The 144,179-nt window shown below is 30.6% G+C and overlaps 7 protein-coding genes, 1 long non-coding RNA gene and 1 other non-coding gene across 17 annotated transcripts in view; 4 read left to right on the top strand and 5 right to left on the bottom strand.

The window, feature by feature from the left end:
- The window catches only part of LOC105639540 (beta-bisabolene synthase-like), a 4,953-nt gene extending 1,068 nt beyond the window's left edge, over positions 1–3,885 (bottom strand). Inside the window, exons 1-4 of the mRNA XM_089715616.1 lie at positions 3,665–3,885; positions 2,983–3,247; positions 1,040–1,412; positions 1–186 (exon numbers count right to left, since the gene is read on the bottom strand). The exon at positions 1–186 is cut by the window's left edge and continues 33 nt beyond it. Coding sequence (XP_089571742.1) covers positions 1–186; positions 1,040–1,412; positions 2,983–3,247; positions 3,665–3,841 — 1,001 coding nt within the window. The 5' untranslated portion in view covers positions 3,842–3,885. The remainder of the gene's footprint in view (positions 187–1,039; positions 1,413–2,982; positions 3,248–3,664) is intronic.
- Positions 3,886–24,222: 20,337 nt separating this feature from the next.
- On the top strand, positions 24,223–31,570 carry WDR55 (transducin family protein / WD-40 repeat family protein). Of its 2 annotated transcripts, XM_037640724.2 has the most exons (17): positions 24,223–24,411; positions 25,675–25,737; positions 27,290–27,475; positions 27,565–27,597; positions 27,695–27,759; positions 27,847–27,934; positions 28,017–28,089; positions 28,191–28,297; positions 28,782–28,824; positions 28,914–28,970; positions 29,407–29,483; positions 29,665–29,713; positions 29,806–29,852; positions 29,937–30,010; positions 30,344–30,399; positions 30,554–30,671; positions 31,336–31,570. In XM_037640724.2, the coding sequence occupies exons 3-17, from the start codon at positions 27,381–27,383 to the stop codon at positions 31,395–31,397; spliced, it is 1,044 nt and encodes a 347-aa protein (XP_037496652.1). In that variant the 5' UTR covers positions 24,223–24,411; positions 25,675–25,737; positions 27,290–27,380; the 3' UTR covers positions 31,398–31,570. The 2 variants fall into 2 exon arrangements, with proteins under 2 accessions (XP_037496652.1, XP_020540210.1); XM_020684551.3 differs by lacking the exon at positions 25,675–25,737.
- Positions 31,571–46,858: 15,288 nt separating this feature from the next.
- On the top strand, positions 46,859–48,531 carry LOC105647211 (plasma membrane-associated cation-binding protein 1). Of its 2 annotated transcripts, none has more exons than XM_012233219.4 (5): positions 46,859–47,011; positions 47,293–47,450; positions 47,545–47,634; positions 47,764–47,848; positions 47,934–48,531. In XM_012233219.4, exons 2-5 carry the CDS (start codon positions 47,340–47,342, stop codon positions 48,242–48,244), a joined length of 597 nt encoding a protein of 198 aa, XP_012088609.1. In that variant the 5' UTR covers positions 46,859–47,011; positions 47,293–47,339; the 3' UTR covers positions 48,245–48,531. The 2 variants fall into 2 exon arrangements, with proteins under 2 accessions (XP_012088609.1, XP_012088610.1); XM_012233220.4 differs by lacking the exon at positions 46,859–47,011 and adding an exon at positions 47,016–47,084.
- Positions 48,532–64,484: 15,953 nt separating this feature from the next.
- Positions 64,485–65,682, bottom strand: LOC105647210 (uncharacterized). The gene is made up of 4 exons (XR_016322834.1): positions 65,521–65,682; positions 65,242–65,429; positions 65,011–65,173; positions 64,485–64,917 (listed from the first exon to the last, which is right to left on the bottom strand). It is a non-coding gene; the product is annotated as an uncharacterized LOC105647210 (transcript).
- Positions 65,683–68,637: 2,955 nt separating this feature from the next.
- LOC105647209 (transcription factor GTE1) lies at positions 68,638–76,068 on the top strand. The gene is made up of 9 exons (XM_012233218.4): positions 68,638–68,787; positions 69,212–69,328; positions 70,114–70,317; positions 71,934–72,011; positions 73,172–73,396; positions 73,547–73,645; positions 73,849–73,907; positions 75,249–75,399; positions 75,527–76,068. Exons 2-9 carry the CDS (start codon positions 69,212–69,214, stop codon positions 75,770–75,772), a joined length of 1,179 nt encoding a protein of 392 aa, XP_012088608.1. The 5' UTR covers positions 68,638–68,787; the 3' UTR covers positions 75,773–76,068.
- A 579-nt stretch (positions 76,069–76,647) lies between these two features.
- On the bottom strand, positions 76,648–81,363 carry LOC105647208 (S-adenosyl-L-methionine-dependent methyltransferases superfamily protein). Of its 6 annotated transcripts, none has more exons than XM_089726879.1 (4): positions 81,156–81,363; positions 80,327–80,440; positions 79,198–79,293; positions 76,648–78,250 (listed from the first exon to the last, which is right to left on the bottom strand). In XM_089726879.1, the coding sequence occupies exon 4, from the start codon at positions 78,223–78,225 to the stop codon at positions 77,455–77,457; it is 771 nt and encodes a 256-aa protein (XP_089583005.1). In that variant the 5' UTR covers positions 78,226–78,250; positions 79,198–79,293; positions 80,327–80,440; positions 81,156–81,363; the 3' UTR covers positions 76,648–77,454. The 6 variants fall into 6 exon arrangements, with proteins under 6 accessions (XP_089583005.1, XP_089583004.1, XP_089583003.1 ...); XM_089726878.1 differs by having other exon boundaries at positions 76,648–78,235; positions 81,156–81,362; XM_089726877.1 differs by having other exon boundaries at positions 76,648–79,293.
- A 3,670-nt stretch (positions 81,364–85,033) lies between these two features.
- BAM3 (Leucine-rich receptor-like protein kinase family protein) lies at positions 85,034–89,812 on the bottom strand. Its single transcript, XM_089715567.1, has 2 exons — positions 86,971–89,812; positions 85,034–85,605 (listed from the first exon to the last, which is right to left on the bottom strand). Exons 1-2 carry the CDS (start codon positions 89,600–89,602, stop codon positions 85,268–85,270), a joined length of 2,970 nt encoding a protein of 989 aa, XP_089571693.1. The 5' UTR covers positions 89,603–89,812; the 3' UTR covers positions 85,034–85,267.
- Positions 89,813–129,267: 39,455 nt separating this feature from the next.
- LOC105647206 (Serine/Threonine-kinase, putative (DUF1639)) lies at positions 129,268–134,105 on the top strand. 2 transcript variants are annotated; one of them, XM_012233212.4, is made up of 5 exons: positions 129,268–129,618; positions 130,324–130,860; positions 131,922–132,342; positions 132,545–132,622; positions 133,626–134,105. In XM_012233212.4, exons 1-5 carry the CDS (start codon positions 129,611–129,613, stop codon positions 133,677–133,679), a joined length of 1,098 nt encoding a protein of 365 aa, XP_012088602.1. In that variant the 5' UTR covers positions 129,268–129,610; the 3' UTR covers positions 133,680–134,105. The 2 variants fall into 2 exon arrangements, with proteins under 2 accessions (XP_012088602.1, XP_012088601.1); XM_012233211.4 differs by having other exon boundaries at positions 129,270–129,618; positions 133,623–134,105.
- Positions 134,106–139,163: 5,058 nt separating this feature from the next.
- On the bottom strand, positions 139,164–139,735 carry LOC149493108 (uncharacterized). Its single transcript, XR_016322822.1, has 3 exons — positions 139,694–139,735; positions 139,474–139,600; positions 139,164–139,383 (listed from the first exon to the last, which is right to left on the bottom strand). It is a non-coding gene; the product is annotated as an uncharacterized LOC149493108 (long non-coding RNA).
- Between the last annotated feature and the right edge of the window lie 4,444 nt (positions 139,736–144,179).

The following is a 144,179-nucleotide window of genomic DNA, read 5'->3' as shown; positions in this document are numbered from 1 at the left end:
TCTAGTGAACCATAAACATCATAGACATCATCTATGTGTGTAATTAAACATGCAATTTTTGTTCCCATTTCTCTGAATGATTCAAATTTTGGCTCAAAAGCCATCCCACAACACCAAAAGTAGTGCTCCACCAGCCTGTCTCGAGCAAAGTTTATTTTATTTAATCCCAAATCCACCGCCCACCAGCTGAAATTTTATAGTATTAATTAAATTAATCACACAAAAATTTGTGAAACAATTAATAAATGTCATCATAGTATTGGAAAACAAATGAATTTTGTGAAACAATGAATAAATTAAATTAAACCATCCTAGAATGAAAATAGGCAACTCAATGTACAAAACGTCCTACATGTGTGGATTTAGTTAGAATTGATGTATGCAACGTTTTCCCCTTTTTTTTTTAATAAAAAACTATCTCTATGACTGGATCACGTGATCCCCATATCACAATTGAAGTAGTTTTATTGTAACATTAAAGCTACTCTTTTAAATAGGGTGCTCTTGGATAGTACCAAGATTTAAGATTTAAAATTTTAAGCATTGAATAATTCAAGTGATAAAAATTTTAAATTTGAAATACATTGACTAACTGTTTGTGCAAATTTTAATTTAGCATTATTAAGTTATTATTTTCAGCTGAAATGATATTTTTCGTAAGTGTTATCGAACAATTTAAGACTATTCGGTATTGAAAATTTTAATTAAGTAATGATTTTATCGACCACTACCTTAATTAAATATCATCAAATCAGCCAACTTGCCACGTCTAACGTGGAGAAGGTTGTTTTTTATTTTTTTATTTTTTATTTTTTTTCATTTATGACAATCCATCAAAATGTTCTTTAATTCCAAAACATTATTCTTTAATTCAATTTTACTCCGATTTTTTTTTCCTAATCAACAAAAACCAACCCTATATGCTAAATATTTTTCAATTTACCTTTTTTGATAATATTTTTTATCACCTTTCTTGAAAAAAAAAAAAAAAGCGAAGTGCTACTATTAAATTACACAAGATTGAAAATAAAAAATATACCTTGCCAATTTGCCAACTTCTTTTTGATGAATAGATTGCACCATGTTGAAATCCAATTTAGCAAGTTGAAGCAAAGTAGGATTCATGTGTTGCTCTTGTTCATATGCATCGATAAACCATCTAGCCTCCATCCTATTCAGCCGCCAATGGATTGGCATATCCAAAGCATGCTCCATTTTCCTGCCAAAACTTCCAGATGTAGATGTTTTCAGAGCCATCAAACTTTTGGTACTAAAGATCTTGGCCTCATCTATGTTACTTTCACCTTCAAACCCAAAGAAAGAAGCCTCGTACATACTCAACATTCCTTTCACATCCTCACAAAGTGATGCCTTGAATTCACCTTTCTCATCTTTGAACCTCTCAAATACATCTATCCAAATAAAATTAAATATAAATGAGAATGTCAGGGTGCATTTACTTATTGAAAACAGTTTTCTGTTTTCTATTTTCTGTTTTCTGAGAAAACAGTTTTTTTATAAAATGAAAACTAGAAAACACAAAATGGAAAATATGTTTACTTGATAACAATAAAAATTCATATTTTAATTTAATTTTACAAACATTATTCATAACTTTCATAATATAAAATAAATTTAGAAATTTTTTATGTAAAAGTTTTTGAATTTTTATTATTGATTATTGATTATTTATAATAATAATATCATTTTCTATCATTTTGTAATTTTTTTAAAATAAAGGATATAATGTATTTGTAATAATAAAATTATTTATTTATTAAAGAATAATATATATTTTTATTTATTTAAATGAAAATATTTTATAGAAAAAAATTATTTACAGATATTATAATTTTAATTATGAAAATATCATTTTTAAAAGTAGAAAACAATTGGAAAATATATCTTTTGTTATGAAAGAAAACTCTGAAAAACAACTTAAAATTGTTTTCTAGTTAGAAAACTAACTAATTTGAACACAAAACTCTGTTTTTTAGTTTTTTTGGAAAATTATTCTAGAAAATTATTCCAGCTTTCTACAACTCAACAAACCCTTAATATCCATTTCGTTCATTTTTGCATTAAATATTTTATATAATGAAAAAAGATTAAAACATAAAACAAATTAACATTATTCAAACAAGCAGAAGGTTTCTAATGGTTATTATTAGCATCTCTAGACTTAGGGCAATACTAGCTATTTTAATAGCTGTTTATACAATTATTTAGAATAAAAGTGTTGATAAAAATGCTATTTAGTTAGCTGTTGAATATAAAATGACAAAAATGCACATTTAAATATCAAGAGAGAATTTTAACTTATGACTAGAGAAGTGAACTCATTATAAAAAAAGAGAGAATTTATATAACGTGTTATTATTTTTCTGTCAAAAAAATGTCAATTTATAGTGAGTAGTCCAATTATATAAATTGTAATCATTATCATTTCTAAAATGATAGTACAATTTCCTCACATATTCCTCTATTAATTCATTATTAAATTATTTTGTGTAAAATAAATGTAATTTTTTAATTTAATTGCAGACTTGCAGTACCATAGTAACCATTGGAAAGAAAGACTTTAAACTAATGTTAATATAAATTAATTAAGGATAATATAAGTTAATTAAGGACAGAATTGTCAAAAAAATTTGAATCAAAAAATGGAAACGCTGAAGGTTAGATAGATTAACGTTTTAATAAAAGCGCCATCTTATCCACTAACAAGTATTTTTATATACTACCTAACGACAATTTACAAAAACATTATTTTGACGTAGTTAGAAACTCTAAATTCTCCCTTAAACGCTGTTACTGAATAGAGCCTTATTGGTGGTTCGATATCGGTTGATCTATTCGATTTTTACCAATTTATAGGAAAGAAAAAGGTTTATCAGTTCAGTATCTTGTTATCTGTAGACTATAACCAAAATTAGAAAATGTGGTAAGTATATAAATGACAAATAATTGAATCGGTGGTACCTTCGGGTGCATGATACCCATGCTGTCTAAATAACCTAAAACGAAGTGCAGTAGCATAAAGATCATCATCGAATGGCCAACCATTATTAGTATTTGAATAGACAGCATTAAGTGCATCCTTAATCTCCAACTCAAATTGGTACTTCAAGCCTAGCCTTTGAACTTCATCAATGAGCTCAAGCTTGGCTAATGGCTCCATCTCTCCATTAATAAGACTCTTCACTTCATTTTTCAGTTTCTCAACCTGCTTGGTAGGTTTCTCTTCCTGCAAAAATGCAAATATTGTGAATTTCAACCTATGACATGATGAACACCAAAGTGTTAATCACAAAAACATTCAAGTTGTAATCTGTTAATAAATTATTATAAAATATATCAATCCATGCAATTTACTTATGGTTATAATATGTAGATGTCAGATCTACACTTTGGCTGGTTAGCCAAGTATCTGAGAATTCAGATATTCATCTGTTATTTGCTCAATCTGGAATATTCACTTTGGTTATAATCTGTAGATGTCACATATTCATCTGTTATTTGTTCTGAGTCCTCTAACCTTAGAATTTTTATAAATAATATTTTGCAATGAACAGTCACACATAGCTGATAGTTAGTAGATATATGATTTATGTAGAAGTTAATATTTAAATATATTAAACCAAAGGAAGACGAAGTAACATACAGAGTGGTTACTGGGAAGTGACTGAAGAAGATCATAATCCCAAACAGTAGACTCATAATTTGCTGAGCGCCTACTTGTTACTAGCCCGTCATTTGCATATGGGACCCTTTTATGCGAATTAATAGAAAACTGGGTTGATGTAGCAAGAGGAAATGACAGACCAGCTTGTAGAGCCATTGTTGTAACTGCACAAACTCTAGAGAGATATACAAGGAGAGAATAAGAAGAGTCTCTCTTCAATATGCTTAACTCATAAATCAAGAGCTGTTTATATAGAAGGAAAAATAAGCAATTCCTTGCTCAATAAGTAGTTGACAGCTCAGTAGATAAAAAGAGTAAAATATGCCAATAACTTGTTTTTATTGGAAATTTCTTGTTGCATAGTTAGTTCCATACACTAATCTAATAAAAAAATAAGTTTTAAAGGTAAATTACTTTTTAGTCTCTAAATTATTTTCAAATTCATTAATTCGTCTATTTATTTTAGAGAACTAATTATATAATTTCTAAATTTAATGTTCGTCCAACTAAATGATCGCTCAGTCCAAAAAGAAAGTTCTTTTTTTTTTATTAATCAAATAAATAAAGTAAAATCAAAAGATAAAAAATAAAATTTCATAATGAAAGTAACCTTCTATTAAAGTAAAATAAAATATCAAAACTCATTACATCAAAACTCATAAATATACCTTCAATAGCAAATCCAGAAAACAACCAAGCCAGTCGAGAAAAAAAGAAAAAAGAAAAAATCGTGGCTAAAAACTTAGGGAAGTTGCAATTATTTGACATAGTTTTTTTTTTTTTTTTTTGTGGTATTTTCCATTAGATCCAATGATTTTGAGGCCTTAGAATTTTAATGCTGTAACAGATAAATGTTTATGAATTAAAACAGACAATAAACAGTGATCAACAGTTTCTGATTTCAAACAGTAATTGAAATCGTGCATTTTGAGATTCGATTTCAGTTCTTCATTTTTTAAAACCGGAACCAATGGTCTTAATTTAAAATTGGCGGTTCTGATTTGAAATCGTAAAAAATATGATCTTAAAGACACTTCCAACTATTTTTTTATTATATTTTTTAAAATAAATTTTTAATTTTTTAAAATTGATTTATTTTTTTCAATAGTAATAATAATAATTCAAGCTAAAAATCTAAAAAAGAATTTTTAAAAATTGAAATAAATTAACTAATTTTAATTTCAAATCGAAATTAAACCAGAATTCACAGTTCCAAAATTGTTTCAGAAACTACCTAAAAGCGGTTTGATTTCAGCTCCACTTTTTTTATAATTGGAACCGGCAATTTTGAAATCGTGATCATGCCTATTGTTGATGATAAAATAAAAATAAAGTGAGGGCTTAGATGAGGGATGATTCAAAGAGATAGGATGAAGGAAAGAAAAAGAGTTTGAGAAAAGGAAGAGAGAGAAATATTAAGATTTGTCATTTCACATATCTACGTAGAAAAACCTTATGAAAAATACCATTTTACATGATAATATTTTAATGGAAAAATTAAGGAAAAAGTCAGGTTCAATGGCCTGATCTATCATTATCCAATTGGCCAAAATTTACTTAATCGTCTCTTTGAAAAATATATTGCTTGGATATATACATAAAGCCTTCCATCCACTGGCCAATCTCTAACGCCATATTTGGTACACCATAATGGAATTTAAGTGTAATGTAATAAAAGATATTTATTTTATATTACTAGCCAATCTATATGTTTGGTTGGTTTTCTTATTTATATAGATGGGAATGAAAGTTCTCAAATTCGAGCTATAAGACTTTTTACTTGTTTGATGAGTGAATGAGAGAGTTAGTTGTATTGTGTAGTTTAAGATATTCTTTCTGCTCGTTGAGCCTCCTAATAAATAAAAAAGATTGAACCTTTGACCCATTAAATATTTTAACTTATGAAATTACACATATTAAATACATCGATTTTTAAATTTATTTTATTGTACACTTCAATTTGAAAAATTAGATCAATTACATACTCATTTTCTTTCACCCATCATACCTAAATTATAGCCACAATCACATTGTGGAGCCTAAAATTTAATTTGTAACATAAAAAATCCTTGAATTATTATTTGTGTAACAGTAAAATCCTCTAAAAAGAAAGAGCTTTGTCTAATATCTCCTAAACAAAAGAACAAAAAAAAAAAAAAAAAAAAAAAGCAAATAATTATCGAAGAGCAGGAACAAGGATTGATGTGATCGAGTTATAGTTCAGGGATGATGGGTAAAAATAAGCTATTATTAAAAGTTAAAATTCATGAAAATTATTATTTCAAAAGTCATGTAAAATTATATATCAAGTTGATATTTTGCAGATAAAAGTTAAAAACTCTAAAAATTATCGATATTGGTATCAAAAGGTATATAATATTACCACAATTTACAAATTCAAGTATATAATAGGTTATCTATAAAATTCAGGGTGCTACAAAATTAAAATTGTAATGTTGAGGGTGAATTTATGTATTGAGCAAAATAAAAAACTAGGTTGGATGTCATATAGGTGACGTTAATGCTAATTGCGAAACTAATATCTAGTCTAGTAAATGTTAAATAATGGATGACACTCATTAGTATTCAATATAATTGTGGGTCAGAAAATAAAGGTCCTTGTCAAGGGGAAAGATATTCAAAAATATCAAATAGTGTTCTTTTGGAAGTATTTACAAAAATTGGTTAGTACCATTTGTTAAAATGTTTTCGTTCTTACTTCATTGAGAAAATGAAAACCTTAAGAAACCACTATGTATTGGGAGTGGCAGTTTCTTGACCAAATAAAAAAGAAACATATATTTTTATATTGGAAAATAAAAATTAAAAATGCTCAAGAAACCACCAAACTATTAATAATTTGCTTTAAAACTATGTTTGGTATGTTGTAATCAACTATGTAGTCGAATTACATTACATGATTAATTATATTTGTTTGTTTAGACTTTTTCTTCAACCTTGTAATGTAATTGAGATTACATATAATCTTTGTTACTTTAATTAATGTAATATTTATTACATCAAAAATCTATCTCTATTCTCAACTACAATAATCACTCCACTACTCCACCGTCACCACTCTATGCCACCTACCACTGTAACCATAACCGTCACTCTACTACTACCATCACCGCAACCACCACTGCAACCACCGCTCTATTGCCACCTATCATCATAATCACCACCACCACCACCGCTCTACTACCACCACATCATTATGAATTATTATTTTGTAATTATACCACTACAAAAAAAACGCTAAATTGCGACCGATTTTTGCGACCGACAGATATCGGTCGCAAATTTGCGACCGATTTACTACAGAAGAAAAAACCGTCGCAAATTTTAGCGCTAAAAATTCCCGCGATCTTGTTTCTCAGTTTGTGACTCATATGCGACGGATTTGCGACCGATTTTGCGACCTATTTGCGACTAAGGTTAATCGGTCGCAAAATTTCGCGGTTCAAAATTTGGAATGATTTTTGCGACCGATGTGCGACTTATTTGAGACCGAATTTTTGCTACCGAATTCTTTGGTCGCAAATTGACTGTTATGTAAAACGACGTCGCAGGTTTAAAAATTGCGACCGATTTGCGACCGACTGATCGGTCGCAATTTTTAGGGCTTTAAACGCCAGACGCCCTCCTCCTTCTTTCTTCTTCTTTCTTTCTTCTCCTCTCCTCCTCTCCTCTCCTCTGTTCGCAGGCCGCTCTAGCCCCTCCTGACGCCGCTCCAGCCCGCCTGACGCCGCTGCCGCCCCTCCTGACGCCGTTCCAGCCCCTCCGGTTGCTCCACCCGTCTTCTTGGACATTTTTTGAGGTATTTTGCGATTTTTCGATTTTTTTTTGTTTTTTTTATTTTTTTTATTTGCGATTTACAAAACGCTAAACTGCAGTTTGATGAAGATGGCTTAATGTTGATTATTTCCCTTAGAAGGTTTCACATATATGATAACTTTTATTTGCTGTGATTTGTATTTTGGCAGAGTTTTGGAGAATGACATAAAAACTGTGATTTACTTTTATTTGTATTTGTATTTTATTTGCTGTGATTTACTTTTATTTCCCTTAGAAGGTTTCACATAAAAATGGCAGTTTTTATTTCCTGGTAGAAGAGGAATTGTGGGGTCTCTTTAGGTGGGATTAGTATGCTAAATTACACACCAAATTTTGCACCGTGATTTCAGTTTGACTCGTAAAAAAATTACTGAACATTTGTTGTTTCAATTGAACGGAAGTAAAGAATTCATATAGCCAACACTACCTAGTTTGGGATTAAGGCTTAGTTGCTGTTGTTGTTTTGTTACTATCATCTCTCTCAAACTCAGAATAGACTTGGACAAAAATTTGGTCTGTATCTGTTTGACGTGTTCAATGATTTTGAGGAGCCAAACTGAACTAAAATGATTATTGAAATTAAGTGAAAAATCTGGCACCTATAGATGCAATTTTCCTGGATTAGTGTACTCAAGCAATTAACTATCCTTTTAATTTGAACTTAGATTGTCAGATTTTGGTAAATATTAAGATGAAAAAAAGAGACTGGATATTCTGATAATTGAACCAGATTGAACCAAAAAATGCAATCGGTTTGGCCCAGTTTTTATTCCAAAACGGTTTAAATCAATTATAGAAAATACAGACTTCAATTAATCTGCTAACAAATGGTTAAATGCTAATAATAATTGTCCAGCGAATCTAAAAATTGTAATTAGTGGGAACAATATATACATAAAAATAATAATTCATTAATAGTGTAAAAAATAAAATTTATTAGAGTAAATATAAATTAAAATAATTATATGCAAAATTAAACGTAAGAAATCATAAATTAAATTGTAAAAACAAGTAAGGGCGAGTCACTTTACTTTGTAAAAATATGTAAAAATCATTATCCCATTGTAAATTTACTCATACTCAATAATTATAATAATAACCCCGATTAAAATAATTAATATATTAGCAACTTTCAATAGAAAAAAAAAATATATCAAAATACACCATACCTAATAGTAATAAGCTTAAAAATCTCACTTTTACCTTGTGTCATAAGAAATCGAATATAATCTAATGTTATGAAATTCATTTAAATCTAACCAACTTAAAAAAATTTTGAATCGAAATAAAAATCACATAAATAAATGTAATATATTAATTAATTAAAACTTTAAATTAAATCTAATACCCAAATACATATCTAATAAATGAATGTAATACTAAATGATACCATTGAAGAACACATATCCAAACACCTAATAATAATAAGGGGCTTAAAATCTAAAAATCTCATTTTTGACCTTTTTGGAACAAAATGAATTTTTACTTTGGATATTGCCAAAATTCAATTTGGATTATTGTTCCTATAATGCATTTCTATTCTTGTATAAATTAACATATATATATATATATATATATATATATATATATATATATATATATATATATATATATATATATATATATATATATAGGATAACTAAATATTATAACTACATAGTAATAAATAAAAAACTGATAATATTAATTTATATGTAATTTTGATTTTCAAATAAGACATAAACATGATAGTTTGAATTTTTTTTTTAATAATAATTATGTTATGATACATGTAATTGAAATTACTCTTTTTTTATAATTATGAAATAATGCATTTTTTTTTATTATTGTTGTTATTATTCATAAAAATTAAATTTTTTTTTAATGAATGATGCGTTTGGTTTGGTTGGAGGCCTAGTAGTGGTTATTTTGCTTTTGGAGAATGTTGGTATGATATAGGAGTGTTTATTGAAGTGTTTTTATATTTGAGATTTTATTGAGTTGTGCCGAAGTGCTGCCGAATTTTTTTCAAAAAAATTCAATATGTGGAATCGTACACTTACCTTTATTAGGGTAAAGGTAATAAATGAACTTAGTGATTTTACATTTATATATAGGTACCCTTATTATAGAAATAACCTTAGTTAGTTATAAGCGTAAATTGAACATTACATTAGTGGCATGTTTTAAGGATGGTTTAGACTAATGCAATTACATATAATTTACCCTTCATAAACAAATTGTTAATTAGGTAAAAAAAAATGCGAAATAATCGAGATTGGATGTACTGGAGGTTCGAGGTCAATGAGATATTAAGACAAGAGTTCCTGCAAGGATTGAAGGCGTTTATACAGTTTGCAGTTGGTAATCCCAGTTTTATGGATGGTAATAAGTTGAGGTGTCCATGTAATCACAAGAAGTGTCGAAATCGAGCTTTCTTAGACATCGATACAGTGAAACTTCATTTGTGTAAAAATGGGTTCGTGGAAAATTATTACGAATGGATACATCATGGTGAAGCTCGAGTTGCCAGTGGGTCAGGCCACTTCATTCCGGTAAGTTTAGAAGTTCAGCCTTATCAGTTTATGTACGGTAATCAATGCAATGATATGGTAATCGATGTGAGTAGAGTAGAATATGATTGGGATAATATGGAGGAATCGCCAAATGTAGCAGCACAACAATTGTTTGACATGTTAAGTGCAGCTAACAGTGAACTGTGGCCTGGATGCAAGAATCATTCAGTTCTGTCTGTTGTTGCACGATTACTTCACATGAAAGCGGAACACCATTTTTCAAAAAGGTGTTACGATGATTTTGTGCAGTTAGCAAAGGAAATGTTGACTGAAGGCCATTCAATGGTTGATAATTTTTATCGGACAAAAAAATTAGTTCGGGGATTGGGACTACCGGTAGAAAAGATTGATTGCTATCGTAATAATTGTATGATATTCTGGGGTGTTGACTCGGAATTCAGAGAATGCAAGTTTTGTAATCTTCCAAGATATCAACGGCGGGGTCAAGGGACTGGTAGAGTACAAAGAGAGAAGGGCTTTCAAGAAGATGTATTATTTCCCTCTTGTTCCTCGCCTTCAAAGGTTATATGCATCTAAGGCGACAGCTGAACACATGACATGGCATGCTTTGCATGAATATGATGATGGTATAATGACTCATCCGTCAGACTCTGAAGCGTGGAAACATTTTGATAACATTCATCCTGTGTTTGCTGCTGAAATGAGAAATGTGAGATTGGAGCTTTGTACTGATGGGTTTCAGCCGTTTGGCCAATCAGGACAACAATATTCATCATGGCCTGTCATTGTGACACCATATAATCTACCACCGACAATGTGTATGAAAGATAAATATATGTTTTTGTGTGTTATTGTTCCTGGGCCTACTAATCCAAAACATAAAATTGATGTGTTTCTGCAGCGTTTAATGGCTGAACTTAATTATTTATGGGAATATGGGGTTGAAACATTCGATATTTCGACCAATCAGAATTTCATAATGCGAGCTGCTTTGCTTTGGACCATCAGTGTTTTTCCAGCTTTTGGAATGTTATCTGGGTGGAGTACGGCTGGCAAATTGGCTTGTCCTCACTGCATGGAAAACACTAATGCACTTACACTAAAGAATGGAGGTAAACAATGTTGGTTTGATTGTCATCGCAAATTCTTACCGGAATCTCACCCTTGGAGGAGAAATCGACAATGCTTTAAAAAGAACACGACTATTGTTGAACCCCCTCTACCTGTGAAGTCTGGAGCACAAATATTACAAGAAATTGAAGATCTGGGGCTTATGAAAGTTACAGAGGTAGGTGCAGATGAGGTAAATACAAGAATTGGCAGGAATAGCGGGTGGAAAAAGCGAAGCATCTTTTGGGATTTGCTATACTGGAGTTCACTTCTTATCCGTCATAACCTTGATGTCATGCACATAGAAAAAAATGTGTTTGAAAATCTGTTCAACACTGTCATGAACATTGAAGGGAAAACCAAGGATAATGCAAAAGCGAGAGCAGACATGAAGGAAATTTGTCGTCGACCAAAACTCGAGCAATCTGTACTTACTGGTAAGTTTCCGAAGGCATGTTATTGTTTAGATAAACCCCAAAGGCAATTATTGTGCGAATGGTTACGATATTAAGGTTTCCAGATGGCTACTGTTCAAATATGGGTAGATGTGTGGAAATGAGGAAGTATAGACTGTTTGGCATGAAAAGCCGTGACTGCCATGTTTTCATGCAAAGATTGATCCCTGTGGCATTCCGGGAATTATTACCAGGAAAAATTTGGGAAGCAATGACAAAATTGAGTCTCTTTTTCAAGGAATTGACGATGACTGTTATCCGATGCAATGATATGGACCAATTAGCGCGAGAAATCCCAGTAGTGATGTGCAAGTTGGAGTGAATATTTCCACCCGGCTTCTTTGATTCTATGGAACATCTGCCGGTTCATTTGCCCTATGAATGTCGTTTAGCAGGACCGGTACAATATCGATGGATGTATCCATTTGAGAGGTGATTCACTAACATCTCATTCTAATGATTACATCATTTTTTTGAACTTATACTTACATATTGGCATTGTACAATCACAGACACCTACAGAAAATTAAAAAGAATGTGCGCAATAAGGCAAAGGTCGAGGGATCCATTTGCAATGCATATTTGGTGGAAGAAGCTTCCACATTCTGTTCACACTACTTTGACCAACATGTTTTCACCAAGCATCGGAGAGTGCCACGTAACGATGACGGAGGAGATCGCGTTCAATTTGAGTTTGAAGGAAATCTAAAAATTTTCACCTACCCTGGGCGTACGATTGGTAAATCAAAAAAAAGACGATTGACTGATGCAGAGATACAAGCGGCTCAAACCTATATTTTATTGAATTGCGAAGAGATCACACCATATGTACAGTAAGTATAAATAATGTAAACATTCTAAACTTGACGTGGGCCGTTGTTAAATCATACTTATGCTAATATGGTTCGTTGATAAATAGGAAATATATCAATCTTCTGCGGCTTCAAAATCTCAATTTGACTGATACTGCAGTTGATGCAAAGCTGGACACGGAATTCGCAGAATGGTTCAAATATTATGTAAGTTACTTTCAATGTACACAACACGGAATGTACATTTATTAAATCTGACTCATGTCATTACTATTTCCCATAGGCTCGAAGCTCGGAAAGCGATATTCGTAACAGATTTATTACGGATCTGGCAAAGGGGCCATTACCGGTTGCTAATGCCTACTCTGGCTACTTTGTAAACGGTTACAAGTTTCACACTGAGGGTTATGGGAGAAGCAGAAAGACAATGAACAGCGGTGTGTGCATAAAGGGATCAAACTACAGTGACGTGTCAAACGATTTTTATGGGAAATTGGTTGAGGTTTTGGAGTTAGAATATCCAGGCCTACCAATGAAATGCACAATCTTATTCAAATGTGAATGGTTTGATCCTACGCCAAACATTGGCACGAAGGTTCATCCTAAGTATAATCTGGTTGATATTAATCAAAGAAGAAGATATACAAAGTATGAACCTTTTGTTTTGGCAATGCAAGCTGCACAGGTGTACTATGTCCCATATCCATCGTTTAAACGAGATAGATGCGATTGGATGGCAGTGTGTAAAATCAAGGCTAGATCAGTTGTTCATGCACTTGAAACAAAACAATCTTCTTCACTCGCAGTATCGGAAGTTATGGTTGAAACGCAACCGATGCAAGTTGTTGAAGATTTAACAGATAGATTGGATGATGAAAGCCGATCTTATGTTGAAATAGGACCATCAGATGATGAAGAGGAAGAAGATCAAATAATCATGGGTACATCAGAAGATGAATATGAAGAAGAGGAAGCTGATGAAGAGGAGGAGGAAGCAGATGATATTCAAGACACTTAAAACTTAGAGCAATTTTACTGTTACAAATTGATAAATGTATATGTAATTAATATTATTAATGAAGAATTTCAATGGTATTCACTTTGTTTACTCATATTTACCACATGTTCTACAATTCATATAATTGTATAAATTCATTTTATCTAGGTTCTGATATCTGCAGTACAGATGGCTAGAGGCAGACCGTTTGATTCTGACGCGTCCGGCAGTGGTTCGCGTGGAGGTCATGGCCCTGGACGCAGTGCCCGTGGACGAGGAGGGTCGATCCCTCGTCCTTCGTCAAGTACGTCTGGGGCTTCGTCATCTGCTCAGCGACCAGTACTGCCGCCATCACATCCTTCTTCAGGTACGTCTGGGGCTTCATCCTCAGCTCAGCATCCAGTACTGCCGCCATCACAGCCTTCTGCTCCTTCCTCTTCTGGACCAGTACAGACTCCACCAGCTGCACGGTCACCTACTGTGCAAGGTAATCATAAATGTCATAACTGTCATTTTAATTATATATTAATTATCTAAAAATTTATAACATTTGTCATTTCTTTTGCAGCTTCATCAGATCCACGTATCACCCTTAGTTTGGTAGCGGGACAGTAAGTACTTATTCAAATTTTCTGCAGGCATATTTTGTAATTATATTTTGTACTTATTCATAACTGTGATGCTTTCGTGTAATTATATTTCACTTCTGTTTTTTTTTTCAGCATATATCCATCTTCTCGAGCAGCGAGGCAAATTTTGAAGATAATCAAGCTACAGCTGCATAAAGAAGGATACACATGGGATGCCGTACCACAAGAGGCGAGAGACTTTTATTGGGAGGAGTTCCAGGTACTCTTTGGTTTAAGTTATATCATCATTCAATGTTTACAATTCAAGATACATCCTTAGTGTTTAAACGCTATATTTCATTTTTTTTGCAGAAACATTTCATATGGGACGAGGCCATTACGGCTATGCTGAAAGTAGCCTGGGAGAAGATATGCGCAGATCGATACGCTGACTTCACCTATAGGATGAGAAGAAGCGGTAAGAAGCAGCAGTGCGTGTCTCAGGAGATATGGGAGAGCTGGCAAAAGGCTTGGGAGGATCCTGCATTCAAGAGAAAGCGGGAGATATTTGCACAAAACAGGCGCAGTGAGACTGGCGGTGATGGAGCAGGACCTTCGCGACACACAAGCGGATCTATATCTGCTATAGAGACAGCTCGATTATTAGTAAGTGAACTAGTCCCTTTACAAGAAACTGATGTTTAATGAAAGGACATTATATATATTAATATATCATGCATAAAAATTCATTACAGGCTAAAGAATTAGGTCGTGAGCCCACACCGATGGAGGTGTTTACATACACTCACACGAAGGACCACGATCGTAATACCTTTGTCGACAGACGTGCGCTGAGCGTCAATGTAAGTAACAATGAATAATATTTACATTTACCCTCTAATCATTGCGAAGATGTACAAAGTTGAATATAATAAAGCTTGCAATTGCATTGATTAATTAATTTTTTGTTTTCAGGAGAATTATACTACAGCTCGGGAGCGTATTGTTACTTCTCAGACCGATGAATCTGAAGCTGAGTCAAGAATTGACGAGGTAGCACTTTATCTCGAGGCTGTAGGGGGCGAGAAGAAGAGGAAGGTATACGGCATCAGGTCTCAGGCATCACAGTTTTACACTGGCTCAGCAGCTCACGCTTCTACAGCCAGCGCAGCACGACAGCCGGAGCACACTGACTCACAGTATGATGATGATATACAAGCTCAGCTTGCTGATCAGCAGAGACAGATTGCAGAGCTTAGAGCGCATGTGATGCGGCTGTCCGGTGAGCCCCGTGCTGGTACTTCTTCCTCTGATCCTGCGCCTGCTACAGATCGACATGTTTCGACGTCTCAGCAGCAGCCACTTCCGGCTCCTGATCCCGATGCTGCAGACGATACCTTGGTCACCCCTCCTGGCGCTACATCACATCCAGCAGGTACTCCTCCCGGCGATCCGACATCGGATCCTGCAGATGAGCAGCAGCATAGATTTGATTTTGGACCTTTTTAGTTTTTTATTTGTATTTTGATATTTTAATTTGTTCAGTACAATAAAAATTTCATTTTTACATTGTTCTTGAATTGCGTGTGTGATATATATGTATATATGTCAATTTTCACAGGTGCGGAAAAATTTTGGTTTTATAATAATATTTAATTTTTTTTATTTTTTTTTATTTTGCGACCGATTTGCGACTGATTTGATACCGAAAATTACAATTTTAAATTAACATTTTGCGATCAATTTGCGACCGATTAAAAAAGTTTGCGACCGTTTTACCTGCGACCAAATTAGCGACTGAATTTCAAATTAAACCACGACCAAAAATTACGACCGATTATTCGAGTTTGCGACCGATTATATCAGTCGCACAATAGCGACCGATGGAATAATCGGTCGCTATTATTTTTTGCGACCAGGTATTTTGCGACCAACATATTTCGGTCGCAGATCGGTCGCCAAGAACAATTTGCGACCGATATTAGCCATTTTGCGACCGATTGGTCGGTCGCAAAATGGCGTTTTTTTTGTAGTGTATACGAATAGAAAGAATGAAATGAAAAATCACTAAAAAGATGAAAATACCATAATTTTATATTGTAATTTAATTTATTCAACCAAAATATATAAAATTGTGTAAAAAAATTAATTTTCAATGATTTTAACTTTTATTTTATGACATTATATTTTTTTTTTAGTTTATTTTTTTAATTTTCTAGTCCAAATAGTTTATAGGTCTAAATAGTCTACAATTGTTTGATATAATGAACAACTTTTGGTTCAAATATTTCTTTTATTATTAATAATAATGTGGTGGTAGTGATGATGGTAGAGTGGTAATTGTGGTGGTGGTGGAGGTGGAGTGATGGTGATAGCGGTGGCGGTGTGCTAATTACATTATATATTTACAAACAAAAATAAAAAAAGGAATCATGATTACATTCCATAAATTTTTTTAACTACATTACTAACATAGTAATAGAATCTTGATTACATTCCATTCCATTACATTTTTCATTGTATTATATCTTTGATTACATGGCATTGCATTATAGCAAACCAAACATAGTTTAAAAGGCTGGAGGAGGAGCTATTTGAATGAGGCATCAACATACAACAATAAGATAGGTATATCAAATCCCTTTCAAGTATTTGTGCATATATCCACATAGGCCAATAACTGAAACACGTTAAAAAATATTTTTTCGTCATTTGATAGTTCATTTGCTTTTTTCTAAATTTGTATGCGCATGATAAATTTCATCATTATTTTCTTCGATCTGTTTTAAAGTTAAGTTCAAACTTGTGGTAAAGCAAAATGAAAATAGCTATATCAAGTAACATATTTGACTCTTAAATATTTGATAGGCCGCTCGTTTTATCTTAGAAAGAAGGTTCAAATGCCCCCTAAACTTATAGTCAATATACAATTTTCCCATATTTCACCTTTTTTTTACAAAAATCTCACCATCTTAGACATAAACTTACAAATTGCTCCTTTCATTGCTTGACTAGTCCGCATGTGCTACACACGATCAATGTAAAAATAAATATTAATTTTTATTTTTATTATTAACTTGATTAAGGGATACTGGGAGAGAGGGGGAGTCTACAATCTATAAATCCTGAAATCCCTCAAATTGGTTAGCAGTCTTATACAGCAAAAACAAAGAGAGCAGGAAGTCTTGTACAACAAAATCAATGAAGAAATGGGACATCTCAGGAAGGCTAAACCTATAAAAATACCATGAACTTTGTGACTTATTATAAGATCACCATAATTTGACCTTTGTACCTCGGGCACCCCAATTTACAAATTTAGATATATTATCACCCTATTTTCAAATTGGAATTAGGGTTTTAAATAAAATAATATAAATATGGGACCCACTACATAACCTTGGGTTAACCTAACCCAAAACTTGCAAAGCGCCCTGCTTTGACTAGCCACAAATACCCATCACTTTTTCTCTCCCAAACCTCCATTGATCTTCACTGTAAAGTGGAGCGTGAATAACATCATCATTGACTATAAAGATCCCATGGTTATTAAGCATAGACTTATTGTTTCTTTAACAACGGTCATAATAATTATCAAGTCCAACCATGTTCAATTTGTATATATGTAAATCCAATAACAATCAAACAACTAATCTTTTATTTGATGATAATTGCACATTGAAAAGGGTAAAAGAAGGCACAATATTTGGCTGCTTGTATTGTGTAAAAGAATATACAGAAAGATTGCAGAGTTACCATCGCCTCTTCATTTGCTTCTATAACAATGGCATTTTGTTGATTTTCTGAATAATTTGAGCAGAAACTAGATAATTGGAAAAATGAGTGGGGACTTTGGAATTGAGGGTACGTATATGTACAAATGCAAAGGAAATAATTGACTATTAGTTATTTAATGCATTATAGGAAGAAGCTATAGAGGAGAGAGAAACCAAATGAAGAATAATAGCGTTACGGTGGAGATCGAAGGAGTATGTAGTGGGTTCAAGATTATGTAGTGGGTTCCACATTTATATTATTTTATTTAAAACAGTAGCTCCAATTTGAAAAGGGTGACAATATATCTAAGTTTGTAAACTGGGGTGTTTGAGGTACGAAGGTCAAATTAGGGTGATTTTACAACAAGTCACAAAATTCAATTTATTTTTATAAATTTAGCCATTTAGGAATCTCTTCAAACTAGTTCTAATTTGCCAAATTTCAATAATTTAGAGATTTAGATTTCACATTCTTTCTTTCGCTATCGCTATTGTTGATTTATTGTTTATCTTCTCTCTATCTCTCTCTCTCTCTCTCAATGGCAGTAGCACAATAGAAACAAGTAGCTTCATCGACTCAGTTCTGTCAAGGCAAATGCAATTGACTCCATTTTCTTCTTCTTCTTCTTCTTCTTCTTGGAGTGGATCATGAGCAATGCAAAGAATGAGGAATATAGAAATTGTTATCTATTTTTTATAGAACCGTGCTTTTGTTGAGATGTGAAGCTGTTTCTCCAGAATATATAGTAATTCTCCAGAATATAGATTAACTAACTTTTTAATTTTATTCATTTTTATGTTCTGTTTTATTTTAGTAATTAATTTATTTTTGTCATATTTGAAGTTTTATTATATTTAGAGCATGAATATATATAGAAAAAATAAAAATAAAATAAAAAAAGTTAAATTTTATATGCACTATTAGTTGAGTAATATAATAGTTCTTCTTGTTTGATTTTTATTTCTTAGGTTTTAGGGATACATACATGAAAAAACTAAAATATGAAAGAACTGAGAAGTGGGCAAAGGTATCATATGGCACAAAGAGCTAAGAGGAATAAATAATTCACCTTACTCATTCACTTCTAACTCTGTTTGTAGAGGACACCTCTTATCAAGTTAGAAAATGGGTAATTTGTAAGTTTATATACAAGATGATGAGTTTTTTTTTGTCAAAAAAGGTGAAATATGGGCAAATTGTAGATTGAGTCTAAAAATATGTGTTTTTGTCAAAATTATAGTTCATTTGCATTTTCCTGAATTTGTATGTGCATGATAAATTCCAACATTATTTTCTTCTATTTGTTTTAAAGTTAAGTTCAAACCTATGGTAAAGCAATATGAAAATAACTATACCGAATAACAAATTTGACTCTTAAATATTTAATAGGTTGTTTGTTTTATCTTATTGACAACATTTTAGAACTTTAGTTTATTCATTCAAACAATAATTCATGCAAGGACAATTTTGGAAAATAAAAATAAAAATTATCTATCATTATTTGTATTTATCTCACAAAAGATTTTATTAAGGGTAACTATAAAACAAACTTCATTCATTTAATTACTTGACATTCTCCCTCAATTTAACATAAATATTGTTAAGGTTCAACTTGTTCAGCAGAAAATGAAATTACGCTAGATGCAATGCTTTGGTGATCAAATCAGCTAACTAATGTTATAACTTCACATATAATGTCTTGGTCAACCCATTTACCGCTTTTCCCTTTATAAAATGACAATTAAGCTCTATATGTTTGGTTTTTTCATAGAAAACATGATGCTTGGCTATATGCATTGATGAAATATTGTCATTGAACATAGCAACAAGCTCTTGACAATTAACATTAAAATCTATTAGTAAATATAAATAATCAAACAACCTCGCATATTGTTATTGTCACATGCTTATACTCTGCTCCTGCATAACTTCTTGGAATAATATTTTGCTTCTTGGATTTCCAACTAACTAGAGATCCCCAATGAAAATACAATAGCCTGTCATAGATCTTCTAGTCTCACTAGAACTTCCCCAATCAATATTAGAGTAAGCTTTTATAATCAATTTTGAAGATGTAGAACAGAAAAGCCCTTGTCTAGGAGAAGAAGTTTAGTATTTTTGTTAAAGTATTAAGAATTTACTTTACTTACATTTATGGTTTTAGTAGTTTCAAAATAAATGGAAAGAGTTTCTTGTTGCATTTAGAGCTTAAGTTTCCTATGTAAATTTAAAGCTTAGGTTTCAAACTAGAGTTTAATGTCTTAGTTGTTACAACTGCTAGTTTATCTATAAATAGCCTACCCAATGATAGTTGTAATTAAGCAACAAAGAGTTTTCAAATAAAGAAGTTCTATTCTAAACTTTTTCTCTTTGTCTACTATTCTTGGTTTTTCTATTAATTGTGTTTCTTTCTAGTTTTTCTATTAAGTGGTGTCAAAGTTTCTAAAGCTAACAAATGGTATCAAAGCCAACTTGTTTATAAGGGTCCTATGAAAGTGAGAAATTTCTTCTTTAGTGTGAGGATAAAACAAAATACTAAAATATGTCATCTAGTAACAATTTTTTAGGAACTGATCCTCCAATGTTTAATGGAGAAAATTACCATATATGGGTAATAAACTGAAAGCTTATTTGAAAGCTTTGAATTTGTGGAAAGTTATATAAGACGGAGCAAATCCAACACCTCTTGGTCCTGATCAACATTGGCTCAAATGAAGAATTCTGAGGAGCAAAAGGCCAAGAAGCCAAAGGCCTTGACATGTTTACGTTCAAGTTTATCAGAAACTATATTCACAAGAATCATGACTTGTGAAACTCCAAAAGAGGCTTTGGATAAGCTAGAAGAGGAGTTTGAAAGTAGTTATAGAGTGAAAATAATTAAACTTCTAATTCTAAAAAGGGAGTTTGAGGTGATTAGAATGAAAGAATGTAAAATAGTAAAGGAGTGTGCTACTAATTTGCTAGAGTTGGTAAATAAAATCAGATTGTTTGGGGACAAATTTCCAGACTATTTATAATCAAGTACTAAAATAATATCGGGTCTTTCTAATCAAGAGTTTTAAAGCTGGGCTAATGGCATGCAGGCCAGCTGTTACTCCTCCCAACCCTGAACCGCCAACTAGTGGCTGTTGCTCTGTGCTTTCTCATGCCGACTTGCGTTGTGTTTGCGCCTACAAGAATTCCAATTTGCTTGCTTCCTTCTCTTGGGATTGACCCAAATCTTGCCTTGAAGCTCACAAAAAAGTGTAGGCTTCCTCACCCTGCCACTTGCTAGACAAAATTATATAACTGAAGATGGATTTATAGATTGAATAAAGTTTGATCCATTTTGGAAATTGTTATCTCTTGTTTCCTATTCTCTTTATTTTGCTATTGTTGATCTTCGTTTTTCATGCATATGGATTAGTAGTGTGTCCTGTTCCCATCTGTCTTGTTGGTGTTTCATGTAAGTTGTCTTACTTTACAAAATGATGATGTTACTGCCATCTTTGTCTCTTATAAATATTGCAGCAATTACTGATACATATATGATAAGTCTTAATTATCATGATGATCCTAGGGTTTAGCTAAATTCACAAGTAAAGTATGTTTACTTTCTAATCTCCATATTGTTAATTAAATTTTGAATATTGAACATAATAATAATGAGTGGTTGAAGTAGTAAGGTATATTTAAATTTAGTGGACGATCTATTCAAGATTAAAGGATGTTTGCTGAATAATACAGTGTCGAACATGTTTGTTGAATTACTTTGCGAGATATTATAAATACATTGTAGGTGTGTTATGGTATGTGGTGTTGAATTGAAATTGTTGATTATTATAGGTTTTCAAGTTATATATAAAGCAAGTTAGTTATGTAAATTTAGGCAAATTTTTTTTGAAATTAGCGACAAAATAAATTCATTTTATTAAAATAGCAAATAAATTTAACGACAAAATAGAGACAATTACAAAATACCAATAAAATTAGCGAAAATTCCAACAAAACACCTTCAAAATTTGTCACTTTATTTCATAAAATTACCTACAAAAATTACAAAATCAGTCGCTTGTTTACCAACAAAATATGGTTTTTGTCGTTAAAAATAGCGACAAATGTTTTAGCATCATTTTTTTTTTTTGTCGCTATTTTGATGGTGTAAAATCTAATTAGTTTATCGCTAATTGTTTTTTTTTCTTGTAGTGTGATGTGCTGAATTCCAAATTTATGATAAATAAGCATAATAAATATATTAAAGTTTTGATTGGTTAATAAAACTAAATAAAATAAAATAACTTCATGGACACCATAGAAAGTATTTAAACGTGCAATGATGCCAAAATTATTATTATAATTACATGCCAAATTATATGCAATAATTTGCAATAATATAAAAAGAATATAAAATAAATTACCTTTCAAACTTAAACAACTTAAACAAATTACAGTTATCGAACTTGAAAGAATATTATAATATATGAACATGAATAGGTATATATATTCTTTTTTTTTTAACTATTGAAATAAATTGTGATACTGTTAAATAAATTAACAAACAATAAAAGAAAAGAAAAACTTTTGGATAATTAACAATTTATACGTAAAAGTTGAAAACCAACATTTTTTTTTAAATAAATATGCGTGAAAGATGAAAGATCAAAAACAAAACAACAACTTATATATCATGATAAGCCACATGTATATAATTACATAAATGAAACCTGATAGAGTCTTGTACAAATCAGAAAGATAAAGTTTGCAATAATTAAAATTACAGACTTTTAGTCCATACAGGACATTCACTTATTTCATAACAGAAATATAATTATAGCCTTTTAATTAATAATTAATAACTAATAATAATAATGTTCGTAATGTACTCTACAAGGCAACTCGTTATTTGCAAGAGTGGCAATCTGTCAAGCACTCTACTGTAAATTATAATATTCCCTGCCCTGCTTTTGTTGCAAAATGGTATCCACCTGCTGGACATGCAATAAAATGTAATGTAGATGCGAGCTTTGGTGTCAATACTGGTGATGCTTGTGTTGGGATGGTGATACGTAATCAGTATGGGAATTTTTTGCATGGCAGGTGCATGCATATGGCCGTAGAACTGAAGTTATGGGAGTGAGAGAGGCCTTAAGCTGGCTGAAGGCACACTTTGTTGAGAGGCAGGTGGTGTTGGAAATGGATAATTTAATGGTGAAGCAAGCTCTGGAAAAAGATGATTGTTAATCACTCTTATTTTGTAAATTTAATTCATGATTGTAAATCTCATGCACGAGAATTTACTTCGTTACAGCTTTCGTTTATTAAAAAATCAGCAAATCAAGTGGCTCACATGCTGGGTCTGTTTGGCAGTAATAACTGTTATAGTAGCTGTTAGTTGTTCTAATATTTTTTAACGGTTACATGTTATTTGTTAGCTGTTAGGTGTTTATGTATTGGTTTAAAGTAAAAGTGTTAGGTAAAAATAAAAATTTAATTAACTGTTAAAATTAAAATGACAAAAAGGACATTAGAATGTTACTTAAAATTTCAAATTATGACTGATAGAATGAAATAGACTAATTGATAAAAAAATAAGAGATATATATATATAAAACAAGTGTTTTTTTTTCTAAATTATTATCATTTTTTTTTTCAAATTTTTTCTATAACAAATGATTATAAGATTAAAATAAAAAGAAGAGACAATTTTTTTTAATGTTATTTAAATTTGACAGCATGCTCTTATTCTTGTTTTAAAACAATAGAAATAAAATAATAAAATAATTAAAATGACATATATTCCTTTGAGATTTTGAGAAAGAAAAATTAAATAAATAACAAAAGAGTACCAAATTCAAAAGAGTGTTATTGCAAGTAGAATTGTAAGCCAGGGAAAAAGAAAACAAATGGATAAGAGTGTCAAAATATTTAAACATTAAGGGATTTTACGTTTGATGAAACACTCCGAACCTCTAACAACTATTACAAATATTAAGTTACCGAACAATCTAATTGATATATATATATTTTTGACTTTAGTTAAAACATTGAATGCTCCCTAAAATGCTGTTGCCGATACTGTTTTGACTCTAGTCAAAATATTGACTGTTCCCTAAAACGTTGTTGCCGAACAGGCTCTGTAGCCAGGGCTGTTGTTTCAATGTATGGTTTATTGGAGTTGAATAGTTACCTTCCATATTTTATTTGGGGCTGTTGTTTCAATGTATGGTTTATTGGAGTTGAATAGTTACCTTCCATATTTTATTTGGGATGTACTGCTCTTTGATACTAATAATAATTAAGCGGTATTCTTTAAAAAAAAAAAAAAACTAATAAGAATAATAATAATAACTTCTTTGATAATAATAATAACTTTAATAATAATAATAATAATAATAAGAAAAATAACCACTTTACCATCAAAACGACGTCGTTTGATGTAGGAGGTTTAAGTGAATCCACAACCAAAACCCCGTGGTTTTAACCTAGGTTGGATTTTAATCACACAAACAGAAGGTTCTCTCAAACTCGAATCAAATCAAACGCATTTTCTCCTCCCTTCCCTGCGCCGTTCGTTTTCTGCACTTCCACGGCCACACCCACAGTCTTCCTTGAAGACCTTCCCGTTGGTTTCGTTCTTGGCCATCGCCTCTGCAGCAGAGGTGCTCTTCAGCCAGGTCTTGATTTTTTTTTTATTTCATTTTTCAGTCCTTTTTTTCGTTTGTTTCGTTCCTTTTTCTTTCTTTTTTTTTTTTTTTTTTATAAACACATATAAACAGACAGAGAGGAGGAATTGTTGAATTAATTTATGGGTTCAGCTTTTTGTACAAAATGTGAAATCTCTACATGCAAAAAATAAAATGTGTTTCTACAACAGTTCCATTTGTTTGATATGGTGATGATTTGCTTTTACTCTTAATTTGTTGATGTCTTGAGAATGCGATGATTGTACCAATTTATGAATGGCCATTATACAAGGGATTTTAGGTTTATGGAATTGTAATAGTTGCTGATTCTGATGTGAATACCTTACGAATATAGAATATTGAATAAAATTTGTGATTAAACGGGTATTTCTAATTGGTTTGGGACGGGTTTGGGTATTATTAGTTTATTCCTTAAGGGATTCGGCACGGAGGGAGTTTTTTTTTTTGCGGTTACCCATGCTGTTGCCAACCCTATATGTGACAGCTCAACAAAGAGGGAAAGACTATTCAATTGATTGTGTACCTCATCCAAAGTATGAAATTTTGATTGTGTAATTTTTTTTTTTTTTTTTTTTTTTTTTTTTTTGAGATATCGGTTTGCTTGTGTTATATATGGCTTAGTTTGAATTTTATAGTCATTTTCTATACGGGTTTGGGTATGAAACCGGTATTTATATGGTTCAAATATTTGTGATCTTGTTCATTTTGTGTTAATCAGGTTTTTATATGGGTTTAGGTAGCAACAGTAATGCTATTTGGATTTGAGTAAATTAGGATAATGGATTTGGGTATTTTATTTTGTCAACAGGTATGGATATGAAATTTTTGGTGTATACCTCTGCCAACCCTAGTTCTAATGGAATTTCTATTATTTTATTATATATATTAAAATGCTATATATGATTTAATACTCTTAAAACAAAGGCCGCCATCCCATCTCTTCTTCGCCATCTTCTTTTCTGTCCTTTCTTCCCTCAAACAAAGGAAGGAACCCTAGCCATTAAGTACGCCTGCTAAAGAACCAAAAAGAAAAAAAAAAAAAGTCTCCGTCGACTATCAATATTTCCTGAACACAACCCCATTGATCTAATTTCTGTAGGTTTTCACTCTTTTTTACTTGCTTTTTTTTTATTGATTTCTTTTTTTACACTGCACTGCACTGAACACTCCCTCCACTAGCCTCTTGATTTGGCACTGAGCACAACTGATAGGGGGTCTGTCTTGCTCCCATAGCCTCGCTTCCGGGATAGAGAGAGAAAGCAGCGTCAGTGTTGGTTGGGTCTCATCCGCAATGAGGTGAGGGCACCAAGCATGAAATTAATTTTTTTTTCTTAAATATGTAATTGTTCTTATTCTGTTTGTTTTTAGCTTATAGGGTTCAATGCAGAAGAGGTATAATCTAAAGCCAGTTTGAGCTTAAAATGGAATTTTTTTTAAAAGTTTGAACAAATTGCTGTTTATTTCTTTATATATTTATGTATTCTGAGTTTTATTTATTTATTTATTGCTGTTGTTAATAATCTGTTTTAGTTTAGGCTTAAGTTGAAATTCAAAAAAAAAAAAAAAAAAAAGCTAAATTAACTATTTAGTTACTCAAGTTAATTTAGCCATATCCTAGGGACTAATCTTTGTATTTACTAAGAGGGATAAAGTTGTAATTATGAACAAGCTTAGGAACTAAATAGTTATTTACTAAAAAAAAAATGAATGATTTAAGACTTTTTATGTTCTTTTTTTTTTTTTTTTTGCTATTTAAATATTCTAAGTTAGTTATGCTTAAAATGAAAATTAAAAAAAAAAAAAAAAAAAATTAAAGGCTACAAAGAGAGTTTTGAAGCTTCTTGTTTTGCGTAATTGATTTTCTTTGTTGCTTTTATTATATAATTTTGTTTTGCTAATGATTGATCTAAGTCTTCACTTTGAGCCGTAAATAGCAGAAAATTGAGATTAGATTTATGAAGTTTTATTTTGTCCATTTTTGAGTTTTAAAAGAAAAGAAAGAAATGAAACTTATTGTTTGTCAAAAATTATTCACTGGAATAAGAGATTGAAATTTATTGGAACAAGGATTCTTTATATTGGTAATTTTCTCTGGGTTGAATGTATGCTTTAGATCTTGGAATTTCTTCAAATCTCAAAGTTTTGTTTTATTTTTGGAATTTAGGGTTTGTTGTTGCAAAATTTGGGTTTAATCTATATAGGGGATTATGTTTCTGTTTGATTAGTTTGCTGTTTTTTGATTGAAAACATTAATAGTTTTGATTTTGATTTGTATAATTTACCATTTTTGGTTTTGTTTTTAGAAACCATGGTGTTTATATTAGACTGGTTAGATTCTAGTAAAATAAAACCACTCGAATTTTCGATATTCCTTTTTGTTTCTCATCAAACGAATGGCATCTTCTTCTGGAAATCCTAGCTTTTCCGAGCATGATAGTGAGGAATCTCATTGCTATTTCTCAAACAAGCATGAAATGTATCCTTGCAAATAATGTTTAATGTTTTAATTCTATTCAGTTTGGAAGTTAATCTGATGTGTGTCTTTATTTTATTTTAATTTTATTTTTCTGTTTAAAAGCAAGGAAAGAATTAGAAGTAAAATACAGTTATAGGTTTTGAATTCAAAATTATTTAGAATGATTATGTGCTGCCTATAGGAAAATGAAAGTTGCTTTGTTCTGAGAATGAGACTTTTGTACTTGCTTAAGTACTTGAATTGATATTTTTGCAACTTGGAATTTTCTTTGTATAATGTTGTAATATACTGCCTGTTCTAAATAAGTTTGAATTTGTGATTTTCTTTTTTAATTAATTAATTCTTTTGACTGTTGAAATCAATGTGTTGCAGTGGAGTGCAGTCCTAAACTGCTTGTATATCGTTGAAGCAGACACTTGTTTAATTGGAAAAAAAAAAAAGAAAAAAAAGAGCAATACAGAAAATGGAGATTGATTTAGGAAAAGTTCCCTTTGGAATGGATTTCCATCCTCAAGAGCACATGGTGGCTGCTGCTCTCATCACCGGCCACCTTCACCTGTTAGTCTACCATCGTCAGTATTCCCTTTTTTTTTTTTTTTTTTCATTTTGTAACATCAATCTCATTTTTTTCCTTTTTCTTACTACAGATACCGAGTCAGTGCTGATTCTTCATCACAAAGGTACAACCTATTTGGCTAAAACAACTTTTTCTTCTTTTTACAGCCTACCCAGTTGCTCCAATTCAAGATACTCATAATTAAAAATTTTTCACTGAAGGTTGTTGGAAGTTCAAGCGCATAGTGACTCCTGTAGAGCTGTCCGGTTCGTCAATGGTGGACAAGGTAACACTTCCTTTTATAATTTTTTTAAGCTGTTGCGGTTGCTTCTAGTGTTAGTTGCACTTTCTGAGTGTGTTCTTTTGGAATCAGTGCTATTGACTGCTTCAAGTGATCGCTCAATTCTAGCAACAGATGTGGAAACTGGCTCGCCAATTGCTCGTGTTGAAAATGCCCATGAGTAGGTTTATTTAATATATTTCTCATAACTTAGCTTGATATTTTGATGTTGTATTCTTGTGTGCTAAGTGATTCTTGTGTAGGGATGCCATTTATAGTTTGATCAACCTCACTGAATCAACCATTGCAACTGGGGATGATCAAGGATGTATCAAGGTGACCAAATTTTATTTATTTTTTCATTTTTTCAGTTCTTTTTTGCCTTTAGCGAGTATCCTCTATTACATTGCAAAGCAACTGTTTTTCCTTCTTTGCAGGTTTGGGATACAAGGCAACGTTCTTGTTGTAATTCTTTTAATGCCCATGAAGACTATGTTTCAGATATGACTTTTGCAAATGATTCTATGAAACTCCTAGGGACAAGGTACTCAGAACTATAGTCAATTTTCTCTTTTTTCTTTTTTGGTGAATTGGGCTCCGACTAGTGTTCAAACTTGTACCTCATAGCTCTATAGATAAGCCAAAGCTCATGGGTAGCTTTATCTCTTTACGATACCAATATGTTTTTATTACCTTTTGGAGTTGCAAAGATGATAAAAGGATTTTGTTATAATTATAAGTGGGAACATATGTTGGTTTGTCATTCTTCTTTAATTTCACATTTTATATAAGGTTTTGAGTTCGTTTTCAAAGGGTCAGCTTTCTTGCAATTTTCTTATATCATCATTAATGTCGTGTGTTACTTCTTCTGATTCCTTATCAACATATTGATGCGAGCCTGCACCCAATTTTTCTACCACCAACATCTAGTAGGAATCTGAATTTTTTGCTTGCACATTGTTTCCTTTTTTAACCTTGTTGTAATTCAAGGTGAAACTCTTAGAAGTTCTCTTTTGCAATGTTTTCAGTGGAGATGGGACTCTTTCAGTTTGCAACCTTAGAAGCAATAAAGTAAGGTGTTTTTCTTATAATGAAATAATATATGGGGGTTAATTTTCAGAATTTTGCAATGTGATTAATTTGTTCTGAGTTAATGACAGGTCCAAACTCGGTCAGAATTTTCTGAAGAAGAGCTATTATCTGTTGCTATTATGAAGGTAGCATTTTGGCCATACTTAAAAGTTTTGTGCTTTTCATGTCCTTCCAAATCTTCAATTATGTGAAAGCCTCTTTTTTTTTTTTTTTTTTAATTCCACTGGGAAAACATGTGGAAGATTTTCCCCCATATAAATCGCATATTTACAACAAGAGGAGGAACTAGGGATGAAGGTAAGCTCTTAAACATTCAAGGCATGCTTTCATTCCAAAAGAGTTATTCGCCCTTGAACATGGCGATTGATGCTTAAGGGGCCCTCTTCATATTTTTTCTTCCACTACTTTAGTTTTTGGCACCACTAACCTTTCATCTAATCAGTAGGTAGTAAACTGTAAACATTTTATTGACGGAAATCATTGTTAAGGTAAATGACCAAAATGATACTTTTCGTTGGTTTATCTGTCATACTCTTCTAATTTGCAGCTTCTTTTTGTCAGAATGGTCGGAAGGTTATCTGTGGAACACAAAATGGAAATTTATTATTGTATTCATGGGGATTTTTCAAGGATTGCAGGTATTCTCATTGAAAAAGATGAAACTAGAAAGTTAGAAAGCCCATTTGAAAATAGTCTATTTCCATGGAATAAAGTGTTCCAAGTTGATATCTCTTTCTCTCTCAATGTGCATCTGTTGTATACATTTGCATATTGATTTCATGCTTTTTGCAATGTCCTGAATCTTTTTTTGATTTCCAGTGATCGCTTTGTTGGTCTATCACCAAATTCTATTGATGCTTTGTTGAAGGTGAGTAGGTGAATTTTCTATGTATTTCAGATTTTATCAGCACTTTTATCCATCGAGGATATTATGGAAATGTGTAAACCTTCCTGTTTTAGCTAGATGAAGATAGGGTCATTGTTGGAACTGAGAATGGACTCATCAGGTGGGCATTATTTCATCCCCATTTTTGGATCATACTTCTTTTATTCTTTCCCTCTGATTCTGTTTCTTCTGTTTATTTTTTCAGTCTGGTAGGCATATTACCCAACAGAATCATCCAACCACTTGCAGAGCATTCAGAGTATCCCATTGAGCATCTTGGTACTATATGTCCTTCCTTATAAGGAACTTCATATCAGTTGCATTTGCCTGATAGAAAATTGTGATCTAGATCACATACCATGGTTGATTTTTCACCTTGTGGTTGGTTGTGTACCTGTTAACTGGATATTTATCAACTTGTTTATTTATGTGTATATAAGCTCATCAATAGTCTATAACATGCATTGATGAATCACCAATCACAAATGCTATTTTTTGCCTCAAATCACCTTCTTTTTGTGTGTAATCCTCTGTTGTTTCTTTCGTTTGCAGTAGTCGTGATGCTTTTGTGAAGAAAAGCTTGTTTGACACTTTTTTTTTTTGTTCTTGTAGCTTTTTCTCACGACCGAAAGTTTCTTGGCAGTATATCACATGACCAAATGTTAAAGGTGCATGAAGCCCCCCTCTCTCTCTCTCTCTCTCTCTCTCGCGATATAGAAAGCTGGATACATCTGCATGCATTTACCCACAGACACAAACATCTCTTCCAGTAGCATTTCTTCTCAAGTGCCCTAACTCAACTGTTATGTTTTATTCATTCAGCTTTGGGATTTAGATGATTTATTGCAACATTCTGGAAATATTCAGAAGGATCAAGATGTGACCAACAGTGATAGTGATGAGATGGATGTTGATATTAATCCTCCAAAACCTAAGAAAGGTATGCTGAATTTACTTTATTGGAAATATGGAACAATAATAGTACGTTTTGTGAGGCTTTTTTGAATCGTGAATCTTTCATCAATGTATTGTTAGATAAGCAACTCTTACATGTTGCACATTGGTGCAACTAGATTGTTGCTTTCCTCAAATGCTAATCAATTATAAAAGCTTAAACCTACATTTATTTGGCACTTTTTGTATAATAGGAAAAGTAGTAATTGCTGAAAAGGTTGAACAAATCAAATTATTTCCTGAAAAAGCTTACAAGTCTCTGAAGTGCTTTAAATCAAATATGCATGGCACAAGCTGTCTTGATCAGTCAACATTATTGTGGGTGATGGTCAAACACGTTTAGGAATTCACAAGGTTCCCTTTTGCAGTGAGATGTAGAAACTTATTTAACTAATTGTACCAGAATTAGGAGTATTATGTTTAATTATGGATTTAACATTAGAACGGAAGACCAATCCCAGCTTAAATGCTTCTTTGTTTTGAAGAAAAAAAAAAATTTGGTGCTTGAATGGTCATCAAAGGTCATCGATAGCTTCTGCATGTTTTTGATCTAATGCATGTTATGCAGTAATCTTATATGCCCGAGTCTTGAAAATATATATAATTTAGACATTTGCTGCATTTGGCTTAAATGTTATTACTATTTTCAGGAGGTAAGCAGAAAAATGCGCAAACTGATAGCAGCACAAGTAATTTCTTTGCAGACTTGTAGTGGATGCTATTTTGCTGTGTTCTGTTACCGAGTTGTATCCTCTGCTTGAAAGAATTAACATAGATTGGCTTGTTAGATTATATTTTTGGCTTGTTAAACTGAAAGTTATAGATAATTTTTACTTTGATATTTATTTATTTATTTATTTACCAATAGAAATGAGATTCATACAATTTGCGTTCTACTAGAAGCAGTATTATGAAACCTGGCCTGAACACGACCTGGTTAAAGAACCAAATCGATGGATCACTGGTTAGCGGGTCAATGGTTCAATCAGTGTCATAAAAATATCGAGTATGTATTAATTGAATAATAATACATATAATAATACATATTATTATTATTCTTAACGAAATGATTCGACCTGCATAGATTCAGTTAACGTGGACTGGTTTGATCACAATTCAATTGGTTTATTCTGTTTTGTTGTTTTTTTTTTTTTTTTTTTTTCTTCAAATGGTTCAAAAGCAAAATTGGTTGGGTTTTTGAGTTCGGTTCCTGGGTTAACCTGTCAGGTTATGAAGATAGGAAGAAATGACTTTTTTAGTTCCTTTCCCTAAATCACAATGCATCATTTGTAATCTCTATGAATCATCCTAATCATGGTGAATCAATGGACAATTTGACAATTGAAATAAGAATAATAGCATTCATAGAGGATGCAATTATTTTTATATTGTTTTCTATTTTCAATAGGGTATGAAATATTTTTTTTAATTATTTTTGTATAAATATTTAATTGTTATTATGTTATTTTTTAATAGTTATAAATAAAATGATAATATAAAAATAATAATTTGAAAGAATAATTTTTTAGAAATTATTTGTATGAGATGAATATAGTCTAAGTATCTATCATCTAACTTAGTGGTAAATGCATATACTGACTTGGTAATAAATTTGAATTCGAATCCCTCTTTCTTAATACTTCAAATATATATATAAGAAACTTCAAATATATATATATATATATATATATATATATATATATATATATATATATATATGCTCCATCCTATAATCTTATCCTAGTTTATTTTTAACACGAATATATTTAATATGGTTAAATTATAATTTTTATTTTGTTTTCTTTTCAAATATACCTTCGTATTAACTATCGAATGATACATACTATTCTATTATAATTAAATAATGAGTACTAATTATTAAAATAATTAAAATTTAATTTTTTAATTTAATAATCAGGACAATAAAAGTTATGAATTGCCTAATATTGGAGGCAATAACAATGAATTTTGTTATTAGAATGTAAAATAAATAGGGATAGTGTAAAAAAAAAAATCAAAAATTATATTTTTTCTAAAAAAAGGAAAAGTATCGAACAAAAGAAATATAAAATTGTGAATTAAAGGGACAGGGTAATTGGATAGATAAAAATACCCTTATAAATTTATAATTATGTGCCAATAGAAGATATATTAGAAAAAGATAAATATTAATTCAACAAGGAATGTTAACTCTTTCGGAATATTATAAATTTATTATTATTTGCCAATAAAAGATAAATATTAAAAAAAATATTAGTTTAATTAGAAATCATATTTAAAAAAAAAACAATTATGTTTATAATATTGCAATTATACTATAGATTAAATATAGTAACCAATATAAATTTTTAAAGTAATGATTTTTTTAAGTAATTTAGAATTGAACACTCATTTAATCATACACGAGATTTTTTGTTAGGAAAATGGAAATGTTATTAATAAGCATCAAAATTAATTAGAATAATTTGATTTACAGATAAGATTTCTAGTTTCATTCATGAACTAAATCAATTAAAATAAATATTTTTCAAAAAATTATTTCCATTTTATCCTTTTGAACAGTTAGAAATGTCCTCTTTTCTTAATTTATATTTCCATTTATTAATCAATTAAAATAGATATGCAACTCTTGTCAAAGCATGGATTGCCATGTTACCTTGTCTTCTAATTTAAAACACAATCTCAATGTTGCTTAGAAGAACTAGCCTTTTGCATCCTCAATTACAAATCCCTACTTAGAATCATGAATTGCTTTGCATCAATCTCATTTGAACAGAGCTTAAATCATGAATTATAATTAATATATATATATATATATATATATATTAATATTACTTAATTTCAACTAGGGTTTTGCAATTTAATAAAATTTCAAGTGTCATTCAATGAAATTTGATTTAATTTAAATTCAGTTAGGATATCTTAATTTAATAAAATATCAATGTAACTTAATCGATTATTGCTCAATTTAATTTTAAATTTGGGTATCTTAATTTATTTTAATTTAATTTTGAATGTGATTAAGTATAACTTAACCAAGGATAACTTAATTTAATTCAAAATAAAGTGATTTAACTCAATTTATTCTTCCTCATAATTTTCATCTCTGTGGATCAGAGAATTTGACTCTTCTTTACAAAGAAGAACAAGATTCGCATGCAGCCTCTGTTTAATACGTGGAAATATCAAGACTTGAATAACAACTTTAGTTTCAGGAATGACAGTATACAATTAATATCTTATCAATTAAAAAATTTTATCGATTAAAACAATTTTTAAAAAGTTTCAAATTCTCTTTTATATATATATATATATATATATATATATATAGATGCAGTCTGCTATATTTCAATCTATCCAAATATAATAAGAGATAAGAATACATAAAAATATGTTTTGAATCTCAAATAATAATAATATTATTAATTAAAAATCTATTTAAAATATTTTCAATTATTCATATTCGAAAAGCAAGCGTTTTTAGAAATAAAAATATAATTAATAATAATATAATTTAAACAATATATAAACACCCATGCTGAATAATAACTAGTTTTATCTATAAAATCAGCGGTTTGAAAGAACTTTATTTAAATACTCATCTTGGTCTAAGCATGGTTCACTCTTGAGTCAAGTCGGTAATCTAGGATTGTAAATGAGCAAAATCGCTCGTAAACTCTTTGGGACTTGGCTCAATAAAAACTTGCTTGAACTCAGAGAGCTCAATTAGATTGCAAGTGAGCTTTATTAAGTCAAGCTCATGAGCTAGCTTGCAAGTTAGTATATGAACCGAACTCACAAACTAGTTCAATAAGTCTAAATTAGTTAAATTTACATTAAAATAACATCGTTTTTGTTTAACAAATTTCAAGTTCAAACTCGATTTGTTTATGGTTATCGTAAGAGAGCTATATGTTCATTTACAACCTTAAATGGACACAAGTGGTGCAAACATAAAAATGAAATAATAATTTTGATACAGATTGCCAAAATCATATAATTATTGCAAAAATTATAATAATTTTCTAAAATTGAAAAATGAACATATTTCATAATTTTTTTAAAAAAATAGCCTAATAAAAATCACAAAAATTTAATTTTATCAATACAAATAACAGTAATTAATAACTCATTTACATCTATTTCAAAAATTCACAAAATATCTCATATAAATCTATTTTTTAAAAGAAAATTAACTCGCTCAATGCGTGAGCTTTTACCTAGTTATAATTAAAATAGAATCAAATATTCAAAACATAAAATATAAAAATTTTCAGATTTCTCCCTATCATATGTATTTATTAAAAATAATTTCAAAAAAGATAAAACTTATTATTTTGAATTAAAAATAATAACAGTTACAAATCATTCAGTGACGAACAAATAAATAAAAAACATTATTATTAAGAATGCACCTTTTTCAGAATTAACCAACAAAAAAATTTTCAATGTATATTGATATATTGATATATTAATAAAATATTATATATATTTTTAAAAATAAAATTTTAAATTGTTCGCCAATCACATACATATATTTATTTTATTTAAAAATAAATTTTAGAAAATTAAAAATTAAAATTTTTGAAAAGTTTAACTATGTGTGTTCTATTTGCAAATTTATTTTTAAAAATATATATCTAATCTCATCGTACAAAAATAAAGAAAAAATATTAATAAAAAATATATTTTTTCTTTTTTGATATCTCTTCTAAATAAAATATTATGTATATTCTATTTTAAAATTTATTTTTTAAAAAAATATATCCAATCAAATCATTCAAATATAAAGAAAAAAGAATATTAATAAAAAGAATATACTTTTTTCTTTTTTTATTTCTCTCTGAAATAAAATATTTAAAATAAAATATAAAATTTTCAAATGTCTTATTAGTATATATATATATATATATATATTAAAAAGGATTAAACTTAAAATTTAAAATACTTAATTATCTAGATGTATTTATTTAAAAAGGAATTTTAATCAATTATATCTAATCAATTAATTAAATGTAATTTTCTAATTGACTATGACTAAAATTATTTTAGCACATTTTAAATTCCATTAAAAATTATCAAAAATCCGAATATCCCACTATTTCCACATTTATATATAGTATAGATAGATAAATATTTTAAGTTTATAATTCTTTTTTTATGGAATAATTGTAATTTTGGTATATGGACTTTTCAAAATTTTCTATTTTGCTGTATGAATGGAAAATGTTTACGATTTAATTAATAAACTCTTAATTTTTTAACAATAGAGTGAAATTTACATGTGTGTACAGTCGAAAATCACTGTAAGATGATTGGGTCCCTCCTCTTCATTTTTTTAATTGCTGATTGTGCGCCAAATTGGATGTCATGTAAGCTGCTACGTGGATTAAAAACACTAATAAAGTGAACTGACAAAAAAATCCTTTCCTCTATCTCAGCACCTTCTCCTTCTCCTCTTTCCAATCAATCGATGAAAGGAGAAAAAAAAAACTCTAGATCTGCAATTTATTCTTAAAATTTTTCTGTTTAAATTCTGGTAAATTAATTAAACAACATATCCTTCTTTTTCCTCTCCCATTTTTATTCTCAGATAAAAAGAGAAAGAAGCAGAGATCTGTCTGTAACTCCATCGTTTACAAAACCAAATGAGGTAACCATGTCTGCTTCTCTAACCGTAGGAGGGCAGAGTCACTACAGGAGAGTTTTAGGTCTTTCACTCGACAAATTTTTATTCGTTTATCATATTATATAGTCGATTTATATTTATCATTGGCTTTTTAGGAGGGATGTTATAAAAATTTTAACACTTTCTTACAGGATTCGTAATTCAAATAGAATACGAAAATTAAATTAAGATACAACTCTAATAATATTAAGTCAATTAATTGGAACTCATAAACTAAATATGAATTTTAATATATAATTAAACAATAAAGACTTCTCAAATAATTAAAATCCTTCATCAATTGAAATTTGAAGCTTGATAATCAAAGTACACTCATATTTGAGAAATTAAATGGAGAAATTTATCATAGTGAATTCATTTCGGTTTGGTTCGATCAAGATTTTAAGAGTTCAATTACCATGCAATTTTAATAGTGATAAGGAACGATTTTTACATTCAAAATAGATTATTTGGTTCAGAAAAATCAAAATAAATCAAATCGATCTGATTTGGTATCGCACACTCTTCGGTCTGAATTTGAACCAACTGTATAATAAAATTTTTTATTATTAATTTGTGAATATATTAAAAATAATAATAATTACAAAAGTTATTATAGAGTAATTCTACAAAAGTTATATATAAAGGGAGTAAATGGAAAACTGACCACCAACTGTAGAAGACAGACACGAATCGAGCTTGAAGACAACCATGAGTGAGGATGAAGAGAAGCGGAGAGAGTGCTATTTAAAAAATATTTATCAAAACAAGAGAGAACTAATAAGGAAGTTGAAGAACTAAGTCGAGGCGGAGAGGCTTATTGCAAAGATTTGAATTGAAAGGGTAGAAGTGAGAATTTATAAGAGATTACAGTCCATAAAGTGAAAGTTGAATCATGCGTATTTATTCGGATTTTAGCTGACTAATATTTAAAGATTGGATGTTTGACTCACACTTGAAATTTGAAATCATTCCTTGAAGTTGAATTGAAGTTTGGCTTTAAATGAGCCTTTTTGAGCATATTATAAGATTTGAATTGAAAGAGTAAAGGTGAATTACTGAGTAAGAGGTTAGAATCCATGAAATGAAAGTTGAGTAACGAGAGCTTATTTGAACTTGGATCAATCAAGTTAAAAAAATTAGTACTAATCAATTAGCTAGTTAGCTTTTCATCCTTATACTCTTTTTAAGAATTTGATATTTTAATAAGGAATAATGCTCAATTTACCTCCGAACTTGGACACAACATATAATTTTGTTCAAAAATTAACTTTTTATACAATGTATCCCTTAAATTTGTACCAAAAGAATAAAATGTCCAGTTGTTTAAGAAAAAAATTTTCTTATAGCTTTAACTAATAAAAATTACTTAAAAAAACTTAAAATTAGAGAAATAAAAAATTATCTAAAAATATAATAATAATTAAAAAAATTACATTATTTAATTTAAAAATAATTTAATTAATATTTGATTTAAAAAATTATAGAATTAGAAACAAGTTTTGATTATATTTGAAATATTTGGTTGAAAATATGTATGTAAATCATTTTAAAAATCATGTTATTGTTATTTAAAAATCATTATGTATTTATTTAAAAATCATTTTATTTAATTTGAAATAGTTATTGTTATTAAAAAAAACTTTAAATATGTAAATTTGTATTTATTTTTAATTTTAGAAGATGTTTACATGTTAAATTTTTTACAATATTTAGTAATAGAGTTTTATAATAAGTTAACCTTTCTAACATTTGACTTTTAGCATTTTATGAAAAATTATTCAAACAGTTAACAACTGTTAAACCATCTAATTTTTCCAAACAGTCCTTTAGCCAATATTCGGTAATATGATTATTATTATTTTTTCTTATTTGGTATACGTTGGACATTAATTGAGTCTTTGAAAAATTTATCTATTATATACTACTTGGCGTTTGAGTGTACAACTCCATTGATAAGGACTATATAGAGAATCCTTGTCATTTTGAAAACGAAATTTAGTTTTTAGATTAGCTTCTCTATATATTATTTTCCAATATTAATTAATTGTGAAATTTAGAACCTTATCCAAGCCTTTGAGACTATTCATTTGTCTCTTTATGACAAATAAAAATCTCCAAAATATGTGGAGTTAGCAACCCACCAAACAAATTCAATTATTGACCAATTAAATAGTAACAACTATATATATATTCATATTCTGGAATTTGCAATATATTTTTCATATCATCATTATCACAAACTTAAATTTTATTCCTCTTTTTATTATGCAAATTTGTTTTTTTTTTGGGGAGAAAATATTAATTTGACCCGAATTAATTTAAATAATAAGGAGAGTTACAGAATTTTATGATTGATTAATTAAGTTTTAGAAAATGTATGTACACAAATTTAAACTTAGATAGCGATAGCATTCATTGTTGCTCATGTATCTTACCCTAGCATCACTCTTTGTCCTCATCAGACCCCGTTCTTGAATTATCATAAATATAGTCTTTTAGATGTAATTATCTTACCTAATTTAATTTTTTTATTTTATATATAATTTGTTAATAATTGAGAAAGAGTGCTGCACTAAAACTTCAGTTCAAATCCTAATAGGACAAACTATTTAAAAAAAGATAAAAATTTGACTCAATTGTCATAAACATCAAATCGCAACTCCTTCCTTGTAATTATAATATTAATATTAATATAAACATTATTTGTAGAGTATATAATATATGTGAATTAGTATAAATTATTAATATATATATATATATGAAAGCCGAGGCAAAGAGAAAGTTTCAGCCTTTTCTTTGTTTAGCATTCATTTTTTTTTTAGAAAATTTTAAAATTTTTATATATTCTGATTGGACAACTTAAATATTTCACTATAAATTATCCATACGAAATTATTTAAGTCGTTGAACTTTTATCTATTTGAGGTGTTCGAGTTATACAAAATCATTAGTTGAATTGTAAAACTTTCTTTTGTTTTGGTTCAAGAATCTTCCATAATGAGCTGTTTATTTTCTTGATCGCTAACTATTGTTTTCTGCATTTTGTCATTTTATCTATACACGTCTGTTTGTTTTCTTTCATAGTTCTGCATTTGGGTTTTGATTTGTTGCTTCTCTCTTAATTTGTTCGTGCAATACACTCCGGATAACATCCTCTTTTTTTTTTTTTTTTTTTTTTTTTTTTTTTTTTTTTGTTAACGTGAGCAACGGATCCACTATAATTTCATCGTAGGTCAAGTGCTTGGATATAGAAATTAGGTAAATCAAATTAATTTAGTTAGTTCTTTTAATTCGTCTAATATTAATTATATATTTTTTAATTTCAAAAGTTTATGGCTAAATGGTAAAAAAAAAATCCAGAGATTTAATTTTTTTTTATCAATTCTTTTAATTTTATCAATTAATACAGTTTATTTATTTTATTAAATCTAGCCTCTATCAAATTAATATTGATATAGCAAAGAAATCTAATTTATGGACACCATGAGATGTCCGGTTAATATTAAATCACCAATTCACGAGGAACAAAAAATTGTTAATTTTATGTATTTAAAAATTTAAAATGAAAAACTAAACATTATTATTTTAAAAACCTTATAAATTAAAATTTTTCATCTAATAAAAAATTTAATAGCCAAACAATTTTCAAAATAAAAAAAATATTAAAAAAAAGTGGTTTCGTTTGGGCTGTAGGTGATGTTTTTTCTATGTTCTTTGGCAGGCTCAATGGCTTGACATGGGAAATAAATTTCTTGATTGTGTTGTTCCCATTATTCCAGATGCTATTACTACTTTAGATTGCTCTTGAATCGGCTATTATTTCATTATTTGCTTCCTCGTAATATTTTATTAAATGCAACGCCTCCTCTCCTATATGTCTGAATGAAGTTTATTGGCTCACTTAAGCTCAGGTTTATTCACAGTTAAGTCTATATATGCAGCAACAAAGTATTGATTGAGGTGGTTGGCGATCTCAATCCTTTTAAAATTGAGAACACAAGTTCGATGTCCAAACAGCTCTACTACTAGAAGGAATTAAATCTCCTGATTATAGCCAAAAAAAAAAAAATTTTACGTATCATTTACATTTTAACAGAAACTGCCCCTAATAGTTTACCAAACACCAACAATCATCTGCTAATCGTTATCCGCCACCAACTAGTAGCTAAATCAAATGGACCTAAACAAATAAAAGATATTTAAATTAAAGGTAATAGTATAATCTATTATATTCTTTTTACTTTCCCACACTATAATCAAATACAATTATTTAATTTTCCAAAAAGTTTTTATTGTTATGCAAACAATGTAAATCAATATTTATGTAATTATTTTCCTAGGAAAGTAATTTTCTATAGGAATATAAATTTTGGTAACTAGACATCCCTTATGTTATAAAATTTCTAACTTTTTTTTTTAATAAGAGGTCCAATGGGTTATAATCTTCCCTTTTATTACATTCACGGTACAAGTGATTACTTTTTGATGAAGAGGGTTTGAACTTAATACTTTCCATCCCAATTTCTTTATTGAATATAAAAGATCAACCAAATTACATCTCATTGACTACAAAATTTTTAATTTGAGCACATTAATGATTTTCTCTATTATATTTACTTTTCTCTTATTTTTTTTTTTAAATAATTAGTTTTTTAAATGAACAGTGGTTCTGTAATGTATCAAAAATAAAAAAAATTCAAGGTTCAATTAAACCAAAAGCAACCTTTTGAATCCAATTAAACCAATTAAAAAGTTCAGGGAAAAATTTAATACTTCAACCTAAAATACTTTATAATTCTAACACACTTCCTCAGCCCACTGAAGAAATTTGTTGGGTTAGAGCATATAAGTAGACTTACTCTAAAAATTTAGGCTTGTAGGGGAGAGCTCCAACATAGAAGGTGACTTTTATCAATTAAATTATCTAACATCCAAAATATTCAATTAAGGTTACTTGTAAGCTTCATGGTGCTAATTATGGTTGCTTAAACATAAATATAGAAGGTGACTTTATCAATTAAATCATCTAAAATTCATATTTTGCTTAAATAAAATATTCAATTAAGACATGTAAGTTGTCTTAATTATTTAGTTTTATTTTTATTTGAGAATAAATTGACTTTATGAATGTTTATTCTTATTTATATTAGACAAGTGGCATTTTTAACATGTAGCATTGTGATTTTTTTAACTACAAAGAAGGGAGTAAAAATCCAGAAAGAAACTTAGTCTTCACGAGACCAAATAGTCCTCACCATATCTGCATCCAATAATTCGTGCACCAGAAGACAAGGGGAACCAACCATGAGCAGGCCTCAAGGATTCCTTAGAGCATCCTTAGCAATGGCATTAGCCACAAAGTTTGCCTCATGATAGATGTGAATAACTCTTACCTGCCATTGCCTGTTCATAAGATTTAAACAAGCCTGAACCAAATTACGAAGATGACGAATCTGCAAATGTCTAGAGGAAAGCATCTAAACAGCAGCATGAGAATCTGCTTGGACTTTAACACATCTCCACCCTCTATCCCATGCCATTGAGAGACCATGGAAAATTCCCCACAACTCAGCTTCAACCACATCACAAACTCCTAAACTAGCAGCAAAACCAGTAACCCAAATGCCTTCATTATTACGACAAATGCCGCCACACGCTACAAGACCAGACTGACGATTTACGCTACCATCACAGTTAATAGTAATCTAGCCCGTACCATAGCCTTCCCCGAAATAAAACTGGGGTCGGATGTTGATATCCATGGTCGTTGGATACAGGCAGCCCAGCCTTCTGAATCATAAGAGCATACTCCATAACTAACCCGATCTGAAGATGATCCGTCTTTGAAGAATTATCAAAGACCCTTTGTTATCTCTATTTCCAAATTCTCCAAAGCATAACAGAGAAGACTATATTCCACGCACATCCCCCTACCACATCTAGGCGATTCGACATGTTGCTTTTAAGCCAAGCAGTAAAGTCCAAGTTAAAGAAATCTGGGAAAAGTTGAATAACATTAATATCAATTTAGACTTTCTAGACATCTTGGCAATCCCTAAACACATGAATGAGCAACTCATTCTCCCTCCTACAACAAGAGCACAAAGAAATATCAGAAAATCGTATGCTATGCCTTTGGACGTTCGTCATCAATCGCCAATGAGCCACTTTCCATAAGAACAAATGAATACGCTGAGGAATCCAGAGGTTCCAAATGTGTTTCCAAATTCGATCTTGGGGGAGGGAAGAAAATCCCATTAAAATCTAATATGCAGACTTGACCAAATTAGTCCCCAGAGGGAGAAAATTAATTGATTAAATATAATTAATTAACATAATAATATTAGAGAATTAGTACATGTTAAATGGTAATTTATATAATTTTTATAATATGAAAAATTACTCGGTTCATAGAATTTAATAATGTGAAAAGTTATTATTTATATTAATTTCAAAATACATTAAATTAAAGATATTTACTTAGCTTTTAATGATATGATAAATTATTCTTTTTTCGATTATTGAAATAGGAAACACACAATGCAAACATAATCTTAATATTTTTTAATTCAAAAATAATCTTAATAAACAGTAAAATATTAAAATTAAATTAAATATAAATTTATATACAAAGTGGGGAAAGGTGGACCAAACGGTCTTAGGACATCAGCCTTACAATTATATCCACCCCTACAAAGGATTTCAATAAATATAATAAGAGATTCTGTCTTATAAAGCCACCTAATATTATGGTTGTTGACAGATACGTTGAAGCTACAAAACACACACATATTTTGTCCGCAAAAGCAAACATTCAATTCTCCTGTTACTAATTAAGATTTTGTCAATAATTAAACTGTCATCTATTTAATTAACCCTTACTACTATACACACACTAAACTAATCCAATATTAATTATACCATGATCTTTTTATGTTATGTCAAATAATAGAAATTGGTGTTATTAAATCCGGTTCCAACATTGACCTGGTTAAAGAATCGAGTGGATGGATCATTAGTATAACTAACGGGTCAATAATTTCATTATTAGGTAATTGTAATGAATATTAATAAATATTAATTTAATAGTTATAATGTAATAAAAATAATTAAAAATATCAAAAATCGGTCTAGATCAATCGGGTCTGTGCAATCAACCGGTTCAACCACAGATCAATTGGTCCAATTCTATTCTTTTTTTTTTCCATGGTTTAAAAGCAAAACCGACGCACTTTTAAAATAAGTTCACTGATTTTTCAAGTTGACCCGCGGAGTGGAGCTAGATTAAATAACTATGACAGAAATCCTTGATCAATCATCAACCCCACCATTAGCTAATCCATGTTGTTTGTCTGTGACCCCTTTTGTTTTTTAGCCAAATCCCAAATTGTGTTGAAGCAAGCCCATGTGCATTCTAGGTGGCGATACATTTTTTATTCTCACTATAATGTATGCATTTTTCCCACAAGAGTGATTTCCATAGGGTTGGTATAATTAAGTACAACCTCCATCGATCAATCAAGAAAATAACATGTTATGGACATTCTTTTTCATATTAAAAGCTGGGGTTTGTCATTAAGTGGAATAAATTGCATTATAGCTAAAACTTTTAAAACTACGTATGTCTAGTGTTACTTTGACATAGATTAATAAAATTTTGTTAATATAGTTAAATTTGTTAATATAGTGTTACATGATTTTGACATGTAAGATGATGATGAAGTTGTGGTTCTGGATGATGATATCCAAGTTTCCCAAACCGGTGACATGCCTCAAGTCACGATGTCCCGAAGATTAACAGATGAACTTGCAAAAAGATTAGTGAAGATTATGTGGATTTGAATTGGAGCAGTGACATACAACCTGGCAAAGTGATCCTAAGAGGATAGGTAGGGCAAAACTTCTGGCTAGCTTATAGGATGGCAGACCAGCTATGAGAAGTGGAATGTGGGACACATGAATGAATCGAATCATATATCGAAAATGAGAAAACTAATCATCAAAGTTGCCTTTTGTGGGAATGGCCTACAGAGTTTCAGGGTAAAACTTCAGGGATGGAATGTATATATATATATATATATATATATATAAAGAATAAAGTACATTTAAGTTCATATATTTTAATTAATACTTTTATTTTTCTATTTTCAAAAAATTATTATAACACCCCTGACTTTTCATTCATACTCATTGTTGGATTCTTTCATTTAGAAATTGTGCCTAATAATGATAAATTATTCAGTTTTAGACGAAAGGACCAGATAATAAGTTTGAATAACGTAAATTTTTTTAAAAATTGATGTAAGTTTAATTAGATTATAATTTAAAGATCCACGTGTATTTTGCTCTATCAATTAAATATCGGATTAATGCATGAATTTGACTTTTTTTTTATACTTGAAAAGTTCAATGAGCCAGAATAACATTGTGCTACACACCAGTGGGTAGCCCTTCCCTTTGAATAACATTCACCAAATTGGTAATAACTTTATAGTGGAGAGGACACATTCACCAAATTAGTGATAATTTTGTGATACAGAGGACTCAAACTCGAGACTTCTCACTCCCCACATCTTCGACAAGACGTGGGAAGACCAATCGTGCCACAACTGATTGGCATAAATTTGACTATTTACTTTTAAATATTATTCTTGTGGACTCTAAATTTTACAGGATTCCCATTATGACATTTCCCTTTTACATTTTAATAATAATTATGTTTCTCGCCAAAATAAAATGTGAAAGTGTAGGATCATGATTGAACCCTGTAAAGTTATTTCATTTTAGTAAGGGGCATGATTATTATTAAAATGTGAAAATGCACGATCATTATTAAACTCCCGCAAAATTCAAAAGCCACAAGAAATCGATTAAAATTGAAGTCAAATTTATGTATTAGGATATTAGATATCTTATAAACTCTAACAAGCAACAAGTGTTTGGATAATTCAACTAAGAAACGGTGAGAAAATTTGTTTAGTCGTTCAATTTAAATATTCAAAAACAAACTCATTATCCAATTTCTATTGTGTTCTTTTAGTCATGAAAATTTCATTATATTGATTGAAATCTTAGTTACGAAACCTGAGTATTTATTTATAAGAAAATCAATTAAATTAAAGTAAATTAATATCTATAATTACAATTTTCACTTATTAATAACAATAATAATGTTCTGTTTATCTCATAAATTTTGTCTTACTTTTTTTTTTTAATCCATCCTAAATTATTGTACTATTTTCTTTTTTAAAAAATGATAATATTTTAAATTTACTATTTTACCCTTATTTAATATATATCTTTGTCATAAATATAATAATCCAACTACTACATTATGATTAATAAATCTTGATAGAAATAAAATTAATATATTAACTTTTAATCTTCGAATAAAATTTTATACTACCATATTATGATTAATTAAATCTTGATGGAAATGAAATTAATATATTAAATTTTAATCTTCATAGAATTCTATTTAATCAAATACTTAATTAATTTTAAAAATAATTTAACATAAATAATTAAATTTTTATAGATATTAATATAAGCATAATATTAAAAAAATAATTATTATAATTTAACTATACTAATTAAATTTTATGTACAAGTTAAATCAAAATACAAATTGTGAGGACGAGAGAGTAAAAATAATAATAATAAAAAGGCCTAGTCATTGACGGCGTGATTGATGTACCAGCGAAGCCACGTGAGCGTTGTAAGAGAATGACAAAAACCCAAGCCCCAAAGCATTGTTACAGATCAACATCAATATTTGCAAACACTATTTTGCTTCTGGTCCCACTTTTGATGTTTGCCGCCTTTCGCCAGCTGTCTGATTTTCTCTTTTCCTATTTCACCCCTACAATGCCTTGTTATTTTCCTAACTAGCCTTTGCATGAGGCTTGAATTTATTATAGGTTATCATGAGATAAAAGGGCAGACAAAGTCATTTCGTAAATGATTTCAATATAACAAAAATTAATTATAAAATAAATTTTCATCATCTCATTTTATTCAATTTATGAATTAAAGAAAACAAATAAAATCATTAAGACATCATAAGTCTAAAAAAAATATCCAAGAAGTTGTTTAAATTTTTGAATGACAAAAATTAAAAATTTTATTAATTTATAATTTTTTTTTATAAAAATATAAAATTAATATCAATGTTGGTTGGAGGAGACTCTTTCTCCTTTAATGAAATGTCTGAAATTCGAGTCTTATGTATATAAATTATCATTTAAGATACTGATGGTTATAGAAAAAAAAGATTAAATTAATAATAAAAGTTAAATTACTTAATTTTATTTTAAAAATAATCTTTAATTCTATAAATTTTATTTTCAAACTAAATGATAACGTAAAACTCTAATAGATTCTAAAATTCATGAGATTTCACATTCTATAAATTCAAAGAACCTCCAAATGATAAACTTGACTGAAACAAATAATTTTGGTTTTAAAAAATTAAGTTTGAACCAAATAATGGTCCCTACTTGAATAAGCAAGTTTCAAACCTACTCGAATAAGCAAGCCAGCTGGTATATTTGGTAATTAAATAGGAAAACAAAGGGCTATTTAGTGCCAGCTTTATATATATGCCTTGATTAGTAGCAGAGATATATCCGGTTGGCTGTAACAGTTGCATTGAGGTAGACCCTTAACCCTTTGATTCCATATTCTAAATTACAGATAGAGTTTGATTGTTTTAGCTTAATTCTTCATGTATGTATGATTATTATTTTTTTGTGTATGTATACATATTTATATGTGCAGTTGATGTTTATTTTCATTTATACTTATAATAGGTATAATTAAAATTTAAAACCCTTTGTAAATCTTTGTCTTCTTCATATTTATTTTCTTGGAAAGATTCTCGAAGAAACAGCAAGAATCTTGATATATTGTATTTTTCTTGTGTTTTTTTTTTCAGATTTAATTAATTTCTTGAAGAAGGAAGGGAAAAAAGGTGAGAGAAATATGGGTTATTGGAAATCAAAAGTTCTTCCAAAGATCAAGAAAGTTTTTGAGAAAGACAGTGCAAAGAAAGCTGCTGCTGCTGAAGCTTCAAAGTCCTTTGATGACTCTAAGGTCTTTTTCTCATATTTTTATTTCATATATATACATATATATATGTATAGTAATTCATAGTATATATGAAAATAGTGTTTATTGTTTGTTTTAGGAAGACATCAACAAGGAGTTTGAGGAGAAGAAGAGTGAGCTACAACCTAAAGTGATAGAAATCTATGAAGCATCATCAACTGAAATTAAGGTTAATCTTATTAATTAAAAAAAAAAAAGTTAATTATATAGAAGGAAGCAGAAAAGTTGATTAAAGAAATGGAAAATTATATTTAATTCATTCTAATATTATTTTTATTGTGATTTTAAATTGAAACAGACCTTAATTAAGGAGCCTAAAGATGCAGGATTAAAGAAACATTCCTCTTTAGTTCAAAAGTTCCTTGATGACCTTGCTAAAATTGGTATGTATTTCTTTATAATAATTATTTATTATTATTATGATTATTGTTTTTGTTATTATTTTGTGATATTATTGTATGTGTACAGATTTTCCAGGATCAAAGCATGTATCAGAAGCATCATCAAAGCATGGACCAGCCTATGTTTCAGGTCCAGTTTTCTTCATATTTGAGAAGGTTTCTACCTTCATTGTAGTGGAAGAGAAGACGGCGGAGGCGGAGCCACCAGCTTCTGGAGTGGAGGAAACAAGTAGCAAAGAAAAAGAAATAGTAGTGGAAGAAGAGAAAAAAGAGGAGGTAGTAGTGGAGGCTGAGAAAACAGAAGCGGTGGTGGCAGAACCTGCAGCTGAGCCCACCACCGCCACCAAAGTGGAGGAAGCAGAACCAGCAAAGCCTTGATCAAGTAAATTATTATGTCATATTTGTGAAAATCAATTAATCAATGATTATATATATTAAAAAAAAATTGAAGATTTGTTATTCGTTATATGTATGTATGTATGTATATTTGTGATTTTTCTTTATTGGAAATTTGTTTTTATTTGTGTATTTTAATTTTTTTTTATTTTTACTTACTGTGATATTTTAAGTATAGGAAAGTGGTGGGATGGGTTACTTGTCTCTTCTTCTTTCTTTCCTTGTAATTCTTCTACCTCATCGAAAATACAATGGTCTTTTTCTCTCTCTTTTTTTATTTATTTATTATTATTATTATTATTATTATTATTATTTTTTTTTTTTTTTTTGGTTGTAAACAATGGTCTTTCCTTGTGGCAATGGTCTTCTTCTTCTTATTATTATTATTGTACCTTAGAACCATTTTGTATGTATGCTGACACTGACGCTACTGATTTTTGCAGAAGAAATTTTTGGTGTGGAGGCCTACAAAATTAGGGCTCGGCAAATTCTTCTGTTAATTGAAAATAAAATTTAACAGTCAGTTTTACAAACATAAATAAATAAATAAATACAACTAATTTTTGGTTTAACTTTTTTTAATGATTCGATTTGGTTTGATTTTAGTAATTAAAAAATAAAAATAACCAAATAAAAAATTATGCATATTTATATAAAATATATTTATTTAGTATTATATATAAAAATTTATTTTGATATATTCTATATATATCTTTCAAAATTTTAATTAATTCCATTATTTTGATTTTATTTTTTTAATTATTTCTAGAAGATTTGATTTTGATTTTCTTAAAAAAAAATTATTCTGATTTATGAAAATTCAAATCCTATTGTCTAGTTATTATTTCCTTTTATTTTTTAATTCAGGTTACTAACTTAGGATAATTGAAAACTCTAATCTAATTAAAGGGTAAGGGATGTATTAGATTAGGATTGTATTAGATTTTAAAAGAATTGTTGAGTCTGATGGAATTAAAGGATTTCTCAAGAGTTTCACAGATTCCACTAGAATTCTAGATAGAGTTTTTTATCGAATTAATGAGACTTTTTTTTATATATATTTTGATTGACTTTGATGAAATTATAATGATTTTTATATATCTAATCAAAATTAATTTTAGGACCTAATTGAACAAATTAAAAGATTTTTAAATCCAGTTAAAAAACTAAAAAACAATGAGGGACCAAAAAATGGGTCATCTTCTCTAGAATTATTTTCTTCTTCGTTAAAACCTTACCGCTATGGATAGTGAAAATTCTGCATTGGCCAGTGTCCTTGTCAGCCATCCTCCGCTCGTAGAATAATTACAATGTGGTCGGAAGACCACAGGCTATGTCCCTTACCTGGACACCGACTATTATGGGGGGCAAGTAGTCGGTTTGATTCCAATCGAATCGAATTGAGATCAAAAAATAGAAATCGATTTTTTTTTTCAATAGACCGAACTGAACCAATTAGTTCGGTCAATTTTGATCAATTTTTCCACTTCAATTCAGTTTTAAGCTCAACAGATGGATTTCTATGAAATCGACTAGAACCAAATAATCAATTCGGTTAAAATTGAATAAACCGACGATAGACATTTTTTGATTTAGTTGATCGAACAGAACCAAAATGATTATGTTCGATGTTTGGTCGGTAAGTTTGCACACCCCTTAACGACTATCTCGTTGGGAAATCGTAAGTTTAAATATATTTATTTTTTAGGTTAAAATGAAAATTAAAAAATGTAGACCTAGCACTCTAAAATCCAATAAAATTTTCAGGTTGTAGGATGAATTTGTGAATGACGCTTCTATTTATATATAACACCTTAAAATCCAACGAAATCAATAACTTTATAAAAATCTTCCAAATCAGTAATTTTTGAATACCATTAAAAGTCATAATTGAATATTTTATCAGAATTTTATAAATTTTATGAGAGTCTGAATTGAATACCACAAAATTTTAATATATTATAAAAAAATCTAGGTTGAATGCCATTGAAATTTTAAAATCTGTTAAAATCTAAATGAGTCCTAATTCAATACATCCCCTAAGACTTGCATGCATACACCATATGAGACCACCCATATATCAAACCAATCAAAAAAAGAATTTTTAAAAAATGTTATTTTTTTATTTTCCATGTATGGTCAAAACACCTGCTTTTGATTAAAAAAAAATTATTATTATCGGTTTAGCGTATATGGTAGCAAGGGCGGAGGGAGGGGGAATTGGGGGGAGCCCAAACTTTAGAATTTTTTGAATTTGCTTTATAATTTAGTATAAAAATTTTTTCCCTTCAATTTAGTCTCCTAATTTTTGAAAAATTTATTTTGGTCCCTCTAAATTTTAAAGTCTAGCTTCAGTCTTGTATAGTGTATCCATACGCCGGATGTAGATAAGTTCCACTTATATGTCTCGATAGAACATCCAATAATGAAGAGAAATTGACTAATTATTTATATTACATATGACTTTTCTAATTTCTACATTAACAAAATATATTCATATTATTTTCAAAACACTCTTTCATAAAATGAAATAACATTTCAAATTCCATTAAAAAAAGAAACATTTCAACCCACTCGCAAAATATTACTCATCCTTTTTCAAATTATATAATGGGAAAAATACAGTATGGTCCTTATGTTTTGCGAAAAACAATTAGTCAGTCCTCGTATTTTTAGAAATATATTAAAGTACCTGTATATTTCACTTCCTTCTGGCAAAACCATCCTTTTATCCAAATTCCTTCCTAAAAACCATTAAACATAGGTAAAACGGGTAGTCAAATGTGAGAGAATATAATTTTAATACAAGAATACCCTTATTTGCACACGTGGATAAGTTACTATAGTATTTGTTTTTAATTCATCTGAAAGGAGGGGTGGGCTAGGGTTTGCATTTTCCTCTGATTTTAGGAGAAAGAAATGAGCACCTCAAGCTCAGCAGAGAGTGGATGCAAGGGAAGGTTCTTCTACAAAGTGTGCAGATGTGGAAAAAAGGTAGGCATCTGCACATCAGAGAAAAGCAGAACTAGGAACAAACTATATTATTATTGTCAAAATAATGAATGTGATACCTTTCTTGGTTGGTGTAAGCCAGTCGATTCTATGGCTGTGACAAGCAGGAGAGATGGTGTTGAGATTGCAAGTCATCCAATTCTTACAAGTGAGAGTGATTTTAAATTTCAACTTTGGAATTCTATGGTTTGAGACTTGCTAGATATGAAAAATGTGGTATATCATTTAAAGGAGGAAAACAAGAGGAATATGGGAAAGATTGAGGGGATGGCTACATGTGTGAAGCTTTTGAAGATGGTTTGTCTTACTTTTATTGTTGTTGCTCTAGTATTGAAGTTGTAAAATGGTTGTTGTAGGGAGCATGGATTTTGGGTTGTTATAATTGTAATGTAATGACTTTATAAGAAGTAGCTATGTGGAGGTAGGTTTTATAATGTATGACAGTGATAAATGTTGGCCTGTAGTATGGTGTTAGGTGCATAGTAGATGTTTTGTCTTGATAGGCAGCTATTGGTATTTTAGGACTTAAGTTTTCAGGTTTTTATGGCAATAGCATTGTATGCAATTTGGTAGTTTGCAGTTAATGAAATCATATTTTATGTTTATGTTTTGGCATTCATCATTTGTGATTTTGTTATCAAAGTAAATCTCTTGAGTATGGTAAATTGCTTGAGGTTACTAAGTAGAGACAACAACTTGAAAGACATATTGCATTATCATTGAAGTAGTCATAATGTCAATGCAAAGAACAAATGATCATCTATGACCATGAACAAAACAATAAAAAAGGATCTAAGTGCATATATCAAAATGACATATCATCAATTTTCTCTAGCATTTGCAGAGTATTTATATAACACAAAAAAGAAATAGAAATCCAAAAATGCCAAAAGCATAAATCCATATCTCTAAATGCCTAGAGCAATTCAACAGCAGCATGTACTGCATCAGTATAATAAAAAAAAAAAACAAAAAGTAGTCTGCTGCAGTTCCTATACCATGGACAGATCCCCCACCATAAAAAAAATGCCATTTTGCGACCGATTGGCAAAAATCGGTCGCTAATTTCACTTAGCGACCGATCTGAGACCGATAGATATCGGTCGCAAAATCGCTCGTCGCAAAGATGATTGCGACCGATGATTTTGTCGGTCGCAAATATTTGTTGTGTTTCATTTATAAATTCTGTCGCAAATGGTCGCAGAAAAAATCTGTCGCAATTTTAAAATTCGGTCGCAAATTGTAAATTTAAAATTTTAATTTTTGGTAGCAAATCGGTCGCAAAAGTGAAAAAAAATAGAAAAAAATTAAATATTATTATGAAACCATAATTTTTTCGCACCTGTGAAAATTGACATATATACATATATATCACACACGTAATTCAAGAACAATATAAAAATGTAATTTTTATTGTACTGAACAAAATATCAAAATACAAATGAAAAACTAAAAAGGTCTAAAATCAAATCTACGCTGCTGCTCATCTGCAGGATTTGATGTCGGATCGCCGGGAGGAGTACCTGCTGGATGTGATGTAGCGCCAGGAGGGGTGACCAAGGTATCGTCTGCAGCATCGGGTTTAGGAGCCGGTAGTGGCTGCTGCTGAGACGTCGAAACATTTCGGTCTGTAGCAGGTGCAGGATCAGAGGAAGAAGTACCAGCACCGGGCTCACCGAACAGCCGCATCACATGCGCTCTAAGCTCTGCAATCTGTCTCTGCTGATCAGCAAGTTGAGCCCGTAATTCAGTATAGTGCTCGTCAGTGTGCTCAGGCTGTGAGCCTGCGCTGGCTGTAGAAGCATGAGCTGCTGAGCCGCAGTAAAACTGTGATGCCTGAGACCCGATGCCGTATACCTTCCTCTTCTTCTCGCCCCCTACAGCCTCGAGATAAAGCGCTACCTCGTCAATTCTTGACTCAGCTTCAGATTCATCGGTCTGAGAAGAAACAAGACGCTCTCGAGCTGTAGTATAATTCTCCTGAAAACAAAAAATTAATTAATCAATGCAATTGCAAGCTTAATTATATTGAACTTTGTACATCTTCGCAATGAGTAGAGGGTAAATGTAAATATTATTTATTGTTACTTACATTGACGCTCACCGCACGTCTGTCGACAAACGTATTCAGATTGTGGTCCTTCGTGTGAGTGTATGTAAACACCTCAATCGGGTTTGGCTCACGACCTAATTGTTTAGCCTGTAATGAATTTTATGCATGATATAATAATATATATAGTGTCCAAAGCAAAGAAGCTCGCATTATGAAATTCTGATTGGTCGAAATATCGAATGTTTCAACCCCATATTCCCATAAATAATTAAGTTCGGCAATCAAAGGCTGCAGAAACACATCAATTTTATGTTTTGGATTAGTAATGTTCAATTTACACTTATAACTAACTAAGGTTATTTCTATAATAAGGATAACTATATATAAATGTAAAATCACTAAGTTCATTTATTCAATACAAAGGTTATATATATATATATATATATATATATACACCTACTATAATAAAGGTAGGTGTACTATTCCACATATTGAATTTTTTGGAAAAAAATTCGGCAGCATTTCGGCACAACACAATCAAATCTCAAATACAAAGACACTTCTATATCATACCAACATTCTCCAAAGGCAAAATGGCCACTACTAGGCCTCCAATCCAAACTCATCATTCATTTAATAAAAACATATTTAAGAATAATAACGACAATAACATAAAATGAAGAAAAACATAGCCAAAACTTCTCAAAAAAGAGTTGCCAATAATTAAGAACATATAATAACCTAAAATTGCATTAAGTCTTTGATTATGTTTAAATTGCTCAACCGCCAATACCTACCCTGTCCATTATCTTTTGGTGCAAAATAAATGAATAAATTGTTCCAACTTTACTCTTTTTTTTCCTAGTAAATAGTCAGAAAGATCTCATTTCTGAAAAAAATATATATTTTTCGTTAATTTGGTTTATAGATAGACTCGTAAATTGGGTCTAAATAAGATGTTATCATGCACAAACTGAACAATTATTGAAGAAATTCGGTTCTACAAATTGAATTTTTCTGCTTCGTTATTATCCTTCATAGTTTTCATGAAGCTCAAGTTTGTGATTATTATATCTATATACATTTGGAATTATTTATAAGTTGTTGATTTTCAAATAGGTTTAGGTTAATTTAAAATTCCATCAACTCATAAATTCAATTTAAACTTATTTGAAACTGAAACTTGCCATCTTTATATTGAGACCGACAGTTTCAAAACTTTAATTAGGTTTAGGTTAAGTTAAAGTTCCATCAACTTATAAATTCAATTTTAACTTATTTGAAACTGAAACTTGCGACCTTTATATTGAGACTGACAGTTTCAGAACCTGGGTCACGGAAAACATAAATAAAAAAGTGTAATACTAATTTTTTATATTAGTATATATGAGCATTGAACTTGTATTGCATGTAGCTAGATAGATTACTATATATTTAATTAGATAATTTCAGATAAATACTACATTTTTTTTCCTTTTCTTTTTAATTATTTGGTTCCTGTACAATTACTTGTTATTCTGTTTCGTTATCTCGAGCAAAAGAAAAATGTATGAACGATTGGGCACTTAAAGAGATTTGATGTGGATTTGGGAGTATTACACTTTAAAAATTAGTAATTGAGATTGGAGAGTTTATTTTTTCAAATAATAACAATAACAATATTATTAATAATAATAATTATAACATTAACAATAATAATAATAATAATAATAATAATAATAATAATAATAATAATAATAATAATAATAATAATAATAACAGTAACAATTTTAATAACAATAACAATAATAATAATAATAATAACAACAACAACAATAACAATATTATTTTTCAAATAATAACAATAACAATATTACTAATAATAATAATAATAATTATAACATTAACAATAATAATCATAATAATAATACTAACAGTAACAATGGCTTACAATAATAATAATAATAATAATAATAACAACAACAACAATAACAATATTATTTTTCAAATAATAACAATAACAATATTAATAATAATTATTATTATAACATTCACAATAATAATAATAATAATAATAATAATAATAATAATAATAATAATAATAATAATACTAACAGTAACATTTGAATACAATAATAATAATAATAATAATAATAATAATAACAACAACAACATTAACAATAATAATAATAATAATAATAATAATAACAGTAACAATAATAATAAATTGCAAAAAACACATAAATCGCAAAAGAAAAAAAAATTCGAAAAAAAATAAAATGCAAATCGGTCTTACCTCAAATAATGTCCAAACGGTGGCGAACGGCGTTGAGGAGTGACCGGATCTGCAATGGAGCGGCGGTGACGGCGTCAAGCGGGCTGGAGCGTTGTCAGGAGGGGTTGGAGCGGCGCTGCGGACGAAGGAGAGGAGAGGAGAAGGAGAAGAGAGAAAGAAGAAGAAAGAAAAAGGAGAGGTCGTCGCGTTTAAAGCCCTAAAGTTTGCGACCGACCAATCGGTCGCAAATTTTATTAACATCAGTCGCAATTTTTAATCATCCGACGTCGTTTTACTACGCGACAACATTGCGACCGATTTGCGACTTAAGACGTCGGTCGCAAAAAATCAGTGGCAATTTTGTCGCCAATCGGTCTCAAAACTTATTCCTATTTTTGACGCACGCAATTTTGCGACAGAAAAACACTTAGTCGCAAATCGATCGCAAAATCGGTCGCAAATCCGTAGTACATGGGTCGCAAACTGAAAACCAAACTCGCGGAAATTTTCAGCGCTAAAATCTGTGACTGTTTGCCTATAAGTCGCAAATCGGTAGCAAAATTGCGATCGTTTTAAGTCCGTTGCAAAAATCGGTAGCAATGTGGCATTTTTTTTATAGTGCCCTGCATTTGATTCAGCAGTACCCCTTGACTGGCGCTGAGATCCTTGGCTTGAGGGAGCTGATTGTCTGCTCATCTGCAGACCAAAAAAATACCAACAATAAGAAAATCACTAGCTACTACTCATATGGAAGAAAGAAAAATGCAAAAAAATATAAAAATATACCTATCTAGTTGGAATTTGAGATCAACACTTTCTTTTATTATGGCCCAATTAGTTGTAACTCTTACATCTGACAATGTGTGATCTCAAGCTTGCTGTAACTGCAGACCCTTCTCCCTCTTGTCTCAGCCTATTTTTCTTTGACCTACCCACATCCCTCTTCATTTGAGGAGGCATGATTTTATCATTTTCAGAAATTGCATCAAATTTTGACATAGGCAAACAGTGGATCACCTCATTGTATGCCTTCAAATAATAGGAAACAATGAATAACACATGACAATAGTCTTCCACCTTGTATCTCTTGTACCAATTGCCAACATTACATGTTTGCATGGAAGTCTAGATTTTTCCCACCATAAGTAGGTACATGTTCTCTTAATTAAATCTACTGCAATGTAACACCCATTGTCCAATCTTGCAAGATCAGACGGCGGATGCCACATTCGGTGCCGGAGGCACCATCCTAACTAATTTATAAATCATAATATCATAAATCATGAATTGGAAGTGATTAAACATTCACAAGTATAGCAAGTATTTTTATTTTTATTTGAAAATAATTTGAAAAAATCCTACAGAAAAACTGCAAGACTTTCCCCTAAAAACTGAGCTCGCCAAAACAATTGAAAACAAAACACTCCAATTCAACCTCAAAACCCCCATCAAACTCCAATAATCAACACTACTTAAACAACACTTCTATACCTCCATAAACATTCAATATCCTCAAATCCGCTATAATAAACATCAAATTAAATGCATTCATTCATATATCTAAGTCCTAATAATCCAACCATATACATGTACCAAAATAAAATTTCAACAACATAATTAATTTACATAACCCAATAACATACACTCCAATAATGATAATTATACATGTCATATTCTTAAATACAAAACACTAATTCTACAAAAAATAATCCCTTCAGCTCTGATGCTATTCTCCTAGTCTTCGAGCGGCAACCACGGCCTTTAACCTATGCACGATAAAATCAACGTTCTGAGTATAAAACTCAGTAGTGCTCATAAATCTCACACATACCAATATTGCGATGGCAACATACTTTTAAGGCATGAATTTCATAAAAGCTTCACAAGTCATAAAATCATTTGAGTATTGAACATGCATACATACACATAGCACATAATATCATGTTATACTTATAAAACAATAACATCTATAATTTTTGTCATATCATCATCTTTTCATTACCTTTGTTATTTATTTCATCTATAAGCATGCTATTCATTTTAAAATTAAATTCTATATTAACATATTATATAGATACATTTATTAACATAATTACGCATACTCCTAAAACTAAGATCATATAATTAACTAAGATCATGTAACATAATCTTATTAATTTAAATCCTTAAAATATTTTCTTAAGGGGCTCGCATACACTTAGGAGAAAATGAAGCAGATAAGATTTCATAAACCTATACATAGTGGCCTTATATGCCAACATAGTCATAGGGGCTTCAAGAGTCTAACATACACATATGGAGCATGTTCGCTTAAACATAAAGTACCCACGTGCCTAGCATATGATCATAGCTAATATCATAATGGCATCAAATGCCAAGCGTTCTCATCTTCCATAATAAATCAAATCGTACAGCAATTTCACACAAAGTATATTAGAGCCCAAAAATATATATTTCTTTCTTAATTTATAACATTTCTCATAAATCTCATTTTCCTTTAGACTTCTTAAAAATTAAGATAAGATTTGTCATAAATAAAAAACATTATGATATAAACCATTCCTTCTTTATTCTTTTGAAAATCATAAAGATGCTTGATTTAGAACTCAAGTAAATCATGAAAATTTCATGCTTAAGCATAATAACTTAACATAGAAAATTCTTATCTTAAAAATCACTTTTATCATTTAAAGCATATATCAATCAAAGATCCAATTAAAACATCCCTTATATACATGTATGCATATCCATAGACCAAACATGCACACTTTGATGTAAATTCTCAATATTATCATAATTCAAGTCATAGGAAATTTCTCATTCCTCAAGGTATAACATGAGCATTTCATCTATGCTTCACACACATAATATTTATCGTATAACTAAAGCATATTATCATTTATAAGTATGTTAACCCTTAAAAGATGACTTTTCCTATGTTAAGGCATAAGTAGGAAAAAGTTTCATAATTGATTTACTTAGGCAAATTAAATCTCTAACCATTCTAATATCATGCTTTTAGTCGTAATAGCATATTCATAACATCATTTCACCTCCTTAGACCATAACATGCCAAAACCCCAAATTTTAGCTTACTTAAGTCATAGAAAAAAAATCATAAAAGAACAAGGTAGAAATTTCTACCATATGCCAAATACTCATCAAGCATCATTTTAAAAGATACACAAGCAAAGAAAATAAGAAAAATATAAGGCCATTTTCCTTAAGTAGGCTCGGCCTCTCTTGGATGGAGAAGGAGGAAATGTTTTCCTCTTAAATCGAACATATAATCATGCTTAGAAATCACCCAAGAGCATATTTATTCAATCAAAGTTCAACAATTTAAACATTTCATACAAAATCCTCAATTTTCACATAATAGCATAAATTATCAAAAATCAATAATTAAAAGAGGAAAAGTGTATCTATGCATAATAAAGTCAAAAACAAGCTTTTACAAGCTTAGATTAAGGCTCTCTAATCTTTAAACCTTAGCTTTCCCCTTGTATTTGGTGGAGGGTTCACCCACCTCTACATAAAGGAAATCCGAAAATCATGACCAAGAAAACAAGTAGAAGAAAGATTGGAGCATGAATAAGCATGAATATGCTAAAAGAGAAATCTAAACCCAAAGATTAGAAAGAAAATCATCAAAACATTTACTTGACTTAAGTAGAGAAATCCTCAAATTTCTTGAATTCTAACTCCAAAAATCACTTCCAAAGCTTTCAATCTCCAAGATAATCACTAGCTTAAGGTTTAATGGAGTTGTTTTGGTGTAATTTGTTAGTAGGAAGTTGAAGAAAAATGGAGAGAAAGAGAGGAAGAAGAAGACACCTAAAAGAGAGAAGAAGAGAAGAAGAAGAAAAATGGTTGCTAGGTGGATAAGTGTTGACTTTTATAAGCCATTAAGGTCAATTTGGTCATTTTCCACTACTTCCTTAAGAAGTTATAATTGGATGGTTAAGATTAAGTCAGTGATATTCTAATTTAATGGCTAAAAATATTCTTCAATCAATTTCCTCAAAATATTATTTACCCCTATAAAATTCTCAAATTTACTCTATGAAAATAATTCCTCAAATTTTTTTAATTAATAAAATGTCATAATTCACTATTCACTAATTATCTAAATTCTCCAAATAAATTCATTACTTATTTTCTACCCATAAAAATCATGTATGCATGCTCAAAAATATCAAATAAAATATAAAACATAAATAGTAATTTTTTTGAAACAAAATAATACTAATTCCCGAACTGGTGGTACTGTTCATAGGCCAGTGAACTACTATTTCAGACACTGAAAAACAGGGGAATGACCTCTCCTTCCCGTCAAATTCATTAGTGCTACTTGGGAGAATTCTACATGCTCTACTTTCTCTTATTAATTTTTTGATATCCTTCATACATGTGGGTGTGATAATTGGCCCCCAACCAGGAGCTTTAGAAAATCTTTTGTGCAACCTAACCATGCATTTTTTCGTCAAGCACTCTAATATGGTAACTATGGGCATTTGATCTTAATTTTCCTACCCAACTATTAAAGGACTCTATTATATTATTAGACACATGCTCACTCTTAAATGAAGGGTGGAATTGATGCCTAGAGCATTGTTGCGTTGGGATTTGTGATAGCCATGCATGGGGCTTACCATTTAATTTGCTCCCAATCACTTTCATGTGCAACTTGAACTCATTTTCATATGTTGCTTTAGCAACAACCCAAAACTCCTTTAATGCTAAATTAGGAAATTGTTTCTTAAAATTTATTTCAATGTGCCTACAACAAAATTGATTATGTGCATTTGGAAACCATGTTCAGCATCTAGCAAACCCTGAATAATTAATTAATAGCATGTTAGTGGCAGAAAAGTCATAAGCATGCTCACATAATGATAAAGATTAAAGATATAAAGTAAAAGTAAAAAAGATAAAGTAATAATACTTTCTACCTATCTGACATAAAAGTCCAAGGCATGATTGGTCCGCTCATTAGGTCATAAAGTAATAATAACTTATGTCTACCTTCTTATTAAGATCATTCCTGATTAGGTCATAACTCATTGATGGGTCTGCTGCAAGTTGTTCTTGTAATTTCTTCTTTAACCGTTTGGTTGCATTTGGGTTCTTATTCCCAATAGGCCTAACACAGTTGTGCTCATCTTGCAAAGTCTTGACCATAAAAGCCAGTTTATCAGTTAAAGCTGAAGCATGCATCCTTCAATGGCATTCTGTTTCCCTACATGAAATAGTCACTCTCTTTGAATCATTTTTATGCCATTTTATGATATAACTCCCCCCCCCCTTCATAACATAATCCCTTATAGTTTTCCTTAGGACATCAAACCCAAGAAATACTTGCCTAACATGAAAAGAAATCTCAATAGTTGTCTCAGAAATCACAAACTCATCATCATATAACCCTTTAAATGGATCTGCTTTTCCATTTTCAGAGTAATCCAATTCTTTTTCATCAGCACCCGAATCTACACCATTCCACTCATCAGTTGAATCATCTTCTATTCCAAATGAAGAAAAAACCCTCGAAGCATTAATTCCAACCTCAGAAATTATGAAGTCACCAAGGTCTCCCATCTGGATATCATTATCTTCATCATTAGAGAACTAATAGTAATGCTCATCACTACTATTTATGTCATCTTCTGCTTCCACTGGTGAATTGCATTCTCTATTATTGGCTTTCCTCTTCCTCAATTTATATCTTTGCTCCCTCTTTTCACTTCTAACAATTGGTCTCTTTCTCTATCATGTTCTCTGCATTGCCCTACTCCACTTTGATGACTATGACTACCCTCCCTAATAGATATTCCAACACCCTATTTGCTCCCATACTATTCCTTCTCCTATGACCCCTACCCCTTCCCCTACTACTGCTTCTCCCACGACTCCTGCCCCTTCCCCTACTATTGCTTCTACCACAAACACTACTTTGTACTCTTTGACTGGGTCCAGCACTCACTCCACCTGAAATTTTTGCATCTCCTACAATATCATCCCAAATACGAGCTCCACTCACATAATAGGAAGTACTAGAAGCATTGGCCCCTGCTCCTGAGTTTGCTTCCCTAACTTTATTTTCCATGTTTCCAGTCCCACCATTCCCAACATCACCTCCTACATTCACAAGCTCATCCACATGACATTGACATTCTCATTCTCCTTTACATCCACATTCACATTATCATTCTCAACACCAACATTATTTTCTGCAACTTGACTAGGCACATGATCTTCAACAACAATAGGGACTTCAACATTATGATTTTGAACTTCGACCAAGATAGGATCATCTTCAACATTTTGAGACTCATTTTCACCTTGAACAACAACAGAAACTTTAGCATTCTCAGCCTCGTTCTTAACTTCAACAATAATAGGAACTAGAGGATCAACATGAACTTCAACAGTAATAGGGTCAACATTTAATGCCTGCACGACTATATCTACCTCACCCATTTCCTTATACATGGTAAACACATTTAATAAGTCTGCATCATTCTCCAATTTAAAATATCCTTCTGCATATGTTATTTCTATGAATGTTGCATCTATTGAAAATAATTCATACACATTATCTACCAAATCCAGGTATGAATACCTTTCAAGATCTACATTGCCTATTGTATTAACAACGGCTTCAAATGTCATGAATATATGAAAGTAATCAGGTTCTGCCGTCCTAATATTAACTATACATTATTATCATCAAACATGAATGAAAAACAGAGCAACTTCAGTTCACACTATTAAAAACCCTAACTTTCATATCCTTTAACTCATATATAATTGAAAATGATAAAATGAAGCAATTTTAAAGTTAACAACACTAATACCATAAACTTCTTTCAATAAATTTCACTTCATGCAAAAAGGTTCAGTTTCGATACAGTACCTTTTTTCGTCTTCTTCACTCCTCGATTTCTATTTCTGGAACTAGTAACACCAAGCAACACCAAAACCAACTCAAAGCAAAGTGAAAATTCCTTCAATGGGCTCCATCGATCTCAAACTAAAAAAGGTTTTATTTTTGCTACTGGGTTTCATTTCGAGAGAATAAAGAGAAAGAGACAAGTTGTTTGGTCCTTTCCCTCCAACATTAACGAGGGTGTTTCGTATGACCATGAGGTTATTCATGTTATTTTGCCTATATTTAACGGGTTTTGGGAAGGAATTTGGACAAAAGGATGGTCTTGCTTGGCGAAAGAAAAATATATGGGTATTTTAATATATTTCTAAAAATACGAGGACTGAATAGTTGTCTTTCGCAAAACATAGGGATCGTATCGTATTTTTGCCTTATGTAATAGCATGTACGTTGCATGAACATATATTTTGTTTTAATAAATTTACTTAAATATATATTACATATAATTATTTCATAAAAATATAATTGTGATTTTAATAAAATAAAAAATGCAATTATTTTGCAAAAATTATTAATTTTAAATGAAATACAATCAATAATACTATAAAAATTTTATTTAACATGTAAATCAAAATAAAATAGCTGTCCATATTTTTTTCTCCATCTAACCATGATAGATTTTTAGTTCAGATATAAGATCATAAATCATATTTCAATTTCATCAATGGGATATAAATAGAATTATTTTTTTCCCATTTTATAGAGATAATTTTGGCTAAACACATAACTTCTTTTCTGCACTTTACGTAAATAAAAATATTATGACACCCTCAACTTTATTTTGAATTGTTGAACACTTTAATTTATAAAATTACCCCTATTAAACACTTCAACTTGCAAAATTTTTCTGTTGAATATTCCAACTTGTAAAATTAGATTAATTGAATACTTATTTGATAACTAGAAAAAAAATAAAACTATTATTCCAAATATTGTAGTAACCAGACATCAAATTAATACTTTATATATATAAGTTAAAAACATAAAAAAAAAAAAATATTATTGCTAGTGTCAAGAAGCGTATATTGTTATTAAAATTCAAAACTTTAGAGACAAGTAGGTTGTTTATAAAGTCTGAAGTACCATAAAAATAAAACCAAGTTCAATGAAAATAGATGCAGTAGGCCAATTAATATATTTGAAGTACTTATCTTCATCACATTTAACAAGCATGTTGGGACATATCTAACTGTTCAACTAATTTCATATATTTCATTACATTTAATAGTTGTGATAAATCATATATCCACTTATCAATTTTCATTTGATTTCATCGTATTAAACGGCTAAATGCATAAATTTATCTTTATACTTTATAGAAAAAATTTTAAGGCATCCTCAATTTTAAAATTGACCCAAACACTTCCAACTTATAAAATTGCACCTAGCGGACACTGCAACTTCCATCTTTTAAATTTAAATTAACTAAAAACTTATTTAATAGTTAAAAAATATGAAAATTATTGTTATAAAAATCATGGTAACCATGCATCGAATTATTATTTTTTCACGTAAAAGCCCAAAATATCAAAAAAATATTATTATTAGTATGAAAAGGCGTGCAATGTTACCAAAGTTCATAAACAATGAAGGAAGGAATAAAATGTCTGATGAGATAAAAAAAATTAAGGATGTGATCATGTATTTTGGAAAAAGCGGGGAGTAATTATTATATTTGATCAATATATAGGGACGTAATAATAATTCTCCCATGAAATTTTTGAATCTTTTTTTTTTCTTCTTAATTTTAATGATTCCCTATAAATATATTAATATCCATATTATTAAGATTATAAAATATAAAAGGGAAACTTATTATTTAGTCCCTCAGATTTTACATAATTATCTAACTCATCCCCGACGTTTAAGCTAATATATAACTAGTCCCCGACATTTAACTCCGTCTAATTAGAAGATCCTTCCGTCTAAAATGCGTTAAAAACGAAGACAAACATTTTATAAGGACGAAGTATACCCTTACTGAATTGTGCATGAAAATAAAGGAGGTTTGACCAAATTTCATTCTCACAAAACGCAGAGAAAGGAAAAAAGGGAAAAAACATTAGCTCCTCTCCATTTCATTTGCAGGTAACAAGAGACAGCCTACATGTCTTCTTCAAGCGCAGCCGATGGAGGATGGGAAAGTTACTTGACCACACTATTATTTCCTTTGAACAGGGAAAATTTCTTCTTCTCCTGATTATCTGTCCTTAATATACTCTCAAGTTGATTTTGAAGATCTGATCTTCTTTGGTAATTAGAAACCAAAATCTGTTCCAAATTCTCCTTCATAGCAACTAGCTCTGCTTTCTCATCTCTGCTGCTGCTATCTCAGAATTACTCAAATGTCCATTATTACCTTGCAGTTTTATGAATGTTGAGTTCAGCTAAAAAGAAACATCAAAATTTGCCTAATATCAATCTATCTGCAACAACATTTTTAATCTTTGAACACCATTAAAGGTTCAAATAAACCTTACCTCATTCACTATATTCTTCAAATCATTCACTTTCATTTTAGATTCCGTAACAAATTTCTCTAGATCTTCTCTAAATTTCTTCATTTCATTACGTTTTAACTCATAAAACTTCTCTTTCTCCTTCTCCGTCTGCTCTAGCTCCTCTATTTCACTTTTCAAAACCCTAACAATCCAAATCCATAATCAAAACTCAAATCTAGTTCAGTTCTTCTTTAAAAACATTCACATTACCTCAATTGATGCAAATCGGTGTTGTATCTGGCATCGAGGCTCTCGATTTCAGATTTTAGAGCCAAGATTTTGAAGTTTTGAAATGCAATTTCATGATCCATCAACAAACACCGTTGCTCCATTGACCGAATTTCTGCTTGTTTCGATGCTAAAATCTGCAAATTGTTCTCTTGCAATTCTTTCTCTGCCTGCAAATCTTATTAATTTCAACTTTTTTCTTCTCTCGGCAAAAAAAAAAAAAAAAACAGAGGGGGCATGATTAGGATTTAAATTCAGAACCTGAAGGAGAGACAGACGCTGATTTCTGGTATGTTCCATGTGCTCTAGCCTCTCTCGAAACGCAGTCTGACCTTCCGTTTTTTGCGTGAGCGAGTTGGGAGAATAGCTGTCTAACCTTTCGTTTCCTCGAAAGGTCATACTGATCCACGTCAGCGAGGTCATACTGATCCACCTCAGTGAGAGAGGGGTGTTTTCATATTTTAGTCTTCAATTAACGGCAAAAAATCAATTTTTCGGACGGAAGGATTTTTTAATTAGACAGAGTTAAATATCGGGGACTAGTTATATATTAGCTTAAACATCAGGGATGAGTTAGATAATTATATAAAACCCGAAGGACTAAATAATAATTTTTCCAATATAAAAACATGTAAATTAATTTGGGAAAGGATGGAAGTAATCACATGTAAATTTTTCTCAATTTAAAGCATGGTTTTGAAAAACGGACCAGACCGATCAGTTTAACCGGAAATTGGAGTATGGTCCAATTCGGGTTGAATAGTTAAAACAGAGAGATAAAGAACCACTGAAAATCAGTGAAAATCAGGCAAGAACCGGCTTGAGCAATTGTTACGGTTCGAATGAAATAAAACAAAAAAAGAAAAAATCAAAAGAGAGATAAGATTCGAGCGTGCGGTTTGATTCAGAAGCATACAGTAGCCGGACCACTTTAGCCTAAAGCGGCTGGCCGAGCTGCTTTGCTTGGTGTTGATGGTGAGACTCACCGCCCGGCAGTTTGGTCTCAATCCACGATCGAAAATTTTTAAAGGAATAGGATTTTTTTTAGAAATTTTTTCTCTCCTGAGTTTTCTTTTGCCTCTTTCTTCAATTTTAAGAGATAACGTGCAAGAAATAATTAATTATTATATTGATATACTAGTAGCCAATAAATGAATTTTCTTTTTTTCTAATAATTGAACTTCCTTGTTTGTGTTGTTATTTTATTATTAGATTCTTAAAAATAGATCAATTTTTTAAATTGTTTTCTTATTATTATGATTAGTTAAACTTTTATTAAGTTGAATTTGGTTGATGTCAATTTTATAAGTTTTAGCAAAGTTATACTTCAAAAAAGTATGCTACCAATAATTATCTAATTTTAATTGCTCAAATTAAAATAAAATTTCATAATATTCCTATTTGGGATTAGAGCAAGAGTGGAAGAAAATGACAATGTTGGTTCTCTCCCATATAAGAGTTTTAGGGTTTTCACTTTATAATATGCAGCTAGGGTTTCTCAATTTTGAGTTTTAGTTCCATCTTTCATGGGTTTGTTTGCCATTAATTCCTTTCTGTCTCTCGTGTTCCATACTTTATGTTTTTTCTTTCCTTCAATTCATCTTTTCCATATCTTATTTTATTTGATCTTTATTTGGGTTTTCTTCATTTTCTTTCTTAAATTTCTTTTCTTTGATTCATGAATATTTTCTCTGCTGGCTTTAGGGTTTTATATCTAATACATAAAGACAACTGTGTCAATTAATGATGAAGATGCAGCAATTGAGATTAATTTTATAGATGATACTGAATTACACAAGGAAAGCCTATGATATAATAAATTTGCTTTGATGGACATGATGACTTGAGTATGGAACTGGAGCAAATTATGGGGAACTAGAGCTATTGAAGGAGAAGTTATTCAATAGTTCTTTTAAATTTAAATTAACTAAAAAATTATTCAATAGTTAAAAACATGAAAATTATTATTATAAAAATCATAGTAACCATGCATCAAATTATTATTTTGCATGTAAAAGCTTAAAATATCAAAAAAATAGTTATTAATATGGAAAAGTATGCAATATTACCAAAATTCATCGCTTTAAAAATATAATAAGTTTCTCGTAAACTTGAGGGTACTACAGAGACTTTTATGTAAATTACGTCGGTGAATTTAAACATTTTGCCAATTTTAAATCAAATAGAAGTCATGGTGTTTATTCCTCCTTCTAATGCATTTTTTAAGACTTTTAAGAAAAAATCCTATACAATCATTCCACAATTTCTATCCAACAAATCATTCACTTTTATTTAACAAAATCCATACTTTTATGTAACAAAAATTGCACTTTTATTCATTAAAATTTTATACTTACATTTAATAGAAATTGTAGTTCGTTAATATTCAAGTACATATATGCAATCCAACGTAATTTTTTTTATTGGCCTTCCTTTCACCGTCACTTAAGTTTGTTCATTTTCATATTTTTCAAAAATCAATTTAAAATTTACTTAATTTGAAAGGCATGCAATCTTTGTCCAACTTGGATTATTTATTTGCTCAAAGCTCAATTAATTCATCATTAATCCAAATTAATATAATTTTTTAAAAAAACCCAAATTAATATAATTTAATAAATACCATTTAACCTTATGCACAGATTTTATGAAAGAATATAAAATTCATCGATTATTCTCATCAATTAATTTCACAAGCAAAGAATATTATAAAAATTTATTACTTCCTCCGGTCCAAATAAATGTTGTTTTTTACTTTTTTTTTTCCAAAATAAGTGCCGATTTTGTAATTTCAAGACTATTAATTTTTTTTTTTTTTGTAATCTATCCGTTTTTATTTATTATTCTTATTCATAATATAATTATCCCTCAATTAGTCCCTACAATTTAATTAGAAGGCAAAATAAGTATTTTGTAAATTACTTTTTAAAAATTTAAGTTTTTTTTTTTAAAAAAAAAGAATGAAATCTTAAAATAATAATCCAACAAATAATTTAGGACACTATCCTATATTTGAAACCTAGTATAATAGTAGGAGGCTCTAGTAAAAGTATGAACACTTGCATTTACTTTGCCTTCGGATCCACTTGACCGAAATATATGTTCTAGAGCTTAAAATAAATTTTAAAATCCAAAATAAAAAGTTCAAAACTCAGAATTGTGAACGACGAAGACATCAAAGCATAAAAAAGTAACTGGAAATGGGTATAAAATTTAAGCTATTATTACATTCTTTAATTCATATGCCGACACTTATCTTATTTTGAAACGGAGAGTACTTCTTTGCTGGCTTATTACATAAAAATGATTGGGCCCACAGTGTTCTAAGAAAAAGGAAGTCCAGCCCAAGCGATTGCTAATGAAAAACTATAAGAGGCCCAAACGTGTCAGTTACGAGTCACCACCTTCCACAGCATTCAACATCAGACTTTTTTCATTGACGAATCATTCAATTTTGGAGCTTTCACTCTGCTGCTTCTTTCCATTCTGTGCCTCTTCATTGGTTGGCAATGCGTCTCTGCTCCGTAGGTACATACATAACTTGCTTTACCAATTGACAAAAATTAAGCTTAATTTCGAACTTCATTGGCACTCTTTATCTGCTACTTGATTCGTTTACCCTTTGTTTATTACTCCATTGAAAGGCAGGTTGATTTTGCTTTGTCTCGTCTTGTTCTTTATAGCTCTTTGTGTAATTCTTGTCGTTATTGAATTATATTGCCCTTTTTTTTTTCTTTGTTTCATGAAGTTTGCTATGCCGTGAATTGTATTTTATTTTTAGGTTAAAAGGGGTCCAAGAATTGGGCATATTGTTTATTTATTTTTTCCGGATTTTTTTTTCTTTTTGCAAAATCAAACAGTTTATTTGTTTGTAAATTTTTATAATAACCTCAAGATTCAGTGGTTCACTCCCATTTTTCTTTAAGATTTCACCTCCTTGTTTCCCTATCAGATGGAACCCATGATCAGATTCGGTCCAGATATCAGAAATGAGAACGCTGAAGGTAATGTCTTGGAAGTGGAAGATTTTAGCCAGTGCATTGATGAGTTATCCTCAAAAGTTAATGAGGTGAGTTTTACATGTGAATTGCTAGATGAGACTATGGTTATTTTCTGTAATTAATTACAAAATTTTCAATTTCAGCTTCTTCTTTCCTCAAAATATCGGGATGGTTTCCCAAATGTATAGTAGAAGAATTGTTGTTTTTGAATTGGCCGAATACATCATTTAATCCCTAAACTTAAAAAAAATAAAAAAATAAAAAAAAAACCCTGTGGCACCCTGAACCATAGAATCGACCTTGTTGCACCATGAACTTCATTTTTTGTAATAATTTCACATCTTTTTATACTAAAAACAGTAAATTTTAAGGGTTTTTGACTTTTATATGCAAAATATTGATTTGATATGTGGTTAATATAACTTTTAGAACAATCATTTTATATTTTCTAATTTTTCAATAGGTGTTTAATCGATTTAATTTTATAAGTTGGGGTGCTCAATAGGTCAAATAAAATATTTAATAGGTACAATTTTATAAGTTTAGGTATTCAATGGGTCAAAACAAAAGTTGAGGGTGCCACAAGGTTTTTTGTGAAAAGTTCTACGGTGAATTTATGTATTCAGCCTTTTTGAATTTATATAGTCTTTCTTATTTGCTGCTTACAAGGGCAGGTAGATTTGTCGAATTTGTTTCACAAAGAATGGTAATTGATTCTATAATTCTGGTCCTGATTTTGAATACTATGAATTATGTCCACGTGTTGTCTCCATGTTTCCTTCCCCATGCAGGTAATGATGTATGGTGACTTGCTTGTCCAATTTCTTCTGAAGTACTTCTATTTTTCTTGCAGCTTGAGCAAGGAGTCAATGTAGTTGAACAATTCTATAACAAGCAACCAAACAGTGCTAAATGTAGATCCCTTGTGAAGGATAAAGTGAGGGAAAAATATTTGGCTAACATTGAGAAGCAACAGAGACATGTATCACAGAGGCAAGCAGTTGCTGAAAAGAGAATGCAAGAACTCATGCGCCAGTTTGCTGGAATATTTAACCAGGCAAATTCCAGCACTTTGCAAATGTCTATTTGAACTATTATGTGGTCGTTTGAAACTACATGCTTTGGAATAAACCATGAATCATGCATGCTTTCCACAATTGGCTTTGTTGGAGGTCTGAATTTGGTACCTCAGATAGATTTGTTCTAATTTTATCTTTTGCCTCTTGTGCTTTACCCTTCTGATATTTATTTTCTCTTATGACGCATAAAAGGTTATTTACTTTTTCCTCTTCAATTAAAAATTGTGTATTAGAATATAAGTGATTGTTTTTGTTTGTTAATATTGCTGGCACACTCTCCAGCAGACTAAGCTTTTCTAGCAAGTGGCTGTTTAACAATAGCCAAATTTGTATCATGGCTCTTCAATCTTGTATGAGGCAGTTGCTTCATCATATTAGCATGGAGCCCAATTTCATTGACATGCTCTGGACCCTTGACCCTTCTTGTGTTTGCTATGAAGTTGAACAGCCGTGCGGGCTTCTATAAAAAATATCTGACAATTCAGTTTGGTAGCATATGCAGAAGATACCAACTTAATGAGAACCTGATCTGCCTTGAAAGTACCAGTTAATTTTCCATTTCTGTGTTAATTATGCATTGATGTTATGTTTTTGCAACATCATAATTCATGTCCTATATATCCTATAAAGCTTGATGTTTATTTAATGTTTCTCCACATATAAGATTCATGATACACATAAATAATCTGCAGTAATTGAGATTTGCTTATATCTAGATGCTTGTTCCTAATTTAAAATATATTCTGTTGGCTTTCTTCATAGATAAACAGCTCCCGATAACAGTATTCTAAATTACAGAGCACTAGCGGGAAACTGCTGAATTTAGAAAGCTCTTAGTTAAAGGAAATATCTCAATCTTTGTGAAATTTCAGAATTTCTAGTCTAAAAATTGTGACAATTTAATGAACAGGATTTAATTATCATAATCCTTTTGTAGAGGGGGTTAGTGGGCTATTATTCTATCGTTGTGTAGATCCACAGGATCTGCATGCCATTAAATTTGAAATATTTGATTATGTGCAGGGTTTTAAAGAAGTTTCAGTAGGGTCTGTCTCGGTAATTTGATTATGGAAGCAATTTAGACTTTAGTTTTAAAGTGTGGCACTAGGATTTCATTTGGGTTCAGTAGAACTCTGACAACCTTTTTTTATGTTTAGTCCATGGGGTTGAGGATGCTTTTTCTCTTGGCTGTTTAGTGAATTCATCTTTCCTCTCCCAATCATTTGAGCCTCCATCCCTCTTTCTTTTCTTTACCGTTTTTGTTCCTTCATTCAAAATATTGACCCTTCTAAACGTATTCTCTTTTCTTAACAAATTTTTTTAATTGTAGTTGTAAGGTTATTTTGTTGTTCAACTAGATTAATTTTCATGATCTCTCTCCAATTATACTTGTTTGATTTTAGTGACCATTCTTTCTCTGACATCATTTGGAAGATTGTATTTATGAGGGCTCTGGTTAAATATGGTCTATTTGCAATATCAATTCCGTATTCAAGGAATCTCATCATTGCTTTTAAAATTTCATCAGTGTTGATAAATTTTTAATCCCATAACGTGTTGAAGGATATAGTTTATTTGCTTGTCTTTGGGCCAGATCACTCAGCACAAGTGGGCATGGCCTTTCATGCAACCAGTGGATGTTGAACGTTTTGGTTTGGATGACTATTATAAGGTGAGGCTTAGTTTTACTTTTGGAAGATTCCAGGTGCTATTTTCTCTCTAGCATCTTTAATCCGTACATTTTTTTTCCGCTTCTTATTTTCCTCATTTTATTTTCCTTTATGCTTGATTTGCTTTTTGTGATAAAACATTTAAGGAGCTCTACAGCTCTAGCTTGTGTATGAATAAACAGGAGAACCCCATTAGTTTAGAACTTTTTAACCCATATAACCAAGAGTTCTCACCAAATAAATCCAGTTTTATTATTTGAATAACCAAGATTTCACATGTGAATCATGCTAAGCCTTAATGTAAAGTAGAAGAGTAACAAGGAAAGATGACTCTTGTTCTCGCTTTCCTGCGGTTTGGGCCTACTGTGTCTCCACGCAGAAAACACAACTTGGTTTGGAATTCAGGATACACAAAAACACGAACTTTCATGACCACCATCAGCCCCCCTTCCCTCTCCAAGAAATATATATATATATATATAGTGAACACTTTTCGTCTTTAGATGTTATTTATCACTTCAAATACATCTGCTATGTCAGTGCATATCATTACATCAGGATGCTGCATAAAATGATGTGATGGGGCTCCAAATGAAGGTCCATGGAAGTATTTTGTATGCTTGGTAAGGAAGTGTAGAAAAGGAAAGAAAGTGAGGAAGTCTTAGATATCTTTTTGGGCTTTAAATAATTTTTAAAAAATTATATATATTTTGTTTACAAAATGTTTCAGGGTTTTGACTCCTAGCTGTTTTTGTGTTTTAGATTATCAGATTTTTTTGTTTTGTGCTTTTCTTTAATGCATTTTTATTTTAATTATTTATTTCTAATTATACACTTGGGAGTTTGAAATAATAAAATAGTTGCTCCTGATAATTGATATTGCTTTTGACATGCCTAAAGGTAATTGAACGAATTAGAATTGGAGCTCTTAAGCTCTAAGTGTTGGCAAGAAACAATTATATAATTTTAGTTCATAGGTCTATGGCCTCCCCCAGGGTTAAAATTTTAGCTTTAACTTAAAAGTTCTATACATTTTGTTATACCATAGAATTTTTGTTGTAAACCTTTTTTTTCCAATCAATTAACTTGCTCGAGTCTCTTCCCTCATTGTTAATCTTTTGTTTTCTTTTGGTACATGACTTCAATTATCATGTTGTACCAGGTTATTGAAAAGCCAATGGATCTAGGTACGATAAAAAATAAAATGGAGGCTAAGGATGGCACTGGGTACAAGAATGTCCGTGAAATATATGCTGATGTTAGATTGGTTTTTAAGAATGCAATGAAGTACAATGATGAAAGAGATGATGTTCATGTAATGGCCAGAACTTTGTTGGAAAAGTTAGAAGAAAAATGGCTGCAACTTTTGCCTAAAGTTGCTGAAGAGGTAAATCATTACCTTTTTTGGTATGGTTTTTTCCTAGGAATTTCTCAATTGTTTTTCCAGGGGTTCACATGATATTGTATTTATTAGTCTCTATTTAACCTGTGCAGATTCTTTGATTGTTGGATAAATTCCATATTTAAATGCCTGCAGGAAAAAAGACAAGCAAAAGATGACTCAGTAACACAGGAGGCTATGAAACTAGCTCAGGAGGCTACACATGCCAGCATGGCTAGGGATTTAAGCAATGAAGTATGCCAAAACTTAAAAGCTCTTTATGAAAAATAAACTATAACCTAAAAGGAGCTTTGTGATATTCTGTCATCTTTTGGAACTATTTTTTTCTTTTCAAAAATACAATTCCCAATAATACAGGGTTATGCTTACTTGTTCAAAAGTTGTGAGCATTTATAATCTATTAACGTTTTGAACCTTATTTTTTAAATTTTTTTCAGCTTTCTGAGGTTGACTTGCAACTAGAAAATCTCAGAGCAATGGTAGTTCAGAAATGCAGGTTCATTCAGAAACCCATTTAACCATTTTAACCATTTTTACTTTCATACATTGTTACTATGAAATTTCATTTTTGAATTGGTTTAGATGTATATGTCACAGGATTTTACCATATATTTATGCCACTAATCTTTTCCCTCTTTTTAGTTAAATTGTATGAATGAAAAAGCATATTTCAAGAAATAAAGTGGGGGAGAAGATTAAGCATAGTTGAGTTATTGGTTTTAAATTAACTGGTATAATTCTTAATGCTAGGTTTTTACAACTTCAGATAGTCTTGATTTGTTGCATTCTAACATTTATAGGAGATAGTTCATGGGGATAGTGGATGTGGTAAACAGAGGACAAATGTTGATAATTTGCATGGGGAAGAAGTTTGAGTGCGTGGAGTCGGAACAGATGAGAGATGGAGGAAGAGGAATAGCATGTTGCATATGTTAATATATGGATATGGTTTCTTTAAATGTTTATTCATGCAAATTGCAATCATGTTTAAAATGCACTTCTCAATTTTCAATTCTTAACATATTTTACATATAATTTGGAACTTTGCATGTTTGTGACGCGCCGTTCTGTTTGGTCTATGATCTGTAGTAGGATGTAATAATTAACAATAGTGAGTTTCACAATCATCCTCTTTAACATATTGCGTCTCTTGGTTCATATGGATCAAACTGCTCTGAAATTTTTTGGTAAATACTTAGTTTGTTAAATTACAGGGTATAGGAGTGGGGAGGCTAAACATTTAAAATTTGTGCTTTGTTTCCCTTGATTTGATTGTACCTGAGTGGGGTGGCTTGCTAGCAGATAGATGTGAACAACTACTTGTCCTCACCGTTATTTGTACAGTGGAAGGCAAACGTATGCATGCCTTTTAAACCAAATCAAATGTTCATAATTCTTCTAATAAAAACCTCAGAAGAATCATATAGACTTAAAGGCCATTCCCTGAACTCTCAGGATTAGTAATTCCCCAGGTTTGGAAAATTCAGAATTGATGCTAGATAAGAAGCAAAAGTTTAAGAAAAGTCCTAGCTATCAGACGCAAGATTCACATGATTATGGTAGACAATCATTTTCAAAAAAATATTAAATTTTCATAATTGAGGATTACATCAAAATCATTCCTAAACTGACTTTCCCTGGGCTAGATGTGTAAATTTCTTAATTTTGTCTTTTCTTTATATGAACCTGAGTGCATCTTTGTTGTTTTTGTGTCAAAATATGCTTTCTGTTTTTGATGCTGTGCGTGCTTATCTCTAGCCAGTTGACATTCCAACTGCGTTTCACTGTTCCTTTTTTGCATCTTAGCCATCAATTCTCACTTTGGCAAATGTTACAGAAAAATGTCTGTTGAAGATAAAAAGAAGCTGGGGGCGGCTCTCACTCAACTGTCTCCAGAAGATCTGACTAGGGCACTGGAGATTGTTGCTGATGATAATCCAAGCTTTCAAGCGACAGCTCAAGAAGTGAACCTTGACATGGACATTCAGGTGATACTTTTTTCTCTTTTTCATGTCTGTCCGGTCTATACTGTTATTGTATGATCAAATTCAAACAATGCTTGTTTGAAAACTAAGAATAATAGTATTTACTTATATTTTATATTTCTGCCCACAGAGTGAATTGACATTATGGAGGTTAAGAGTTTTTGTGAATGATGCATTGAAAGTCATGGGGAGGAAGTCCGGTGGCATGGATGGCAACAAGGACAACGTCAATGCTAATAACAAGAAGAGCAAGAATACCATTGCCACTGCTGCTGCCACCGCCAACAACAACAACAATAAACGAAGAAGAGATATTTCTGATGCTATTACCGGCACATCCACTAAGAAGACTAGGAGGATCTCCCTCATTTCATGACCGTTCGGTCATGAAAGTACAGTATTTACTAAGTTTTTCTTTGGTTATACTTAATGTGAAGTTATACTTAATGTGAAGTTGACACTAGGTGTTGGTTTCTCAGGACCTCGAAAAGCTACGACTCCTTTCTTATAGCAAGAGCATTTAACTTATGAGTGGAGATATATAAGGCCAATCCTCTAGACCTAGTTTCTCACTATTCTAACTGTACAGCAGTATCACTTTCCGCGATTTTGATACATTTATATATTCTTTTAGTTCATCAGAGCTATTATAGTAGCATATATTCATGACTATATATTGATCATTACTGTTTGATCATCTTTTGCTGGTGTGGGAAAATGTTATAAGATCCAAAAATATTTATTTTCAGCTGTTTTTTTAAATTGAGCATCAGCATGTGGGTTTCAAACCCAAGTGGTATCAGGTCCCTTAGCTATTTTTCTTTATTTCTCGGAATCAAAGTTCAGATGGGACAAGATGTAGTCATATTACCTTTGATAATGTGTATTTTTGACATCATTTCTCTCTCTCCCTCCATTGAAACTCTGCATTAGGCTGAGGCATAGGGTTTTTATCAAGCATTAACATCGTTTTATCACTAAATCCAGAACCACCCTGAACCAAGATTTAAAGAAAGCAATAAAGGATTATCCAATTCTTGAATTTGTATATACACTTCATTTTATGTGCATTTCTATCAATTCTGTTGTTATCATCTGTAACAACACATTTCTACTATTTATGTGCTAATTACACCAACAAGAAGTTGGACTTCTCTCTGTCATTAAACTATCACAAAAAGTACAATCTGGACATTTTCTGCTGTTCTATAACTGAAGTTTGAGTACATGCTTCTCCAAAAAATGTTAATGTAAGGACCACAAGCAAGAAAATTGCAATATAATAGCAGTAAATACAATGATCTTAATGTAATTGGCATTTGAAACTGATCAATAATATCACAGCATACTGCTGTTGATCCCACTTGTTAAATACTCAAAGAAGTGATTCAGAACCAAATAACTAACAAATCTGAAACCCATAATTGAGATCAACTCCAATGTCATGGACAATTAGGAAAGTTCTACAAGTTATAGAAGAACTTGTAAGGTCTTCAAAATTTCAAGATCCATGTGCTTTGAAAAAGCTTTGGGACACCCCCGACGTTAGTTTGCCTTTGGCGATCAAGTGATGGAAATGATCCCATGAAATGTATGGTTACAACATCGGAGCAGATCAGTTTGCCAACTCAAAACAAATAAATAAGCAACAGTCTGAGAAAAAGTGGAAATATCAGCAGTGAAGACATGCAAGTAAATGATTAATAGAGTGGCTCAGATATAAAAGGGATTCTCTCAGTAGTTCACTTAACCACTTTCCATAGTCATTTTTAAAGGTGAGATAAGATCAGTAAAAACATATCAGTCCTAATACGAGAAAGAATGAGGATATAGATATAGGAGAAAGGGGTGAGACACATTTGCAGAGGGAGGAGTAAGCGGAAACTAGTTTCAAGAAAAATCTGAGCTTTTGCTGGAGTAAAATACCTTGGCAGCAAAAAAAGAAGCATTCAGCAGCAGAAGAAGAAAAAATAAAACTAGGGGAATATGAACATATAGAAACTACCAGAAAATAATATAAAAACAGAGTCAGATGCAAAAACTTTACTTTCTTATTCCTTAGCTGTTGCTACTAACGTTTCTCCAGGATGACAATTGAGGAAATTGTGAAACCAAGGAGTCCATGACCCTTTCAGTAAATGTTTTGCTTGTTGTCAAGGTTTTCTTTGTGTCCAATTGACTGTCCGAATCTCGCCAGAACTTGATGATTTGAAGACTCTCTTCTTCTGTTGATCTTTGGACCACTATTCTAGAAGCATAACCCTTCATTCTCATTTGACGACATATCTGTGAAGGATCATTTTCTGTGAGAGTGACCATGTATAACCAGCCTCTATCAGACAAAAGCTTGTCCGCAATTGGCAATATCCTATCAATAACTTTACGACCATTCTCCCCTCCAGCCCAAGCAGAGGCAATTCCTTCACAGCCCACTTCGTCTTCAGGTGTCGGCACATAAGGTGGGTTCACAACCATCACATCTACCATCCCTTCCAGACGCTTTTCTAGACCAGATGCAATGTCAGTCACTATCAACTCTGCATGAACATTGTGAGCTTCTAATGTTTCATAAGTCACTCTGACCGCATGAGGATTGAGGTCAGTGGCAATGTAGTAAACCCCAGGAATCTGATGCCCAAGCATGAGAGCTAGAGACGTAATAACATAACCACTGCCGCAACCCACTTCCATACATATTCTTGGATTATGCTCTAACAATTTTGTGCGATCAGCGAGAAGTGCGTCAACCAGTGCAAATGAATCATCACATGGCTCATAAACCTCAGGATGTGAACTTACAAGGCGAATTTGTGCTACTCTAAAGGACATTTTTATGTGCCTGATAGGAATCAACCTCAGCAAAAAGCAATAAAAGAAAGAAAAATAATAATGAGAAATGTATCCCAATTTTGAAACTTCTTTTCTCTTTTTTGTGGGTTCGCAAAAATCCACAATCATGATATATACATGGTAACATGGATATATACTTCTGCACTATAATGTTGAAATGAATCTGACCAGCTTCACCATTCATATTAGGAATTAGATCATGAAAACCATATGACATGTTCAATCTTCAATATGTGTTTTTATGCTAGTGCTTCTTGTTCTTTGAATGGCTTATAAATATTCTTAGATTCCAAATCTGTGAGGTGTTCAGCTAGTTATTGTATTGTATTACATACAAGTAGGTTCCAAGTTCATTTTTGTTTTTGCAGACTTTAACTTTACACTCAAATCAATTGTATTTGGTTATCAGTTTGTTTCTACTGAAACTGAAGCTGCCTTACTGTCTCTGGCAATTTTGTTCCTTAGAATTAATACTTTTGTGCTCTACATGGTTCTAGACTAAATAATAATATTAAGATTGCATATGTTGATGAAGTGGTCAGCAGGTGGCTTTACCAAAATGATTAAATATTTGTTAGAAGTTATTTTTAAAGTTGAATTTGGTTAATTCTAATTATAAAAATTTTAGAATTATTGAACAGCAATTCTTTTTTTCCTTTTACATGCTATTATTTTGAAAAAATAACTTCAAATTAGCTCTTAAAACATAAAAACTTTAAACCTTGAATTGTAAATGAAATCTTATACACACACAGAAGCGCGCGCACACGCACACAAGCACGCGCGCACACAGATATGGGTACCTCTCTATTTGCGTGCATATCAAAAATTGAAAGTAAATGGAGATTGCTAGTCTTTCACAAGCTCTAATTTTCCACAGCAGCTATTCAAAGCCTTAAGCATAAACATATAATAAAAACACGATGCAGAAAGAAAAATTGGGGGCATTACCAGATTGATGCAACCTCTGGCAACAATTGCTCTCCACCAAAGCCTTAGCTTTTCTAATGCCCACAAATCCTTCCTCTCTCAAGTCTCTATTATCCTCTGCATCAAAAATATTTAATTAGTTTTTGAACTAACAGGTGCATGTCATTAAAACCCAGATTTTCAAAAAATGACACACTAAAACACACTAAACACAGATTTTCGGACAATGGCTAAAGATAAAAAAGAAAAGCGACTCTCCAACAATGGCTTCAACTACAGATTTTCAAGGCAAACACACTAAACAAAAAGGAAAAGCAAAAAAAAAAAAAAAAAAAAAAAAAAAAAACGAAAGAAAGCTTACCAACAATTGCCGTCTAATTCAGATGCTTAAAGTAAAAGATTACAGGAATTAAGATGCAAAGAGAATGATAGAAGGAGAACGAGAAAGACAGTGAGAGCAAGGGAACAAGAGAGAGAGCGAGAGCGAGGGAACGAGAAAGAGAGCGAGAATGTGTAGTAGTAGGGTTGGCAGCGGGGCGGGTACCCGCAAAAAACAAACTACCCAAATCCGAATCCGAATCCGTTAAGGAATAAACCAATAATACCCAAACCCGTCCCAAATCCATTTCGAAATACCAGCATACTACCCGAATTCGTTTAATTACAAATTTATTCAATCCATGAAATTCGAACCAGCATGAAACCCTAATCCGAACCCAAAGTGCAACAAAAAAAATACATATAAAATACATTAAAATTCAACTTCAAAGCAATAAAACAACTTAACCTGTAATATTCAAAATAATAAAACAAATTAACCTATAATACTCTCAATCAATAGTACATAGTAATACTAAAATAGAACAAAATAATTGAAATTCAAACCAATATCTCAATTCTCAAATAAACAATTTGACAATCAAACATCTATTAAAATTCAATAAGAATAATATCAACCACAAACTAAAAACTAATTAAAATATAATAATACTAAACTATAAGAAATTATAATGAGAACTAAATCCATATAAAACATAATAAAAAGTATGTCAATAAAAAAATTACTGAATTAAAACGTACAGCAAAACAAAACAATACTATAACAAAAACACAAGAAATTGTACATAAACATAATATTCTTAATACAAACATAATTCTTGAACTCCACTTTTTCAAGAACCAAGATTGCAAGGATTAACAATCAACATCATCTTCTTCCGCACAAAAGACATTCGACTCCGCTCAAATTAGAATATAAAACTACCTACAACAAATTAAACAAGCCACAATCAAGTTTAGAAATAATAAACAAGTTTGCAAATTAAACTAGCAAATTCAAAGTCTAGCAATATGACTAAAACACTAACATGTTTAAGATACCCAGGTCAGCCCTATATGATGCTCAAAAAGAAAAGTTCAGCCCTATATAAAATCACAAAATACTAAAAAAAATCAGCCCTATACAAAATAGAAAACATTAAACCCTGTGTTTAATCCCCTATGTAATTTGTGTTATTGCTTTTACAGCTTATTTCTAGATATATTTGTATAAATATATCATGGTAAAAAATTAAAAATAAGAACAAATTAAACCTGTTAACATCTGAATTTTTTCACATTTTGTACAAAAGCAGATTCCTTTTTAATCATTCTCAGTATCTCTAGACAATCTTAATCATTATTAACAAACCAAACTTTGAATTAACAAACCAAACATATCAGATTTCACTTAATATATATTTTCAACAAATAAAACATGCACAGAATTCATAAACGAAAAAATAAAACAATATGCAAATAATCTCGGCTGAACCCATAAATTAATTTAACAATTCCTCCTCTTTGTCTGTTTATATGTGTTTATTAAAAAGAAAAAAGAAAAAGGAAAAGGGACGATTCACGAAGCAAAAACGGAAAAAAAAAAAAAAAAGAAAAACAAACTGAGAATGAAATAAAAACAATTCAGTAGTAGAACGAACCTGTGACTGAAGAGCGCTTGGGACGGACTTGAAAGTAAAGTTTCGCCTTTTCCCTTCGCTTGAAGAGCACGAGTGCTGCGGCAGTGATGGCCAAGAACGAAACCAACGGGACGGTAAAAAGAAAGACTGTGGCTGTAGAAGTGCAGAAAACGAGCGGCGCAGGGAAGGGAGGGAGGAGAAATACGTTTGACTTTAGTCGAGTTTGAGAGAATTTCTGTTTGTATGATTAAAATGCAACCTACGCTAAAACGACGCAGTTTTGATTGCGGATTCATTTGAACCTCCAATACCAAAACTACGTCGTTTTTTTAATGGTAAAATTTATTATTATTATCAAAGTTATTATTATTCTTAAAGTTGTTATTACTATTATTATTATTATTATTAGTTATTAATTAAAAGGCTATAAAAAATAAAAATATCATGTAAAGTATTAATTATATTATTTTTTTATTAGAGAATATATTGAGTAGGTTATAATTAATTATGGTTGTTGTGATCCTTAATCTACGTATACTAGACTTCTAAGTATAATTATACTAATATATATGACGATACTAACAAAAAAAAAAATAAAAAGACATTTAACTAAGGTCCAATTATAATTATATTTATATGAGTCATATTGTAATCTACTAAAAATCTATTTAAATTTCATATTCCATATAAGTTATATTTTAAATTAAGATCTCAATATAGTTAGCATTAGAAGTTTAGTGGCGATGTTAATAAGTAGCTTTAAAAATTATTAATTATAATATTATTATTCTATTTAATTAATAAATTTTTTATTTTTAATAAATTTCATAATTACTAAACTATAAAAAATTCAATTAAATTACTAAGGTATGAAATGAATACTATATATATAGCTATTGAATTAACTAAATAAACAAATACGAAAGGAATTCAAGTACAATAGCGAGATGTCTTTTTGTTTAATATATTTTATGAAAAAAAAAAACTAAATTCAATTTATTAAAATATTATAATTTAATGTATGTAATTTTACTAAAATTTTATTAATGAATAAAATTATATTACTATCAATAATATTTTATTCATTAATAAATATTTAAAAGTATAAATTACTATAGTTGTGAGTATATACATCTTTTTCTTGTTTATCAAATAAAAATGATAAGCAACTTGGTGGTAAAGTTACTTAATTGATACATAGAGGTTAAGAGTTCAGTACTGTTGATTAATATAAAAATTTTACTTTAAATTATATGGGTAATAGGGCGGGTACCTGTTACCCATCTAAATTCCAAATCTACTCTAAACCCGTTGCAGGTAATCCGTCCGAATTCGATGCAGGTTATCCGTTTACACACATACCCTAACCCGCCATAATCGGATCGGGTTAAATTACCATCCCTATGTAATAGGGATTTCAGATTTGACGAATTAGGAATGGTTAAAGGAAGGGAAGTTGAATTTCTCCTAAAACGTCGTGTTTCAACATGTTTTGGAAGTTGAAGTTCTCCTTATTAATGCTATTTAAATTGCTTAATTAACATATTTCAATTACTTATGTCAAATAAAAAATATTCATTTTAATTAATATTTTGGAAATTTTTATTCTATAAGCTAAATTAATGTAAGCAAACTTTATCATATTTTTTCCTCTACAAAAGTGACAACCCAAGTGAAAAATTCATTAAAAAATTAAAAATACAATTAAAATAACTTGAACTTAGAAATACAATTAAAATACATTAAAATAGATTAATGATCATATTAATTTTAATTGTAATTAAAAAAAGAAAAATATCATTAATAAATGATATTAAAAATAATTTTATTTAATTAAAAAATCAATTCCAACTAAGTAAATCAAAATTTTAGAATTGTGCCACATCATCCAATTAATTAATTATATGAGTTTTATAATTTATACAGATAGATAGGTATAGATATTTCAATGCAATATTAGATTAAAATATTTAAATTCTTAGTCCAATCTTTATTCTGAAATTTATGTTTAACGGTAATCAATAATTTTAAATAAATAACAATAATTTTCCCCTGTTTTAAAAACACAAAACAAAATATGTGGGAAAATATTAGCAACGAATCATATATATCGTTTCTAAAATCCGTTTTCACTCCGCCTCCAATCCGTTTTTTAAATGTATCCTTTTTCCGCAATGGTGCTAGCAGGATGTGTAATCCGTTTCCACAATCCGTTTCTACATTCGTTTCTCATCCGCTCCTAAGAGATGCGCACTGATTTTCCACCAAAATTAGCAACGAAATGTTCCGTTTCTGAGGAATCCGTTTTCAATCCGTTCCTAAAGCTAGCCAAATATTGGAGTCCATTTTCTATTTCGGATCTGTTCCTGAGTAGAAATGGATACATCCATTGCTATTCTGCAATTTTCTTGTAGTGGCTAGAGTTGATATTCCCTATTTTAAGTTGTTTTTATTTGAAGTGATTATTTTGATTAATTGCGTTTATTTTTATTGATTATTAAGAAATGTGTGATTATCCTAGAATTCTCTTGTCAAGAGGCTAGAGATAATACTTTCTATTTTTATTTAATTTTATTTATTATTTTATGGATGAATATTATTGATTTTGCTTATAGTGTTTCTTCATGCATCTCTATATGCCATGTATTATATTAATCAAAGTTGTTTTCTTTGAAATCTTATTTTAATTTTGAGCCTATCAATTAATTGTTTTAAAACGAAATCCTAGTCTCCGAATTCTCTTTGGTTTCAAATTCTAGTATACTTTTTCATTGGATAAATTTTTTTCTTGAAGTCAAATTGAGATTTTTTCCTTAATTTTTTCCTAAATAATTAAATTAAACAAGTTTTTTTATGCAGTTTTAATCCAAATTAACGTCTCAATTTCCTTAACTAAATGGTGCTAGGGCGAGAACTCACAAGCCATCATTGAAGATCCTTCAAAGAATTTAAAATTTCCATCAGAGGATGACCAATTTGTTGTTCGTGCTAAAGAACCTAAAGTGCAATGTTATTAGATTTGTATTATGTTTTCATGGGGTTTTTACTGACTCTTTTCTTTCTGTCAATGCTAACGATCGCAAAACCACCCAGGTGGTTCATCTAATTGTCCTTCTAAGAAATCAAGAGCAACTCACTCTTCTTATCTTTCAAATTTTCCTAGTGCTCCCATTCTATTAGCTTCTATCGCCCATGCTCCTCAGACATCTGTTGGTGATTCGGCCTCTGCAATTCAATGTTTGATTATACTTCATAAGTCTGGGTCCTCTAGATCACATACTTCTTCGATTGAGAAATTATCCTCAACTCCTCATTCTGGAGGACCATTGCAAGACATCCTTTCGTGGCTTCATTCATATAAGTATCTTTTAACTTTTCTTATCAAAGGAAAACTAATCTATTTTTATTGAACATGACTTCTCATTTTTAAAGGAGGAAAATATTTTCTGAATATTGACAAACTCATTATAGTCTTATAAATACATGTGTTTTTTCCATTAATCATTATTATCTACCACCGCCGGTCATTCAGTTACCGGTGACTGCCTCTATCGGTCATCACCATAAGTCACCAACTATTATTATAATTTATTTTTCTCCTATTTAATAATAAATTTTTAAATACAATTTTTTTTATTTTAATATTTTTATGGTCTTATAAGTTAAAAATTTTAATATTTTACACTAATTTTCAATATTTGAACCAAACACAGAAATGAGTTATTTGAGAAATATTTTTCAAGGAAAGTATTAATCTTAGAAAATATTTTTTAAAAATAAATTATTTTTCAAAAATAAACTAGAGCCTTTATTTAATTTTATAATAATAAAACTAATAATTATAGGTTTAAGACAGAGTACCCTTTTTCACATTCTTGCTTTCAATCAACATAATAAAATTACCAAAACAACCCCTCAAAATTAGTTCTTACTACATGCTTTTCAAACAACATATACTAATACAACACGAAAATTGGGTAATACAAAGAAAAGAAGATTCAAAAAAGCAGAAAGAAAAAACCAAATACACTATATACTATGTCTTTTAGATGTGGCATTACATGCTTGAGCAGAGTCACCCAATTATCACCTATCTATAGCAGTCTTGCTTTGGGCTTAGGAAAGAAAAAGCTTCACTGCATGTGAAATGTATTAGGCTGCTTAGCTTCTGCAAGCATTTGAACTACTTCTCTCATTGTTGGCCTTTCTACACTTTGTTCTTGAACACATAGCATAGCTACAAAGAACACTTGCATTGCCTCAATTAGTGGAATTTCACTTAGCCTTTGATCCAAGATCTTCACAACCCTTTCTTTGCTCGAGTTGGTTTGAATCTTCGTCCATTGAACAATATCTAGCCCTTCTTCTCCGAAACCACCAACCGGTCTTCGTCCTGTGAGCAACTCTAATAGCACCACGCCAAAACTGTACACGTCACTTTTCTCGTCCACTTTTAAAGTGTATGCATACTCTGTAAAAAAAAAAATGGTAAAATAATTATAAACTCTAATTTTCAAAACATATGGATAGAAACATTTGGTCAAATCTGAAATTGAGTCAATAAAATGTAAAAAGACAAACAAAATTTGAAAGCCTCATTATACGATAATAATTCACCTCAAAAGCCTTGTACTAGTGATGACATATATCATATGTGTACGTACTAATAGTAACACATATATGTCATACATGTACATAAATTTTCTAAAAAGAAGAAAATCAGAAGAGGGTATCAAAGAGCACCCTATGAACTATTGTTTTATCACAGAAAAAGATAGGTGCAACCCAGTATCCAAGGCAGAATGAACAACAATTACGTGTAAAAAGGGAAAGCTAAATTGGGTTTTGTGTTTGTATTTTCTATACCTATTTATATGTATTTCTCATTTCTAGGGTTTAGAGAAAGTGAAGATTAGATCCCAAACAGGATTCTGAAGGCGGTGTGCTTGGATTTTTGTGGATTTTGATATTGCTCTGTTCATGGGTTTGGGTCAAAAAGTTTGCTTGTGATTGGTTTGAATGAGTATATGGCTTTCTGGGTTTCCAAGACATGCATGAAAAGCTCACACCCCACCTTAAGTTTTGTGTGTGTAAATAAAGCTAAGAGCGAAAAAGAAAAAGGAAAAGAGAGAATAATTTTTCTTTCTGTTAGTGGAGCCTTTACCATTCTTGGACTCCACATGCCTCTTATTTAATAACTTTAGTCAAAGGGAAAAATGAAAAACCAAAAAAAAAAAAGTATATTAGTGTCTATTTATTTTATTTTCCAGTCAAATTAAACACATAAATGAAGAGATATAAATAACAATTAGAATCAATTATTAAACCAGCTTCTTTCGAGACTTAATCATTACACCAAGTCAAAGGTAAATGTTTTAAAATATGCTTTTGGTTAGAAACATACAATCAAGTATACATGTCTCCTTAAAAAAAAAAAAAAAAGATTTAATTACGATGAGTTCTAATTTGTAATAAGTATTTATCTCATCATTTAAGAAAACAATATTTCAAAACTTAGGCAATGTTCGGTAATAGTTTTTTTTAAAGTAGTTTTTAGCATTTTAACCACTTAAAACGCTAAATGCTATTTTTAAGTGTTTGGTAATATAAAAATTTGAATCAGTTTTTAAAAGTTAAAATGTTAACCCTGTTACATAGCTTGTAGCTTTATACAAAACTATTCAAACAATTACTAGCTACTCAAACAACTAAATGCTACTAAAACAGTTAATTTTGCCAAACATTAGCATTAAGTTTTTCATTTTTAAAAATTTTTTCAATATATAACAGAAAAAAATAATAATAATTAAGCGAGATACAATAATTAGATAATTACCTGGAGCAATATAACCATAGGATCCAGCAATTGCAGACATACATTCTGAAGTGCCAGTATCTTGCAAGAACTTGGCAAGTCCAAAATCAGCAACATGAGCTTCAAATTCTGAGTTAAGCAAAATATTATTGGACTTAACATCTCTATGAATAATTAGAGGTGAACAATCATGATGTAAATAGCAGAGTCCTTTTGCAGCTTCAATAGCAATTTGAAGTCTTGTATCCCACTTAAGAAATCCACCACTTTTCCCATGTAAAACTTCACCTAAACTTCCATGGCACATATACTCATAAACTAACAAGTTAGTCTCTTTATTTGAACAAAATCCCAACAACCTCACAATATTCCTATGCCTAATTTTCCCTAATGTTTGTATTTCTGCTGATAAACCATTATCATGAGATGACCCTTTGCTTATTCCTAACAATTTCTTGACTGCTACTTGTTCTCCATTTGGCATTTCCCCTCTGTACACAATCCCAGCTCCTCCTCTACCTATAATGTTGTTTTCTTTAACACATTCAAGTATGTCTTGACATCCAAATTCCAGCTTCTGAAATGCTGTCATTTTCCAGGTTCTCGAATTCTTTCGCTTCTTTCGAGTTCTAATGACTGCTAAAACAACAAACACTAATGAACAAAACAACAAGCTTAAACAGATAAGAAGCTTGGCTTTTCCTGAGACTTGTGAGCTTGAAGAATTTTCGGTTTTGCTGTCAAATGGGAATGGAGAGATAGAGGAAGAATTGCATTGGTTTGCCAAATTCGACCCACATAAAAGAGGATTTCCAGCAAAAGAAGAAGAGTTAAAAAATGAGTATTGACCAAACTCAGGTATAGAACCAGAGAAATTATTATGAGAAAAATCTGCAGATGTTAGGCTTTTCATTGACCCAAGTTCTTTAGGAAGGGACTGGTTCAAATGGTTATAGGAAACATTGAAATAATTTAGAATGTGAATTTGAGTGATTTGAGTTGGGATTGGACCTGAAATTTGGTTTTGACTCAAATCTAAATAAGTCAACATTAAACAATTTCCAATCTCAGTAGGAATATTACCAGAGAAATTGTTTCTACTCAAATCCAAAGTGAGGACATTTTTCAACTGACCTATTTCACTTGGAATTTCACCTGAGAATTGGTTTCCACTCAACAGAAGAATCTGCAGGCTAGAGAAATTCCCTATCGAAGCTGGAAGTGACCCAGATAAGCGATTATCAGAAAGATTCAACTGCTCAAGTCTTGAAGAAAGCTTACTAGTTTGCTTCGGAATATTCCCTGTCAAATAATTTTTCTGTAACTCCATAAGTGACAATTCCGGCAAGTAAAGAAACCCAGTTGGGATTGTTCCTGTCAAATAATTATCTCCAAGTCTAACTCTTGTTAGAGTATCACAAAGGCCGAGATCCTCAGGCAATGATCCAAACAGAAAATTAACCCGCAGTATTAGAATCTTCAGTTTCCTGCCTAAGCAAAGTGATTTAGGGACTAATCCAGTAAGCTTATTACTGGAAAGATCAAGTTCAGTTAATTTTCCATTTTCTCCAAGCTTTTCAGGAATTGCACCTGTGAAATTATTCCTCCATAGCTTCAGAACTTGTAAATTTGGCAGCTCTGCAAGAAAAGAAGGAATCTCTCCGTGTAGCTTGTTGAGAAATAAATTAAACAAAGTGAGTTCTTGAAGATTAGAGAACTCATTTGGGATATTCCCTGATAAAACATTGTTTGAAAAATCTAAAAACTTTATACCAGTTACATTTCCAAACTCAGGAGGAATTGGACCAGTTAGCAAATTTGTTTGCAAGTAAAGTGTATCTAACTTATTAAGACTTCCCAACTCCGGAGGTATTAGACCTCGCAAACCACAATTTGCAAGGTCTAAGTGAACAAGATTAACTAATTTACCTAACTCAGCTGGGATTCCTCCATCAAATACATTGTAATATCCCAAATAAAGCTGTTCAAGATTACTAAGATTACCAAGTTCCCTAGGTATAGAACCGCGCAAATCATTTCCCTTCACGGAGAGATAATTAAGCTGCCGCATATTTCCATAGCTTGCAGGAATATTACCTGTAAAGTAATTCCCGCCAAAATCCAAATGTTTTAGCTTAGGAAGTTGAGTTACACCTAATGGAAGTGAACCATTGAAACTGTTGTCGTAAAGGTCTAGCACTTGAAGCTCTTTCAACTGAGAGAAATTCCAGTGATGAATCTCACCAGTGAATTGGTTATCTGACAAGTTGAGGAATTGAAGTCTTGAAAGCTTGTGGATTTCGCGAGGGAACTCCCCAGAAAAACTGTTTTCAGGTAGAGAGAGAGCGACAAGTGTTTCAAGATTAGTGATGACAGGTGAGAGAGAACCAGAGATATTGCAATTGGAAATATCTAAAGAAATAACTGATCTATTTGTCTTGTCACAGATAATACCAGCCCAAGAACAGAGAAACAAGTAGTTTGACATGTTCCATGAATTGAGTAACGGATCATATGACTCAAAAGATTGTTTAACTGAAACCAGGATTGATGCTTGCCTCCTGAGATACAAATTATGCCAAGAAAGTGAATCAGAAGAGCTTAGAATCACAATAAGAACACAAGAAAAGAAGAAAAACTTCATATCAGCCATGGTGGATGGATCAAGAATCAAGAATGAAGAAAATAAGTGACTGGTGGGCAGTTCCAATTCTTTTATCAAGAATCAAGAAAATCAATGACCATTTCATAGGAGAGAGTGACGACAGAGAGGTCTAATGAATCTTTAAAAGACAAACTTGTTGAAGATACAGCAGCATCCAAGATAGGCTCTGTTTATTTACTTATTTATTTATTTTCTTTGGTCTGGCTGATTTCATTTTTTTTTTTTTTTTTTTTTTTTTTGGTAATCTTTTGCTTTTAAAAAGAAAAGCGAAAGCATAAAGATGAGTGTGGCTACAGACCGTTTTATAAACCATTATTTGAATCTTCCGTTGCTTTACAAGCTCAAGTTACACATATACCCTTTTGCTTTATAATTGCTTTTCTTTTCTTTTCTTTTCTTTTCTTGTAATAGCAAAAAAAGAACAGAACAAGTAGTTAAATCTTCAACAGCTACATATCTTTGCTTTGCATTAATACTTCAATTAGATTTGCAAATTGACAAACAATTGGCCTTTTATCTTTGTTCTATAATAGTTTTCTCTAATCTTGCAAATAAATTTAATTTAAACCCGAACTCAACTTAATTTACTGCTTATTTAATATAAATGAATTTGAGTTATGAGAATGTTCAATTCAAATTACATAAAATTCAATTAATAAGAATTAATAAATTATCTATAGGGAGTAATTCAAGTGGTGAGATTTACAATTTTTATATAATCAAAAGTTCGATTTATAGAGAAAATAGAGATAGCTGCGAATCTCAAAAAGAGATTTGTCTAAAGGAAATTGATATCTTCACTTTTAAATTCTTCAAAATTTTATAGTATTTATTTATGTAAAATTGTAGGATAATTCTGTTCGTGCAAATTGATGATATTCATTTGTATATAAAAAATAAAATCTTAAGATAATTCATTTAGTGTAAGTTGATCTTATCCATTAGCAAGCCAATGATCTTAATTAGGCTTTCACCATCTAGAAAAAGCAATTAATAAAAATACATCCCACCAAGGCCATTAACTAATGGTAACAACAATGGATAAAGGAAATAAATAATCCATCGATAGTCCTTTCATTCACAAAATCACATCTTAAAAAGTATTATGTCCATAAATAAGTATTATATTTATGATTTTTATGAGTAACTGTCCAAATGAATTTCATTTGTAAATCCACAATTAGGACATTTGGTATGATGAGTAAAATTCATTTGAAATTTTTATTTATTTTATTTTATGTATTGGAATTGTCTGTACTTTGAATAAATTTAACTAAATCTATAAATAAACTTCAAACATAATAAATATACAATAAAAATCTAATAAAATTACATATTAAAAATAAATTCTATATCCAATTGAAATAAAAAAAAATTCTTTTGGTACACCTAGGCATAGCCGAGCGGTAAGTGCATTGTCGATCTGATAATAGATTCAGGTTCGAAATCTCATCCTCCAATACTAAAAAAAAAAAAAAATTATGTTGCAAAGAAAATATTCATATTGATATACATTAAATATTATTATGTAAACTGCAAAGTTGGAAGGATTTTTCTTCTCTTTATTTTTACAAATTTCTAAGCTGTATAAAAATTCATGTATAAATTGCTAATCAAGTGTTGGTCTAGTTGGTTTTCTCATTTATACGAGGACTGAGAGGTCTTGAAGTTCGAGTCATTTTAACCACAGTTGTTTTCACCAATTTTGTGAGCCAATAGGAAAAACAATGTTATTTCGACCATAAAAGCCTCTAATGAATTTTTTTAAAAAAAAAAATTCGTCTATAAATTTCCTTTAATGAAATTAATCGATATATGAAATGAATTTGATCATTATCAAAAAAATATATAAAGTACCAAATCAAATTGGATAAACTTTTCTCTCTAAATTTTTAAAATTTCTTGGTCATTATTACTTAATCAACCACAAGCTGGGATCAATTACAGACCATTCTGACAGTTTCATCTCCTACATGTTACTGTACTCATGCGTCATTACTCAGTACTTTCAACCTTAAAGTAGACCCACTCTTCACTTCTAACAGAACCACAATTGAAATCATTTGTTTGGTTCTTTCGTTTGGGGAATCCAAATTGAAATTATTACTGTCAATTTTTATTGTACAAGAATCCTAGTGGAGCTGAGCTCTAGTGAGCTGCGACTTAAGCTCAAGTTTGAAACTTGCCAAATTAAAGTGATGTCATTTTGATATATATTTAATTAATCTTGATTTATTGAGCCTGCTCAAGAGCTTGCCTCAAAAAAACTAACTCAAAAGCCAACTTACGAGCTAATAAATAAGTTTGAACTTGATTTGTTATTAAAATGAGCTCAATAAATCCATTTTTTCTAAAAAAAATAAAATAAAACTGAACTTGTATTAGCTCGAAGAAAAGTAATCAAACAAGAAATCCGGGATAAAGTCTTAGATGTGGAAGCCGGCATTATTAATGAAAGGTTGAGCAAGTGAGAATTCCCATATTCACTTACGTGACGTTAATATCATGTCTAAAAATTAAAAATAGACTTACAATCAACGACAACTAAAACAAAAGCAGAATTATCCATTCTAGAAGAATTTAAAGCAAAGCCCAATGATTGACAATCTGATAAAAAAAAAAAAAATACAACCATTGGGATAAAGATTAGCTCCCTAAATCGGTTGGATAAGTTTATTAGATGAGCTTATATCAATTCAAACCAAATAGATGTAATGCTCAAAACCTACCGAGAGTCTTAACCATAATTGAAGTAAAATAATATAAGGCAGTTTGATGAGTGAATTCAAACCATGCAGAGGTTTTACAAAATGTGGAAAGAAGAGTGGGTTGGGTTAGCGTTGTTGTCTTTTTGACTGGTTTGGATCAATTATTAGTAAATATGGACACAAAATAACCTTTTTCTTTGAAAAATGATTAAATAGAAGTATATATTTCACTCTAATCATTACTGCTAAAGGAACAAATGTCCTTACTATACATTGCCCACACTGTCCTACCAATTACCTTTAGTGCCTATATTAGCGGCTTCAATTTTTGTATTTGGACTATAGTGCTAACCAGGGATGGCTACCGGTTCATTTTGAACTAAAATTGAATCGGAATCGAATCGTACTGTAGATGAACTGGAATCGGATCAAAATTATCAGTTTAAAGCTTTGAACCGGAACCGGTGGTTAAAGGGGCGATTAAGGTTCATGTGAATGTTAAAATTTGAACCTAAACCGATCTTGAACCGTTAGTGAATCGGCGGTTCTGGTCTGGTTCGAACCAAAAATTTCTATTTTTATTTTCAAAATAATAATCACTTAGCCTATTTTATACATCTTTAAAAGTCTCAATAATATTTTACTACATGATATATTTTACTTAAGTTTTTTTTTTTAAAAAAATACACTTTACTTTAAAAGTTAAAAATCTAAAAAGTAAAATAGTAAAAAAAGAGAGAATATTTAGTCTAAACTTATATTGTTTTTAACTTTTTTTTTTTACCCTTTTAAATTGTTTACTAAGTTTAAAATTACATTCTTTTGAAGTATTTTTCAAAATTTTCTTATAATTTATTTAATTAATAATATTTAAATAAAATAAAGTAATAACTTATTTGATTATTTTGTAAAAGTAATTAATTTTATTCTTATATGAGTATGAGCGTTCTAAAATTTATTTAAAATAAAATTTAATAATATTTTTAAAACTTATATTAATATTTTTGAAAGAAAGATGTAACGTTAGAACCAATTTTAAAAAATATATATATATATATTGCCGGAAACCGTGATCGGAACCACACTGAACAGGCCGGAATCGGAACCGAATCGAAACCGTCGGTTCAAAGACCGGTTCAAGTTCAATATTTTAAAAATTTTGAACCGTCAGTTCCGTGAATCGGAACTAGCCATACCTACTGCTAATCACTAATAATAATAATAATAAATACGAATGGGTAATTTAGTGGTAAAAAGCACTTGTAAAATTAATCACCATAATTTTAGTCATGGATTCGATCACTTGTAGTGCAAACTCTCTCGAGCAGTGGTGGAAACACATATAGTTTAGAGGGTGCACATGCACCCCCTAACTTGAAAATTTTTCTAAGCAACTATTAATATATTTATAATATGAACTCTTAAACCGTTATATTTATAATCTGTGAACCCCTTAAATTAGTTGGAGTGCCTTTTTAAATATATATAAAATTTGGTTGGTGAAAATTAGATGGTGTTTCCAAGAGACAGTTAGTTAAAACCGAGAGATATATTATTTATCCATTAGTGTATTCACAAGAGACAAGAGTTAAAACTGAGAGATGTATTGTTTATCAATTAGTGTATTCACTTATTAAATTAGCATTAGTTTTACTTGTTCCATTGCCACATTGATTGTAGTCAGTACATTTTCTACGGTGAAGATTGTGAAAAATCAATTGTGTTGAATGAATGATTGTTTGATAATTTATATAGAAAGCGATATATTTAATAGTATTGACAATGAATTAATTATACAACGATTTCAAAATATGAAATTACATACAAGACAAATGTGATTTTTTTTTAAAAAAAAAAATTCATATAATTGTTTTTTTATTATGAATGGAAGTGGTAGATTTTTTACATAATTTAATTTATTTTTAAATTTTTTATACTAAAAAATATAAATTATACATAAGTGTCCACCCCGACCTTAGGGTCTTAGTTTCGCTACTATCCCGGGGTCAGCCTCTTTGTCTCCAAAGGCGAGTGAGGATTAATCAGGTTTATGGACTGTTAAAACAAACACAGACTTAGATAACCCGTGCAAATTTTTAAAAAATAATAATAATTGATTAGCATTTTGTTATTTCTTTCTTTTTATAAGAGAAATAACTTGTTAATGCACAGATTGAGCACACAGATTTTCCGGACATGATCAGAGAGAAAAATATAGGTATATATATTTGACCGAACTGAATAAAAAAAAAAAATCTAAAATGTCAATGCCATACATCTTTTATAAAAATAGAAGTTTTTATTTTACTTTGTATTTTTAAACACGGAATATAAAATCATCCATGTATTTTGCAATTTTATTCTGTGACACTTTAAACTTTGTTGATTATGTATTGTACAATTGAAATTATAAATTCTAATAGCATTACACTCCTTCCCACAATAAAAATAATAGTTTTTAAGAAAAGGGTTTTTTTTTTATATGCAAAACATTGATTTGATATATAATTAGCATAATTTTCACAGTAATAATTTTTATATTTTTCAATTATTTAATTTGTATTTAATAGACCTAATTCTGCAAGTTGAATTGTTTATTAAAATATTTTTTTGCAAATGGAAATGTTTAATAAGTTTAATTTTAAAAGTTGAACTATTTAATAGATTAAAATAAAAATTGAAGGCGTCATAAAATTAAAGTAAAAAAAATTTAGGAATGAATTTATATGTTTAGCCCTTTTTTTTTTTTTTACTTTAATGCTCCATTTGGTATAAATGAATTCAAAATGTGGAATATCATTTATGAATGAATTTTCATATTTGGTATAATTAATTTAAAACATGTAATTCAATTAAATTTCACATAATCATGTATAAATTTATAATTGAAAATTCATTTGCGTGTATGTTCTAAAATATTCTTGAAATAGTAATTTCACAAAAATAAATAATAAATACAAATTATATTATGTTTTCAAAAAAAAATACAAATTATATTAATGTTATGCTATATAATTTTTTATATTTTTATTAAAATAAATATACTGTGGAATTCATTTGTTTCAAAGAAGGGGTAAACTTACGCCCTCCACAAAATTTTATGGAATTCATTTAGAAATCCATATTTTTGTGTTTGGAATGAAAAAATGTAGATTTTAATTCTATAAATTCAATTCCATGGAATTGGATATGACTACACCAAACTTCACAACAATAGGTGGTACCATTCTCTATCCAAAGAGTCATTTTTTCACTTTTGTAATTTATTTTATCAAACTTGACCAAAAACCTTTTAAAAAATTTATTTTTTTAGAAAATTTTTTTCTTATTATTGTGTTTTATTTTAATATTTTTGTCTTTTATTTTAATATTTTTAGTTTTTTTTTTACTATCTATGAGAGAGATTCAAGTTAAATATTCATTTAACACTAAATTAAATGCAATAATTTTATTAATAATGTTTTTATTTTATACATTTATTTTAATAAAAATATGAAAGATTATACAGCATAACATAAATATAATTGGTATTTGTTATTTATTTTTGTGAAATTACTATTTCAAGAATATTTTAAAAAATAAAAACAAATGATTTTCAATTATAAATTTATTCCATACATGATTACATGAAATTCAATTGAATTACAATTAATCGTACCAAACATAAATAATTTATTCACAAATGAATTACACTAGAATTTATTTACAAATAAATTTCATATTTTGAATTCATTTATACCAAACAGAGCATTAATGTTATTTTAGAAATAGATTTAGTTAATTATACTAAGTTTATCCATAGAATAAAAAAAGATATTTGTTATTATTTTTTTTTTCTCAAAGATATAGATAATATTATTAAAAAAAACATATTTATGATACATATCAATCCTGATTGAATAATGATGATCAAAGGAATAATGTTGTCAACTTAGGGTAATGCAGATAATTTATTATACATTATATTGTAATAATAAATAATTGATAATAAAAAAAATACAAAAAGTTGGTATTTTGCAGGGACAGTCTCTTTATTGAATGTGATTGGCAATAATAAATAAGCACTGGCGCTGACATGCTCCCCTCTCAAAAAGAAAAAGAGAGATAAAGACCAAAGTGATGGAGTTGATTTTTAAATCATGTCCTCATTCATCATCACTTCAAAATTCCTACTCCCTCAGCTTTATTTATTATTTTCTTATACAAATATCATATTGAAATTAAAAACATTTGGAGGTGTCAAACATATACTTAATCTGAATTTATTCACTCAAAAATTCTTGAATTTACATGCAATCAAAAATTAAGAGCAAACGACTCGCTGTATTGGCTCAACGTGAAATACTATGGTCTGGTTCTGAATAATTTGATAAAAATAAACATTTTTAGTTGGCTCCTTGGGTCTCTTGATCTGTCATATTCCTTGAAAGTTGGTGTCTTGAACTTGAAGGGAAGTTCTTCCATAAGGATCTTGTCTAATAATGGAGACTTGTCTTCTAATTCATACTTGTTCGTATTATCCTTCCCTCGAAGCTGCTGCTGTAACATCCGTAGGAGCTTAAAATTAAGCTCAATGGGATTCTTTTTAGATTGCTATTTAAGATTCTGTTCAGTGATTTGATTTGTCACTTATCTTATTTCCTTTCGTCTAGTTACTTTCTTTAATTGAAGATTTGCTTGATTTCGCAGTTTCTTTCTTTTAGATGATTCAAATTTCTTCTTTAACTTCTACTAGTATAGTTTGTAAATCTTTTAGAGCTTCAACTATCTGTTCTTGAGCTAATTCAAGTGGTGGATAGTTTCCAGAGATTCCCCATGGCGACCCTCCTCAATTACTTCATTGGCAAGAGGATTGATAAGTTTTATTTTTATAGTTATTTTTAGTATGTTTTCTCTAGAATTTCTTTTAATTTTTACTTATATTGTTTTATTTCAGTTAGATTTATTTATGTTTTTTAATAAAATTTCGTTGAATCATATTTCACTTTATGTTGAGAAATTTTATAGGATTTTTATATGAAACCAACAAAAAATGTAAAAAATGATTAAAAACAATCATTTGTCCATGACTTCCAAAGTATCACGGAAGTGCTGGATTCAGTCCTTCCTTTACGAGCTAGCTTTTGGGGCGAAGTTAGGAGTCCAGTCTCTTATCAGCTAGTTTATCTTTATCTTTTGGTCTATTGTTCTCTATTCTACATAGTTTCTCTCTTGAAGACTTTAATTATTCAAGTTGGTGTAAAGATTCAAGAAAGCCGCTTAAGCTAATCGTTTGCTAGTTTTTATTTTTAAACTCTTAATCTTAGTTTATTTTTCAATATTCATGTTAACTATGGAATTCTTTACAAGTTTAATTAAGTTTAAATTAATTATTATATCGAATTAAATTCTCATATTAGGAATTTGATATAATTTAATTTTTATTCCAATTTATAATATTAAATTTATTTTTCCTTGTTCAAAATATAATTTATTATTAAACTTAAAGCTCCCAGACAGAGCTTTTTCTCTAAATTGATTTATTTTGTTAATTGCTATTAGAATAAGGATTTTTTATATGAAAAAGTTAATAAATTACATGTGAACAATAACTTAATGCGTAAGCTATCTGATTTGACTCATGGGGGCTTTCATAAGTTAGCAACTTTAGGTTGTGAATTCATAAACAACCATAAAACTTAATGATTAAATTCATATTTGATTGCGGTATTGGAAGATATGTATTTAGCCCGGATTAAAATAGCTAATAATACATCAAGAGGGCTTGCTAGCGGTTGTTTCTCCTCGTTAAACAATTAAAATTAATTATCAAACTAATAAAATAAATTGGATAGAAATAAGTAAAGTCAAATTCCCGGTAGTTTTTAATCATTGATTTTTTTTCATCAAATTATCTTGCTTGATTTCTTATGATGTCTTTTATTTCTTTTAAATTAATTTCTTAGAATTATTCTCCTTATTATCATTTAAATAATTATAGATTAACATAATTTTAGTACTTAATATACAATCATTGTTAGATGATACTTTACTCGTTCTTTATTATTTGTTTGTAATTTTATATACTTACGCAATTGCCCTATCAAAAATTGTCTTTAATGTGGTCTCTCTTCTTTTTGAAAGTTTTAGAATGGTTGTTGTTTTGAGTATACTGACTTCAATTGAATTATTTTCACTTGTTTGTCTCTGAAAAATCTCCTATCATATTGTTGCACCTAGAATTTAGTTTATAATATAAAAATTTCTACAATATTATTTATGTAACAGAATAATGCCTTTGCTTGTTTTTTCTACATTTTGTTCCCCAAAATAATAAGTGGCATCATACATGGACTTTTTTCTTAAGCATAGACTATTTCTCTCCTTCAATTTTCTCTCTATCCACTTTATTTTTCTCTATCCTCTCTCTCTCTCTCTCACACACACACACACACACACACACACACGCTTGGGAGCTAGTGTAAGTGCTAAGTTTCAATTGCTTGGTGGTTCAAGCTTGGGTTGGGCCATAAGCTTCTTTAGCATTTTGGACTTGGGCCATGTGTGAGCACATATTTTTTACATCATTTTGTCCTAAACTGTGGTCCAAACCGAAGATTAACTTACCAAACAAAGATAACCTTATTCTTTTGGTCATAAATTTTTTCACAAATGACATTTTGGCATAAACTTTATACCATTGAAAACTGGACATAAATAAATTTTCGAAGGTGTAGGAGCAAAATCTCAGTATTTTTATTTGTTCATTTGCTGTCTTTCATTGCAAACATGATGCTGAGGGTAATTTACACTTCGTTTGGATGGGGTGAGGGAAGAGTAATTAATGGAAGAGTAAGGGAGGGTAAAGAAAGGGAAGGGGAAGAGGAGTTATAATAAAAATTATGTTAATATTTGGAAAGGGTTAAATTAATGGAAAGGCAAAGACATGGATAAATAATTAAATATAGTACAAAAATATTTGTCTCTCCTTTCTTATGCTCGAATTTAGAGTGTAACAAAATTTGAGATTTAAGGAGTAAAGGAGGGGAAGGCTTACGCTTATCTTTCCTTAACTCACTCCTTCCCAAATGGGAATATATATCTTAGTTAACTTTCCTTTCCCAAATGGGTATAGAAATTGAAAGTGGGTTCTTAGATGTTTGGTTTTCTGTTTATTTGCATCAAATTCTAAATTGAGTAATGATTTGCTTATGAAACAATAATAATAACTAAAAATGTCAAAAAAAAAAAAAAAATTAACTACATACTCTCTCTGAGTCTCTCCCTGTTTCGTATGTATGCTCTGTTTTGTGTGTGTGATTAGCATTTCATTAGCGAAGCACAACTAAGCCAACTAGCCGAGAACATATTCTACTCATTATATCCTCTTTTTTCCAGAGTTCTCTTTTTGCTTGGTTTGAGTTTCTGATAAAGGAATATGGAGGAAATGAAAAGAAAGAACTTTAGCTAGAAAGACCTATAAAGCAATAAACAAATAGAAGTAGTTAATTCTTTTCATTTATATTATAAATGTTAACAGTAACTAGGAACTTCAAATTTCCATAAATCAAATCATTCAATTTCAAGCCATGCCACTTGCTCTTAAAATTCCTTAGATCAAAATTTAAGAGATGAATCTCTAACTAAAGAGGGTGAGTTCTCATAAAACTAGGAATGATAAGTAAATTGTCAAGTATCCACATTAAACTTTTAGCAATTAGTTTTTTTTTTTTTTTTTTTCTTTCTGCATTCGGTTTTATGATCTTCAAAACCAAACCATATTAGCCAATTTCTGGCAATTTTGAATGGTTATTCTTGCAAATTTTATATTTTTTCGGGTTTTTCAATTCAGTAAATTTGGTTTTGATCTCTATTTCAGTCCGGTTTTTGGTTAATTGGATTCCCTTTTTAATTCGGCTGGATTTGACAATTGGCCCAAAAAAACCAACCGAAAGCTCACCTCCTTCTGTAAAGAACCAAAAAAAATCAATATTCTTTGAATAATACTTTACTCTGTTATTCATCGAAGCATGCTTTCAGTTGAAGTTTTTAATTAGTTTCTGAAAAGACCAAGGTTTGGTTCTGTTCTTGAAACCGATTACCAGGTCTTTATATTTATAAGGATTTCAAATCCCCATTCCCCAATTGTGTACATTGTCAATTGAGTACTCTTTTCTGTGATTTACTTGTTTTGTGAAAAATGCTCTTGAATTGTTTGATGAGAATTAAGAATTGCAGTAAAATGGCAATGCAGCAATCGAAAGATCCATTTGAGGCAGCATATGAGGAGCAAGATGAAACGCCGCCTGATTGCTCCCGTAATTCTACTCGTAATGTTTAATATTCTACTCGTAATTCTGCGCATCGAGCGTGGCATAAATATATTGTTTACATAAATTTTATTATTAAATTATATTACTATTTATTTTGATTAAAAACAATAACATTTAACATGTATTTTTACTCATTTAAAATTAATGATATAAAGTATTTTTCTCCCTTTAATTAATATACTTTATAAAATAAAAAATAAAAGGACTACTATTTCAAAAAGAGTGATAAAAATCAAACTCGTTGAAAAAAAAAAAGTGTATATTTACTCATTAAATTAAAAATATATTTAAAGGTAACTAAAAATTTTGAAATATCTAATTTTATATTTAAGATGCAATTACCTTTATTCCAATTGTTTCAAGATTTTTCTTCACTAAAAAAGGCTTCAAAATGACATAAATAAATATTAATACGTAACTTAAAAATCAATGCGCAAACAATAATATTAGTAATGAAAAATCCTCCTCAAGTTTATAGTGAGGTTAAATTCAAAAATTTTGAAGTTCTACATGTTTATTTAAAAAAATATTTTAAAAAATTAAAATATCAAAGGTCTAATTATCTCTATATCTATTTTAAAAATTATTTTTAAAAAATACATCCAATTAAAATTATTTTTAAAAAATACATCCAATTAAATGATAGAAAAATTAAATAAAATTTCATAAATTTCAAAAAAGTAGAATAAAATGTTGAATAAAAAGAGAGCTTTTGAATTTTTTCATCATTTCATCTTTATTGTAGGAAAACTGAAAATGAAAAAGATAGGAAATATGCCCAAATACCCATTTTTTTTCATTAATTCAAACTTTTATAGTGTATTTTTTAATAAGATTTTATTAGATTAAAAAAGAAAATGCTTTTTTATATGCTATTAGTCAAATACAATAATATGTAAATAGTCCAAATAAGTGTGCACTATCTATCTCCAAAAAAATCAAAGAGAAAGAATATATTTAAAAATTTTCATTTTAATTTCAGTGTATTTAACTAATAGAGTCTCTTTCAAGAAAAAAAAATAATAATAATAAAGTCTAATAGTAAAGTGTTTACCCATGTTTTAAAAAATTTAGAATATAATTAGTTAAAAAAATTATCAATTTCAATATCTCAATTAAGGTTTTCAATTTATCTTCTAGAAAGTAATATCACATGAAAATCTATAATAAAAGAACATCAAAATCTATTAATTATGAAAATTATTGGACAATAATAATGCAAGATCAAATAGAGAAAATACATATACATATTTTCTCCAATTCAAATACATAAAAAATCTAAATAAAAGGATAATCAAAAGGATAAATGGAATGTATTTTCTCCAATTAAAAGATAATAAAAGTTACAACTAAAATGATATTTAAAAGGATAAATGGTTTCTCCAATTAAAATACATAAAAACTAACTAAAGGATACTATTAGAAATTCTAAATTAATCTAAGGCTATTATAGAAAATCTCATTATTTTTTCCCCCTATTCCCATATTTATATATAGTATAGATATTAGCCAAATGCATAAATTTATTCCTCATAATTTACTAAAAAAACCTTATGGCACTCTAAATTTTACGAATGACCTATTATACCTCTTGAAATTATGAATTTTAGTAACATTGTACTTTTATCTAGACTAGCAGTACCAGTCTTTTTGTGCTTTTAACATTTACGTACACAATGTTCACTTTGAAGTTTGGTTAGTATAATATTTGAAACAATAATTTTCAAAAATTTCAACTACCTAATAAGTGTTTAATAGATCTAACTTTATAAGTTTGAGTGTTCAATAGAATAATATTTGAAACAATAATTTTTAAAATTTTCAACTATTTAATAAGTATTTAATCGATCTAAATTTTTTATAAATTTGAATGTTCAATAAAATAATTTTTATAAGTTTAAGTATTTAATAGATATAAATTTATGAGTTGAAATATTTAATAAATCAATATAAAAATTAAGGATGCCATAAAGTTTTTTACATAAAGTATAGGGGCGAATTTATGTAGTGGGCCGATTGATATTAAATCTACTCTTTTTTTCATCTAGAATGTCTATAATTGAATTTTATGGATTCCTAATGATTTTCGGATGTTTTTTCATAAAACCCCTTAAGGATAATGATTGATGATGACTATGGTGTTATGAGATTTATGTGAGATTCATGTGGTATTTATATGCCTAGTATAATAGTTTTTGTTGCAAGAACAATATTATTGACAATTATAGTTTTAAATGTTCATATCTGCATGTGCTATATACTGATTGCAGTTTTAGTCTGAGACAGTTTGTACTACATGCGCTAGATGCTGACTATTTCTGGTTAGATATAGTAAAAGGATAAGAAATGGAACTTGGATTTGATAGCATTGAGGTTGGAGGTTGGCTCCTCCTAAATTTGAGGTTTCATGTTTTAATTGGGTTCAATACATGAATTCATCCCGAATTTTTTTATGAAAAATCTTGTGGCATCTTTAATTTTAATTTTAATCTATTGAATACTTTAATTTATAAAATTGTGCATGTTAAACATTTTAATCGACCTATTGAACACTTCCAAGAATTTCCCTCGTGAAAACTCTAATTCAATATTGTATTTCCTTAATATGCTTTTAGAACAAAATTACGATTATGGAAAATATATTTATTGTAGAAAGCCATTAACAATGATTTAAACATTTCATTATATAAGCCTATATTACCTCTTAAAAATTGTACAATATATGTAATAACATTATTGATTCTAAAGTCATTTTTGCTCGTTTTAGAATTATTAGTTGTTACTATGTGTCGGAAAGTTTTTGTACTTTGTCCTCGCTAAATAAAATAAAAATTCAAATCAAATTGATTTAGTTAAACTCAAAAATAGTTTGAAAATGAACAATAATATCGAACTCATCCAAAGATGGTTGCTTTGCTGCTAAAGTGCTTATTATTTTATCTAGCGTGAACGGATCATAAGATATGGAACCAAAATATTGATTATTATGGAGAAGGTGCAGAGAGAAGCCTTCATGTGCTCAAAGACTGCCTGAAAGCTCAAACAATTTGGTAATGGAAGGAGAAAATGATATTTTATCAATATTTATAGGGAAAATTATTATTTAGTCCCTCAATTTTTACATAATTATCCAACTAATCTCAAGTTTTGCGCAAATATCTAACTAGTCCCTCAGGTTTAACTCCGTCTAATTAAAAGGTCCTTCTGTCCGAAAAATTGATTTTTTTCCGTTAATTATAGACTAAAAGACTAAAACACCCCTCTTTAGCTGACGTGGACCATACTTATTCATTGATGGGAAAATTATTATCTAGTCCCTCAGGTTTTACATAATTATCTAACTAATCCCAAGTTTTGCGCAAATATCTAACTAGTCCCTCAGGTTTAACTCCGTCTAATTGAAAGGTCCTTCCGTCCGAAAAGTTAGTTTTTTTCCGTTAATTGAAAACTAAAAGACTAAAACACCCCTCCCTAGCTGACGTGGACCAGTATGAAGCGATAAGGGAGGGAATTGTATAAACTAAAAGACTAAATAATAATTTTTCCTATAATTTTATGCACATGTAGAATTGTATAGCCTTCGCTAAATTTAAAAATAAAAATTGAAGAGTTTCATATAAAGTCGATGGAGACATAATCATTTTTCTCTCTTAAATGTACGATTTAGTTTTAGATTATGAATATTTGCAAATCGAAAACCTTTAAATATAATTATGTCTCTAAAATATTACTATCTTCATTCTATAATATTCGTCACATTTAGAATTTCATGTCTTTTAAAAAAAATTATTAAATTTGTATAAATTATAATAAATTATTGAATAAATTTTGACAATATTACCCTTAATTTAATATTAATCTCTAAGAAAATCATTAAATTGAAGTAATAATTATTAATCATACACAAAGGGTAAATATGAAAAAAATATTTATTACTCCTTAAAACCGCAAATATAACAAGTATTTTAGACCAAATTAGACAAATATTTTAGAACAAACTATTTTCTTAAATCTGACAAGTATTATGGAACAAAGACAGAATTAAAAAAAGGATAAAAAAATTAATTTAATGTTCTAATTAAATATTATTAAATTTAAGTGAATCATGAAAGTAAATACCTCTTCAAAAAAGTAAATACCTCATTTTTCTTTTTACCCCAAATTATCATCATAGTTTCTTTTTTAGAAAAAAAGTAATAAACATAATTTTCTATTTTATTCATATTTAATATGCAAATTTTATCAAGAAACATTACTATTATCATTGATAAAATCTAAAAAAAAAAAAACAAAGTATTCCATCTATTCATAAATACTTTTAATGTTTTTATGGTAATTAAGTAAGTAAATTTATTCTTATAAATTATAACAAAATATTAATTAATTTTATTAAGTAACCTTAAGTAAGAGAGGAGATGTTATATGATTTTGGAAAATTATAAAAATAATTATTAAATTTAATATAAATAAGGATAAAATTGAAAAAAAAAGTAATTACTCATTAATATTCTAAAAAAAAAAAGATATTTGCGGAGAAAACACCGGCTCTAAAACAATAGTTATTTATAGATAAAAAAGTAATTATTATTGCCACCTATATTATTATAATTTCATAACTTTGAATATGAATATTAATATTTAATGCAAGGTTATCTGTGCAAAAGATAAACTAGGTATATCATTATGGCATAGAAGGAACAAAAGGGGAACAAAAGAGAAACAAACTAGGTATATCATTATCGCTTCATACTGGTCCACGTCAGCTAGGGAGAGGTGTTTTAGTCTTTTAGTCTTCAATTAACGGAAAAAAACTAACTTTTCGGACGGAAGGACCTTTCAATTAGACGGAGTTAAACCTGAGGGACTAGTTAGATATTTGCACAAAACTTAGGATTAGTTAGATAATTATGTAAAACCTGAGGGACTAGATAATAATTTTCCCATATTTATATGAGTTACACATTAGAAATTTCAATTCAATTCAAAATATTATCATCAAATAACAAACTAAATCAAATTCAATGAAATCTAATACAATATATACACACATTAGTCCTAAGAAAAGCTTATAAAATATAATGTTAATCAATATATGATCTCATAATAATATATAATAAGTAACTATTTTTTTAAATATGCGTGCTTTGGCCAAACATGTGTGGTTTAATTGGTTTTCTCACTTATTATGTGAGGACTGCGAGATTTTAAGTTCGAATCCTCTCAACTACAAGAGCTTTTACTAATTTTGTGCCCTAAAGTGAGAGTTATCTTATCGTATAGTCCGCAGAGTTATTTTGCCCATTCAACCTCCTATTGAATAAATATATTTTTAGTACTTTACACCCAAAAGAGCATACCGCCTATCACTTACACCATTTGCTGCAAGAGATCGTCCCATTTTTTCATTTGAGTTCTTGCATGATTGTGTCGATATTATTCATCAATTATAAAAGTAAGAGGAAGAAGGAAGAAATAATAGAAAAGAAAATTATTTATTTCTCGATAAAGCAACGAGAAGAGAGAAGAAAGAGGAGAAAGTTTAGGATTTTGAATAAAAGAAAAAAAGATAAAAAATTGAAAGCTTCTGTGGCTTGGATCGACTGTTCTAATAACCGAAGAAATTAAGAAGAAGAAAGAAAGAATGTGTATTGCTCGTATTAATTTTAATACCTTTTTTTGACAAGAAATAACTGTGTAGTCGTATACTTAAATAGACTACTTTACAACTAAATGACGAGAATAATGGAAAACAATCTGCTAGACTCTATCCCATGTAATAGAACTTATCACCCTTAAAAGCTCTTGTCACCAGACTAATTCAAAAAAAGAATAATTGACAGATTTATAGCTGAATTACAACCAACCTTATCTCTCCTAGCTCCAGTCTCTTTATTAGTCAACCTTATCACTCCAAGGGGTAGATGCATCCTTATTACTCCATAGGTTAATATCCCCCCTCAAACTTTGCCGAGTGTGGAGACATAGTTTGTGACGAAAAGAAGCAAGACGAGCTTTGGGTACTGACTTGGTAAAAATATCAGCCAACTGTAAGGAGGAAGGAATATGTCTGGTAATAAGAGCTCTTTGGGCAACCCGTTCTCGTACATAATGATAGTCTAACTCTATATGTTTACTATGAGCATGAAATACAGGATTGACAGTTAAAAACAAAGCACTAATATTATCACCAAATATAATAGGAGGTTGACGCAAGGGAACTCGAAGATCAGACAAAATGTAGCCAAGCCAAGTGAGTTCAGCGGCAGTATGAGCCATGGCACGGTACTCAACCTCTGTGCTGGAACGGGCAACAATAGACTGCTTCTTAGCACACCAAGAGATGATATTTGCTCCTAAGAATGTGCAATACCCTGTAGTAGAACGTCGTGTCTCAGGACACCCTGCCCAATCAGAATCTGAAAAAGCATAAAGATCAAGTGAAGTAGTGGAAGTAAGATGTAAACCGAAGTGTATCGTTCCTTTCAAATATCGAAGGATGCGATGAACACATTTGAAATGTGCTATGGTAGGAGAGTGCATAAATTGGGAGACAAAGTGAACACTATATGAAAGATCTGGTCGTGTCAAAGTAAGATACTGTAAGGACCCAACAATACCCCGAAAATGATAAGGATCAGCAAGGAATTCAGAATCTGCATCTGGATAGCCTTTCAAGGCCAAGGGGGTAGGCATCGGTTGACAAGCAACCATATTCGCACGTTCCAGAATAGAGTAAGCATAATGAGTTTGAGAAAGATGAAGACCACAAGAAGTGGGTTGTACTTCAATCCCTAAAAAATGATGAATAGTCCCCAGATCCTTCAGCGAAAACTCAGAGCTCATAACCTGTATAAAGGACTGAACAAGATCTAAAGAAGACCCCGTAAGAAGCATATCATCAACATAGATTAATAGAACTAATATATCTGACGACGAATGAAACACAAAAAGAGAAGGGTCAGCTAAACTACAATAAAAACCATAATCCAAAAGAAACTTACTAAGCCGATCAAACCAAGCCCGAGGAGCCTGCTTAAGACCATAAAGAGCACGCTGAAGCTTACAGACATAAGAAGGTTTGTCAGGATTTTTCATACCAGGAGGTTGCTCCATGTACAAATCCTCAGTGATATAACCATGCAAGAAAGCATTTTTAACATCCAATTGTCGGATAGGCCATTTTCAAACAAAAGCAACAGACAAAATAGTTCGAATAGTTCTAGGTTTAATAACAGGAGAAAAAGTTTCTGTATAATCAATGCCATCAAGTTGATGAAAACCTTTAGCGACTAGACGGGCTTTAAGACGATCTAAGGTTCCATCAGGTTTTAATTTAGCTTTAAACACCCACTTACAACCTATGACATTCAAAGTATCTTGCCTAGGAACTAATTGCCAAGTATGATTTCTATGTAAAGCTTCTAATTCTTCTATCATAGCATTACGCCACCCATCATGTGCACTAGCAGCTTTAACAGATTTTGGTTCTTTCGGAATTGTGGGAGACAACTCAACAGTCAAGGCATATTTCGGATTTGGTTTAACTATTCCAGATTTAGACCGTGTAATCATAGTATGTGTAGGTGCAGAATTATCGAAAGCCATACCTTCTGGTGAAGCTGCATGTGATGGTTCAACAACAGGTAGCTCAGCCTCAAGAGAAAACTCACTATGGTCAGAAACAAGCTGCTGATTTGATGCCTGCGGCATAACTTTAGACTGTACAGCCTGCTGATCCAGTGGCAGCACCTGTTGCGAAGACGCAGACTGCTGCTCTGGTTGTAACACGTGGAGCGTCTGTGCTGTTTGCGCAGGAAGAGCTGTATCACTTGGAGCAAAAATCTCAATTGTACTAGAAGGTACATCAGCTGCTTCTGTATGTCCAGCACCAAGATGAAGTTCAGCTATTGGTGTTTGTAAAACACAACCAGCAGCTGAACTTGTGACATTTAGCTCATCAAAACCTGCGGGAATAGACAAGGTGCAATCGGGCTTAATCGAATCTGAATCGGAGGTCGATTGAATCCAAGGATTCATAACCTGTAAAGCATGTAACTGATCAGTAGAGGAGAACTTAAACGGAAACACATTTTCATCAAAGCTTACATTCCTTGAAATTATAAACTTTCTAGTTCTAGGATTATAACACTTGTAACCTTTATGTTTTTCACTATACCCAACAAACACACAGAGGCAAGACTTAGGATCAAATTTATTTCGCCTAGTGTCCCAAATGTAGGGAAAACGCTTGGACCCAAAAACACGCAATGAACTATAATCAAAATTATAACCATTTAACATGTAAAAAGGAGTTTCATTATGTAATGAGGAAGACGGTAACCTATTAATCAAAAACACAGCAGTTTGGAATGCCTCAACCCATATAAATAAAGGCAAGTGACTGTGAAATAACATGGTCATTCCTAATTCTCGAATAATTCGATGACGTCGTTCAACCATTCCTGTTTGTTCAGGTGTATATGGACAAGAAATTTGATGTGTAATTCCATTGGCAAGAAAATGAGAAGATAATTTGGAGTTAACAAACTCTCCTCCCCCATCTGAGTGAAAAATCTTAATTTGTTTACCAAATTGACGTAACACAAACTTTTCAAAAGCAAGAAAGACAACAAAGAAATCTGAATGGAATAATCCAACAATATTTAGTAAAATCATCAACCAAACATGCATAAAATTTAAATTTCGCAATGGACAAAACAGGCGCAGGACCCCACAAATCACAGTGGATTTTATCGAAGGCAGCAGAACTAGAATGAATAGAAGAACTAAAAGGAAATTTACTCATTTTCCCTATTTGACAACTATCACATAAATTGCTAAATTGTAAAGAACCTCTAACATCTATTAAACGTTTATTATTCAAAATAGAAACAACTGAAGCTTGAGGATGACCCAGCCTTTGGTGCCAAATTGCAGCAGTACTCGCTTTAAATCGATTGGAAAAATAAGCTTCGGGCGCACTCGACAATTTATACAGATTATGTTTCTTTGGTCCTGTGAGAAGTACCTGCCCCGTTTTCCGATCCTTCACATTAACAGCCACATTAGTAAATTCACAATTGACAGGATATTCATCCGTTAACTGACTCACAGACAACAAGTTTTGTTTTAACTCAGGAACTAGTAAAACATCTGAAACATGTAAATTATTTTTTTGTTTAATGAAACCATTACCTACTCCGTTTATAGGCAAAGAAGATCCATCACCTATAGCAATTGAGTCTAAGCCACAATAATCTGTCACAGTTTCTAACATAAATTTGTTACCTGTCATATGATGCGAGGCTCCTGAATCAGCAACCCAATCAGCATCCACGACTCCGTTGTCTAAAGTTAGAGCAGCTAAAGCATGAGGAAGAGTTTCTTGTGACGCTTTAGGAATCCACCAGCAGATTTTTGCAACATGACCGGGTTTTTCACAATACTGGCAAACTTCATCTTTATACTACTCCCGCTCTTCTGCTGTCATACGTCGCTGACCTGCTGCTGGTGGTCGGCGTTGAGAACCTGAAGCTCCTTTGGATTGAGTCTGTCCACATTGTTGTTGTGCTTGGAACCCTCGGCCCTGGGAGGTAAACCCGCCTCGATTTAAGCCAGAGTTCAACTGCTTCTACCGATTTCCATAGAATGCGACATGAGGGGAGATCTGATCCAAAGTCGAGTCAAATGAGCTTGAGAACCAGTTTCGCCGCTGATCTAAATTTTTCAGCTGAGAGACTAATTCGTTGTAGGTTGGACGTGGTGGTTTGAGCATTGTGGTGGTGAACGTTTCATATTGGGGTCCCAAGCTTGTGAGAAGACAAAAGACCTTCTCGTTATCGGGTACCATTTTGCCAATTGCGGCAAGACTGTCACAAATCTCTTTGAAGAGACGCAAATGTTCTGCTATAGTCTTATTTTCATCTTTGCGAAAATAAGTCAATTGTTGTCTTAGGGTAAATTCCCTCTCTGGGGAGTCTTGTGCATAAGCATCCTTCAAAGCCCCCCAAACAGAGAAAAATGTTTCCAAGCCGATGACAAGTCCAAGCGACTCTTCGCTTAGGGTTCCACAGATCCATCCGCGAAGTAAGCGATCTGACTTTTGCCATGCTTTGAAATTATCTGTAAGCTGTGGTTGATAATCTTCAGGAATTGGTGTAGGAGGAGCAACAAACTTCTGAGCCTCCGGGAATTCTTTCACAAGATGATCTGACAACTCCTGGCTCTCAGCTAAGCTTAGTATCTGCTCTCTCCACAAGGGGTAGTTTGTTTGTTTGAGTTTCAAGGTAACAAAGTTTGTCACATTTAGAGAAAAGGAGGCCATTGGAAGGGTTTGGAAATTAACCCGCTCTGATACCACGAAGAAATTAAGAAGAAGAAAGAAAGAATGTGTATTGCTCGTATTAATATTAATACCTTTTTTTTACAAGAAATAACTGTGTAGTCGTATACTTAAATAGACTACTTTACAACTGAATGACGAGAATAATAGAAAACAATCTGCTAAACTCTATCCCATGTAACAGAACTTATCACCCTTAAAAGCTCTTGTCACCAGACTAATTCAAACCAAGAATAATTGACAGATTTATAGCTGAATTACAACCAACCTTATCTCTCCTAGCTCCAATCTTTATTAGTCAACCTTATCACTCCAAGGGGTAAATGCATCCTTATTACTCCATAGGTTAATAATAACAAGTTGTTAGGACTAGTACTTATCAAATCCTAACTAAGCTTTTTGTTAGGCGTGAAAATGAAAGAGAGATCAATAAAAGAGATAGAAAGTCAATCATATGCGGTATGATTAGTCTTCTCATTTATGTGAAAAGCGAGGAATCTTGAGTTTGAATCTTCTCGATCATAAGTGTTTTTATCAATTTGGTAAATTTAGGGGAGAGTTATCTCCCAATAAAAAAAAAAAAAAGATAGAAAAATTAGAATAAGGAGAGACAAAATGTAAATTTATTATTATTTCACCGTTTACACTTTCCACATTAGTATTTATATCAACATTTACTTGAGTGACACATCAACATATTATTGCTACTTAAAAAAACTTATTACTAAATTTGGTAAAAAAAAACTAAAGTATAAAGTTCATATTTCCCTTTATATAGTTTTTTTTATTGCATTAATATAAGAAAATATCAAGAGAATAGCAAACAAAATACAAAAAATGCATTGAATGCGGTTAGATTTCTAAAGCAACGCTTTTATCCATTTCTTTCTCTATTTTGATTAAAAAATGTATGAAAATTTCATTTTACGGTGCAACTTTTTTTTCTGCATGATATTTTCCGTCCACACTATAGCGTACAACTTGAAATATTATACCCGTTTAACTCATTCATTTTCAATTTTAACTTAATCATTGAAAATTCAAAACCATACCTCCCATATATTTGCTTCCTTCTCCAACGGAAACCCTAACATTGATTCTTAAATGCTGATTTGCGATTATAAATGACATTCAAAAGCAAAGAGTCTACCGTAACGGAAGAGAAAGAACATGGCAAAAAATGCAATTTTTTTCCAACCCCTGTCTGCCAAGAAGAATTATTGAAAGATAAAGGTAATTAACCTCTGCCAATGTTGCTGACAAGAAAAAAATGGATTGAAAGAAAATAAAACAAGTCTAGCAAAATCCCCTTTGCCCCAAAAAGGATCTCTCCAAGAAAAGAACACTTGCATGATCACAAATACCCCATTTTTAGTTTTTCAGACAGTGATTATATAAGACAAACAACTGAAATATAACGTAAAAAGAAGATTAAGTCTCATTGTGTAGATATTAAACTTCACTAAAAAAAATACATAACTAGTGCTCATTCCAAAATTAATGCACATGTTTTACTCATGTAAGGTGTTTCAAACAATATAAATTGCGAGCGATCAAATTTCCCCATCTCTCATTATCAAGTATGCACATTTCATAATGAAAACAAAATTGGTTTAAATTTTCCTCCAAAATGACAGTGTAAAGAGGTAATCTTCGATCATGGCTTATTTTCAAAATTTTCACAAACCAATCAATTGCTTTTGCAATTTTTAAAAAGATAAAAATACCCCTATGCACATTAAATGACTTTATTGATGAAGATAACATGAGATCTTTGACTTTAATAGAAGAGAAACAGAAACAAAAAGAAACAGAAACGAAATTCATTAAGCAATTTGGGTGTGGCTTTAACCTTTAGAACGACTGGTACAAGAATGAAATTGGAGGAAACAAATTTTTTGACCAAGGCGTGGAAATCATAGAAAAAGCCATAATTAACAATTGAAGTGACAAGAGAAGGTTCATGAAAGACAAGCCTTATTGAAGATGAAATCAAGGGCGGTGCTGACGGAAGATTACGGCGAGGAGAGAGAAGGGACAATAGAAATTTGTTAGTTTTTGTTGGATTAGGGGTATTTTTATCTTTTTAATATAAATTAATGATAAAAACCTTTAAAAATGGATAGAGGATTAAAAGGTTAGACAAGGCGGAATTTAAAGACGTGATCATGCATTTTAAAAAACATCAAGGACTAATTAATGTATTCGGACATTATATAAGGATGTAATAACAATTTGGTACATGAATTATAATATAAATTATTGTTAAAATATTTAAATATTTTATTTATTAACCATTTATAATAAAATTATGCCCTAAAAGGAAATAATTTATATTTTTTGCAATTATAAAATTCTTTTAGAATAAAAGAAGTTAAAGATTAAAAATTTAAAATCAATAGCTTTAAATTAAAAAATTCATTGTCAAACCATTGGAATTTACACATGAACATTGTAATTTAGCAATGGATTTTTTCCGTTACTAATATGAAATGCGTATTCCTAGCCATCCCATTTCTAAATTTTGAATTTAATTTCGAAAATATTAACAATTTCTAATAGTGTATGAATTAAATCATTTCATACTAATTAAATTTTTTAAAGCTTTTATTTTTTAAATTTCATAATTATTTCAAAAATTACATCAAAAGTTAAAAAAAATATTTATTGTCTAGGATTTTTTTATTATCACACATGAAAATTACTTGTCTAAACGTATATATATCCATTTCTCATGCACCTAGTCAATAGTTGATTATTATTTAGTAAAAGTATCACATTTATCATATTTTCTATGTTAGCAAAAAGCTACTCATATTTTATTTGCGCTTATTGTTATTATTAAATTCATTGGGTATAGGTAATTCTTTCCTTATCATACATAGTCATGCGTTTGATTAGAAAAAATAAGAGTTCCAAGATTTAATTAATGCAAATTAAAATTAACGAACTCAATTGTCAAAACTATTAAAATTTAGGGGTTAAAGTGATATTTTCCTCTAAAATACAGTATTGCATACCAATTTTAATGGCTAAATCATTAAAAAAATAACTCCAAACTTTACGGATAGTTTTAATTATACCCTAATTGCAACTTTCTTCTCCAGATATCCTGAATTTCAACTTTAATTGTAATAATACTATAATATCAAATTGTATCCAAATTAATGAATAAAATAATTTTGTGGAACCCAATTTAACTTTTTTTTTTCAAATCAGACTCCTTCCCATTACCACTGCTTATAAATAAATAGATATTAAAATACAATAATTTATTTATCTTAAAAATAAAATTTGATTTATTTATATGATATTGATAAGTAATGATTTCCTAAAATAAAATGTCGTAATGAATCAAAATTTATTTTATAAGAGATCTAACTTAAGTATAAACAAAATTTCATGCTTAAAAAATGACAAAACAAGAGCCTAAACTAATATTTTATGTTTATAACTAACTTAATTTATCATTTTACTTGATTTTATGAATTTAAATTCTTAATCAATATTAGTTAGGGTGTTATTAAACGGTGAGTTTTTTTTATTAATATGATATAGGTCTAGTGAAAATAATAATTTATGTATTAAATTATATACAATTTGAAATTAGGGTGATATCTTAAGATAATAAGAGAAGAAATTCAAATTTAAGGCACTATTATAACTATCCCTAAAATTTAAGTTTTTCAACTATTTAACCGATTTTAAAAAATAATTGTATTAAAAATAATGATGTCAGCTACCGTAACGATAAGAAGCAATGACTTTATTGGAAATTGAATGCTTATCTACGGATTTGGAGCGCCAATAAAGCCTCTAATAGAGGAATTTGGTAATTGATTCATTTTTTGAATTTGAAATTTGAATTATAGCATTCACTGTTCAAGAGATTTTACCTTGTTACCAAATTAAGAGGTGATTTGAATTTATGGAATTTAAGTGATAGAATTAAATATTTTACCAACTTATCACATTTGTATTTCTTTTGAGTATTAGCGGAAGGGGATTCGAATTTATTATCAGCTCGTATATGTATCTATCAGTAGATTATACTATGATATATATTCATATATTTGTATTTCTATTATTGGCTTATCATTCCGTGCAAGATCTCCTACATGTATTATATAATTTTTCCAATTCTATCGTTTTAGAAGAGATGAAAATTTCACTTAAAGATAAAATTTTTTGAATTCCATTGGCTTTCATATATTATGGAATTTAAAGTAATTATTTTTATTACTCCCTCTATCCAAAAAAAAAAAAAAGTCAATTTTTTCTTTTTAGTTTATTATAAAATATAGTTCATTTTCATTTTTTGCATTGTAGTTAATCATTAAATTGCCTACTATACTCTTATTAAATTATCTTATTTTCAATAACCCTCATTAATTATTAATTATTATTTCAATACTCATGTGTTATTTAAGTGAGCATAATAAAAAAGTTATATGAATAAAATTGTCCTTTAACCAAAATTTCTTAATCTGTGTGAAAATAGAAAGTAGACACTATCTTTTTGAAACGGAGGTAGTATAATACTTTAAATTCATAAATTTTATTTTTCAACCAAATCATGACATTTGAAATTTCATTGATTTCACAATTTATGAATTTCACATTTCATCAAGTCGTTCTTTAAATAACCCTCATTAATTATTAATTATTATTTCAATACTCATGTGTTATTTAAGTGAGCATAATAAAAAAGTTATATGAATAAAATTGTCCTTTAACCAAAATTTCTTAATCTGTGTGAAAATAGAAAGTAGACACTATCTTTTTGAAATGGAGGTAGTATAATACTTTAAATTCATAAATTTTATTTTTCAACCAAATCATGACATTTGAAATTTCATTGATTTCACAATTTATGAATTTCACATTTCATCAAGTCGTTCTTTAAGCTAAATTTGAATTAATAGTTTATTAAATTAAATGATTAAAAAATGATAGTAAAACCAGATCGTTAAAAAATTATCTTTCTCTAACAAGTTATATACCTTATTGAATTAAGGGTAAGTTCAAATAAACAAATAATTTATTTTATTATTATCTAAATAAATAAAATTTTTTTTGAAAGATAAAATAAATTAACTCACTAATAAGACAAAACCACCATTAACTCACTAATCATTATTATATTGTGGTTTGTGCTGCTAAAAATATATGGTGTATAGTGGGCTTTTCTAATGGGAATTTTATTAATTATATTTGCAGTGGAGTTTTGTTTTCAACTTGTTAATCATATTCTTACTTCATATTTTTCGGAAAAACTATGATTTACCCCTATATTTTACCATAATATAAAACACTCCCCTGCATTATATAAATATGTAGTTTTATCTCTTTTTTTTTTCCTACATGACATTATATTCTTCTATCAATTGTTTATATTTTTCATTAATTAAATTACTATTTTATTCATATATTTTGACAAAAATAATTAATTTTTCCTCATACTTATTTACTATATTATCATTGTATTTTGCCAAAATTAATTGATTTATCATTATATTAAAACTGACAGAAGGATATAACAGTATAATGGAGATAAATGATAAAAATAAAATTATATATTTAAAAAATGCAGGAGAAAAACAAATATTTTGATAAAATATGAGGATAAAATAATAATTTTTTTTTTATTTAGATGGTGCGCAAATAACTGTTAATTGCAAAAATTTCCGTTGTGGTTGTCAGAAGGTTATGGTCTTTCTTCCTTGCCATCTTGTTTCCATATTGCCTGGAAGCACTCTCTATATATAGATTTTTAAATTTTGTTTGCCTACGTGTCTTTTATGTTTTATCCATATAAAAATCGAGCTTAACTTGTTATAAATTAATTAAATATTTATTCTAAATTGGTTCAAGAGCTCATTTTGAATAAATTTCCCCAGCTAGTCCCTTTGTCTCCGAAAATGATCGGAGATTAATCAAATTTACTGCGGACTGTTAAAACGGACGCGGCTGAATAGCTCGTGTATATATAAAAAAAGAGTTCATTTTGAATTGAATTTAAATATGAAAAATATGTTTAACAGGCAAATTATGTATTTATCCTTATTTGATTTGATACCCAATCTAATTTAAGAGAAAAATTACATATATGTTCTGCATAATTTCGTATTTAAGCCGGACATGGCAACAATATAAGAAAATAATAATTTACTAAAATAAAATTTGTTACTAAAAATTTAAGAAAAGGAAAAAAATTGCGTGATAACTACATATTAGTTCATCTGTACATTGCACAAATGATAATATAAAATCTTATTAACACTTAACTGCCTATAATAAATTATTCTCTTAAAATAAAATAATTTAATAATTAAAACTATAAGAATCTTTTTTTTTAGGATTAAAAAAATGGTAAACAATTTAAAAGATGAAAACTAAAATTTCTTTCTATAAGAATCCTTTTATTTAAGAGTTAAAAATTATAAGACTCCTTTTTATTTAAAATTTAATATTTTATTGTTACTGCTGAAATTTCCACTTCTATACCAATGAATTGGGAAAATGCCTAAAACAGAAATTATTATTATATACCAAGCCGCGTTAAGATTACTGTTGCCCTAACAGTAATCTTACAATTTAACCAATTTAGTTTCATTAATTACATTTCTATCCAAAGATATCTTCCCTTTTAAATCCTTTCATTATTCTTTAACTACATTCTTACCCCAATAATATTTTTCTCACTTAACCCTTACATTGTTCTTTAATTATATTTCTATTCAATATTATTTTCTCACTTAACTCTTTTATTATTCTTCAGTTAGGTTGTTGTCATAACTTAATTTTATTATCCATTTCAAATTTATTAAATAATTTTTTTTAATTTATATAAGGAAAGCTTAATATAAGTTTTTCATTGCACTTCTTAAATGCATAATTATAAATATGTGGAATAGTTAATTTTGTAATATACATAATTGATGCACTACTGATTTAAATATAAAAAATTAGTAATAGTTAACCTTTTATTTTTTGTTAATTTGACTTGTTTCCATACTTTTTCATTTTTTTTAATCCAACTATCTTCTCTTATAATATGAAATAATTTAACATGTTTGATAATTCAAATACATAAATTACTATTAACGTTACGTATGTGCATTTACAGTTACCCATCAATACTAATTACTAAATGTTGATAATAATTTAAAATAATAATATTTTAGAATTTTAGAACAATATTTTTTATTTTTATTAGTTCAATCAATAAAATAATAATATTTGATATCCTATTTAAACACAAAATAATAATATCTATATAAATTTAAATTTTTTTTATCTAGATTGACTCAAATTAAAATTTCAAAGATAAAAAATTAATAAAAATTAAATTTTGATTTCATATATAAATTGTTCATTCTCATTTGAGAATATTATATATCGAATAGATTCATATTAAGGCTCCATTTATTTCCATAAAATAATTTGAAAGAAAATATTTTCCACAATTTTCCATTGTTTTGGGGCGTGTAAGAAAATAAGTTAACGAAAAATATTTTCCTGGTTAAAGGAAAATTAAGTAATTTTTTAAGGAAAATAACTTTTCATTTTTCTAGAGAGTAAAACATTTTCCAGAAGTTGACAAACTTTATAAATTCATATTTTTTTAAATTTATTAATCATCGTAGCCACTATTACCAATCACCATTTACCACTGACCACCACCACCGGCCATCACCACCGGCCCCGGTGACATTCATAATTTACATTCTTTTTGCACTCTTTTCATATTTAACAATAAGATTTTTAAATTATAAAATTTTTATTATTATTAATATTTTTTATGGTCTTATGAGATAAAAATTTTAATATTTTTAACCAATTTTCAATATTACAACTAAACAACGAAAAATAAGTCATTTGCAAATATTTTTCAAGGAAAATGTTTTCCATCCAAAATATATTTCAGCAAGTTATTTTCTTGCAAGTTATTTTACAGAAATAAACGGAACATAAAATACTTTTTTTTTTCCTTTTGTGTACATTCACATTAAAAGACTTTAACTGAGATACTAAATAAATAAAATATTAATTTTTACCAAAATAATGAGTCGTGAAATTACAACGAGTAAGTTATTTAAAGCTAATAGATGCAATACTAATTTTAATATTTACTATATATTAGATGCATATATCACTTAATATACATGTAAAAAAAGTTCATTATTATCTATATTATTTCATGTATTAATTATGAATATAAATGGTTTTTTATATTATTTAAATTATAAATTAATGATGAAATTAATTTCATTAATAATCAATTGACTTGGTATTGTTATTTTTTAAAATATTTTAAAATTATTATAGGTTGACAATAAAATTATATTGTGAAAAATATTTATAATAAAATTGTGCCAACTAAAGTAAAGACACACATAAATGGATTTCTAACTCTATTTGGTTAAAAAAACATATTTTGTGCAACAAGTATTTTGAAGAAATAACGTTACCAAGTTGTATAGATACTATCATGACTTCTTATATAATTCTACGTGCATGATAATATCAATATAATATTCATAATATTATCTATAAGTTAAACTATTATATATGAAGTTAACAAACGTGAATTATCATACATAATATTATGTAATACTACATTTCATTATATTATGACATAATTCTAAAATTACATTTATAAATATATAATTTATGGTAACTAAACGTCGAATTGCACTGAGTTATATACTTACATAGACTAGCTTATATATATAAATGTCCTTTCCTGCCTAAGATGCTTATTGCTAGCATAACACAAATTTAAGAAATCTTATGATGGATAACTTGAGCCATTACTAAAAATCCTTTACCCTTTGCCTTTAAGTCAGATAATCCGACAATATCACAATAGTTTTCAACAATGTAATTTGAGATTGAATCCCAAACAAGAAATTGATCAAAACAAATAGAAGCTCTAGTAAGGAAATGAGGTTTCATATTCACTCACCTTCTATCTCGCTTAACCTTAATATCCAGCCTATTTGCGAAAATAATTTTACAATCTGAAATTGAACCAAATTTATAATTGTCCAAATTAGAAGAATAAAAGAGCAGAAACCAAAGCGTAACAATCAATGAAAACACAACCATTTATAGGTATGTGTAGTTGTGCATAAACGAAGCAATATCTAAGAAGAAGAGCCTCAACTATAGAAGGGATCAACACCCTCATGAAAAGTAGATATAGCATAAGAAAAGGAACCTATAGCATGTTTAAAAGTAGCACCAAAGCCCACAAAATCTGAAGATTGAAAAATAGCCACATTGACAAAAACTAATCGTGCAACATTAGCCAAAGCCAGCAAAGACGAAGCAGTAGAGACTTGGGGGGCACTGTTGTACTACTTGACGAGCCAGCGAGCCTCATGAGAAACGAAAGAAACTCATGCAAATATCTTGAGGCTGCCATGTGAATTTGTATAAGAGAGGTGCATGTATTATTTCATAAACTCTCGATATATAAAGTCGATATTTTCATGCATAAATGGCAAAAAAAGTAGCTTTACATAACTCCATTGAGAAAGAAAAATATACATGAAAAAAAAAATAGAAGAACGAGCCATTAGGATTAGTATTAAAAACCCTCCGCACCTCCAAACATTCATAGATAGTAGAAATGAAATAAAACATGATCCATACTCTCATCCAACCTACAAAACAAGCATACCCATCCACATCAATACCCCTCCTCTGTAAATAATCCTTCTTAGGCAACATATTTCTCAAAGCACGCTACATAAAGTCTTTAATGTTTGGAGTGACATTAAGATTTCATACATGACTCCAAATAGCTCTATTGTAGCAAACCAGCTACCTTCATAGTACCCTTACCCTACATGATAACCCTATTTGACCATATACATCCCCTCTTATCATAGTGCCAAAGAAGAGAATTTATCCTTATGTGAATATTAAGAGGAATAGTAAGAATGATCCTCACATCGTACTAAATATATTCATAATATTATCAATATCCCACTTCCTTACACCCTCAACAAAAAGATCATAAACCCTAACAAATTTAATTATAAATGCATTACAATCATCAACCATAAAAAATGCATCCTTAGGAATCCATCCTTGGTAACAAAGATATCTCCCCATAACTCATTGCACACAATAATAGGGATAAGAAAAACACTGATGCAGTGAGAGGGAATGGCCTGTGCCATAGATTTGATAAGGACCTCTCTGCCTGCCTTAAATAAGAACCTATTACTCCATCCATTAAGCCTACTCCATAATCTATCTATCTTTTGAAATACAAAAATTTAATGCTTATTACGCTCAATCAAAGAGGGTAATTTCAGATAACTACTATCCCATTGAAAGATTAAAAACTTTGAGAATATTAGAAATATTGCCTTTCAAATTATTATTAAAATTGGGGCTAAAGAGAATGTCTAATTTCTAAAAATTAACAAATTGACCCTAAGTCGATTCATGTTCATTAAGAATATTCCTAACACTAGCCGCTTCATGTATAGTAGCATCAACAAAGAAAAGGAAATCATTATCAAAAAGTAAATATAAAACCCAGGGACACCTAATCGACACTTTACACCCATGAACTAACCCTCTACTTTCAGCATTCTTAAATAATAAAGGCCTTCCAAGACCATAAGAAAAAGATAAGTGAAAAGCGGATCACCCTACCTCAGGCCTCTCTTCGGAACAATAGAACTCACTATATTCCCATTAACATTAATCATACAAGGCACATCTATGACACACATATATAACCAACCTAGCCATTACTTAGAAAACCCAAAATATCAAAGTATATCTCTCGAATAATCCCAATTAACCCTATCACAAGCTTTATTAATATTAAATTCTAGTAGTTTTTTTTTTTTAACTTAGGAAAGGTCTCAAATGCAATAAGGATATTATTAGTGATCAGACAACCAGGAACAACGACAGACTGATTATGAGAAGTAACTTTGGATAAAAATTTTTAAACCTATTAGCAAGTAACTTAGAGAGGATTTTATAAGCACGTAGCAAAGCACATTATGTCAACTCCTAAGAATAGTCTCTTTTTTATAGAATTAAAACAATAGTGGTATCAGTTAAAGTTTTTTTTGGAAAAGTACCTTGTTCATGCCACGGCCTGCATTCCTCCACATATCATTGCCTAAAATATGGCAAAACTTATAGAAGTCTAGATTTAGCCCATTTGGCCCGAAAGCCTTATTTGGGTGCATTTAGAAAATAACCTCTTTAAATTCATTATTGGTGAATGGAGCTGTCAAAACATCATTATCTTCTTTACTAACTCGTGGAATCAAGCTTAATAACTTGTCCCGATTAGAGGTAGATCTCACAAAACATCAGTAAAATATATCAATCAAATTATTTAGCTCCATCAAATTCGAAACCCACTGCCCATTTTCATACATCAGTTTATCAATTTTATTACATCTTCTTCTTGTCTTAATTTGATTATGAAAAAAATTTGTAAATTTATCCCCTTTTCTTTTTACCAAAATAGCTTTGCCTATTGCCGACACTGAAGTTCATCCTTCGCTAAGAACTTCAACCATTCATCATTTAATGAGAGAATTGTTGGCTCATCGAGATCATCAATCTAAGCATTTAAAATATTTTTTATAAGCCTCTTCCTTCACCAAAACTCTTTGTTTTTATGGTTGCCCCCAATTTACGAAGTCAATAACTATATCCTATTTATGAATGACATCGACGACATGTTCCCTTATTAAAGAAAATTGTATCACCTGTTTAAATTTATGATCAGTAAGTCATGCATTATCAAACTTAAAAACTCGATGCTGATTGTAAAAAAGATGACAGTCAGTTTAATTAATGACGAGGCATGGTCTGAAGTCGGAGCAACCAAATTAGAACAAATAACATCAGAAAACAGTTTTACCCAACTATCATTCGCCATGGCTCTATCAAGCTTCTTTTGATATAATACTGAGAACCCTCTCTATAAGTCCACGTAAAATACATGAGAGGTAAATCCCTAAGATTAGCACCATTCAAAGCCTCCCTAAAATTGTTCATTAGGAAGAACGATATCAGTGCATCTCTCATCTTGAGTCCAAAATAATGTCATTGTAATCCCCCATACACAACCAATGAGCTGATTACAAACAGCTAAACCCCGAATTAAATTCCATTGTGCAAGCCTCCAATTACTCTTTGGGAATCCATAATAATTGGTAAGTCTCCAAGTAGCATCTGGATCTTGAAATTAAGTTCCATGGTGCAAGCCTCTAATTGCTCTTTGGGAATCCATAATAATTGGTAAGTCTCCAAGTAGCATCTGGATCCTGAATAGTGTAATTAATAAAATTTCAAGAACAACCATTAATAGACAAGTTACAGTATCCTTCCATAATAAGGACAAACCACCTCTTACACCTGAACTATCCACTAAAAAGCAACTATCAAAATGAAGCAAATTCCAAATCGCCTCCATATGAACCCTATGCATCTTAGTTTCTATAAGAAAAATAATTTTTGGCTTGTTACTTAAAGTCGAGTCTTTTAAAACTTGAACTGTATGAGAGTTGACGCCAATAGTTCTAACTAAGGATTTTCATGGCTTTCGACTATGCCATTTCTTAGGATTAGCCATTGGTTTCAAACCTCTCGATGAAGCCATCAAAGGGGAGTTAGCAGTTGAATCCTTAATAAAGGAAACACCCATAGTTAGCAATGTTCCTATGGTTTTTAATATATAATTATTCTCAAATGAATTTTCATTTTGAAAAAAAAACAAAATGGAAAATTATTAAAATTAACATAATAAACATTAGAGATGAGAATATATAGTTACTAACTGAAAATTGGATCGAATTGATCCATTTCTTGATAGTGGAATTGGAGAGAGAAAGAGAACTAGAACCCAAAGCAACAAAACTCGTCAACATGGATATGAAAGCGAGAGTGGTATGATTCAATTTGTTATTTTAGAAACTTAGTTACCGATTAGTTTCGTCAGAGAAAACTATTTGGTTTTTGGTTATTATATATGCACTAACCGAATTTATTTTTATGCCCGAAATAACTACTTTAGTTTGAAATAACTAAATCCAATTAGTTGTATTTGGTCTTTATTATATTCATTTTTCAGATTTGGATGCCATAAAAAGATATACAGTTAAATTGAAACTAAACTAGTTTGATTTGATTTGGCTTGATTAATTGAATGTAAACGCCGTAATAAATATATTAAAATATGTCATCTAGAAGTAGAAGAAACAGGAATAAACAAATGAAGAAGCATAATTATTTGCTTTAAATATTGGTTTAAATTACTTTGACAAATTAATAGTTAGCAAAATCTTAAATATGAAAAAATACAATTAAAATGGAAAAAAGTAATAATTCCAACTCAATATTGATAGCACTCTAATATCGTGCCAAGTCACCTTCCATGCTTCAAAAGTTATATATTTAATTTAATGTAGATAGAAAGATTGTTTGGCCTCATACGTTACATGGTCCTTATTATATCAAAGATAAATTATTTAGTCCTTAAAAATATAGGAATAAACTCCAATTTGGTCTCTGAACTTATTTAGTAGGATAAAAAAAGGTCAGATTTGACCTTTTGGGCCAATTTAACCCTTGAATTTGTATAAAATGATTAAAAATGATCGATTTCACTTTTTAGGACAATTTAACCCTTGAACTTATTTAAAATAATTAAAAAAAACATATTTGATATTTTTAGTCAATTTGACATCTAATTCTTCATTGTATTTACAATGTGAAAATCATTATGATTAAAAAAAAATCACATTTGACATTTTGAGTCAATTTAACCTCTAATTCTTCATTGTACTTACAACATGTAAATCATTATCTTTTATTAAAACTATAGTTGGGATCAAGGTGACTAATTTATTAAAAAATTAATTAATTATAAAATATAGAAAAATGATATATGAAGTGTATTGTGTCTCTTTTTACCTTGATTGATAGTTTTGAGTTTATAAATATGTATTAATTTGAACATTTTAAAATTAACCTATATTACTGGGTCACCACTTATGAAATCTATGAATTTTTCATGTTAAATAAATTAAAATTATAATGTATGATTATAAATTTATTATATTTACAAGAAATTTGATCTGATTGTTCTTAGTGTAGGACAAAAAAAGATAAAAGTTAACATTTTAAATTAAACCAATTATTAATTTATAAAAATCAAAACAAATTCAAGGGTTAAATTGGCCTAAAAAGTGAAATCGGATCTTTTTAATCATTTTATGCAACATTAAGGGCTAAATTGGTGTAAAATGTCAAATCTGACCTTTTTGATTCTACTAAACAAGTTCAGTGAACAAATTGAATTTTATTCCAAAAATATAATAAAATTAATTATTCATTCCATTATGAATTAATGTGATTTCCTTTTGAATATGAAAGTGCTTATAATATTAATAACATCAAAATGTAAAGCATCACAGATAATGGATGGCGGGATAATACCCCATTCCATCAAACCAGACATAGAAACAGCCGCCCAAGCCAAAACATGGGCACACTGATTCGCTGATCTCTTCACAAACAAAATAGACACAGTAGAGACTTCTCGAATGAGCCATCTATAATCTTAAACCAAAAGACCAAAATAGAAATGATCAGCAGCTATACTAAGTAAAGATTGAACCACCCGCAGGCAATCACTTTCCACCACCACCTGCCTTCCACAAAAATTATTCCTTAACCAACTTAAGACCTCTCTAATACCCAAAGCTCAGCAAGAGCAGGGTTTGTCGCATTATTCAAAGCACACATCCTAAACACAAACACTGCATGTCTAGCACTATCTAACTAATACCTGCCCGCAAAGAGAAACCATCCCATGCAATATCTATATTGATCTTCACAATAGCACTACAAGGAGGTTTCCATGTCAAAACTGAGTCACTTAGTAGTTGAGTTATGGAGAACTTTTTATAGTGTTGCGCCTACGTCCACTCATGACGGTAATTGAAAGCACGATGTGTTAACCTTTGTGGATGACACTTGATGAGCCTTCCATACAACCTAATTGCGACTTTGCCATAGTTCCCAGGCCACCATAAACACCCTCCTTCGCTGCTCCTTATCATATGCATTAGAAAAATTCAATAGCCATGTTGGACATCGACATTGACCACCTGCCAGTCAAACCCTGCAACACTCCAACTCTCCATTGCAAACGGGCACTGTAATATAACATGAACCACTAATTCCTCACCAATATTACACATAGGTGAACATATATCAACCTCAACTTTTCATTTCAACAAATTCAATCGCACATGTAATAGATTTGTAGCCAGTCACCACATAAAGTTTGACACCTTTGCAGGCACTTCCGCCCGCCAAACCTTATGCCACAACTCTTGAGATAACAAAGTGCCATAGTCCATCAATACCATATAAGCACTGATATCCCGATTTCACAGAATAAACACCCTTTGACTTCCATATACCCAAGACCAGTTATCCTTAACATCAGTCAGACTCAAAGGAATTTTACATATTAAGCCAATCTCCTGCGTAGTAAACAAAGAGCCCAAAACCTCCATATCCTATCTTTTTTTACCTGGCAAAAATAAACTTGCAACACAAATATCCTCAAGGCCAATATTGTTAGGAGACAAAACATATGGAGAAGACACATCAGGCAACGAAAGAGAAGAAAAATCGTTGCATTCTTGCCATTCCCAATACACGCCATAAGTAGCCACTCCTTAACAACACTTTACCATCAAGCGCATTGTGCCATATGGAGCTTGGATTCGATCCCAGCTGTGTCTCCAATTGTGAAGTATTTGGAAAATACCTGGCTTTATATAAACGTGAAACCAACGCCGTAGGTTGGCTAAGAAACCTCTAGCCCTGCTTTACCAACAAAGTGACATTAAAATCCCTTAAACATTTAAATCCAACGCCACCATCCTCCTTTCGCATGCAGAGGTTGTGCCAAGACACCCATCAAATCCCAGCTTTTGCATTGTTACTGCTAGTCCATCAAAAACCATTCGTTGCTTTTTTGATAGTGTCAAATATAGAGATAGGGAGTAAAAAAAAAAATCAAGTAGTTAGGTACCACTTGAGCAATTATTTTCAATAAAACTTCTTTTCCAGCCTATTATTGCATCTTACGCTTCCACCTTTGAAGACGTTTCAGCAGCTTGTCAATAATATGAGTGAAAACCATCTTCTTATTTTGCTCGATAATAGAGGGTAAGCCTCTAGGGACAAAAGCACTCTGGGACTCATAAATAACATGAGATAAACAAGCCTTCATCCTATTAGCTAAGGTCTTACTGACGATTTTATCGATAACATTGCATAAAAAAACAAGCCACAAGTCAGACACAAACTCTGGATTGTTTTTCTTTGGAATTAAAACAATATGCGTCTCATTAGTTCCTAATAAACAAGCTCCATGATTCAGACAATCCAAACAAGCCCGACTCACCTCCTGCCCGACCACATTGAATTAATGTGATTCGAATTATTAATTATATGAACACATGCATTAACAAAGCTTTTATTTTTCTCAAATCCTCCATCCCTCTCAAAAAAAAAAAAAAAAAAAAAAAACTCAAAATTTCTTTTTCTTTTTATAGATTTTAGGGCTTTAGATTTTGTTGACAATATGTAGATATATTAAACTTTTCCTTTGAAATTAATAATTAAAATCACTTTAATTAGATGAAAGGATTGAATAGTTCATATTTTCAAACTAATTTTCTTTTTCACCGACCTTTTTAGGTTGGCTCTTTGAGATCAATAGAACAAATATTTAGCATTCTATCCCACATTAAAAATTAAATAACGTATTTTTCAAATTAGATACTAACTAGTATATAAAGTCAAACTTCGGAGAAAATCAACAAGTTTAAAATTGTAAACTCAATTAAAATTTAGAAAGGATTCACTAAATTGATAATTTAAGACTATAGATGAAACTGATATTTAAGTTACAATAATCCTAAAAGTTTTCATTTTGATTTTGATTTTAATCTCAAGTCAATTGATTCCAAAGCAATTTTAATGACTGGAGATGAAGTTGAGACTTTAAATTAACTAATCTCTGAAGTTATAATTTTAATCTTGATCTTAATTGAATCGAACCAAGTAAATCTCGGTCATAATAACCTCATTAGCAATTAAATAATATATGTTTGAAATTAGATACTAATCGGTATATAAAGTCAAATTTGAGAGAAAATCAACAAGTTTGAGGTTGTAAACTCAACTAAAACTTTAGAAAGGGTTCACTGAATTAAAAATTTAGGATTAGAGATGAAATTGAGATTTAATTACAATGATTCTAAAAGTTCTGACTTTAATTTTGAACTCATCTCATCAAATTTCAAATCAATCTGGATGACTGGAGATAAAATTGATATTTTAAATTAAACTAATCTCTAAAGCTTCGATTTTAATTTTGATCCTAATTCAATCGAATCCAAATCAATCTCCATTGGTGATAAAGGACTTAACAACTCTTGTCCTATTTCAAGACTGGAGATGAAGTTGAGATTTTAAATTAACTAATCTGTGAAGTTATAATTTTAATCTTGATCTTAATTGAATCGAACCAAGTCAATCTCGGTCATAATAACCTTATCAGCAATTAAATAATATATGTTTGAAATTAGATACTAACCGGTATATAAAGTCAAATTTGGGAGAAAATCAACAAGTTTGAGGTTGTAAACTTAACTAAAACTTTAGAAAGGATTCACTGAATTAAAAATTTAGGATTAGAGATGAAATTGAGATTTAATTACAATGATTCTAAAAGTTTTGACTTTAATTCTAATCTCATCTCATCAAATTTCAAATCAATCTGGATGACTGGAGATAAAATTGAGATTTTAAATTAAACTAATCCCTAAAGCTTCGATTTTAATTTTGATCCCAATTCAATCGAATCCAAATCAATCTCCATTAGTGATAAAGGACTTAACAACTCTTGTCCTATTTCAATTAGATCCTTTTGCAATCTCAAATCCTTGGAAAGAACCAAAACTTGATTCTCCTAATCCGGTTCAGATAAGTATTCTTAAGTCAATTTGAATCCGAATTTTTCTTTATCGATTTGGGTCAAAAGCGGACTAGTAGCCACCCCGGGCCAAAATTTAGAAACCCTAGGATCGGTCTGACAGCCAAAATGACAATGAGAAGAAGAAATTAAAAAAAAAAAAAAAAAAACTCGTAATAGACAAATAAATGCAATAAACCTCTCATCTCACAACACCGCACTGTACACTAGTATTTTTTCTTCCGTGCATTTTATAATCTTGATATATATATAATTAATTATTTATATATATTTGCACTTCTTCTTTGGTTGCCGTGTTCTCTCTCAGTGTTTGTTCTTCTTCTCCGCCTCCTTTGTTTTTCTGTCCCTGTGCCTCAGTTTTTGAACCCATCCATTGTGTTGCAATGGTTTTCTTGGATTTACCAAGGAGGAGAAGCCATTGTTATTGTTGATTAAACCACTACAAATGAACCAACCTAGAAAATTTTTTGTTTTAGTTTTAACCAACATAGTAATTAATATCTTCTTCTTCCTCCAATATCATCATCTCCAAATTGTTTGCTTTTGCTGATTATAATGATGAGGTCTGTGCTCTTTTCTGTTCTGCTGCTTCCTCAATATATATTTTATGTATAGTTGTCTGTTTCTCTGATTATCCTGTGATATATTATAAAAATTGATAATGATAATCCATCTTGATAAATTGATAGATGGATTGATGGATCCAGGTTTGTTTCTTTTTCTTGAGTTAGAAAGAGATTTTTGTTTGCAGATTGCAGATATGGTGAAAGTAGCAATGCACTAAAGAGCGTAGGATGTGGGTATTAATCAATTCCTCGTTTCAATCAGTCACCATTGTTGATTCATCTGTGGACAATCTCCAGATCCAATCTGTCCTAAAAAAATTCCTTAAAATCTTAATTTTTGCGGTTGTTTTCTTCTTCCATGGATTCTGAGCCATGAGTTCTTGTAATTCTCATTTTCTTTATCTAGAGTGGATCAAAAGCTGGATCTCTCCTTTAACTGTTGCTGGACCACTTCTCCTTCTCTTCTCCTTTCTCCTCTCTCTGTCTCTCTCTCTTTCTCTGTCTCTCTCTCTCTCTCCCCACTGGTTTAGCAATTTTGTTCACAGTTAAAAAACAAATGTGTGTTCTGTTTATTAAAATTTTTAATTTCAATCACTTTCAATTCACTAATTGTTCATGAAAGAATTCTGTTTACTTTTATCAATTGCTTTCATATTGTATCAGTACTTCTTTTAATTGAATTTGATTTTCTTTTTGTTGCAGATATCAGAGAGTAAGCCCAGATTGTCTTCCCTTGAGTAATGGCAAAAAACCCAACAATGAAAATGGCAGATCGATATCAAATGGATTAACTACTACTAGTTTTGAAACTAAAGGTTTTAGATTCAGATCCCCGTCTAGAACCCAAGATCACCACAACCACCACCAGCATCACCTTCATAACGGCGGTTCAAGCCCTCCGCACTCTGACAACAACAAAAACCAGACACAGAAAAATGATGCTAGTCCCAGCCCTAGCCCAAGCCGTGGTGGAACCACCTGTAGTGGCGATGTGTTATTGCAATGGGGACAAAAAAAGAGGTCAAGAGCGTCGAGGTCGGAGATCCGATCACTTGCCGACGAGTCATCGTCTTCTATTCAAGCAAGGCAACCTATTAGCAAACTCGCTGGAAGAACAGATAGTAAACTCTCCAGTACGCCTACTATGCCGCCTCCGCCGCCTCCACCACCGCCACAACAGTACAATAATAGTAGATGTGGCAATCTTAGGAAAGAAAGCTCTGCGTTTGGCTCCCAGAGGTATAATTTAGTTGAAAACTTCCAATTCTGGTTTATTTTTTCTTTTTTAAATTTTGTGTATGAATTAATTCATAATTACATCATCAAGATTATATGTGGATCTTGTTTGATACTTGATAAACCTTTCATTTCTATAAATTTTTGTATTTGTTTCTTTTTACTTAATTTTTTTGGGATGATTTTTCAGATTTTGCCTTTTCTTTTTGAAAATCTCTGAAAATATGTTTTTTATTTAATTTTGGGTTTTGGATTTAAACCATGGCATAGTTTTTTAAGATTCTCTCTTTTCATTTCATTCATTTCCAGTTGTTGAAGAGCACTTTTTTCCTCTGTTGAATGATTTACCTTTCTACCCCTGGAAAGATTGGAGAATATATCACTCAATCTCTCTCTCTCTCTCTCCCTTCACCCTTCACCTATTGGTATTTTGTTGGGTATCCAAGAAGTAGCCCATCTTATGTTATTTCATTTTGCTGTGCTCTGCTTTGTTCTTGCTTTGCTTGCCATGCTTGATATGATGGAGTCAAGGTAAGTTACCACTCATGATAGGAAAATTTTATTATTATTATTCCTTTCTTTTGTGCCTCTCGCTTATGTCATGGCTCTTGTGTCCTTATCTTGAGACTTTAACCATCTCTTTTAATGGAGTAGTATTTATTTTTATTTTGATGTGTTAGAATTTATGTATTTCTTAAGAAATCTTTTTTTTTTTTTTCGTTTTCTTTTTCCATTCCCTTATTTCCCCTTTTGTTTTTAGAAGAACATGGTTTTATGATAGATAGATAGATATAGTGTAATGTGTGTACTAGTAGTTTAATAATGAGGTTTTGAGATGCTTTTCTTGTTTCTGTTTAGGTCATTAGGTGGGTATTGAATTCTTTCCTTTTCTTTTATTCTCTACTACCCCCATCATGATTCATTTGTTTTTGGTTTGTAGTGCTTCATCTACTTTTATCAAGTCTAAACCCTCTTTACCTTTTTAGTTTATCAGCCAAGACAAACAAACAAAGCAATTTCTTCATCAATTGCATCTTTTTCTTGTTTGATTTGGCTATGACCAGGAATTTAGAAAAGAGATCTGCTGCTGCAAATGGGTCCCCATCGAGAAATAGTGGTAGCAGTAACCGGGCTGTTTCTAGATCTATGGCCGGAAAGCGATCTCCTCCAACCCCAGATAAAAGTGATAGGAAGATAACTGCTAGCTCTAGACCAGCAAAAGATGAGAAACCTAATGGATCACAAGCTGATCACACAAATCGTGCTGATTCGACCCCAACACAATCAGAACAAGAAGCTGTTGTTAATAACACTGCCTCAACAACAACTGCTGGAGAAAAGTTGAATGCTGAAGTTATTGAATGGCCAAGAATTTATATTGCTTTGTCAAGAAAAGAAAAAGAAGATGATTTCTTTGCAATGAAAGGCACAAAACTGCCTCAAAGACCAAAGAAAAGAGCCAAGAACATTGATAAGACACTTCAGGTAAAATATATACATATCTAGAAAATATTTATATATATATACATATATATATATATATAAATATATATATATATATATATATATATATATTTTTGAGTGGTGTTCTTTTGTTGCTTATCTTTTTCCTTCACAAGCGTGCATTTTTTATCTTCTTTGTGAGTAGATGATAACGAAGATGCTGTGCGTTGTGTGTTTTTGGCAGTATTGTTTTCCCGGGATGTGGCTATCTGATTTGACAAAGAGTAGGTATGAGGTTAGAGAGAAGAAATGCGTGAAAAAGGTAAATACAGTCTTTAGCTTCCTATGCACCCTGTTTACCTCTTTTGAAGCATTGAACACAAATTTAATTATAGATTGAAAATTTTCATTTGAGCAAGTCATTGAAATGCCCGAGTATTTTAGATTGGCAACATATTAATTTTTTAATGGTTTTTCATCAAATATAAATGACTATTTATTTTTATTCAAATGGATCTTAAAAGCTGGGAAATGAAATATTTGAAATATGGGAAATACAAACTCTAATTATCATAATAGAATGATCATCAAATAACAGGCACATGCCTGGGTTACTGTCATTTACTTTAATGAAACATTGGTGTGGCTGGCTCATTTATTTGTGTTAGGCGTGGTAGACACGAATCCCAGCTTTATGTATGCGTGTGATTTGTACTTTGTAGTTATGGGTCCTACTCTTACCTAATCAATCTTTCTACCACAAGATCTGTTAATTTATTTTCTTGCTTGATTAAAGAAATTAAGCTTTCTTTTATTCAAATAATCAAGAACTGTTCATGAGCCCTTTTGAGACACACGCATACTAGTAAATTAGCAATAATATATTAATGGGGACGGTGTGGATTATATAAAATACTTTATCAAAAGGAGAAGGTGGAGATTATAATACATGAAGGGAAATAGCAAGAATACATAGGAAAAGGGTTTTGTTGGAGTTATTATTATTTATTATTTAACTAGAAATATGTCTGAATGGAGTTAGTGGTTGAAGGGAAATGACAATAAGGGTCTCAGTTTAGGGTATACCTGTACATGGGTCGAGTTTAAGCCTGGACAATATATCATATTTTCGAAGGTTTTCCACCTGCTCGATCCATAATTTTCTTCGTGATTGAGCCAGATCTGGCGCAAATAGGTTTAGTCTCCATTGTGCTTCTTGGCTAAATGCCTAACCACTATAATCATGCTGTTATTATTAATATGCATGCTTATGTACAACCATCCGATTATGAAGACTAAAATCGGTTTCTTCATGAATATAGCAGCAAAAGAGAAGGGGATTAAAGGGAATGGAGAGCATGGACAGTGAATCCGAATAGTAATCCTCAATTCTAATCATGACAAGAAGAGAAAAAGAAGACCCCTTCTTGAGTCTTCTTCCAAGCTGCTGCTGCGAAATTGCATAATGGGTAGGCTCCACATCCACTCTTGGTGAAATTTTTCTTCTTGCCCTGCTGTTGATTATATGTCACGAGAGATACAGATGAGTTGAGAATCAAGTTTTGAAAATGTTGATTGGCGGGTCATATGTCACTGTCCGGCACTTATGGATAGATTGGAAGGAGACAGGTGTAAGTCACAAGAACAAATGATGTTTCCACAGTTAGAGAGGCTCAACAGACCATTGGTTGGGACAGTTCAGCAAACTTACTCACTTGTACACTGCAACCTGCCAGAGGGCGTTTTGGTCAATTTTTGTGTTAAAAAAATTCCTTGGTTCAATTTATGCCATTTTCCTGTGCAAAGCCTCTTTTTGCAGTTTTATTACCATCTTTAGTGGCAAAGTTGTTTTTATTTTATTTTATTTTATTTGTTCAGCATATATATATATATATATATATATATAGTTTTACATCTTCAATTATTATTATTAACAAAAAAAAAAAAAAAAAAGAGTTAACCATATATTGACTAAATAAAGCAAAATCTTATTCTTGATCAAATAAAAAAGAAACCTACTTTAGTACTGTTATGACTAGAACTTGCACTATTTCCAATTTACTACCACTATAATGAGAATGACGATAATATAGTTTTGTTTTACATTAACTCGAAATTATCAAAGTTATATTATGGTAATTTAATTCATACCAGTAAAATTTATTTCTAAAATTTCCTTCCATCTAATAGTTAAAACTTCCTTTCAACTTAGACTCATCCAAATGGTTCCATTAGTCAAAGTCTCTTTAGGTGAATTTAGGTCTCTTCCGTCGTCTACTGTAAGAAACTTGTGAATTTTTAATTTGCTTCCAAGGAATTGTAAAACAGCCACAATGGGTGCTTGTATCAATTCTAAAATATTTGTTTTATTATGGGTAACTTGGTTTCAGTACCTATTTTTTTATCATTTCCCTCTTCCATTCATTTGGCATGTCCGGTGGTGGCTCTAACCTAAGTTCTTTTAAATTTACTCTTTTAGGTTTTTCGACTCCTTTTGCTGTGGCTCTGATCCCAATTCTTTTAAATTTACTCTCTTTGTCTTAGTCAACTTCTTTAGCTTTTCAAGTCTCTTGCTTTCCCTTTCTTCTTCTTTTGCATAATCTTCAATTTCAAAACTCTATTCTCATTCTCCAGCAATCGACTGTTGTTTTTTTTCTTTGTTTCCGTAAGTTTTTTCCATTAATATATCTTTTCCACTACTGCCTCTCCTATTTTTAGTTACAGAAGCACCTAAACGATCACCTCCCTCTATAGATTTATTAATGGCTTCCTTTTCAAATCTACGCACAAAATTTCTAAAAATTTTATGTTGAAACAATTCTAGTACTTTGGATTCATATTTTTCTTCTCTAATTTCTGTTAGAATTTTTTCAAAAGACCCATCATCATCCATATTCATAATTCTCATCATCATTCTCCTTGTTTATTGAAGAATACCAGGCGATGTAGTGATAAAAACAAAAAGTATTAATAATATTTATATATAACTAGTCTTTTTATGATGTGAATTACATATTTAATTTTTTTTGTTTATATGAATACAAAATATAAGTTTATTTAGATTAAAATAAATATAATAGTTATTTACATTATAGTTTGCTCTAAAAACTACTTATTATACTAATTTTATACACTTAATTCTATTTTATATAATGAAGTCGTATTCAAATCAAGTTCAACCTAACCAGAGGCAGCGCCACAGCTAGATTAGTGGGATCAATTGTCCCACCCAACTTTCCAAAATATATATATATATATATATATATATATATATATATATATATATATATATTATAGAGTTGAATTGATAAAAAAAAGTTTGAAAAATATACTTTTAAGTGAAAAATTTTAAAACTTTTAGCGTAATTGCCCCACTAAAAATCAAATTAAATAAATGATCCCACTGAAAAATATTTCTAGCTCCCAAGTGAATTCAACCTTTAAATTTAATTTCAGCTCCTAATTTATACATGCAGATTCTTAAAACCTTAATAGGTGCTCAAAAAGTAAATTAAACCATCATTCAATCCTCAATCCCATGTAGCCCAACCCTAAATCAATATTTATGTATATTTATAATGTAAAAGTAAAAACATAAAAAATTATTTCTTATTGCTAGGTAAAAGAAAAGAAATGAAAAAATGATTTGAATTGTTTAAAAGTAACATGAGTAAGAATGCTGGTGGGAATTACTTTGGCTATAGTGACGATATTACTTAGACAATACATTATAAAAATGAACATATTCATATACACGGACCCGTGAAATCCCAAAATGTGACTCAAAACAGAATTATATAATTCTAGATTTTTTTTTTCCAGTTTCCTAAACTATATTTTCCTTTAAGTCAAATAAATTTAAAATATAAAGAAAAAATATCAAAAAATTTATAGTATGTAATCATCCGAGGATCATCTATTTAAACAAATTACCGATTTGAATGTTAAAAGTCAGCCCCTTCTCCAACTGAGAAGATCATGATATAATGAAATTTGATTTTGATAGGAAAAAAAAAAGAAAATAAAAGTCAAGTCAAGAAAATATATCCAATCAAATTATACAAATATAAAAAATAATATTAAAATAAAAAATATATTCTTTTCTTGTCCCTCTCCTAAAATAAAATCTTTTAAATCAAAATAAAATCAAAATTTAAAAATGACTTTGAAAAGTCAAAAATTTAAAAAATTTCAAATGTTTTATTATCATATATGTTTAAATAAAATAAATTTGAAAAAGTTAAAACTTACAAATTTTGAAAGGTTTAATTATCTACAAGTATTTATTTAAAAAATTAATTTTAATAAAATATATCCAATCAAATCAAAAAAAAATTTAAAATATTAATTTTATATAAATCAAATTGTAGAAAAATAAAAAATATAGAAATTTAACAATAAATATTTTCTGAAAAATAAATTAAAAAATTAAAAATTTCAAAGATCTAATTACGTATAGATGTGTATTTAAAAATAAATTTATAACAAAAATCCACTCAAATTGAAAAAAAAAAAAAAATCAAAAATCAGTCCTAATAAAAATATTTTAAATTACATTTCTTTTAAATATTTTGTTAGGAGCAGTAATTAGTTAATGAACCGTAGTTTGTAAGGAGCAGTTACAGTATCAATTTTATTTAAAAGGGAATTGTCTTCCAATTTTGATAATCTCAGTAAAATCTCTCTCTGATTCTTTCTTCTGGTTATTCTTCTTTTCATTCCTTCTCGATTTCTTCTTTTATGTTCTTATTATTCTTTGAACAGAAACCCACTATCAGGTTTTCCCTATAACTGAACCTATAATCTCAGGTTCGCTATTTATTTTTTGCTCTTCGAATTTTCAAATTATGAAAATATCATATTGCCGTTATCTAGAACAATGTTTTGCACACTTATTAGCTTGATTAATGTGATTTGCTGTTTCATTATCTAAAACAATGTTGGATAGAGGTTATGCAAGGTTGAAATTGCAATTAGGGATTTTGACATTTTTATGTTGCACTTGTATATTGATGCAAGCTATTACAGGATAAGTTTGGTAATTTTAGAAAGGTTTTGCTCTTGTTTAAGCAGCTTTTGAAATCTGAATTATTCTTTTTATGGAGATTTCAGGCTGAACCAATATTGGAGTAATGGAGTGAGCAAAGAAATTAAAAAATAAAAGGATTTCTTTTAATAAGGTCAATGATAATAGTATCAGCTTTAGTTTCCTAGTGTTTCTTGCATTTCAGTTTTACAAATTCAGTTTTAATAATTTGGAACATGATGACACGTGGAAAGATTTATTAGCATCTACCCAAATTTTCAAGAATGCTAAAGGTGCATGAAAACTTAGAAATTTTCAAATGATTCATAAGGAAAGATTACTTATTTTCTCTTTCTCTTTCTTTTTTATGGTTTAATTTTTGATTTCCATGAACTATAGTATGATCACTAAAAAAAAACGCTATTTTGCGACCGACAAATCGGTCGCAAAATTGCGTATATCGGTCGCAAATTGATCTTTGCGACCGATATGCGACCGAAAATTGTCGGTCGCAAAATACCTGGTCGCAAATAATATTTGCGACCGATTATTTAATCGGTCGCACTTTTGCGACCGATATAGTCGGTCGCAAAATTGAATAATCGGTCGCAAATTTTGGTCGTGGTTTAATTTGAAATTCAGTTGCCAATTTGGTCGCAGAAAAATTGGTCGCAAATTTTTAAAGCGGTCGCAAAATGTTAATTTAAAATTGTAATTTTCGGTATCAAATCGGTCGCAAATCGGTCACAAAATGAAAAAAAAAATAAAAAAAATTAAATATTATTATGAAACCAAAATTTTTCCGTACCTGTGAAAATTGACATATATACATATATATCACACATGCAATTCAAGAACAAAGTAAAAATGTAATTTTTATTGTACTGAACAAATTAAAATATCAAAATACAAATAAAAAACTAAAAAGGTCCAAAATCAAATCTATGCTGCTGCTCATCTGCAGGATCCGATGTTGGATCGCCGGGAGTAGTAGCTGCTGGATGTGATGTAGCGCCAGGAGGGGTGACCAAGGTATCGGCTGCAGCATCGGGATCAGGAGCCGGTAGTGGCTGCTGCTGAGACGTCGAAACATGTCGGTCTGTAGCAAGCGCAAGATCAGAGGAAGAAGTACCAGCACGGGGCTCACCGGACAGCCGCATCACATGCGCTCTAAGCTCTGCAATCTGTCTCTGCTGATCAGCAAGCTGAGCCCGTATATCATCGTCATACTGTGAGTCAGTGTGCTCCGACTGTCGTGCTGCGCTGGCTGTAGAAGCATGAGCTGCTGAGCCGCAATAAAACTGTGATGCCTGAGACCCGATGCCGTATACCTTCCTCTTCTTCTCGCCCCCTACAGCCTCGAGATAAAGCGCTACCTCGTCAATTCTTGACTCAGCTTCGGATTCATCGGTCTGAGAAGTAACAATACGCTCCCGAGCTGTAGTATAGTTCTCCTGAAAACAAAAAATTAATTAATCAATGCAATTGCAAGCTTTATTATATTGAACTTTGTACATCTTCGCAACGAGTAGAAGGCAAATGTAAATATTATTCATTGTTACTTACATTGACGCTGACCGAACGTCTGTCGACAAACGTATTCAGATCGTGGTCCTTAGTGTGAGTGTATGTAAACACCTCAATCGGTGTGGGCTCACGACGTAATTTTTCAGCCTGTAATGAATTTTTATGCATGATATATTAATATATATAGTGTCCTTTCATTAAACATCAGTTTCATGTAAAGGGACTAGTACACTTACTAATAATCGAGCTGTCTCTATAGCAGATATAGATCCACCTGTGTGTCTAGAAGGTCCTGCTCCATCACCGCCAGTCTCACTGCGCCTGTTTTGTGCAAATATCTCCCGCTTTCTCTTGAAGGCAGGATCCTCCCAAGCCTTTTGCCAGCTCTCCCATATCTCCTGAGACACACACTGCTGCTTCTTACCGCTTTTTCTCATCCTATAGGTGAAGTCAGCATATCGATCGGCGCATATCTTCTCCCAGGCTACTTTCAGCATAGCCGTAATGGCCTCGTCCCATATGAAATGTTTCTGCAAAAAATTAAATATAGCGTTTCAACACTAAGGATGTATCTTGAATTGTAAACATTCAATGATGATAGAACTTAAACCAAAGAGTACCTGAAACTCCTCCCAATAAAAGTCTCTCGCCTCTTGTGGTACGGCATCCCATGTGTATCCTTCTTTATGCAGCTGGAGCTTGATTATCCTCAAAATTTGCCTCGCTGCTCGAGAAGATGGATATATGCTAAAAAAAAAAAAACAGAAGTGAAATATAATTACACGAAAGCATCACAATGTGAACAAAATATGCTTGCGGAAAAATTGAATAAGTACTTACTGTCCCGCTACCAAACTGAGGGTGATACGTGGATCTGATGAAGCTGCAAAAGAAGTGACAAATGTTATAAATTTTTAGATAATTAATATATAATTAAAATGACAGTTATGACATTTATGATTACCTTGCATAGTAGGTGACTGTGCAGCTGGTGGAGTCTGTACTGGTCCAGAAACGGGGGTAGAAGAGGAAGGAGCAGAAGGCTGTGATGGCGGCAGTACTGGACGCTGAGCAGAGGATGAAGCCCCAGACGTACCTGAAAAAGGATGTGATGGCGGCAGTACTGGTCGCTGAGCAGATGACGAAGCACCAGACGTACCTGACGAAGGATGAGGGATCGACCCTCCTCGTCCACGGGCACTGCGTCCAAGGCCACGTCCTCCACGCGAACCACTGCCGGACGTGTCAGAATCAAACGCTCTGCCTCTAGCCATCTGTACTGCAGATATCAGAACCTAGAAAAAATGAATTTATACAATTATATGAATTGTTGAACATGTCGTAAATATGAGTAAAGAAAGTTAATACTGTTGATTTTCTTCATTAATAATATTAATTAGATATACATTTACGAATTTGTAATAGTAAAATTGCTCTAAGTTTTAAGTGTCTTCAATATCATCTGCTTCCTCCTCCTCTTCATCAGCTTCCTCTTCTTCATATTCGTCTTCTGAGGTACCCATGATGATTTGATCTTCTTCCTCTTCATCATCCGATGCTCCTGTTTCAACATAAGATCGGCTTTCATCATCCAATCTATCTGTTAAATCTTCAACAACTTGCATCGGTTGCGTTTCAACCCTAACTTCTTGAAATGGCTCCGATACTGCGAGTGAAGCAGCTTGTTTGGTTTCAAGTGCAAGAACAACTGATCTAGCCTTGATTTTACACACTGCCATCCAATCGCATCGGTCTCGTTTAAACGATGGATATGGGACATAGTACACCTGTGCAGCTTGCATTGCCAACACAAAAGGTTCATACTTTGTATATCTTCTTCTTTGATTAATATCTACCAGATTATACTTAGGATGAACCTTCGTGCCAATGTTTGGCGTAGGATCAAACCAATCACATTTGAATAAGATTGTGCACTTCATTGGTAGGCCTGGATATTCTAACTCCAAAACCTCAACCAATTTCCCATAAAAATCGTTTGACACATCACTGTAGTTCGATCCCTTTATGCACACACCGCTGTTCATTGTCTTTCTGCTTCTCCCATAACCCTCAGTGTGAAACTTGTAACCGTTTACAAAGTAGCCAGAGTAGGCATTAGCAACCAGTAATGGCCCCTTTGCCAGATCCGTAATAAATCTGTTACGAATATCGCTTTCCAAGCTTCGAGCCTATGGGAAATAGTAATGACATGAGTCAGATTTAATAAATGTACATTCCGTGTTGTGTACTTTGAAAGTAACTTACATAATATTTGAACCATTCTGCAAATTCCGTGTCCAGCTTTGCATCAACTGCAGTATCAGGCAAATTGGGATTTTGAAGCCGCAAAAGATTGATATATTTCCTATTTATCAACGAACCAAATTAGCATAAGTATGATTTAACAACGGCCCACATCAATTTTAGACTGTTTACATTATGTATACTTACTGTACATATGGTGTGATCTCTTCGCAATTCAATAAAATATAGGTTTGAGCCGCTTGTATCTCTGCATCAGTCAATCGTCTTTTTTTTTATTTACCAATCGTACGCCCGGGATAGGTGAAAATTTTTATATTTCCTTCAAACTCAGATTGTACGCGATCTCCTCCGTCATCATTACGTGGCACTCTCCGATGCTTGGTGAAAACATGTTGGTCAAAGTAGTGTGAACAGAATGTGGAAGCTTCTTCCACCAAATATGCATTGCAAATGGATCCCTCGACCTTTGCCTTATTGCGCACATTTTTTTTAATTTTCTGCAGGTGTCTGTCATTGTACAATTTAAATATGTAAGTATAAGTTCAAATAAATGATGTAATCATTAGAATGAGATGTTATTGAATCACCTCTCAAATGGATACATCCATCGATATTGTACCGGTCCTGCTAAACGACATTCATAGGGCAAATGAACCGGCAGATGTTCCACAGAATCAAAGAAGCCGGGTGGAAAAATTCGCTCCAACTTGCACATCACTACTGGGATTTCTCGCGCTAATTGGTCCATATCATCGCATCGGATAACAGTTATCGTCAATTCCTTGAAAAAGAGACTCAATTCTGTCATTGCTTCCCGAATTTTTCCTGGTAATAATTCCCGGAATGCCACAGGGATCAATCTTTGCATGAAAACATGGCAATCATGGCTTTTCATACCAAACAATCTGTGCTTCCTCATGTCCACACATCTACCCATATTTGAACAGTAGCCATCTGGAAACCTTAATGATCGTAGCCATTCGCACAATAATTGCCTTTGGGGTTTATCTAAACAATAACATGCCTTTGGAAACTTACCAGTAAGTACAGATTGCTCGAGTTCTGGTCGACGACAAATTTCCTTCATGTCTGCTCTAGCTTTTGCATTATCCTTGGTTTTCCCTTCAGTGTTCATGACAGTGTTGAACAGATTTTCAAACACATTTTTTTCTATGTGCATGACATCAAGGTTATGACGGATAAGAAGTGAACTCCAGTATGGCAAATCCCAGAAGATGCTTCGCTTTTCCCACCCGCTATTCCTGCCAATTCTTGTATTTACCTCATCTGCACCTAACTCTGTAACTTTCATAAGCCCCAGATCTTCAATTTCTTATAATATTTCAGCTCCAGACTTCACAGGTGGAGGGGGTTCAACAATAGTCGTGTTCTTTCTAAAGCATTGTCGATTTCTCCTCCAAGGGTGAGATTCTGGTAAGAATTTGCGATGACAATCAAACCAACATTGTTTACCTCCATTCTTTAGTGTAAATGCATTTGTGTTTTCCATGCAATGAGGACATGCCAATTTGCCAGCCGTACTCCACCCAGATAACATTCCAAATGCTGGAAAATCACTGATGGTCCAAAGCAAAGCAGCTCGCATTATGAAATTCTGATTGGTCGAAATATCGAATGTTTCAACCCCATATTCCCATAAATAATTAAGTTCGGCAATCAAAGGTTGCAGAAACACATCAATTTTATGTTTTGGATTAGTAGGGCCAGGAACAATAACACACAAAAACATATATTCATCTTTCATACACATTGACGGTGGTAGATTATATGGTGTCACAATGACAGGCCATGATGAATATTGTTGTCCTGATTGGCCAAACGGCTGAAACCCATCAGTACAAAGCCCCAATCTCACATTTCTCATATCAGCAGCAAACACAGGATGAATGTTATCGAAATGTTTCCATGCTTCAGAGTCTGATGGATGAGTCATTATACCATCATCATATTCATGCAAAGCATGCCATGTCATGTGTTCAGCTGTCGCCTTAGATGCATATAACCTTTGAAGGCGAGGAACAAGAGGGAAATAATACATCTTCTTGCAAGCCTTCTCTCTTTGTACTCTACCAGTCCCTTGACCCCGCCGTTGATATCTTGGAAGATTACAAAACTTGCATTCTCTGAATTCGGAGTCAACACCCCAGAATATCATACAATTATTACGACAGCAATCAATCTTTTCTACCGGTAGTCCTAATCCCCGAACTAATTTTTTTGTCCGATAAAAATTATCAACCATTGAATGGCCTTCAGGCAACATTTCCTTTGCTAACTGCACAAAATCATCGTAACACCTTTCTGAAAAATGGTGCTCCGCTTTCATGTGTAGTAATCGTGCAACAACAGACAGAACTGAATGATTCTTGCATCCAAGCCACAGTTCACTGTTAGCTGCACTTAGCATGTCAAACAATTGTTGTGCTGCAACGTTTGGAGATTCCTCCATATTATCCCAATCACATTGTACTCTACTCGCATCGATCACCATATCATTGCATTGATTACCATAGAGAAATTGATAAGGCTGAACTTCTAAACTTACCGGAATGGAGTGCCCTAACCCACTGGCAACTCGAGCTTCACCATGATGTATCCATTCGTAATAATTTTCCACGAACCCATTTTTGCACAAATGAAGTTTCACTGTATCGATGTCTAAGAAGGCTCGATTTCGACACTTCTTGTGATTACATGGACACCTCAACTTATTACCATCCATAAAACTGGGATTACCAACTGCAAACTGTATAAACGCCTCTAATCCTTGCAGGAACTCTTGTCGTAATATCCCATTGACCTCGAACCTCCAGTACATCCAATCTCGATTATTTCGCATTTTTTTTACCTAATTAACAATGTGTTTATGAAGGGTGAATTATATGTAATTGCATTAGTCTAAAACATCCTTAAAACATGCCACTAATGTAATGTTCAATTTACGCTTATAACTAACTAAGGTTATTTCTATAATAAGGGTACCTATATATAAATGTAAAATCACTAAGTTCATTTATTCACTAAGTTCATTTATTACCTT

Source organism: Jatropha curcas, chromosome 10 (genome assembly GCF_041381405.1).
Source record: "Jatropha curcas cultivar XTBG-Jc1 chromosome 10, XTBG_Jcur_1.0, whole genome shotgun sequence".
Taxonomy (NCBI): Eukaryota; Viridiplantae; Streptophyta; class Magnoliopsida; order Malpighiales; family Euphorbiaceae; genus Jatropha; species Jatropha curcas.
This window is presented reverse-complemented; position numbering and strand designations above follow the sequence as displayed.

Coding starts and splice junctions, on each gene's coding strand:
- WDR55 (XM_020684551.3), top strand. CDS start 27,381: ATGGAGATTGATTTAGGAAAAGTTCCCTTTGGAATGGATTTCCATCCT. Junction 29,853..29,936: donor ACTGAGAATGGACTCATCAG/GTGGGCATTATT, acceptor TTATTTTTTCAG/TCTGGTAGGCATATTACCCA. Junction 30,011..30,343: donor GTATCCCATTGAGCATCTTG/GTACTATATGTC, acceptor TTGTTCTTGTAG/CTTTTTCTCACGACCGAAAG.
- LOC105647211 (XM_012233219.4), top strand. CDS start 47,340: ATGGGTTATTGGAAATCAAAAGTTCTTCCAAAGATCAAGAAAGTTTTT. Junction 47,451..47,544: donor AGTCCTTTGATGACTCTAAG/GTCTTTTTCTCA, acceptor TGTTTGTTTTAG/GAAGACATCAACAAGGAGTT. Junction 47,635..47,763: donor CATCATCAACTGAAATTAAG/GTTAATCTTATT, acceptor AAATTGAAACAG/ACCTTAATTAAGGAGCCTAA.
- LOC105647209 (XM_012233218.4), top strand. CDS start 69,212: ATGGAACCCATGATCAGATTCGGTCCAGATATCAGAAATGAGAACGCT. Junction 72,012..73,171: donor GTTTGGATGACTATTATAAG/GTGAGGCTTAGT, acceptor ATGTTGTACCAG/GTTATTGAAAAGCCAATGGA. Junction 73,908..75,248: donor ATGGTAGTTCAGAAATGCAG/GTTCATTCAGAA, acceptor CAAATGTTACAG/AAAAATGTCTGTTGAAGATA.
- LOC105647208 (XM_089726877.1), bottom strand. CDS start 78,354: ATGATTGTGGATTTTTGCGAACCCACAAAAAAGAGAAAAGAAGTTTCA.
- BAM3 (XM_089715567.1), bottom strand. CDS start 89,602: ATGGCTGATATGAAGTTTTTCTTCTTTTCTTGTGTTCTTATTGTGATT. Junction 85,606..86,970: donor CTATGGTTATATTGCTCCAG/GTAATTATCTAA, acceptor TTTTTTTTACAG/AGTATGCATACACTTTAAAA.
- LOC105647206 (XM_012233211.4), top strand. Junction 130,861..131,921: donor TCTGCGTTTGGCTCCCAGAG/GTATAATTTAGT, acceptor GGCTATGACCAG/GAATTTAGAAAAGAGATCTG. Junction 132,623..133,622: donor AGAAGAAATGCGTGAAAAAG/GTAAATACAGTC, acceptor TCATGAATATAG/CAGCAAAAGAGAAGGGGATT.